The sequence below is a fragment of the Lipophrys pholis genome (assembly GCF_963383615.2).
Source record: "Lipophrys pholis genome assembly, chromosome: 8".
NCBI lineage: Eukaryota > Metazoa > Chordata > Actinopteri > Blenniiformes > Blenniidae > Lipophrys > Lipophrys pholis.
This window is the reverse complement of record NC_137630.1, coordinates 20511409-20655587: the sequence shown is the minus strand read 5'-3', so window position 1 is coordinate 20655587 and position 144179 is coordinate 20511409. Positions and strand designations below refer to the sequence as shown.

General features: G+C 42.0%; 5 protein-coding genes and 1 long non-coding RNA gene across 9 annotated transcripts in view; 3 read left to right on the top strand and 3 right to left on the bottom strand.

Annotated features, from left to right (window-relative positions):
• uckl1b (uridine-cytidine kinase 1-like 1b) overlaps positions 1-3201 on the bottom strand; it is a 16937-nt gene extending 13736 nt beyond the window's left edge. The window contains exon 1 of one of the 3 annotated variants that reach the window (XM_080468879.1): positions 3102-3201. In XM_080468879.1, coding sequence (XP_080325005.1) covers positions 3102-3139 — 38 coding nt within the window. In that variant the 5' untranslated portion in view covers positions 3140-3201. Of the gene's footprint in view, positions 1-198; positions 553-3101 lie in introns of those variants that run through there. The other 2 variants (XM_080468878.1, XM_080468877.1) reach the window with 2 other exon arrangements.
• A 3922-nt stretch (positions 3202-7123) lies between these two features.
• Positions 7124-32685, bottom strand: znf512b (zinc finger protein 512B). The gene is made up of 16 exons (XM_080468864.1): positions 32555-32685; positions 29778-29912; positions 19059-19138; positions 18325-18500; positions 17981-18243; positions 17829-17900; positions 16418-16543; positions 15670-15797; positions 14752-14844; positions 11872-11970; positions 11061-11219; positions 10645-10983; positions 9793-9894; positions 9423-9485; positions 8769-8867; positions 7124-8545 (listed from the first exon to the last, which is right to left on the bottom strand). Exons 2-16 carry the CDS (start codon positions 29908-29910, stop codon positions 8219-8221), a joined length of 2259 nt encoding a protein of 752 aa, XP_080324990.1. The 5' UTR covers positions 29911-29912; positions 32555-32685; the 3' UTR covers positions 7124-8218.
• A 4000-nt stretch (positions 32686-36685) lies between these two features.
• LOC308113006 (sterile alpha motif domain-containing protein 10-like) lies at positions 36686-85284 on the bottom strand. Of its 2 annotated transcripts, none has more exons than XM_080468881.1 (5): positions 84927-85284; positions 64666-64850; positions 52449-52617; positions 45687-45827; positions 36686-38343 (listed from the first exon to the last, which is right to left on the bottom strand). In XM_080468881.1, the coding sequence occupies exons 1-5, from the start codon at positions 84937-84939 to the stop codon at positions 38321-38323; spliced, it is 531 nt and encodes a 176-aa protein (XP_080325007.1). In that variant the 5' UTR covers positions 84940-85284; the 3' UTR covers positions 36686-38320. The 2 variants fall into 2 exon arrangements, with proteins under 2 accessions (XP_080325007.1, XP_080325006.1); XM_080468880.1 differs by lacking the exon at positions 84927-85284 and adding an exon at positions 72675-72819.
• Positions 85285-97448: 12164 nt separating this feature from the next.
• prpf6 (PRP6 pre-mRNA processing factor 6 homolog) lies at positions 97449-112224 on the top strand. The gene is made up of 21 exons (XM_080468863.1): positions 97449-97664; positions 98655-98817; positions 99564-99682; positions 99815-99893; positions 101686-101862; positions 102629-102757; positions 102846-102940; positions 103038-103194; positions 104462-104624; positions 105399-105517; positions 105637-105855; positions 106941-107063; positions 107157-107278; positions 107410-107548; positions 107635-107754; positions 109031-109207; positions 109324-109457; positions 109651-109742; positions 110243-110357; positions 110468-110594; positions 111122-112224. The coding sequence occupies exons 1-21, from the start codon at positions 97483-97485 to the stop codon at positions 111272-111274; spliced, it is 2904 nt and encodes a 967-aa protein (XP_080324989.1). The 5' UTR covers positions 97449-97482; the 3' UTR covers positions 111275-112224.
• Positions 112225-114038: 1814 nt separating this feature from the next.
• Positions 114039-116053, top strand: LOC308113571. The gene is made up of 5 exons (XR_013935569.1): positions 114039-114355; positions 114549-114683; positions 114875-114931; positions 115129-115269; positions 115362-116053. It is a non-coding gene; the product is annotated as an uncharacterized lncRNA (long non-coding RNA).
• A 643-nt stretch (positions 116054-116696) lies between these two features.
• On the top strand, positions 116697-119556 carry aar2 (AAR2 splicing factor). Its single transcript, XM_080468795.1, has 3 exons — positions 116697-117733; positions 117809-118038; positions 118705-119556. Exons 1-3 carry the CDS (start codon positions 116971-116973, stop codon positions 118870-118872), a joined length of 1161 nt encoding a protein of 386 aa, XP_080324921.1. The 5' UTR covers positions 116697-116970; the 3' UTR covers positions 118873-119556.
• The last annotated feature ends 24623 nt before the right edge of the window (positions 119557-144179 follow it).

The window sequence follows — 144179 nt, the reverse complement described above, 5'->3', positions numbered from 1 at the left end:
TATTCAGTCTCAACATTCCAATTCATAGTACATAGTACAGTAAATACATAATAAGTTACTCAGTGACAGCTGAAAAACTTCCGAAGCATGTCAGCAAAAACATAAATACTCCAAACAAACCAAGCTCAAAGAAAAACTTTCCCCAACTATCACACCTGAGAAAACAAGAAAAGAAAGAATTGAACAAAAAGCACTTACCTGCCATCAGATCTTAGCGTCCAACAGCCAGATATTCTCGCTCCTGAGTACGCTGGGAGAGAGTTCATAGCTGAACAAACTATGTGTGCTTCAATCCTAAACTGCTTCCACGATGTATATTCAGTATTGGCAGTCACACTCAGCACACTTAGCTTAATATGCAGCTAACAGCACTGCCCTCTGTTACAACACATCCAGAGAGAAACACACACACTCAAGAGTTTGGGCAATACAAAGGGGCACCAGCTGGGATAAGAAACGAAACTTTAAACATCAGTTTAGCTTTCAGTTTCTTCCATTCTCTCAGAGAAGTGAAAGAGAAGGCACTGCAGCTTTGTGAAGGAAGCGCACTCTGCTTTTCCCTCCTCTTTTGCTCGCTCGCTGCTCCTCCCTTCAGTCGTCCAGCCAACAAACGTAAGAGGATAACCTCCCCTCCAGATTATGTTCATTAGGTGGTATTATTAGCATCAGGTTAGAGTGAGACCTCTTCACTCCTGGCGCACACACACATACACATACACACACACACACACACACACATGCCAAGCTTGGGTCATCTGTCTTTGACAGTCAGTGTCGCAATATGTGGCTGGAGGTGAAGGAGGCACCAGAAGAGAGCGACAGAGACACAAACAACAAACCAGGGGGAAAAAAATACAAGACAGTCAGCCATTATTCTCCTCTGATGTTGATGCAGCTGAATGAATTCACAACAGAGCTGCCTCAGGCTGAGGTGGAGGGGAGAGAGAGAGAGAGAGAGAGAGAGAGAGAGAGAGAGAGAGAGAGAGAGAGAGAGAGAGAGAGAGAGAGAGAGAGAGAGAGAAAGAGAGAGAAAGAAGAACAAGAAGGAAGGGCATTGGGGAGGTGATGTGCTGTTACCCTGCAGGGACTAGTGATGTCTCTGCCTGATCCCAAGTCTGAGGATGTCAGCGCCACAGCAAGTGCTGCGCCGCGCGCGCACACACACGCACGCACACACACACACAAATTCACACAGACACATACACACCCAGCAATGTCCCCTCCCTGACTTCTCTCATAGTGAAGACTGGGGGAATAAACATCGTGATGAAACCTAACACTACCTCTACTATCAGCTGACAGGCTGAGGAACAGCCCAGGGCAACACACACTCACAGCTCCTAAACACACACACACACACACACACACACACACACACACACACACACACACACACACACACACACACACACACACACACACACACACACACACACACACACACACACACACACACACACACACACACACACACACACACACACACACACACACACACACACCTCCCAGGGCACAGCTTGTACAGGAAAACAAATAGATAGTTCAGAGGAGACTAACGACTAAGTGTTTCCAAGTGCATGAAAAACACAACATCCAAAACTGCTGGGCCACACTTTTTAAATCTCTTAGCGGTGCTAATGCATTTAATCTAAACCAATATTAAAAACACATCCAAATATTTGAGGCTCTCCTTTGTCTTGTCTTCCTTGTTCAAATCAGGGAGGATCAGCACATGGGAATTGGTTGTTTTCCTCCGATCTGAAGCTGCGACTGTCTCGGTGTCTTTAAACGGCTGTCAGAAGACAGCTGCACAGTAAGGAAGCCCCATCGAAACAAGAAGCCTGCACTCGCTGCTATGCCAAACATCCGAGCAGCTCGCCGCAGCCACAGGGAAGCACAGCAGGGTTTAAACTTTCAGCTTAGTAAAAATAATACTGTGAAAACATGATAAAAACTCTACATGTCAGGTGAGACCATTTCGAATTGATGCTTTGAAGCTTCAATATTGAGACAACCTAAAGGCACTGGGTGAAAAATGGAGGTTGTGTCCTTTTCAGAAGAAAATATGTCAGTGTGACCCAAATGCTCAGTTCTTTTTTTAAAAACTAGGGCAAAATTATGTAAGTGAATACACCATGTATAGAGTGGATCAAATATCTGGAACAAAAGTGCAAATATAAATACTCCTGCCAAATATTAGACTGTAAAGATTGTGGTCACTGCCCTTGACTGAACTGTAGTTTGTGATGCTTTACTGTAAAAATATCTCAAATTCACCTTCAGAAATGATGTGTGTATGTCTAGTTGTCCAACACAATTCTAGCAAGCACAAGTCATTAAAAAGTAGTTTCAGTGTTGTTCCGTTTCTATTTTCCCAGGATTGTTAGTGAGATGTATAGTAGATGTAAAGGTCATTTTAAATGTCCTGTCTGGAAGAGTTAAAAATACTCTACGTGGGTGTAGCTCCCTCTTGTGGCGTAAGACGAATTTAATCTGCTGATCTGATCTGATGGAGAACCTCAACAGGGTCATTATATGACAGCCTGGCACGTGGACTTCATGCCACATTCAGTATTAGTGGTTTAAATGAAATATCCGCATTTAAAACCTATTTAATTTGAGGACAAGTGTTATACATGAGCACTTTATTCGAACTGTACAAACATGTTTGACTTTGCTTTGCTTAATAACAGCTTTATTACTGTACAGTGTATTTATTCTGTTTTGTGAGAGCTGTGGGGTTCTTTCTTCTTACACCCATCACAAGTATGACATACTAAATCAGCTAAAGGCTTTTTAAAACCCTTATTTTAGTGTGTTACTCCCCAACCTCAGATGAGAGCTATGATGTCTAGTGTAATGTAAAGACATCTCTTAACAGCTAGCTGGCAGAAATGGTATTCATCTATGGGGAAAACTACAATAAATCAACAATTACAGATAATAAATTCGTGGCTGCCATCGCGGATACGTGTTACTTTAATGGACATATAGTGCGACAGGTCGTGTAAAGATGCTCCACCGAAAACACACGCCATAAATGGTGTTCTTCTTGTATTCAAGAAATACCAAAATAACAGTTTAAGGTCTTGGTGTTCTACCTGGTAGTGACAGAGGAAGTTTTCTCCTCGCTGTCCATCTTTGAGCGTCTTTCTTCTATGCTAGCCGCAGACGTTGCTACTCTGTTGACAATCAGATGTGGAGTTCAGCGGAACGCGGAGCATCATGGGAGATGTAGTCGCTCAGCAGCCCGTATTGTATGTTACATGAGCTCCGTGGAACTACAAGACCAACAATGCACAGGTTTAATTTTTCTGATTGACAGATGGGAGAGTGTACTGTATCGTGGGGATAGTGGGCCTTGCCCTAAAGTGGTAATGGCTGAGGTTCAACGGGCCACGTGTTTCATCACTGCAAAGTCATTTTATCTATGTTATTTATATTTGTTACACCGGAGCATAAACAACAAATATTTCAACTGTGAATTTTTTTTCTCTCTTAGAATGATAAAAAAAATTTGAATTGATAAAAATGTTAACATAACACGTGGGAGGCACTCATTTTATTATAAAATACAAAATATTGAGATGAATAACGCTGTACAGTGGTAGGTCAGGATGATGCCTGCATAGTAGGGAACGATAAAGACTGACTATATCTCTTTAATACAGCTTCATGAAACTTGTTCTAACTGGTTGTCTACACTTTCAGCTATTTCACCTAGAGACTTGATGAAATCGTGTGTGGCATAGTAACTAGGTGTGAACGTGTATACTAAAAGTGTACATGTGCCCAAAAGCTGAAAATGGCGTCTTTTTTTTTGCTCACTTCTTCACCCACACTTTTTATCAAATTTGGACCATTCTAGTATCAAAACGATCAACAGAGTGCATCATGTTAAGCTATAGAAATATGATTATTGAATTTGATGTGTGGTTAAAGTTCCACAGCGATGTTTTAAAACCTGGTGGTCAGGAAGGTTTTGCATGAACACCAACATAGATCCAACTTGAAATATGGCAATATGTTGAGTGTTTGGTCATAATCCAATTTTCCAATAAATTCATTTTGAAATGATGCATCAGAAAACCTTAATATTAACTGAGTGACATCCTGGGATGGTCTATAATCACTGTGATATAAAATGACTTTATGATAACTAGAAACTTTGGAGTTAATCCAACTCAAAAATCAGGCAATATCATGTTTTAATGTTTGGTCAAATTCCAATTTTCAAAGTGCTTTTATTTTGAAACATATCAGATTTGGCTGGGACTTTGTGAGTGACATCCTGAAGTCGTGTTCTATCAATCTTACATGAAATGGGTTTATAACAACAGGGAATTTCCTTTCAAAATTAGTCTGAATTTAGAGGAGCCCAAATGTGCTATTTCAGAGGGCTCATATTTTGACATGTCCAAAAACATGTGCTTGAGGTCAATTATAATCTAAGATTTGCTGTAGGTGTGAATGCGAGTGTATGACAGTGATTGTGATGGACCTGGTGTGTCTTGCCTTTGCCCACAACTGGTATCTGCTAAAACGCCTAAAGCCTGAGTTTGATTAAGCAGTAGATAGATAGATGCTAAGAAAGATGGTCAGAAAATCTGAAGAAAAGGCAATTACTGATGCTCAGTATTCAATTCAACACACTAATATTGTCTGAATTGCTAGTACAGATATTTGTGACATCCGTTTGTCTTTCCCATGAACTGCCTATTACAAACTGGCATTTATTTATATCATTGTACTGATGAAAAATTCAACATAAACATGAGTATAGCATTATTTCGATGTCAATGTACTAATATCAAATATATCGGACTGAAATGAGTTGCACATTATTTGGATTTTAAACACAATTTCTTTAACTGTGTCTGTACTGTAAATAATAAAACCATAAAAACGGACAGAAACGACACAGGTGTAGTCAACAAACCTTTATTAATTAGTTTAGGGATACTAATGCACAGGTAATACAACAAGTTTGGGAGAAAAGTTGTAACAGTTCAGACTCAAAGGAGGTGTTGATTCCTCCAATGTTAGGTACTACACAGCTTAATTTCAGGTATGGAAATCTTTAATACATCATTAGTCTCATCTTCTCTGTAACCTATATATCATAAACAGTTATAAGCTACAACATCATGTCTTAAAACTCTCCATAGTTTCACCACCGCGGCTCCGACAGCATAGCCGGATGCCGTCTCCTGCTTTTTGAAATAGGTAGCATACAAAACGAACCACTGTTGTCCAAATAAAATGGTAGAATTCATAGGCTGTCTAAGGGGATTCCTAAGGATTAACCTTGATTCAGTGAATTACATTGTTGACAAAGGGAAGACACTTGAGCCTGCTGTTTTCCCAGGTACAAAAGTCACGCCACACACAATCCAGGTTACTAGAAAGCTCCAACAACACTCCTATTTCAATCCTATTTCATGGTTTAATAAGTGCACTAAATACAGAAACAAACACACATACATATGCCTTGTTGTCCCATATTGAGTAGATAGTAACAGAGGACTCTCTCAATGTGTTTGCCATCATGTACTGAAAAAGCTCAATTTATGTGCATCAAAATGGGGAAAATAAGAGTGTATGCCAACACAAAGGCCTACAATGTTCCTGCCGTCTACAAACCTTTTCAACCGTTTTTTTTGTCCATGTTTAGATTTCGTAATATGTATAAAGCATTTTAAAAAGCAAACAAATAAACGATGGGGAGTGAAAAAAAAAAAAAAAGCCATACAATTTTGAGAATACACGTCAATATCAAAATATTAGCAAGCCAACAAAATCAGCTAAATATGGTGTATTGCTGTACTCTCTAAACATGTTGCAGTTAGTTCACACTGCGGGATAGATATGTGTTCTCCACATCGTAGGAAGACAGATAGTAAAGGGCGTGATAAAATATAAAATACCCACTGTTAAAAGCAGTGCTAAACTATCATATTGCAACACCAAAGCTCGTCAGGTAAACACAGTCAGTGTGACGTTATCAATGAAACGAGTAACAAGCAGCTGATGAACTGATTCTGTGCCACAGCCTAACACTCAACACAAGTGTTCCCATTTCTGACATCCAGTCATTACAAAGGTGCTAACTGTTTAATTCACACACGCACACGCACACGCACACGCACACACACACACACACACACACACAAAGTCTGGACAACTCATTTTGAAAAGGTCCAAGGACCAATCAGTGCTCGTCGAAATTATCCTCTCCATTAAATGACCCTGGACTGGAGACAAAGGTTCATCCCACATGCATAATCGTCCTCACCTGAATACGCTCCATCAGTTGATTAGTAATAGAGAATTTAAATGACATTTTGGTGCAAAATTCAGAGGACGTGTCAGCAAGGAGGAGCTGGTGGGATGGCTCTGTGGACTTTAGTGAGTTGTGTCTGGTTCTTAAGGTAGAGTGGTAAGTAAAGCACCCTAGTCATCTCACCTCACAATTTTATCCAAAGCTATCAGATTGTAATCTAAGTAATTCATACAATAGAATATAAAATAGAACTATTATGTAATTCAGTCACTATTTTTGTGGACATAATGCAAATATAAAGCAAATCGTGAACTTTTCATTTGCTCAAATTGGTATTCTAACTGTGGGTTCCAGTTATCTACTTTAAACACGTTACAGTGAAAATAATCTCTGATCTTTTAGATCTTAAAAGCAATTCATTATTTTATATATTTATATATATTTATATATATATATATATCTTAAATTTAAATACGAAGCTAATCTCACATTAGGCGCCAGAGCAGCCTTCAGCTTCAAATAGACCAGTTATGGCTTTGAGCGTTGAGTCATAATTACATGGCTGTTAACCATGTAAAGACGAATTTAGAGTTTCATCAGAGTAAAACATTCCCACTCCAGCACCAGACAGCCACTAGGTTAGGTTAGATACTCCTGAAGTGCAAAAATACAAGAGGGGAGCAGGAAGGGTTAAAGTGCAAGGCAATAACTTTGAGCGCCCATGAATTAATTCATAAACATTATTATATCTTCAATCTTCATTTGCAGATTTTTTTTCCATCATTTAAAAGTTTATCAACCTCAACTTCTCTATAAAAGATAGTATTTTTTTTTAATTCCTCAGCTTTCATTCAAGCTTTAAGCAGGAGCCAAAATGTGGCCGCCGTTGTGATGGCGTCACATCATTTGATTGTGCCGCAAACGGTGCAACAAGCTTCACGCAAAAAATCTTCCTTCAGTCAAATAGTTCGCTTTGTCTCATTTTAGAACTTCGAATAACTTTTTCGTTTCAAGTTATGGAAACCACATCACATTACACATAATCCTAACTTATTCCGTACAGGGGGAAATATCCATTAATCACTTCTGGAATATTCTCCTCATCGACTTCAGTGTAAAAGAACAGTGGAAATAAAATTCCAAACAATTAATTATGGTTGTCAAAGCAGACACCTTTCACTGTCAGTGACTGATGCAGGAAAAAGATTGAAACATGATAAACAACTGACCAACGATTTAGCTTATATGGCATCTGCTTACAGAGAAAATGTGAAAACAAATAAGAAAAAGAAATGTGAAAGCACGAAGGAATTCAAAGATTTAAAACAACATTGCACAACAGCACACACTGTAAAAACCTCCGACTGCTCGTGATCCATCTGGACGTGTCAGGCTTGAAAAATGACCGGTGGCATCATTGCTTTGAGTATATAGAGATATAGTTATAGATATTGTTTATGTACACAGTACAGTATATCTGTGGAAAAAAAAAACATGTGACAACACTAGTTATCATTAAATGACTTCACCATGCTAATAGAATATCCTTTGTAAAACCTCTTAAACACAACACAAACTTGTCAGAGAAAATGACTCTCCATTCATTTGGAATACTACCCCTGTTTAAAAAACTATCCATTTAAAGGTCGGGCTCTGCTCTCTGATTACTACTGACCCCCTGTGGTGAGTGGAGAAACTAAACTGTATGCATTCGAGAGGAGACAAAGGTGGAATGAAGAAACAAAACACTACTGGTGTGAGTATTGTTTGTAACAGTACGGATTACTTCGAGTGTTTCCAGACCGAGATTAGGAGACTGCACTAGATGTTTCACTTCGTAATGGTTGATTTGGCTTTCTTCTGAGTGCCAAGTCTCTTTTCGCTTCCGTTTCCAGTCAGCATCCTCTCTGGCTCCTGGGTGGACAAAAAGCAGAGCTACTCTAACAAAGACAGCCTCTTGGGTTTGCTTCGTGTGGGCTGTGTGTCTGGGCCTGAATCGTCGCTGTCCGTGGGGTCGGGGATCAGGGTGGGGGACTGTGCTGGGCTGGACGGGGTCACTGCAGGCGCTAAGGTTTGACTAGTGGTGAGTGCTTCAGTTTGTGTCTGGAGGGACACGTCCGCAGGGAGGCGCTCTTTTGGTTTGCGGCCTCTTTTCTTTCCGGCCGCGGTGCCGTTCCTCACCTCGGCTTTGGTCCCGATGTTATCCGGCACTTTGCTCTTGCTACTGGAGACCACTTGAGTGGCTGCTGCACGGAACCAGTTCTACAGTGAGGAGGGAACAACAACTTTAGTCACAAAATAATCACTCCCGTATACATCATTGGAAACTGCCAACATTTTTAGGAAAAAAAAAACAAACATAAGAGTATATTATACTAAATTAAGATCTTTCAAAACTTGTTGTATGGAGAGAAATTTAACTGAGACCACATCAACAGCAACGCTGCACACAATGAAGATCTTTTTTCAAAGTGTGTGTGCTCACCTGTGAGTGTGTCTTGCTAATATGGTACTTGACACCACTTTCAGAGCTAAACTCCTTCTGACAGATGAGACAGGTGTACTTTCCCAGCTCACCACCACTCTGTATCACACACACACACAAAACTTGTGTACATACTTGTAAACATACAAATACAGTGGTGAGAAAAAGGAGAGCTTTCAAGGTGTTGTTGATGAATAGGTTTGAATATGTTTTAAAATTGAACTTAATCAGGTAGAAGTACTGTGATTTTCACATTTATTGTGAATGCTTAAACCCTGTTTTTAATCAAGAAGAATCTTTTTTTCTGCTCATATCTGTATACTGATGTTTATTTTATCTTAAAAGCAGAAGACATATCAGAGCACTTCATTCCAAAATCTACTCAATTTCAAATGATTCATACACGTTATAATAATAAAAATAATAATAATAATTTTCTAATGCACTTTTCATTAAAAAAATCTCAAAATGCTACAAGCACATTATTCTTACTTCTTCTTGTTATTATCAATAAACATACCGAATGAGTTAATTTAATACTTAATGATTTTTTTTCACTCCGAGTCTCACACACGCACGCACAGGTTCAGTCATGTCAATGTTTTCCTTTGTTAATGGTTTTCTCCTTCACAGAAAAAGGCTGTGGGTTTGTACCTGGCTGCAGTTGGCGAGGTGGGCTTTAAGTCCAGAAACACTGGAGTAAACAGCTTCACAGTTCTGGGACCAAACAGAAATATACAGCCAGTGAAGAAAGCGAACTCAAGTCAATAGTGGCAGAAAACAAAAGCACTGGAATAAACTTGTATTACTTAAATATCAAATATCTGGATATACTGACACCCCTACGAGCTACTGCCTCTGAATGAGCCCCTCAGTACCGTTAAAAACACTCAATAACCAAAAACAAAAGGCAGATGTTATAAGCTAACTTGGCAAATGTGTCAGATTCACTCATTTGTTGCACATTTTTGATCATTTCACATCCACAAAATCATACAAGAGTGGATCATGTTGATGTTCTCACTTCATTTGTGCAGCAGATGAAGCCCTTCTCCTTGACCTGGTTCTTCCAGGCCTCCAGTAGCTCTGGACTGAAGTTGGGGAGGCCCGGACGAGTGTAGTTTAACTACACAACAAAGAGCATGTTTTATTAGCACAATGTTATCACAGTGGAAACAAAGAGAAAGTGTCATCATGATCTGCAAATATTACCCTTAATTTTCAATAACTTTATGTGACTATATAATCCAGGGGTGTCAAACACGTTTTAGTTCAAGGTCCACATACAGCTCAATTTCATCTTTAGTGGGCCGGACCGGTAAAATAGTGTCATGATAACCTTTAAATTTGAATGTTAAAATTGTATTTGTTTTGGTGCATCATGTACATGGTGTTCTATACTTACAAAAAACCCAACAATTACTAGCAAAAATGACTACAACTGCAACATTAAGTTCTTTTTAATCATACCTTCTGGTGCAAAATACAGAAAAAAGTAAAACAAAACAAAAAAAAAACATTATGCATGTTATTACAAACTCACACTGAAAGCATGGCTTTGAGGCTAATACTAGTTTGCCTGCAATGATCTCAGGGTCTCAGTGTTTTGTGCGCTACTCTTAAGAAATTTTCTGACAAATTCAATCTTTTCTTTTACAATTTTCTTGGTGGTTTGGCCGGATTGTAGCTTCTTGCAGGCCGGTTTTGGACCGCGGGCCTGATGTTTGACACCTCTGATGTGTGAGGTCTGCAGATTAGGTACCTGTGCCTTTATATGACACGACTACATAGGTGCGTTTTTCATATTATGTTCAGTCTTTCTTACATGTCTGCTATCAGCGTGTATGTGTTTGCAAAGCGACCAATCTGTTCTCACCCGTTTGCTGTCAGGCACCAAGTCGTCCTTGATCCGGCGCTTGGTGCCCCAGTCTTTGGCCAGCTCGTCCTCTGCTATCTCCTGCAGGTGGAACACCGCCACCTGAGCTGACCGCCGCCTCACCCTGCCACTGGGGGTCCTTTCAAAGTCCTCCCCCTGGCTGTGAACCTGTGATGTCTTTGCTTTGTCTCGCTCCCTCTCGCGAGTTTCTCGGTCATTTCCCCACGTTTCTCTGGCCTTCTCCTTCAGCTGGCTGCTCAGTGCTTTCTCCTGCCAGTCTCTCCTCTCAGGCTGGCTTTGCTCCTTCCTGCCTCCTGATAGAGACTCCTCAGAAGCCACCTATCGGAGCAGTCAGATACCGATATGAGTGGAAACACTAAAACCTCCAATGTAATTGCTCTCTGAGATCATCTTACCCTCTCCTTGCCAGTGTTGTTGTTGGTGTCAGTGATATTGTCCTTGTTGTTGTTTGGGGCTGCTGCTGTGGTGGTGGGGGTGGTGGGGATGTTGAGGGAGTGTTCGGTACGTACATGGTAGTCTCTGCCCGCCTTGGAGCGGTAGTTTTTCCCACAGTGCTGGCACAGAAACAGAGGCTTCTCATCGTCAGACAACTCTCCTCCACAACGCTGCTGGTGATACTGGAAGCCCACCAGACTGGAAAAGTGGGCTGAACACCCCTGTGTGTGTGTGTGCGCGTGTGTGTGCGTGTGTGTGTGTGTGTGTGTGTGTGTGTGTGTGTGTGTGTGTGTGTGTGTGTGTGGGTGTACAAGGAAATGTTTGTGCGGTCATGTGACACCAGTGACAGAAATGAGACAGAATGAAAACGCACATTAAGCAGGAAACTGGGTAAGTGGAACAAGAAGCTGCTTTAATGGAACACTTCGGTTGTATTTGGCTAATATTTTCCGCATAATGTTAAAAAACACAGGAAAAATGGGAAGAGGATGCTCATTTTTCAGTGTGAAGACAAGCAACTGTCGAGAGTCTATTTTTCACAGCTCTCTCTCTCTCTCTCTCTCTCTCTCTCTCTCCAGTGTGAGTAATGGGGAGCACGGTGTTGATGTAGTTTTGGGCATCGTGTCAAGAATGAGGCATAAAGGAAAAATTGGAGAGCGAGAGAGAGAGTAAGACAGAGGAGTTGAGACAAATGAAAATGAGGCACACAGAAAGTATAAAATGAGAATGCAAAAGAGGAAAGGAGGTGCGGAATAATGAAGAGGTGCATACCTCACTGGGACACTTGATTCGTCCCATCTGTTTGAGCACTCTGCGCAGCCTTTCCCTCTCCTCGTGCTCACTGCCCGCCTGGCCTTCGCTCCCTGAGGGCTGACATGAACAAACACACCGTCGCATGAGCGTGCGCCACCACAACACCTCCCACTCCCTCATGACAAAAACAAAATTTAATAAAAAAAATCAACCCGCAAAAGAAATTTGTTTTTCATCTCTGGTGTTCACACTGAGCCAGGATCATTAAATGGTTTCATGGTGAGGCTGCTACTCAAGGCATGTTTCTGTCAGACTCGTGTTTTCACTCGGTGCTAGCTGGTGCCCAACCCCAGCCAAGACCAGAACAACAGATGGCCGGGCTGCCAGCGAGAAGAAAGAGAAGCAGGGGGACGAGAGGGAGTCTGGATTTGCTAAGGGGTCCCAGTGGAACAAAACTTCCATGTTTTCTCATGTGTTAACACATAGAGATGACTGGCACACAACCCTTACTGTAGCTTCCTGTGAAGGTAAAAAAAAAAAAGCAGAGGACACGCCACTGGAGTACATCAAGCACTCGCAAAAGCCCGCAGGCGAGAGAACAGACACCGGCACAGCCTCTGATATCCAGTGGAAGGAAAAGAGAGAAAACCAATGAAACGCCATCACCACGTGTTCTTAATGCCTTGATCAAACAACAGAACGAGTGCAGGAGAGAGCGTGTGACTCAGACTGCACCATCACAGCAGAACCATCCACGTGGACCTCAGTAGGTGACCCGTACGTCCGTTACCCACGGTCATGTGACCACAGCCGACTTCACAGCAGCACTGCTTACAGGAGAATAATGCACAATTTGTTTCAGGTGCGGCAAAATCAATTATGTGGCAACAAAAACTACGATGAAACCCGAAAACTTAACACAGTCTTTCATAAAATTACATGACTGACACTAAATTAAATGAAAACACGTGTCAACAAGAATACAATACAACAAGAACAACAAAAAATACACTTACACGACGAAAACATGTCGACCTAAAGACACACAACACATTTTCTTGATAAAAGTTAATGGGGCTACTTTTAAAAAGATTCTCTACAAACACAGAGGCTAAAGTATTTTTCTGACTCAGGCTTCACTGCCTTCCAACATCATCGCAAACACAATAAAGCAGTATATACCATCCGCAACAATAATTAAAGAACCTACAATATACTGTTAAACATATGAACTTGATATAGAAAAGACAATTTAGTGTAAAATAAAATCAATATCTCTATCTCAACAGGGCTAGAGTGTGCACAAGGTACAGTATGTGTCTTCCTGGTCTATGAATAAAAAGGTTTTTTTCTGAAAAAACAAACTAACAAACAAACAACTCAAACCAGTCAAACTATCTAATTAAAAAAATAGTTTTTAGAAAATGTTCAGAAGCTCCTCAAACTGCTGAGTGTGTTAAATGTAATTCATACACTGTTCATCACCAAGCCTCACATCTCTTACAACGCACATGCAGTAATCTTTGGTTGAGAACACCATGAGCTATTATTGTTACTGGCTACTGACGACGACACACACTGGAAGCAGTGGGCTGCCAGGGAGCTGTTGGGGGGTCAAAGGTCCTGTGCAAGCAATCCGCATCCGTTAACAAGGGGGATTCAAACCTGGCAACCTACAGACACACTTCTCTAGCCTCTGTTCCTTTAGGGCCCACGACTACACATTCCCTGCCTTTCACATGTGTCATAATGTGAGCACGTGTGCTCATACGAAAACAGAAATGCACATGTTACGTGTTACGAGGACGCCTGTGCGTCTATTAAACTTTCATGATCCCATTTGAAACAGGCGACCTTTAATAATTCAGCTAACTTCATAGCAGTACCGTTGGTGTATCACGATAATATCTTAATGAAGCCCTCGACTGTCAAGAGTTAAGACAGCTGCACAAAGAAACGCGAGCACTTCAGGAACACCACTTCAAACGTATCATGCTCTACAGAGACCCTACATCAGGCTTCTGGAGAAACGCTCACAGCTGAGATACCCGAGCACAGAGAGGCGTTTGTAGACTGTATATAGCAATTTATTTTATGTGCGCGGATCCATGGAAACACATACTCAATCAGTTTCTTTCTTATCAGGCCACCAGCAGCAGTCCATGCGGGTTTTCTTTACAAAGGGCCTGATGCACTAAAAGTTAAAATGGTATTGCAGGCATGCGCATGTGGAAGTTGATCTACTGTATTAAAACAACACACTCAGGATCCCGTCTGACAGATGCACCAGCGAACATACACAATCGATTTAGCGCCTTTGCTTTTTAGAATATGAGTATCACTTGTGTTCCAGGCCAGGCAAAACATACTGGGAGGAGTTCATGCTACTAGATGATTGTGAAACGTTCAATGTGTTTTACAATGACTGAAAAAAAATGTCCTTGTTTCTGATTGCATGTTCTCAATGCCAGCGAAGAGAAAATCAGCTAAACCTTCAGCAGAGACGCTGCTGTTATTGTGGTGAGAGACTTTTTCTCCGCCGGCCCTCACGATTTTTAATTGGGTGCTTGATTAAAACACATTTTCAGTGTTGTAACCCTGTTTACATCTTGCCATCTTTACTGAATCTCCACTTGAGCTTCTGAGTACCATCAACAACAGTAACACTGAAGAACTGCAGATATTACAAGTTGATTTAATCATCGTAAACATGACAGAGGAACTCGCTTATTGCATTTTTGACAAATTTACAGCCATGAAATCAAAATAAAGGTTCTAGTCAACACCAAAGGTTTTGAAAACCAAGCTGTGTGGTAGAAGAAACGATCAGTCATCAAGACACAAAGTCAGAGGAGGCATTGAAGAACGTGTCAGGAGTGCCAGGGTGTGCGGGTGTACCTTGCTGCTGTGTTCAGCCATGGTGTGGTAGTTGAGGCCGGCTTTAGACCTGAACTGTTTGTGGCACTGCTGGCACTTCAGGGCATCCTGGAGCTGTGAGGGTGGAAGGCCAAACAGAGTCTCAAATAGCATTTCTCAGTGAAAATGAAACTAACAAACATCTCGTTCTTGCTGGCTTTGCTCTTTATTGGCTCCATCAACATCTCCACATTTCATTTCTAATCTAATAGAATTTATTAACAGTGTGCAATTCTGGTGAAAATAAAACACAAAAAAGAACACATCAGGACTCTTCAGAAACCCGAAAAAGCCAATTTAACACACAGCGTTCTTTGTGTTCGACTTTTCTCCTGGCTTCAGTATTGATCTGGAGGCAGGAGTGTGTTGATGGTGTGTGACCCAGTCGTAATGTGGTGATCGTGTCACTGCTTAACGGCGGACTGTCACTTTAATAGAGTCACACAGGCCACTGGGCTAAGAAGCTTTAAAATGACTGGAGGAATACGTCTCTCTGAGGGCTTCAGGAACTGCACCACTCCACCCAGATCTCCCAAGGTCAATACCCTGTCCACACATTCCCTTTTTGCCCACTTCAGCCCCAGTGATCGACTCCCAGCAGAACACTAATCTGAACAAGGAAATTGTGCCTAATGTAGGAAAGTGTGTCCTTTTCGCTCCATTGCAGGTTGACATTAGCTTTCATACAATGAAGGAGGAAGTTACACAGAAACCGGTGAGATGACTGTACTGAGACCCCCTCTGATGGTACTTCCACTGCCTTCCAATCAATATCTTGATAGATTTTGTACTTCAGAAAAAGTGTCCTTAGTGTGACATGTTCCATCAAGAGTCCAGGACTGAAAGCCTGCACAGAGACATCGGTCTGGGAACTTGTTCCCAGCGTGTTCAGTCACTCACCTTCTGGCAAATCTCCATGTGTTTCTTCAGACCGTGGATTGTTTTCCTGGTGACGATGGAGCAGGTGGGACAGACCACCTCGCCTCGCTCTGAGATGGTTCGCTGCCACTGAGTGTCAGTAACAACAGCTGAGAGACATGAAGGACGCAGGAAGGTGTGAGTTTACCGGTCAGAGGGCGATGTCCTTATGAGTGAAACATTTCTCTTTCTGCTTTGGTTTTACAGACTCACTCTATAATTGTGTTGGAGAAACAATGAACTGGGTGAGAGAACATGTGTGGAATTCAAACCTTTGTTCAGAGGAATTATTAAACAAAGAACCAAATAGTTCTACTAAATTAAAAATGTTCTTGTTGCTCTTGACTGTCATTTATTTAGTCGTGAATCACTTCATAATTGCTTTTTTAAGAAGTATTAGAAAATACTTTATTAATCCCAGGGTGAAATTCTTTAAATTGTGTTTTTTGTGTGATGACTATCCTTCTGGTTGAGGCAGCATATTACCGCTTCGAAATTAGGCTCAGAGGTCTTTCTGTGCAGTTTGCATGTTCTCCCCTTGCAATGTGTGGGATTGAGTTTCAGGTTAACTGGTGACTCTGATTGTCTGTCTGATCTTAAATCGTCTCCAACACCTCAAGATGAATGAAGCCGTATCGAAGATAAATGGATCCGTCAGATTTTTGTTTTTATGCCTTGGTAGACTGTGTCACCTATGTGTTGGATAAATGAGAGTGGTGGAGGTGCCCACCAGAGCTTGTTGTGGCCGGCTCTTTCTTGGAAGACTGACTCGACGAAGGTCTTCTCTGATGCTCCTCGTTGCCCTCTGTTCTCTTCACACGGCCGGCCTTCAGCTTCTCCTCGACCTTACTCATACCTGCAGGTTACAGAGCAGACAGTCGCTGTGATATTTTTCTCAATGTCTTCTCTTTTAATGTATTCGGGATAAAGCCAGACGCCCAAGCAGACAGGAACAGGACAGATGTAGGACAATGCTGAATAAGAACTAGGGTCTAAAAAGGGAAATCTGATACTGGCTGTAAAATAAAAACGGAGGCTGACAATCAAAAAAGGAAGCTGTTTTGAGCTTCACCAGATCAATGACAGTCAGACTGAAATAGAGCAAAATGTGGGCAGAGAGTTCTGCAAACTGCAGATGAATTGTTTGACAAACCATGATAAGTAGTTTACAGCCCTGCGAGTGTTAAATGAGTCACTGAGCAGTGTGTGTGTGTGTGTGCATGTGTGAGAGTCACTGATTCATTTAGCCAGATATGAAACATCTCTCCAGTAGCCACATTAACACCGTTAAAAGACCAGTCCCATTGATCAGCAGCAGCAGGGAGCATTCAGTCACTTACACAACCAATCACCACACATTGTGATAAAGTGAGCCGACAGTCTCATATCAATTTTTTCCAGCTTGGGTGTATACTTCCTTCCAAGACAATTTTTCTATTGCATTATTAGCCCTTTATCCAGCCCGTCACACACGTTGTAACATTGATCACCACATTTCCTCCAATCTAACAAAATTAAGTCAATAAATAAAAATCAAACTTGATGTGATAAACATACACACAGAGATGACATTTCCTCAGCCACTTTATTCTAAGATATTTTCTTAAATGTTGACTTTGTGACCAGTCATCCAGTAGGCTGTTTTTTTCCCTGACAAATTCAGATTTATTTATTTGCTGTGACGTTCTGATTTCATAACTTCAAACGCCTAATTTTTCAACTTGTGGGGGCTCAGTGCTTCATCCATACACTCTATGTTGACCAGAAGGTGAAAGTTCTTGTGAAAACAGGGTGTAAAAAGATGCCACATCACTCCTCTGAATACTCCTGTTTGCTACTGACGCCTACTATGGCACTGATCTTAGTAAATCATGTGCAAAATGCACATAAACTGAGAGCTTAATTAAGTGTATTAATTAATGTTAGGTATTTGTTCATTAGACACATTTTTGTGGTGTGGTACCACTCAGTAGTGTTATAACATGTAAAAGCAGGTTAAAAGCTTTCATAGAGAAATCTTTAAGCGATAATGTATGATTTTGATATGTTTTGGAACTTTACAATAAAACACGCATGACGTCACAAGTTGTTATGAACCAATTTTCATAAAAAAACCTGGTTGAATCTCAATTATAATTTACCTTTTAATCCAAATGTTCCAGATATGGACGGCTGTTCTCCAGTAAATTTCTTGGGCGTTTTCTGTTTTCGTCCTGCATCAAGACGAAGACGGTCAAACACAGACATATAATCAGAAAATGAAGCACGTTTTTATAATAGACAATAATCTTACTGTGCCGCATTCGCTCCGGGTCTTCGTCGGGGTACGAAGGGGGGAGGCTTCCTCCCTCACTTTCACTCCCCCCTGCATCAGACGATGTGCTTTGGGACTGAGGCTGGACGGGCTGGTGGATCTGCTGTGAAGGCTGACTGTGGCTGTGCTGTTTCCTCTCACTCTTATGGTGGGCCAGCTCCCCATTCTGAGAGGGCGTGGACACCTCGTGGGTCTTTTTCACTTTGAAAAACACCGGCGACGGGGGACTGTTCTCCATGGGTCTGACAGGGAAGACCATTTTGGAAGTCAGTATTAGAATAAAATAAATACAAATAGGTGTTTAAGATCTCAATCCCAGTCACCTTTTCTTGGTGCTGGACTTGATGGCAGCCTTTTGAAGCTTGAACTGCTCTTCTTTGGGCTCCATGTTCACTCTGTCTGCGTGGTTCCACCTCTTGTGCTTCTGCAGGCGTACCTTCGTGGCAAACACTGCTTCACAGTACGGACAGCCATGACTCAGCTTCTCAGCTACGGTGGCCTGAATACAGACATGAGGAGAGGGGATTTACTGTCATCTCTCTCCCTACGCACAATCAGATGACAGTGGGTAGCTTACTAAAAGCCTTCAGTTGACGAGTCACGGGATTTTGAAAAAAAAAAAACCCAAACCAAAACAGGTGACTACTTATGAATGGTCTATAATGTTTGTATGATTATAGTGTGAGCATTATATTATAACTGAACACCTTATTTGAAAGGTGTTCTATAATGCTGAGCCGTGTTTATTTTGAGGCATAAATGTAGAGATAGTCATATAACAGAAAACAGCCGAGGCTAGTGACTCACCCCCTGGCAGCGTTGATAGTGGTACTTGACTCCATAGATGCTGGGAAACTCTAACCAGCATCCTGAACACGGACATTTAACCCTGGAGCGGCGCTTAAACTCTTCCTTCCATTGTACTATCATATGGGCCTGCTCAGGGGTGAGGGAGAGAGAGTTGAATATGTGTAAGCTACATCGCTATTCAGTGCTGTGTCGTCTGCTTAATGAAGGCCACTTCAAGCACCCACACTTTTAACAGAAGATAACTCACAGGGATGCTTCTGAGCTCCTGCATTTCTGCTTTAGGACGGCCTTTCCTCTTGCCCTCTGCCGGTTCATCACACACTGGACCTGGAAGGAGGAGAAAAAGATCTGAATCAGAAATAGACTCTTCTGATTCTGTTTTAAGAACAGACCCTAAATCTGGAGGTTTTCGTTTGTAAAAAAGCAAAAACTAAAGAGTTCTTAGCTTTGACTTGGTACTTTTGAAAACGTTCCTGTTTCCACAAGACTAACCACAAGCACTTGTTTCTAAACTGTCACCATCATGTTTCTGCTTTCACTTATAACCAGTAACTTTTCTTATGCAAATCCCAACACAGATGTTGTGCCATGAGCCCAGAGATGAGCAGAATAACTTCTATCAGTGTAACTGTTACTATTACTCCTCATATGGAAATATAGTACATTTAATTTTTATGAAAGAGCTGATGCACAAAAACACAGACAACAAAGGGTGACTGAATAAGACATTATTAGTTGATGGATGGATGGATGGATGGATGGATGGATGGATGGATGGATGGATGGATGGATGGATGGATAGAAGGATGGATGGATGGATGGTCCAAGGCCTCTGTCTACTACACATGGACAGACGAATTAAAAATTAAAACGTGAAATATCACAAAGGCCTGCTGATTAGTGATACTGAATATGTGAATGTTTTATTTTTATTTCAAATATAAGACAATTATATATTTTAAAAAAACAATGAGCACAATGAAACATTATCACATATTACTAATACATTGAATATAAAAACATAAGTCACATAAGATTAGCTGCCACATAAGCAGCAACCACAAGCTTGAACCTGTCGTAGTCAGAAGACACCGATTACCGAGTTGCAACGTTTTATCTCCAGTCTTTGTTCATTATTAGTTTTATAAACGAGAGAGTCTATTAAGCTGCTATCTTTTATAGGAGTTTACAAGTCATTGCAATGTGCAGCGTAGATTTTGAAAATGTGTTTGTGCTCTGTCTTCTTATTTTTGTTTGGGAAAAGTGCTCCAAGGTAAAACCACAGAGACTATTCACTAATGTGGTAACAAGCTGTTTTATAGTTTAACTTGTAATTAAGGATTGACCCAACAAGTGTGCAATTCTGGTTATATAGCTGTTGAATCCTTGTCCTGCCGTGTTTGACGTCTTCACACTCGTTATTAGACTTTCTGGAGACTATGACACGGTGGCACTGACAAAAGGAAAAGAGGTCGAGGGGACAGACGTGAAGGTGCTGAGACCTGCGGACACGGTTCGGAACAAACACTTCAGAGGGAGCTGGTTAAAGATAACCAGAGGCCAGAGCTGAGTTAGACGTGGGATGAGGAAAGAGTGGACACATTGAGAGGTTACCGACGGAGTTTCCGTTTTGATGTAAATACATTGCATACTTCTCGCAGGAATGAATTACACATTTAAGTGGCTGCGCACATTTAGGTATGAACAAACACAAAGTAGCAGTGAGTAGGTTTAATAGTAACAATTGTGTGCGTGAGTGAGTGTGTGCATTCGTGTGGGCAAAGGCTGCACGTTGAGCCAAATAGATCAGCTCTAAATCTCTGGTGCCTGTGTGAACCTCTGACACAGCAGACTGCAGACTGACCGCCTCAGCTCTCTCTCTCTCTCTCTCTCTCTCTCTGCTCTCCTCCTTCCATCTTTCATGCTGCTGCTTCTCACCTCGTGTCGAGCTTTCTCACTTCCCTTCCCCTCACCCTTCTCCCAATCTTCCTGTGTGCTCCCACGGCCTCCTTACTGCTCTCTTTTCCGCTACAATTAAAAGCTCTGCTCTATCAGCTCTGCACTCCATCCCCTGCACGCGCCGCCACTCGAGCGCAGAAGAGGAGGAGTGGGTGCGTGAGGGACGGGGGGGGGGGGGGGGGGGGGGGGGGGTGACGAAGAAAGAAGAGGACAGCCAAGGGTGTTGAGGGAGAGAGGAGAATTGCAGAGGCGGACGACTCTGACCAGGCATAATGCTGAATGACAGTGCGGCAGGTAGCTTTTATGCTGCTCTCTGGGAAGATATATGTATATATACATGTGCCCCCAAACTCCCAACATTGATCTGGCAGACACCAGATAAGAGCAGCAGGATCGCAGCAGGCAGGAGAAGCCGCCGAAGCCGTTTCAGTCAGATCAGATTTGGAAAATATCAAAGAAAAACTACCTGAAGTTGGAATAAGCGTCTTTCCTAGGTTGCAGCAGTTGTCTTGCACTGACTTTCTTTGGACTCAACGACACTGCTGATTTCCGTGTACACACACACACACACACACACACACACACACACACACACACACACACACACACACACACACACACACAGTTGTCCAACTTGTGGTAGGTACCAAACTGGCTGAGAGGACCCTGTGTGCCTTCCAGGATTAGAAAAATGGTTGGATTAGTTTCCATCAGATAAATGAATTGACTCATACAAAGCTGGCAAGCAAAAAAACAAAAAACAAAACAAAAAAAAAACCATGTCTCTTTATCAGTGATGTTAATGTGTATAAGAAATTCTGCACAACCAACCAACCATGACCTCCTCTTCTCATTTCACAGGGAAATGAAAAGGTTTTATTACACTATATCAGCTTTCAGCTTCTCCCCTCATTTTTCTTCTTTTAGTTTCCCACTCAGACGCACAGACACAAACATACGCTGACGGATCATATGCAATCTTTTACTTCAGACCCACAATAACAAGGCAGAGGGGGAAAAAAAGCCAGAACGAGATCGAATAAGAAGTAACACGGCGTTGCTGGCTGTGTCTGGGAGTAGTTCACGACATGAGGTGTAAACACACACATAAAAGCACAAACAAGTACACAAAACCATTAACAGTGTGTGTGAGCGTGTGCATGGATATGAGTGTATTAATATTCTCCAGGCGACAGAGCATTTCTCTATTAGCCGTCTGGGTAGCAGCTGGAGAGGCGATGCAGTCGGCGGTGTAGCTCTTGTGCTGAGGAGGAAATTGAGCATGCATTCTAATTCCTGTCTTAGAAAATAAAGGTCTTGTAAAAGAAAGGCATAATTAATGAATTTTGCTCTTGGGAAAGATATGCTCTTGTTGCTATGGGAATAAGATCCACTTGTCTTAGTTACCACTATCAGAGGCCTCTTTACAGCGAGCAGAACAATTAGAACCACATCCAGGAGACTGCAATTCAAACAGGAAACACCACACACGGGACAAGGCGGCACATATGCTGAGGTTACGCTCTCCGCCTTGAGGTTAACCATGCAAACCGACTAAAACGATGCAGATCTGTCACTCGTTTGCGCCTGAGTTGATGTGGCAACACATTGACATTCCAGCAATCACAGCCATTGTCTTGGTATGAAACAAAGCAGGTCCATTGTGCGAAATCTAAAGCTGAGCTCTCGGGCGCAGGCCAGGGGGATAAAACAGCTGTTCGGCTAATGTCAGAGAGCGACACACTCCCAGCTGTCTGCAACTGTTGCTGCACAATGGTTAACAGAGAGGAGAGGAGGGGAGAGGAGAGGAGAGGAGAGGAGAGGAGAGGAGAGGAGAGGAGAGGAGAGGAGAGGAGAGGAGAGGAGAGAAGTGAAGAGAAGAGAAGAGAAGAGAAGAGAAGAGAAGAGAAGAGAAGAGAAGAGAAGAGTCAGTACCAGGAGTGCTGGCAGCTGTCTAATGATCTCAAATAACCTCTGAGTTCCCCTAGCTACGCCTGCAACTGCTCTCCCTGAGTGCAGGGTTCACTCGCACACTTGCACACTCGCACACACACACACACACACACACACACACACACACACACACACACACACACACACACACACACACACACACACACACACACACACACACACACACACACACACACACACACACACACACACACACACACACACACAGACACACGCACGCACGCACACACACACACACACAACAGTCATTTGTTTTCCTTGACGAACGCTCACACTGAGGCCTTTGTCTGAGTCTGCACAGTAGGTCTTAGCCATAGTGTCGTTTAGAAAGACAGCACACCAACACAAACAGCACTTTACACCACAGCGCCACATTATCACTGCTTCCTCAATCTCAACTGACAATAACGGGAGAAACAAAAACACCTGAACTGAGCGCTGAGCAAACACACAAATAGCCCACTGTATTTAATGTGTGTGTGTGTTCACACCACCCCTGGACTTTAGTGTCCACTTCCCTTCCTTTCTGCATGCTTTCTGTTCATTAGCACTAAGACTCCCGCACACATGCTTTCTCTACTCTCATCAGGTTTTCTCATTTTCTCTCTGCCACTCGCTCTCTCACTCTTTCTCACTCTTGATTCTCATACACACCTCCTTTTGAAGACGTCCCCATATTCCCTCCCAGTCAGGCCTGAGTCCAGACAGTAAGAGAAAGCAGTGAGCACTACTACCCAGCCACTGAATAACTGAAAGAAAACCACACTCTCACAGTCTCTCACTCTCTCTCTCTCTCTCTCTCTCTCTCTCTTGCTCTCTCTCTCTCATTTTTTTCCTTTCCTTGCACTCTCTCTCTTTCCCTCCTTTTCAGCTTTACTCTGTAAACTAATCTCTTACATACAGTAGAAACACTTGTTGATCAATACATGCTTGACTATATACATTTTTTTATCTATTTAAATGAAACATAAAAAATGTAGTCTGATGTGGTAACGTTAATGGTTATGGATGTAACACAGCCAATCAGAAGTCACCAGCCTCAGGGTGTCAGTGTCAAAAAGAAAATAAATCATTGCCTCATAGTTGGTTTCAACTCTTGAGGGGAGGAAAATATGAGTATTTCATATTTCATTTCTTTCTATGAAGGAAATTTACTCTTTACTTTTTATTATTTCCGAAAAGCAAATTTGCTCATCACACATTCAAGGCAAAAATGCAGTTTCAATCAGGATTGTGGAATATAACAATCAGAAAAATAATCGGAAACAGGAAAATCAAGGGGAAAATTACTAAAACCACAAAGTCAACCAGCTGCCTTTCTTTTAAATGCTGCTGGAGGGAACAGTAGGTGCTTTTTTTCTAGGTGCCTGATCCAAATATTTTAATAACACAGTTAAAATTGGGTTCAAGAAGAAAAAGTTTTGAAATCACTACTACAAAACTCCACATTATTGCATATCAATGGTTCACTAAAATCATGCAGCCCTAGTTTAAATAATGTTCTCTTTCAAGCTATTTTTAGTAGCAGCATATATTGCTACTATATATGTTAATATTAGGACTAAAACTTTAAACCAAAGCCAAAAAAGGGAATTACTTACATGGTTGATGTGTTTTCTTCTCATTCATACGTTTGACTACTATTGTTTTTTTGTTTTGTTTTACATAAACAAAGCCGGAAACTCATTAATCTTGTTCTTGATTGGTCTGCTATGTTTGATTTTTCCTTATGCTACTCCTTATGAACCTAGTCACTGATCCTGAGTAGCTGTATTCATCTACAGTACGACAACAACACAACAAATACCCATTAGAGCCACCAAAGCTTTGAATCGCTACACTCATCTTAGATCACAACTTATCTTAGCCTGTCTCTTAGTGACAGAGTTAGACCGACAAATCCTTGATTAACGCATCTTTAAAATGAATTTAGTAGTTTCCCTGCAGTTTCTCATCAGTTTACTACCACTGCTGTACCGCACGTAAAGCTGCCAAATCAAAAGGAAAAGCCTCATGCAAGAGGTTCCTGCTACATAATCTGGTGACTCACGGTACCTTGACAGCTTCTTCAAACCTGTATTGATTTTACAGCCTTCCACATCAACGGCGTGCTTTATTTTATTGGAAACCTAATGTATTGCCTGATGCCCATTTGGCCTACGGCCAACAATGTGTTCAGTGACGTGCAATCACAACAGCTCTGCATGACTGGCCCCACGTGTGACCAGTGGGGTCCTTGGGGACGATGCTGAGCAAAGAGAATGAATCAGTTTTCAAGGGTGATTCATGAGTCGTGGTGAAGTTTGCGATTGCTCCACTGCATATACAGTACGAGCACACGTGAAAACCGCATGTTTTATGCAGCATGGTATACAATACAGTGCTGTATAGCCAGACAGACAATGCCTGCCCCAGACTGTTTGCACTGCCCTCCTTATGGACAATGACTCACCAACTCAATCTCGCTCCTCTCCTATTTTTCTCTATTCCTTTTCTTCTGCCATCCTCAGGCCTGCCAAATAAAGGTGTGACAAAAATGACTAAGGAGTCCCCTCAAAGCGAGATGCAGCATCAGCCTGAGAAAAGCACCAGAATTCAATTTCAGCCCAAAACAAACATTCTCCAATCTATAGCTCTTTATTGATTTTATCTTTCGGTATTCCACCAATTTAATATACTGAAAGCATTAACAGGGGGGAACGCTGGAAAATATAAGAAACATGAGACGTGAGAAGAGTGGCGATTGGTAGCAGGGGTAGCAGATGGGAACAGGGTGAGAGAGGTTGTGGGGATGGAATAGAAAGTGGCAGAAACAGTGAGGTCGAGTCACTGCTCCTGATATTCCTGTATAATGAGAGGAGCTCGGATGAGATGAGCAGTTTGACCAAGGATACAATGGAAAGAAATGACAGTTATGTGCCACAAATTGGACAACAAATGAGTGAGAGAAAGAGTGGGAACGCAGTGGATGAAGAGGAAAAGTGAGAGACTGATGAGGCCGAGGCAGATATGAGGGTCAGCAGATGGCGACTGTGGGCCTGTAATGAAGGTCCTGCTGTCAGGGCAGAGGACTGTCATCTGACACACACACACACACACACACACACACACACACACACACACACACACACACACACACACACACACACACACACACACACACACAAACAAACAAAAACAAACAGGTCAAACTGGTATGTTGTTATTCACACACAGGCATACAGCTCGTCCTTCATTAATCTCTCATCATACTGATGTACCTCCGCTTATACACAGCTCTACAGGTACAATGGATTCCGAGCTCAGGTCGGGAACAATGGATAGTTATACACAGCCAGATTTCTCTCATTTAGACTTGGATTCATTCTGGTAAAAAATCTGAACAGTTTCAGTCATATCAAGTATGTTTGAATCTTTCACTCTTTGTTTCTTTTTGCTCATATCCTCAAAATCAAATTACATTGTGGCATTTAATGAAATTATATTTCAATATTCATTAAATAACGCACCCGTTGTTTTGGGGTCTTAAAGGTCCCATATTATGCAAAACTAACTTTACAATGGTTTTCTAACAGTAATAGGTGTCCTGAGAGCCCATAGTAAAAAGTCAAGAAAGTCTGTCATCTCCCTCACAAGTTCCCTTCATGACGCCATGTGGGGAAATTGCCACTCCTTCTGGAAGTCGATGCTCACTTTGCCCTGCCCACATGTAGATAAAAACTTACAAAGATTACTGATATAGTGAATAAATTCAGTATAATATGAAAAACCATTACAGTTACACTCAAGGGACTTTCACATTGGATAGTCCTGGACTCGGTTCAGCGCAGCTCATTGTACAGACACACAAGCAGCCTGTTCTCAGTAGAGCTCACTAGAGGGACTTTTAGAGTGGCTGAAATAAAGGAAAATGCTGGATTTGGGGCAATACACCGAATGCAATGTTGTTGGACCTCCTATGTGAATTTGTTGAAAACTGTATAATATGGGACCTCTAAAGTGTGAAGTAATACTTCTGTGTTCCTAGTTTATTGTAACACAGGAGACATTGTTATTAACTATGGCATTCTGGGTTATCAAACTACAGCGGCAGGTATTCCTGCTAATCCTTCACTCTTCATCAGAGCAGCAGATGAAAATCATTCAACTTTACTTCATAATTTTGAGAGAATCTAAACATGGCGATCGTGTTGTTACCAGATCCTGACATCCAGCAAGGTTCTTTAACTGACTTACAACATCAACCTTGTCGGCTCATTGTGTCTGAGCCAAAAACTAAAACAATCAGTCCCAGCCTGAACTTCAGTGCTGCAGTTTGCAGTCTTTTCACATAATTCAAGCAATCACTTTCACAGTTATGCAGAATCAATTCCCTTAATTAACTTTACATAGACCTGGAATATCCCAAGGAAAAAAAAACAACATTATTGCCAGTTCAGGGCTAAATACGTGATTAAAAAAACCCCAAAGGTGTTAGTGAAATTATTCCATTGTGTCAAATATAGACTTTACAATATTATTGTGTTAATAATTTTGCTCTTGCAATGATTTTTTTAATCGCATTTATATAAAATTTTTATATTTTCTAGACATTATTCTTGATGAAAGGATACATTTTAGTTTGACATTAGTTTTTTTTATTTGTAACAACTGTGTCTGGCTACAAAAACAATAAAACTTGTGTTTTACTACAGACGTCATCAAGCTGAACCAACTGGAACTCTTGTCTTTTGCTATCACTTGATCTTTTGGTAGAGGAAACTAGTGGGATTCTAATCTCCACGATGGCCCACAAAATCTTTAATTCCAGTGGCATTAGGAAAAATAAGAACTATGGCCGAACAAGATGCTGGAGAAGAAAACCTCACAGAGAGAGACGGAGCACAGGAGGTTTCTGTTTGGCACACAGACAACTCAGCCTCGACACGACCCACAAACCCAATTTTAAGGTTCAGCTTTTTTTTTCTATAAAACCATGAAAGAAGATTGTAAAAACCAACCGCAGCTACAACAACAGTCATTCTTACTTTATACAAAGTTTCCACGCAGCAGTCCAGACCAGGAATTCACAAAGAAATAAGAAATCTAAAGTCACCAACTCATGAAATCCAAGAATGGGGAGTTTTAAAAATCCCAAATGAGGAACCTCAGATATTATATTGTTTACTTCCCCAAACTGAGGTTCATACTCCACGTTGAATAAATGAGGATGTCTCTCCATCATCACCAGAACGCTGCTGAGTAATTCAGAAGATCTTTTGTATGAAAAGTGTTCCGACAAAGCTGTGGATATTTTTTACTGACCGAGCTACAAAGAGGAGTTAGTCAATGAATATGTTTTTGCTTTAAGCTCAGCTACATCAGAGGGAATCCTACACCACCCGGCTAATTGTGGGATCAATAAGGAACCAACTATAATCCACTTTTCTTTTTCTTTTTTTTACAATTGAGAATAGAAAAATACTCAATATCCAATGTAATGCTTTAAATTCTAAATGTCACAATACATTCACCGTAGTTTCCTCTAATTTTTGCTGCACGCGAACAAGGAAAAGCTCATAATCACATAAAACTCAACCCCTAGTTAATAGTTGCTGTAAGTCTGAGTTAACAGACGAAAATGTTCCGGGTTTTTTGTGTTTTTTTTATTTTTTATTGTTCCAGGTGTCTTTTAAAGCAGACAGTTGAGAAACACAGATTTACAGTATCAGTGACACGAGTAAAATTACTGACCCTGAGAAGAGAAGAAGCTACGTTAATGAGTCAGAACTGTGTGGAAAGAGAAAATGAAACAGTCCAGTGTTCAGTTACCTAGAAAAAAAAAGTCCCCAAAAAACCCAGCACCAATCCATCACCCATGACGGTATTACTTTAACACACAGTGAACTGGAGCTCACGATCACTGCAGATTCTCATTAGTGAAGCAAAGCCAAGTGTTTCTCTCGGTTCTAGTTGTCAGCCTCAGAACGATCAGAGCCCAGTTTCTCCGCCGACGTGCCCCCGATTGATTTATAAACTCCTCCTGTTTATTGAGTAATAAAGTCTAAGAAAAATCTATAAAACTCAAACAGAACAACTGTCTTCAGCCACAATAAATTCTTCAGGAGTAAAAAGGACTCTGCAGCTGGCAGCATGGAGAGAAAAGTTGGACAACGTCGCATAGTGATGGAAAATACAGCAGATGCAGATCCTTTAATGAGCAGTGGCATTTTCCTAACACTCTGTTCTGTCTTGCAGAATGAGACCCAACGTCTTAATGTCCGCGTCATGCAGTGCATGCTGCCACACGGGCAAACAAACCCAACCTACGGGGCGAAGAGAAAAGCCACCTGAAGCACCTTGTTTAGTGTGGCTGCGTCTGCCAGTCAGGGGCTATTTTGTAGCAACCAAAACAACTGGGTCACATTAGAAGAGCCCCAGTTTTCCAAGCCTGCCTGACGCTATTAACAAAGTCCTGATGATCTGTTGGTTATTGGATTGAAAAATAATTCCCCAGCCTGGCTCTCTCTTTCCAAAACCTTCCATCTCCATCCAGATGGCTTGGGGTTTCACTCATGTCAATGCTTGGCAATGAGTGTTTGTTTGGTTTTCTCACTGTAAGGCAGTCTAAGGAAAAACGTTGTAGTTTCCAGGTCCTCCTGTAGCGAGAAGGGTAGAATTACACTGAGGCTGGCTGGGACCATTGATTCTTAATAAAATATAATCCATTCAGAAAAGCTGCGTAGGCCCCTTCCAGCTATGGCATGCTAATCAAATTCTTTGATAAACAACACTGAAGTTCTGAGCAGCGAGCTCAGAATAACAAAACTCCAGCCAATAATGCAAAGCCCGTGGAATAAGACGACAAATGTGCGGAAATACAAAGGCAAACAGTCTTAGTGTGTCATATTGGGTGCAAACAGTCTCAGTTCTTCACATTGCATCACCACATGGAGTTCCTCCTCAAATTAGTTTATGGTGTCAATAGTCAAACGCCATTTTTCAAGAAGCGTTTCCTCTTTTTTTTTTTAAAGTGCAGCTGTGCGTCACTCACTGTGTCTGTTGTTGTTTTCGGGACCTGGCAGGGTTCGCATGAGCTCCTGGGGATGTCCATGCTTCGGGGTTCGACCCCTTGGCAGCCCTGATGAGGACAGCTTCCCAAACCTGGGGCCACTTGGGTTCTCCATGCCTGCAATAGAAGATGAGAGGGTATAAAAACACAGGAGCAACAGATAGCTGAGGGCAATATCAGCTTGCTGCTGTTAATTAACCCAGTTCTATTGCTTGTGGAAACACAAGGAAGTTCCCTATATGGACAGTCTTCTTCTATCATCCAGTTTCTTCAGGTCGGCCACTGGTGATATTGGACTGAAGGTTATCCCAGGTGGAGGCACACACACACACACACACATCATCAATCGGGGTTAATAGGCTCACGGCCTTCCATGTTTCATTTCAAAATCAATATTCTCACTTGCACACTAACTTCATGCTCTTCCCATTAGACAAAAGGTGAGTCAAAGACAGACGGAAGAGACAAAGCTCTTTTTTCTGTCCTGAGCTTCAACACTGTGAAATCCAATGATGGATTTCGTTATCAGATCAAACAATCAACAGAAAAGTTTCCCGCTCATAAATTTGTTGACGTCTGGATCGATTACATAACGAAGTAACGGTTCATCGTCGGTGTATGTCAAATCCAGGCTCCATGTGCCGTCCCATGCTGATGTGGAGCGAGGGTTTAACCTCATTCCACATCAGCATGGGACGGTCTAATGAATGGAGGCTGACAATCGCTAATTATGCTAAGTGGTGCTGATTGCAATCCAACGTGCTTTCTCTTAGCACACATTCACGTCACCCTCCTAATGAATTACAAATGCACACAAAGGGTCGCTCGGTGGGGGCCGCTCGGTGTCCATTTACAACGCTGAACACCACAATGATAGCTCATCTGTCACTGGAGTATTGTGCTTAGCAGTTTATCAGGAAGTCTTGATGAATTTACCTTTAAAAGACATGACATGTTCCAAGTGAAAAGTCGTTGTTGAGAGTTTCGATGAACCGAACAAGCCCGTGGGAGAAAGATGGAAGTACCGAAACACACACAGGAAGAACATGGAGACAGAGCTTCGACGGAGGCATGGTGGGACTAAACATGGAAAGTGTAACTGCTAAAGGAAGGCGCCAATGACAGATTAATTTTTTTGTTTTTATTATTTTATTCAATTCTAACTCCAGCGAGCGGTCTCTGGATCTGTCCCCACATTCAAACCAGGGCCGTCAATCGGATCCAGAGGAAGTAAACAGCACAATTATAACCCCGTTATGAGCTTTAAAATTGAAACATCAAACTTCAACTGTCATCACTGTTACACTTTGATCGTTTGAATAATTTCACAATTAAAAACTCAAAAGTGTTGGCTTTAATAAAATACTTTACTATGACTGTATGGTGTTGCAGTGGTTAGCACTATTGCCTCACAGCAAGAAGATCTCCGGTTTGAGTCCAGAACTGGAGAACTTGGAAAACCATGAAGCAGTTCAAACAGCCGTACAAGCAGATGTTCGCCAAGTACCGAGAGGAAGGGAGGAATATGCACTCTGTGTTTTGATTGTTACAACCTGTTTATTTACCTGTTTACTGACTTACTTGCTTTTTTTTTGTTTGTCTGCAGTTGTGAGTATATTAATAAAATCAAAACAAACAAAACCAAAAAACACAGGATGCAAATAGGTTGACTGGAGAAGTGGTCGGATTAATTAAGCTTAAACTTCTTCCTACTCCTTTTTGAACATGTTCTATGTATCCACTGTACTTATTATTTGATCTATGTTCGAAATAAAATGCAACGAACAAACAAACTTTCTGTTCACATTTTAGTTTCCCCCCACAATCCAGAAACATGATTTTTATTCCTTTTTTTTTTAGGTTAATCTGTGACTCTAAACATGCACGTGAATGTGAGTGTCTGGCCTGTGGTGGACCGGGCTGTGATCCGCCTTCACCTGCAGCCACCTGGGATCAGCTCCAGGGTCCATGAGTTACAGAAGACGGATAGCATTATGTCGCATCATCATTAAGATTCTCAAAATTAAAAAAAAAAAAAAAAAAAAAACATCAGGCAGCCCACACACTTAATGAGTCACAGATTTAAAATAAACACGTGGAATTACAGAAATAGGAGAAAACTGAGGGCTCTCTTCAACTCGCTGACCTTTTTTTCTGATCTGATAACAAGGAAAACTAAAGCTGGTTTGTTGATGCTGAACTTTGAAGTGAAGCCCGTGTGAGAATAACCGTGAGCTTACGAGCCAAAAGAAAGGAGTATGAGGCATTAAAAGCACAAGGCAAACTGTACTCTTTCTTAGTCTTTATCTCTGCTCAGAACATGAGTGAGTGCGAGTAGTCACTCGTGGACGAATTAGTTTCTCTCACAAGCAGGAAAAAGGCTGATAAAGAGTGTAATAACTCGAATTTTCAACTTCGGCGATGATCCATCTGTGGATCTCTACTCTTGTATCCAGCTGTGAAGGGTCTGGACTGTGGACATCCAGGTCAGGTCTGCAGAGAGGTAACCGTCAAGCCGGGGAGAACATGCAAACTCCGCACAGGAAGGAAAAGTGAGAACTACTAAAGCACTTTAGCAGACAATCGCAAGCGGGCATGAGAGATGAAGTGTGGAAGTAAAGGGAAGCAGTAACTTTATGAGCAGACACAACAGATCCTGGTGACACAATCTGTTGACAGACGAACAAAAGCACGTGGCCACGTGCCACGCCGTCCGTCAACTCCAAGGTGAAGCGCGAGAACCTCATGGCCACACCTACCTGAAGGGTCAGACAGTCACCCCGGGTCACCCACGTGACGGAGGCAGGGTGGGCGCCGCTGGTGGGGTCAGGAGACAGGCACCAAAAGTGGGCGTTTTGTATCCGTCTGACGTGGTTACATGACAGTTCACACCTGCTGTGCGTCAAGGAGCGGTCAGACTGAGGCTGGCTGGGCTGGGGTGGGGGGGAGAAGGGGGGACCTGAGGAGGGGAGGGGGGGAGGGGGGGGGGGAGCGGGCTGTCAGGGTCCTGAGCCCCCCACCCTGCACACCAAGTGGGTCCAAAAACAAAACAAACGAAAAACAAGAGGACAGATCACAATTCCGTGCGCACAGGACCAGAAATCCACGACACTTCCAGCTCCTTCCCAGCCTCCATTCGCCGCGTCCCCCTCCTTCCCTGCATTAATATGTAAACCACGAGGCGCCTCTCCGACCTCCGTCTTCTTAAACGCTCCACAAATAATCACAAAGATCCGGCAAAAAAAAAAAAAAAACACAAAATAAACTGGAAGCTCCCGCACTCCTGGAGGGAAATATTACAATACGGGATGGTTTATATAGGCAGTGAAGCAAAATGGCGACTTTATTACGAAGGAGGAGTAAAAAAAAAAAAAAAAAAAAAAAAAAAAAATATCCTTGCGCTGGCTGGAGCTAAAGGGAGGCACAAAAATATGTTTAGTGCAGTAATTTCGACGGCGCAGAGACTGTTGGATAGAGTAAAAGAGAGCCAAGCGGAGGAAAAAAGCAGCGGAGACGCCGGAGTGTGTCTGCGTGTCGGCGGTGTCCTCGGTTCCTTACCTCGGGATTATTTTCGGGTTTTTATACGGACATTTATCTCGGCGGCCGTGTACAGTATTACAGTAATGTGTATTGGGTCATGCGCGGATCCTCTCCACCTTTGACAGTTGCAACTACAGTCAACTTGCAAACTCTCGCGTTATTATTTCCCCTTATTTCCACAGGAGTAATTGAGGCTGATAAACGGATCGCCGACGTAACGGAAAAGGGTCAGGGCTTAAATTCCTCATATCGGCCCCCCGGAGTTAAGTATTTTTTAATCTGAGTCGCGGCTGAACGTCGTCCCGTGCGTCCCGCAGCGCGCGCACAGCAGCTCCACAGCCAGACAGCAGCAGGGCCCAGCAAAGCAAAAAAAAAAAAAGAAAACTCTGGAATCACAAGCACGCCTAAAATCGGCTCAATCTGCATCGTGCACAGCAAAGAAATCCACATCTAGAAGCTCGATATCAGACATTTCATGCACACTTTTCCACATGGCTCTCAACCAGGCTTCCCTCGATAATCTCACAAATTTCAAGGTCAATATTCATGCATAAAGTATTAATCCTATTGGTGTGAATGGAAACACGGCATCACAGCAGTCAACACGGTGCTGGATCATTAAACGCTTTAGCTGCAAGCTGGCTACAGGCTATGTGCACATTCTGGCGTTTCCCCATTTAACACAGCTAATAATAAATGTTTGACATATGGTCTGAGCTCACATCTTTTCTTTCTATCACAGCCCACCACATGAATCATTCATGGCATCATTACCACCTCACTCAGTTTCAGTAAAAACAACAGAGGGCCTCTCTTTAGTCTTTGATTGGTGCCAGTCATCATGACCTGATATTTCCTATTAGAGGAAATCGTCTGAAGCCATGATGTAATTTATGTGCAGAGGCTGCTTCTAAAGCTGTCACTAGAGGGCGGCAGAGGCCCATTTGTTGACATGTTCGCATTCCTTTGTATATCATTATCAGAAATATTATTATAAGGGACGTTATTATAATCATTTTAACATGTCCGAGCTACTTTCAAGTTCCTATAGACAGTTTGCAAAAGGCTTATTTTGCTGACTCTCAGTGTGCTGCTACACTTAAAATCCCCACGTCACATATGCATTTTTAATAACGCCATTAGAGTGTTGCACAACAAGATAATACCTTTTTTATTGTTGCAACTGAAATGATTTATGACAGTTTCAAACAAATATATCCAGTCTCGGCTTGTCTGCAATGATCTTCCACATGGGGGCAGTGGCATTCTGTAACTCTTGCTGCCCAGTGCTTCGTTCCTCTGAGCGTCCCTTTTTAAACGTGTGGTTGTTTTATTTTTGATATTTTTTTAGTACAAACATATGTGGGATTCCCCTGATCTTCCCCTCAAATCTGATGGATGCTCAGCTGGTTTGTGACACGCCGAGCCTGTGGGGTGTTTTTCCACCAGCTGAGTGACAGCTGCTGTGCTCCTGCTTGGTGTCTCCCACGAATAAAGTAGAATCTAATCTATCTCAGATGGTTGCAGAGGAATGGTTCACAATGGGCCCAATTTGACCCATGATTAACTCCTCGAACCATGGCAGTGATTTATGTTTCTTCCCTTTTGTCTGCTGAGCGGGCAAAAGGCCACTTAATGGTTTTAAAAACTTGCAGGTGGAGTGGCATGTGCACTTAAAGGCTCTTCAACAGTCAGTCCAGCAGTTGATTGCGTTGTTTATCTTTTGACCTTTCTGGAGAAAGCTGAGAGACTTTCTTTTTTTTTTCTTTTTCTTCACACTGACGAGCTCGTAGTTGGACACTGACAATTAACAGTTGGGCGCTGGCCAGAAAAATTACACTGTTCAGCTGTTTATGCTTCAGAAGAACTTGAGTGGAACAGCTGTTGAAGTTCTCATCAGCAGCCACTGATGAGAGAAGACGCAGTGTCTCTCATTCAGTCGACGAGCTGTCAGAGGACTGAGATCCAGCTGATCAAAGTCTCCAGAAGATAATGAAAAAACAAGCCGAAAGGAGACTCAGGCTTTCACTGTTTTTTTTTTCCTTTCTGAAAATAATAAGGACAGACAGGCTTTCAAAAAGGAATCGCACATTTCAAAATGCCCCACAGAGAAAGAGAAGACTCTTAATGGTAAACAGTACCTACCGTAATTACCTCCGCCATCAAACCATCTGCTCCACAGATTTCCTCCCTGTCGAGGTTGAGAAGGCCACTGTTCACTGAGTCTGTTTATCATACATGTGCACTGTTATTAACAGGTGAGATGCTTCATGTCTCTCAGTAATTGGATCCCAGTGTGATTCTTTCTGTGTGTGTGTGTGTGTGTGTGTGTGTGTGTGTGTGTGTGTGTGTGTGTGTGTGTGTGTGTGCGTGTGCGTGTGCGTGTGCGTGCGTGCGTGCGTTGGCAGGCAAAAGTGTTTTGCATTTGCAGAGTTAAGCTCTGTGTCTCATGAATCTTGAATCACAGTTCAGAGAGTAAATGTAGACTTGAGACATAATCATGAGCCACGATCTACGTTTTACCTTTATTTTTCATGAGAATCTTTGCTGTTGTTCCGAACCAATATGGTTCATGACCTTTTTAGGGAGACAATCCAGGAAAGTTCCTTCTGCTTTTGTATCTCTACCAGTGTTTGGCTTCTCTGTGATCTTTTGGCAGTTCAGATCCACAGAATTTGGAGATGTTTTCCGCATGGGTTCGAAAATAGAATAAAAATACCGTACGCTGATCTAACGGATCGAAATGGAAAAAAGGTAGAAAACAAAAAAGAAGCAAGGAACAAACAGTGAAGGGAATACTGGGAAGGGAAAGAATAAAGAGTCTCCCCATGCAACTGATTTTATTCAGGTCACATTTTATCCCTCTGTGCCTTAATTTAGTGAAGTAGAAGGAACTGTGTGAAATGTTTATTTGGATTATCTTGTGGCCGGACTTACATCCAAAATGTATTCTCCTCTTTTTCAAATTTATATAAACCAGCATGTGTGTTGGCTATCTGTTTAAACTCTATCATTTCCCTTTGGTGTACAATCAGAATGTATGATGGGAACACTGCTCGCCAAAAAGCTTTTTCTCACAGCCTGGACACTCCCTCCAAAGACGCCATTATGATGAGTCGCTGTTTTGGTACAGAAGCTGTTTTTTGCAACATAGCTTCTCATAAATATCAAAATTCAATACTTCTACTTGCCGTTTTTGGGGAGTTTTCATCCTTCTCCATATCTTTTATACACTTTGATGATTATTATTTACTCATTTTGGATCCAATGTGTATTTTAGACTTTATTAATCTCAGTAAGTAAAAAGCTTCTGTAGCAGCTGATACGTTCAAGAGACGAGAGCCAACACTCCATCGTAATTAGTTTATTCAAAAAAACACAACTTTCATCAATGTCCACATCATGTGCCTTTGCATCTGTACATATTTTTCCTTCTTGCATTTCAAACAATTCCCGAATCGTCAAAAGGAAATCAGAAGTGTCAGTATTTACAGCACACCAGGAAATCTAAAAATAATACAGTGGTATTTTTCCCCACTTTTAACAGTCAGTAACTCACATTAGCAGATCCCGCTTTTCGAAAGACAAATGGAAGAATGTTGGAATGAGAGGTTTTAGTTGTTGGGAGGTTTATTTTTTAATAGTATTCCACACAGTTTCCACACAGACATCAGAGGTGCTGGTTTCAGTCACAGTGGGGAATCTGCATCTGAGAAGCCGTCACTGTATCTCGATTTCCGAGCGTTTGAACGTACGGTGTCACATCAGGGACAAAAACAGGATGGAATCCAACAGAGGATTGTCTTTTCATTCTGTGCCTGTTTGTCAGATGTGGCATACAGTATACAGCAGCGAACACAGAGTACTGAAGCTACAAATCTGGAAATTGCTACCACTGTAGATGGCGCGATGCGTCTTCCCCTCCGTTATTCATTCAAACAGTCCATCCCATCTCTGTAGAAAAGATTTCTTAATATTCATCCCAGACATCACCAAGTTCTCCCAAGCTATTAACATTTAGATTATTGCTTGCTCAAGCATAAACAGCCAGCGATGATCACATTTCCTCTGTGAAATCCCCTCCGTTAATAAAAGACTAAAGTACTATTACAGTATACACAGGGTAAAGTGTATTTTACTCTACAACTCTCATACAGTATATGCAATACTTCTAATTTCTCACAGACATACTGTGGATAGATCACAATACAAAAAGATTTAATTGTGGGAATGACATTCAATTTAAAGTATTATTGTTGATTCTCCAAGCCACCAAATTCTGAAACTGAAGTCCTGAGAGGAAAATGCAGAGTGATATGTGGGTGGGCAATTGATTATACTTGCATTCAATACCAAGTCTAATTTTCTTTCAACAGGCTTTGGATTGTGGCTTCAAGCCGACATTAAGATTTACTGGAAATTTGCTTTACTCGAGTTTCTTTGTTTACCTACAAGTGTTGCATGTTGATCTGCGCTTTCACCATCCCGCTATGGAATTTGCCACGTTTGCAGCTCGGTTCAAAAGTTGAAATCATATAAAACCAGAGTAATTGTGCAATGAACTTAATGGGAAGAACCGCAAATCCTGTTTGTGCGAAGCTTGTGTCGGAAATAGATGCAGGCTTTTGTTGTAGTCCAATTCTAATGAGAAAGAAAAGCAAAAGATTTGCTCTGATGGCGCTTAAACCAGTCTTGGGCCTACATCATCAGTAGGAGGGTGACTCTTTCATCTTATCGTTATGGTACAGTGGGTGCTCTGGCCTTGAGCGGGGCTTTGTCTCTGCCTCAGTGTCTGGAAACCAGATTGGCTGTGGTAAATGAGAATCCTCCAGACGAGCTGGCATGTAGTCTATAGGCTTGTCCTCTCCCCTTTCACTTGTTGATTCTCCGCTCGCATATCTGAAGGCAGCAGCTCTTCCATGGCTCCTAGAGACGTACTGTGGCAGGGGGTGAGGGAGAGGATGCCAAGTGGGTCCAGGGATGAGCTAAGAGAAATTTCCAAAGGATGCTGCAGAGAGAGGAGAAAAAAAAAAAGAGAGAGAGGGGCGGGCATATAATTATGATTCAAATGGATAGAAAAAGGCGAGGTGAAAGTTCCCACACATCATTTCCTTTTGTTAAAGCAGTAAATGGTCAAAAACATTGTGTTGCTTGATGCACCGTGGAGTCGTGCAGTCATGGGTGCCAAGCCTCTGTTGCCTCGAAAAATACAAACATCTTACTCACAAGGCTTTGCAAAGCCAAAGTATTGATTCAACAACTTTATCAATGCCCAAGGGCCATTCGGTTTCAATCAGCGGTCATGTGAAAAAAAAAGAGAGAGCGAGAGAAAAAAAAAAAAGAAACAATCACAATCTGTCATACACTGAGATGCCTGTCAGAAACTACAAATTAGCTTTGGGAAGCAGAGCATCAATATAGAGCAAGATGAAGTCGATAAACATGTATAAAGGGGTCCTCAGGTGTACAATGCCTGCCTTGTGTCATGAGCGGCAATAACAAATCTGAAGGACATTTTTCTCATGAAGGGGGAAGGAAATGAATTCCCGAAGATATCAGGCCAAATTCTTCACTTTTACTTTTACTTACTGTAGTCTGGTTTATTCCCCTGGACCCCTGTTTTTTTTTTTTCAGTGGTGCCTCAGGTCAGTCAGATGGACCCCAATAATCTTGAAACAGAGTGGGCTTATAATTATGTGTATTAAGTAACCGTCACGCTGACCTTTGATCACAATGCATCAAACTCAGCTTTAACCAGTAATTTAGAACAAATCACAAATAAGCATGAAAATAATGACACTAGGTAGTGGAAAAGTACACTGATATAACAATATAAGATGGTAATTATAAAGAGACATTAAAGGACAACTTCTTTAAATTAGGGTAGTTAATGAGATTCGATTTCCAAAATGTCTAAGGTTAGATATCACCATCAGTAACAAGCCTTTTTTCTCAACATCATTATCTCTTTTTCGAAACAACAGATGCAACCAGGTGGTTTTTGTGACACAGAGCCAGCTCGTTCTATCCTGAAACGACTCGAGTGGCGATGGAAAGGCAGACTTTTTGATCACATGCTGTTGGCATTTCAGCTCTAAGCCCCCCCCCCCTCCTCCCGGTAGCCAGCGAACGTGCACCACCTGTCCCTGGACACAGACAGATGTAACATGGCACCGGCGTGAACCTGAACCAGGGAAAAGAGAGGCAGACAGGATGGAAAGCCGCTGATATGACTAGAGGCTCCCACAGACAAAGAGGAGAATCGCTTCACCGATAGAAATTCTTTTAAATGAGTTCCCAGCGGAGCCGAGGTGCTGCAGAGCAGAGGCAGATGGATGGAGGGGGATGAGCGGGAATCAGGCAAAATTCGGGATGAGTGAAAATGACATGTTCCTCCTTCTTCTCTGTCAGTCACGGTGTGAGTTTTATTCATATTTTAATTCAGACTTACAGTTCAGCCGGCAGGCACCACATGCAGCTCAGAGTGAAGCTCTGCAAGGACGTCCAACATCGCAGACGTGCTTCAGAGTTTAAAAGGCTACAGAGAGTCTCCCACTGCAACCAGAGTCGATGACTAAATATTTCTGGAGTGGGAAAATCAGGTGTTTCTTGAAGCTTTTTTTTTTCTGTGTCAAAATATTGACTTTAAAGTAATTACCTAAGATATTTATACACAGCAGATGGCTGCACACAAACACACAGAGCACATGATATGTTAAGGACAAAAGATCCACTGACAGTTTATTGTAAAGTTATACCAACAACCAGCAGCAAAAAGAAGACGGAGGGCAGATCCCCCGCTGGGCTCTGATCTGAATCCTTCATCCAAAGGTTTCTACATGTTACAAGCCTTGCACGGTTCAGCCTGCCCCCTGGAGAGCTGCAGCTCTGCAGGAGAGACATGAAGCTCACCCTGAAACCTTTCAGTCTAACATGCAAAAAAAAAACCAAAACAAAACCACATGAAATACTGTAAATGTATGAAAACAAAATGAGAGACTGCAGCATAAATATTATGACGCAAAAAGCTTTACCAAGCATGGCAGGGTTTCAAGAACACATAAACAGCAGACTGCAGCTCAGCTGGATGGGAGCATACTGTATATGCATTTGCATTTAACTTTGATGCACTGATTTAAATCTCTCCCTTCCTACAGCTGAAGGGGCCACGTCGCCGTGCACGGAGCTTGAAAAGGCTCGAAAAGTAGATGCTGAAAGTTTGTTTGTGCCTTGCTTTTAGTTGCACTTCATTCTAAAAGATTGCAGGCTTGAAATTATTCCCCCGTTGAAGGTTATATGAAGGGCAAGGAGGCTGAACTAAGATTGAAGGTGAAATAAGACCCAGCATGTCCAAGGTCCTGATGGTGAGGGACACGGCTGACACAGAGAGACAACGAAGGTAATTTAGAGTCAACAATAAACCTAACAAGAGTATGTTTGGATTGTGGGAGCATGCTGCGTAAGGCACATCCAGGAGAGGTGAAGAGCCCTGCTTCATTTTGCTTTTTACTTTTATTGACTGAAGTGTTAATCAGCATCCTCTTTTTTTTGCGCGCAAAATTAAATAGAAGCTCGTCCAATTTGCAATCGCTTCAATTTTGGAGCAAATGAGTGTAAAACAAATATGCAGTGATTCGGAGCACAAAGCATCAGATCGATTCAAAGACAAGCTGAGCGCTTGTAAACACAATTCTCATAATCATGTTTCCATTCATGCACACTGTGGTAGAAGTAACACAGTAAATAAGCCAGTGAGAAGAAAAACCTTGCAAAGCACATTCTTAGAAGTGGAAAAAAGCATGAAACTCTTCTGTTCACCCAGGAAAAGAAAGTCTTTCCAGGCTTTGAAGAGATCACGCGCTCCTCACAGCCCGAGGACAGGCTCCCGGTACGGAAAACAAAGCGCCAAACCAAAGAAGTCACCACAGTTAACCTCAAAAACACATTCTGACATCTTAGTCTGGCTCTCCCATGACAGAGGCAGACTTGCAAAAGACAGATTATGAGAGGAAATTTCGCTGCTGTAGCAGTGAAAGTCTCATCTTTACATTTAAACTCTTGCAATGCAAGTCCTGCGTTGGATCTCTGTCAGTGTCTAGTTAAACTCAAGACAACCCTGAGGACATTACAAGAGTTTCTTTTTTTTTTTTTGTTTTGGTCATACTTCAGTAAGCTCCCCTCCACAGTCATGTAAGAATTAATGGGAGATTTTTGACAGGCTGAGTAGTCCTGGTGAGCGAGCTGACCTTTATGTGTAAAATTGATGGAGTGCCCTTTAGCATCAGTTTAATTCTGTTTTTCCAATCCTGATGCTGATATCATTCCATTTTCTAATCATAAGGCCAATAAAGCATAAAAAACTTTTTTTTCTTAAATACATCTTTCCACATCATTATGGTGGTGGCTTTTCCCTGTGGAGTTTGCATGGATACTCCTGAGTGTGAGTGTGTGTGAGACGGTGTGTCCCCCTTTCTGTTTTTGGACTCTGCCTTTCCTCATAGGCAGCTGGGATCGCCTCCAGACCTCCCGAGGCTCTTAAGTTGGATTTAAAAGATGAATGGACATAGTATACAGACCCCATGACACAAAAGATATAAATTCGCCTTCAGTCAGACACATATTTTTCCGAGAGTCATCATAAATTCTTTGTCTGTAGTTATTATGTAGAGAACAACATTTTCGACAATAAATTGCAACAGAAGTAATGCGATTCTGTGTGGTGTGTGAAACGCTATTACAGTGCTCTGAGCAAGTGAGCCTGCTCCAGACAGATTAACTCAGAGTGGAAAAGTAGGGCCCTGTAGCCAGGGAATAAAACTGCTATAAAACCGGACTTTCTTTCACTCTGTGTGTCCCTTCATTAACCTTTCTACCCATCTCGTTTCTTTATCTGGGATCTGCCAATTTCGTCTGCTCAACATCTCACCTCCAATCACAGCTCGCTGTACTCCTTTTTATTGCACACAGGTCTTTCTTTGTCCGTATTCAAATCCACCCTCTGGTATTTAGGGAGCGCTTGTCTTTCCTTTTAATTCCACACCACGACACACGGTTGGATGCCACTTGTCAGGTGGAGACGGAGGAGAAAGCCTGAGAGAGGAGAGCCTTTTACAAACCTGCTGTGAAACAATGTGAGAACCACGTGCCACCAGGGCTAATATGAGAGAAAGACTCGCATCAGATTCACCTTATTTGTATTTTCATCGCCCCCTCCTAAAAGTTATTGTGGGATCAATATTAAATTTTTGGTAAATCTATTGGAGATGAATCCGAGCTGACAGACGGTATGACGGCTCCACTAAATCACATCAGAATTGCAAGTGTATTGGGGAGAATTATTCAGGGGGAATGGTAAGTGTGTGTGTGTGTGTGTGTGTGTGTGTAGGGTTGCCTTTTTCTGTCCTGCCTCCTTCCATTTCATCATCACCACGTCTCTCCACACTTATCACCTCCATCAACAGCAGCACCCTCAACGTCATATCTTCTTACCCTCATCAGCCGTTCTCTATTTTTTCCTATACTGTGGAAATGTCACAGTGGCGTCGGCAGCTCCGTGAGCGTGAGCCTCCCGTCAATCCAATAAGGCACATATTTCACTAAAAACCATAACGTTTATTCCTGCTGGTGGAGAGAAAGACAACAAAAAGTATGGAGTATTTATAATCTGAGCCATGACTGTCTGCACGACATTTCATGGCAAGTCATGCATTCATTCTTGAGATATTTCATTTTGGGGGTAAAGTGGTGAGCACAGCAACAAAGTGACAGACTCGGAGCTCTGTGGCTAACACTCTGAGATATGCGGCGCTTCTGTGGCTGTGATGCTGACAATAAACCACAAAGTACTCACTTATAGTCTGACACAAGGCTGTTTCTCTGTCGCTATCTAATAAAGGCACAACAACATAAAATAGCATGACTATGAACACACTGCATCAGGTGTTTTTTTGGGGGGGCGGGAGAAAGTTGATGCCGGTGGCTGCCTGAAGTCGATGGCAGTGTAAGCTGCTGTAGATAATCACAAGGGCGTCATTGAACAATAAACTGTAAAAGTTGCACCAGCACCTTGAACCTTCCTCACTCTCCTCATCATCACACTCCCTATTTCACAGAAAACACTGAAGCCTGCCCCATTATCACTTCTCCCAAAGGTTCCCACCTCGTCCTCCACTCATCACCTCCGAATATCCTCCAACCCCGCGAAGCTCAGGTGTTTTATGAGGCCACCAAATTAGCTTGGCCTTATAGCCCGGAGTCAGCGCCTGCTGGACTGGGAAATTACATTTACATTGCTCAGTTAATAGAAGTGGCCAACAGCAATTTAATTCTTCCTCCTTAACAGACACTTGCATTAATGAATTTTCAAATTTAATTCAGCTTTCTTGATTGGCAAAAAATTACATTGAAAGCACCTTTCGTATGATGTAACTGCAAAGTGTGAGCTAAAAGTGACGTATTGATACGATCAACCGATATGAGAACGACATCAATCATCTGAGCCTTCATTTAAATACGAGTTTAGTGCAGTACAAAAGAGACTCAGTGACATGGTTTTGTCAATCCCTAGTAACCTAGTGCTTAAATTCATTACCATCCAACCCAGAAGGACTTTCATTCGATAGTGTTTTCTGTAATTAACTTGCAGTCCAGTTCAGTCCTGCACATATTAGCTCGTCTTCCTCTGGCACATTTTGTCCTCTAATAACAATAATTGCATTTGGTGTTCTCAATCACTCTTTCCTGATAAATTACAAAGCCATACCTTTTCAGATTGACATTATAAAGATATCTTTTTAATCTTTAGTTTAAACCATTTCATGTTTTGTTGTCAAATGACTCAAGTTATATTGATTTCAAATTTAATGGTCATCTTACGCTCATGGGGGACTTTAAACATCCTAGTATGTGGCTTCACTGATATTAGGAGATAAATCCTTCTTTATCTAGTTTGTATTTTCCTGAATCCACACAGTCAACATCACAATGGCACACAATTGGTTAAAAAAACCCCAACAAGCCTAAAATATAGGTAGATTCGATTTTTTAATATTGGACGAAAAGTTGGTGAAAACATGCTCGTATTATGTGTTTTTATGACTGTTTTCATGATGTTTCTCCATTTTTGCTTGTTGATTTTATAATGGAAAGTGTCTTTGGGTGTCTTAAAAAGTGCTAAAAGTGTTGTTGTTGTTGTTGTGTGCTAAAATGATCAATTATAAAACATGTGGAATAAATATATGTGGAAATAAGTGGAAGTTTAATTGTTTGAATTCAATTATGAGGAAAACTAACTTCTCTGTTGTATTCTCTTTTTCAGATCCATCTGCACATTTTTAAATGTCTTACTTCAAAGCAGCAGAGGGGCAGATGTATGATGATGCACAAAACATTATATTATTGACAGAATTACGTCTGATGGAAATGTGAGACTGTGAGATTGGAGAGCTACAAGGACCTCCTCACAGAGCGTGAGTGCTGATTGTAAGAGTCCTCGACTCATAATGATCAGTTCATGGCCAAAAAAACTCAAGTCTGATTTGACAGCTTGTATGTAAAGTAAGACTGCTCTGATTTGATTTATTCATGTATTTCTTTATTTTACACACAAACCTCCGAACTGCTTTTTTGCTGGGAAAAAAAAGGAACAAGCTTGTTTCTCTCCCGTCTCTGCTGCAGAGCTCCTCTCCTTGGCTCATTGTGCTCAGCCAGGATGCTGCTTCTACTGAATATAGGTCATGATCTTGAAGATTATATTGCCCAAAGGAAAACCTGAGAGAAATAGTAGCAAGTTTGGCTTTGAATACAAAATCATGAAAAAGGGGGGGGAAAGACCACAGCTCTTCACAGTATCATTAAATGCGTCTTTTTGAGGATTAAAGACTTTAATAAAGTTCAGTTGTGAACGTTGCTTCTTCTGACATTTAAAAGCAATAATTTCTTCCCAAACTTGTAAGAATAATATCTTTTCAAAACAGTGGACTTGGAATCGAGTTTTAAACCATTTTCTTGACCCATAACCATCAGTTCAGCAGGAAGACGCTTACCCAGTCACATCGCCTCGATTCAAGTCAGCGGTGACTGACTGAGCTGGTTTATTGATGGCTGGATAATAAAAGTGTTTACTGAAGCCATCATACAGAGGCAGTGCAGCAAATCAAGAAGTCCCATCAATAAAAAAACCCCATGCCTTAAAAAACTGCTCTTGTACGCTGAACTCCACGTATGTCACAGCATGGCCTCACTCTGCCTTTACCCAATCGATGCAATCCAAACTCTTCTCTCCGTGCTCCTCGATGTCCTCGCCTTTCACTGAAATGCACACAAAGGTCTAAAACATAAACAGCTACTTACTTCTACTAAGGAGCTGCAGGTTGCGCACTTCTTCCCTGACCTGGAGCTGGAGGACTTGTTGGAGGACTTCTTGTCTCAGTGTCTCCTGGACGATTCCCATCCTCTCCAGCTTTTCTCCATTCAAACGCAGCAGTGCTCGACCTGTCAGGAGGAGTGAATGGGTGAAGTTGTTTACCCCCAAAACTACAAAAATGATCTTAATACCAAAACAGTGTGTCATTTAATTCAACTATTATCAATTCATTCATGAACAAACTGATAAACACAAAAAGCATGAATGACGAGTCCGGGGTTCCCGCATGCACCTGAGTACAGAGAAGCTTTACTACTTTTGATAAGAGCCGACAGGTTTCAGCTTTCCTCCCCCGTTATGCAGACATTGGCACTCACCTTTAGAAAGCTGTTCATCAATTACTGCAAGCTACCGAGTATGCACGTGTGTAATTTATTCTCTAGCAGGCCGTTGTTCACGTTTGATTTATTCAGTTTTGAACTTCTAAGTGTCGGCAGTATTATCGGACACAAAGCTAGAATCATTTCATACTGTCACCCATTTTCGTCTGTTTGAGATGTATTCTCTTATCTAGGTTTGGGTGGGTATCACCCACCAAACCCTGCGTTGTGGCAGATCGCAGATTCATTATTTTGTAGAAGTCTGAAAAATAGTCTGACGCATCTCAATATAGTATAAAATGTGTTTGAGTTCAAAACATGCTGCGGGTGTTTATGAGTCTGTTTTTTTTCAACACAAGGTTTAATCATGTAGCTACTAGATTCAGCAGATTTATTTCGATTTTATGGCAGAAGATTGTCTTATGTGCAATAAATGAGTGCTTCTGCCCTTTTTTGGGGGGAGAACTTCAACTTTCGATATGTAGGAATTCTTCTTTTTGGCGGTAATGAAAGGTTCATGTCAATGTGTGACACTGAGGAAGTCCTGGTGTCCACTGTAATGACTAGTAGATGGACACACTGCTCAATTTCTCCGCTTAAAGGTATTTCTGGAATTTATTCTCCGATCTTTCAGTTGTGAGAATTATGCCTGTGGATACGAGCTGACAGGACTGCAGTGTGTGGTCTAATTTATGCTTTCACTTGTAGATTGACATTCTAATTTACCTAAATGGGTAAGGTGTTTATTTTCCAGTTAGCAGTGATGCCCTCCAGTTGGTCGCATTAAAAGAGCTGGCACAGCGAGCATTACTCAGGCTGGTTGTTTTCTGTGGCCGGGTTTTACTACAGAGTTTTACAGTTAACCCTGAGGACACCACGCACGCACGCACGCACGCACGCACGCACGCACGCACGCACGCACGCACGCACGCACACACGCACACACCATTACCCACAGTAAACAGCTTTTAGTCAAACAAACAGGGACCGGTATAGAAAAAACAAACGTGGAGGTGCATGTAGACACACAGGTTTGGTTAGGAGAGCTATGTCCTTCACCAGAGTGGAAAGAAGAAGAATCCATCATACCTGCAGGAGCTCTGCACGACACCCAAATCATAATTAGACTCATTACTCATGCAGCTCCCTCTCCATATCACATTCCACTCATTCCCATTTCTTTGTCCTGAACACCAGCACTTCCTCTGTATCTCTGGATTTTTCCGTATCAGTGCTGTTCTGTACTGGAAAAGTCTTCCAGGTAATGTATGCATGCCAGTATTACAGTGTACTTCATCCAAAGACTGAACACTCCCATCGCTTTGTTTCTCCCAGTCTTCCTCTTCCACTATAAACCCTGTTAATTGTTCTTTTATTTACCCACAGCAGCTTGAAGTCCATCTGTGGGATGAGAGAGGCAGGAGTGGAAGAAGAAAGAGAAAAGAGAGGGGGGCAAGCAAGCGGAAAATGAAAAGAGAATTTGAGTCTTACGTCCTCTGTTCTCCCATGAAATATAAATACCTTTAATAGAAGGTCAGTCTGCATTATAACAGGCTTTATGGCGGAGAACATATTTCTGAGCGTGATGGAGCTACAGTAGACTGATGTAGTTCTGCTGTGACCCTCAGAGGATCTAGGTCTGACTAAGTGCTTCAAAAGCCTTCTGTTAAAACAAAAGTCCCAAACCACATTTACTTTAATAGCTTAAAGTGGGATTTCTTTCAGCCAGGCATATGTCACACAGATTAATGTGTGCATTGTTGGTCTGTAACCCAACTATACTTTTTATTCTTCACTACACGGTTGTGTAAAAGCACCCCAAAAATAAAAATGTATCGGGCCATGAACACTGAGCTGCATGAGGGTAAGCCTAGCATTAGCTGTGTTTCAAGCGGCTTACGTCTACTTTTGATCTTCAGTCAGCATTTTTTTCATCGATTAATTCAAACCCTCTCCCCCAAAAAAAGAAAGCATTGTTTGACAAGCTCAGGGAGCTTTGTGCTTGTAGTCCTGATATATGCTGTGAGGCCTTTTTGCAGATGTGAGAGGTGAGAAAGAGTTACTGGCCCACAACATGCACATTATCCGAAAATACAGACATTAATTGTGCTTTCTCGACAGCCATATAGGTAAATTACAAAGCAATAACCTTTATATCTCCTTTATATCTAAGTGTGCGTGTGCGTGCGTGCGTGTGTGCGTGCGTGCGTGGGTGGGATCTAGAAGAAAACGGTGGACAAAAAGAAGCATTCTTCACTTTAAGTGATGAAAATTTTGACAATGAGAAGTTCTAAATCCAGTTTCTCTGATCGTAGAAAATAACTTTCCACCATCTTCACGGATACAACATTGAACAAAAGTCTTTAGTTAAAAATCCTTTGTTACAGTTGAATGATGGTTGTTTTCTGTGAAGCTGACAGGCTGCTGAACATTATATCTGAAAGGCGCAATTATTATGCCTTTTTTCCTCACGTCTCGGCTGTCTCAGATATGATATATAGCTCTAATGCAAAACAGACAGGACAAATGAGGACAGAACTGTCGGGCATTATGTGCCTCATATCCAGACGGACTTTAATAAAACACACAACAGCGACCTGTGGGCGTGGCTCCACTCACAGGGTGACAAATCCATGACAAACCAGTTAGCTTTTATCACAGCTGAATGGTTAGTGTGGTTATCTGGTGTGTGTGCGTGTGTGTGGGTGTGTGTGTGTGTGTGTGCACAGGTTGTTTAAAGGTAGATTATTCGCTTCTCCTCAGAGTCCAGGTGCTCCGTGTTTTATAGAACACTGAGTCAAATAACCCAATTTGTGTGAGCACGGCTGTCTTGGGGATACAACAACAATCATTTTCGATTCATTTTGTGCACGGTTCCTCCCTTCTATTCAGTAGACACACACATGCACACACACACACTTCCCTACAAGTGCACACACTCGTCAACCTCTTCACCCCATCTCCACTAAAGCCCTCCAGTGTGTGCTTGCCAACAGCCGAACCGGCGTGTCCTAGAAAAACCAGTGCCCTTGCTCAGTGTGTGTGTGTGTGTGTGTGTGCGTGTGTGTGTGTGTGTACAAATGAGACAAAGCAGATGAATGGAGCTCAAATCAATTCCCCTCAGACAGACTTAATACAGCTCCTAATAATTGCCTGCAGATAGGGAAAGTATGCTGTCAAAGGGAGGAAAGAGACACAAAAACAAAGGCTGTTTCAATGCAGATCACTTCTCTCAATTTGGCTTCAAAATAAATTGCTTATTAACAATGTCTTTGGGCAAATGGGAAGCGGTTCTGCCTTGGCCCTTGGACAATAATGACTCTTAAAGCAGCCTGAAAAGATAAAGACTTCCTTATAAACCGACAACCTCTAGTGTAAACCTTTGAGAGTGCAGCAGTCCAGGTCCCCGAAGGCTTACATGCAGCGTGACAGGCTTGTATAAACAATGTCACCAAGGTTAAGTGTGTAGCCTTATGGCCAAATTTGATGTTTAACCATTAGTCATTTTACTTTTGGAGTATGCTTCCTGTTCCCCTGTATCTCCATCCTATCTGCACTATCCATCATTTACATCTGGGGTAAACGTGTGCCCTGAAATTAGACATACTATCTTGATAAGGAAAATGGAATGCTAATGGGGTTGTAAATATAGCAGAAACCACAATTCAATCCAGCCTGTAACACCACAGTTGGATGTGGTCTATCTCATTTTGATCTCAATCAGTAAATGGAATGTGTGAATCCTGCAGCCATAACAGGCGAAAGGAGCAACACACGCACGCACACACACACACACACACACACACACACACACACACACACACACACACACACACACACACACACACACACACACACACACACACACACACACACACACACACACACACACACACACAGAGGGCAGCCGGTATCAGTTAACTGACTCCAAACCTGCTGGCCTCCAGTAGTATTTATACGTGGGAAGAATGCAGCGAATAAATAATGCGCAGAATAAAAATCACCTCGTGTGACTGATCGACATCAGGAGTCATTTATTCAGAGAGCTCATCTGGATTCAGATCAGATTCTTAAAGCAAGGGTAAAACGGCTTCTGTCACTAAATCACATGCACGTCTTCCACGGTGGCAGAGGAAGTACTCAGATCCTTGACTTTAAACGACATCCGTCTAACTTCAAAATGGGGAAATGATTGATTTTAAAAGAAGACATTATGTGACTATCTCACTGTCTCTTGCACTCGGCCCGACTTTTTCCTTCACTTTGAAGAAAGAAGTGGAGACCGCTCGCTTGAGGTGACTAATTTTAAATATATCAGCTGTTGTGTAATAACTGCTTTTTACTAAACAAGCTACAAAAACGAGAGAGCAGTTTATTCGCATTTTGGAACTATTTGATTATCTATAATGACATTATATTTTCACTATCATAAACTGCTACAGTCGACCCCGATTAGCAAAAGAAGCACGTAGTCACCGTCAAACTAGGAAATCCAGAGTTTTAACATCCAAATCTTAATGTGGTTTTTACCGGTATCATCAGCATATAAACTTAGTCAAAGCAATCAGTTCTGAAGTGTACATTACAGTGTACACGTTTGACAGTATAGCCTCTGACTTTGTATATTTTGAACTTTCAATGATTTCATTCTCAACTTTCATATTATATTGGACATGTCCCCTTGGTTTCTCTGTTCTCTTCAACATCTGGTTTTTCTTTTTTATAGGGACTTCTGTAATAAATCCATCTATGATACACAGAGTGATGGGTGGTAAATGTACACAAGAATTGAAATCTCTCTAAACCAATGATAATTGAGGGCAGAAAACAAATGACGAGCTTATTTACTATCACAGGCCCTTCAGACATTGTTCAGTGAAAGAACGAGTCATGAGTGAATTACTGATGGTCTATGTCATGCTGTTCCACTGATTTAAATATGACAGTAACTGCTATTTCTGATGGTATTTGGCCAACAAATATACTGTATATAAATGTGTGATAAGATATGTGTCTATATATATTTTTTATCACGCAAAAAATCCCTTGTAAAATCCAGAGACACAGTGGAGGCTGCACTGATCAGCTCAGACAGCTTGTTCCACCCTGACTGAGAGACGGAGAAGGACACATTTACTTGTGGGTCGTTGGACTAATGTGATACAGACACAGAGTTCATCTCTTGACTGTGTGTGCAGACCGACATCCTTCAAAAAGGAAAAAAAAGAAGCCAGACACGTTGCGTGTAGACCATTTATTGTTCCAGCGGTTTGATGCTGACCGTATGCATCGACAAGAAAAAAACACTTATTCACCCCACATTTGCACAGCAAAACATAGCAGCTGATAAAAACAGGAAGATGAAATCCAGCTGGACATCAGCAAGTGGATACACGATGAATACATGAATAATTGGATCAGAGCCTCACTCGTTTTGAGACTGCATAAATAAAAATGATCAGGTCAGAGCTGCTGAAGTTGGGACGGCAACGTTAACCCTGAAGCCTGGGCGTGCGCGCGCGCGCGCGCGTGTGTGTGTGTGTGTGTGTGTGTGTGTGTGTGTGTGTGTGTGTGTGTGTGTGTGTGTGTGTGTGTGTGTTGTGCCTGCGTGCGTGCTCGTGTGTGCATTGACCCTGCGGCAGCAATCTGTTCTCTGCGAGACACCGAAAAAGAAACAGCTCCACCGTCTGCTCTGTCCAGGCTGAGGTGGGGTGCGCATGAACGTGTGTGTTAATCTGCATACACATTTGTGTCCACTTACTCATGTGTGTGTTTTGTCAATGCGGATTGTATGTGTGTGTGTGTGTGTGTGTGTGTGTGTGTGTGTGTGTGTGTGTGTGTGTGTGTGTGTGTGTGTGTGTGTGTGTGTGTGTGTGTGTGTGTGTGTGTGTGTGTGTGCGTGCGTGTGAGCACCTGCATGCTCTTGTGTGGGCCAGGTGACAAATAAAATTGTGCGAGTGCATTGTTTGAACTCAAAACACGATAACCCCAAATTTTTTCCGCAGCTTTGCTTTTCTTCTCCAAAAATAGGCTGCACTCCTTTCGTTACCTCACATGAATGCTTTTTAAATCTCCTTTGCAGAGATTTGGGTGTAAACCTGTTTCCAGCTGAAAAAGCTAAGCCGTGGAACCACAGACCTAAAAATAAAACTTGTGTGAGATTTGTTAAGCCTTTTATGGCATTGGTTTGCAATGTCTTAGTACAACCCGGCAGCACTGCTCTGAAAGGAGTAGAGGAGAGCGGAAAAGCCCTCAGGATATTAACACCAGGCAACATGCTCAGCAAGAACCCACATGAGTCAATTTTATGTCTCACACTGATGGTTTCAGTGAAAACTCAGGTTGGAAACGTGTGTGAGAGCGCAGTACCTGTGATGGCGTGATGGGAGAAGGCCTCTACATAGGTTAGGTAGTTGTGAGGACAGTGTTTCTTAAGCCACTTGCAGACGTCCTGTTGAGTCCACAGCACTACTGGTTTGGACAGACAGGACAATGTAGGACTGGTGTGGTACACAGTGAAGGCTTCACCCGGACGCAGCTGAAACACAAAACATGAGGAGACATTTTAATCACTACGTTCATGTTCACTCATCAGTCATAACAAGGTTGATTTGTCAACTCTAAATTGGCAGTGGATGTTAATGTGAGTCTCTTTTTGTCTTTGTGGCTCCACACATTGTAAGTTTGGATCGGCTCCAGCGCCCTGTTGGATAAAGTGGTATAGAAGATGGATAAATGAAAGGAAATAAAGGACTGAGATCCAAAAATTTGTACTCAAGTTGGTGAACAATGTAGTACAACATGGATTCCTCAGAGGATTGTAATAGTGAAAAATTAACTCTCTCTTTTTCCTACTAGATAAGGGTTAACCGATCAATTCAAGGATTGTATTACATCTTTAAAAGGTTTTTTTAAGCAGCCTTGCACCAAGACATTAGCAGGGCATCTTGACTGTTGGAAGGTGGTCTCTCCCTCCAATTGGACTCATAATTGAATGACTAGAATAAGATCGGAATATTTTCGATGTCAACACTTTAAATGCATTGTCGCATTCTTCATGAACAATTTTTGCATTCTGCCAGAAGAAAGGGACGAAAGCTAACAGACCATGGTTTCTGAGGAGGGGTGTTCTTGGTGTATGGCAATGGTCAAAAATAGACACAGGGTTTCCAAGCCCAGCGTGGCCTCGAGGATTGCATTCCCTCCACTTCCAGACAAACCACACTCACCCACACGCTCCTGCCTTTGGTTCACCAGTTGGTACAATAACCATGGCAGACACAGACCACTAACAAGATCCAGATTCTCAAAAATGTTCTGATTCAGTTGTCCATACACGTCCACAAAGTGTCTCCTTTCTCAGGGCACGTTTACATGTACCCGGGTTTTTACAAAACATTTCCCCCTCTTTACAAAAAAAATCTTCATTGACATGGACAATATACATCATATATACATCACTGCATATACACTATGAGCATGCCAAACCTCTAGGGGGCAGTGTAACGAGAAGCATGATGCCATGATAGCCAATCAGAATCCTGGAAAAAAGACGTCACAAATTGTGATGTAAACCTCCACCTACCCCCCCTTTGGATGCAGAGGAAGACATGGAGATTTTATAAATCTCCACTGTGGCCGGAGCTTTCAGGAAAAACTGTACGCAGAGAAATATCACAATTTTGTAAATATCTGGGTACGTGTAAACGTGGCCTCAGTCCCTCACATCATTACACATCCTCTTTTTCCTGCTTCCAAAATAAAGAAGCTTAATACCTTCCCTCATTACACAGATGTCATTTCAGAGGGGAAATAATTACAGTATTTACTTCACCTGTTAGTGGTGATAGCGGCTGATTGGTTCTACACTGAATGTTATGTTACAGTATTATAATCAAGGCAGATCCAGTGGGGGGGGGGGGTTGTAGTGGCTGCATGTGTGCACTTGTGTTTTAATTTCCTGAGGTACAACATGATGCAATTTACAACATTGCTTTTTTTGATTGCTTTTTTTCAGCGCCTTGTAATTGGCGTAGCTCGCTAAAATATGCAACATGCAGGATTTTCTCATCAATGTGAAATTAGCTGGGATGGTGCATTCTAATGCTGCAGTTTGCAACAAAACCCCTTCTGGTCACAAAGTAAGCCCCAAATGAAAAAATGTGCAGTGTGCGAAAGAAAATGCCATATAATAGAAGGAACTCATTAAATTATGATACATCGTGGTGCCTGCAGGGGTATTTCTCTTGTACAAATCAATAGCACACTGTTGATCTTTGACCTTGAGCAATTTGACATGGTTATGACTTGATATTGTGTGATGATAATGAAATTCACAAAAAGAACCGAAGTGCCGCACAAATCATTGGGAAACAAAGGTATTTGAAGCTCATCGCCATGAAGGAACAAACAAATGATCAACTGACTTTTCACTGTCTCGCCCCTTCGCAGATTTGGAGAGCAGCACGTAAATCAGCCATTTGTACTGCGTCACTATATTTTTTCCATTGTGAGTCCATTATTGTGATCCTGAACTGTAATGAGGCTCTTTCGCCATCTGTCAACAACTTATATTGATACAGTAATTACACTCAATATGTAATTTTCCTCAGTGCAGCGCTGACACTGTGTTATTTTGTGAGCAGTGTGGTATTTTTCCAAAGGTAATTTACTTCCACAGCAGCACTTTCATTTTACAGCCACCAGAACATTAGCAGGACACTGCTGGCTCCTTTCTTTCCGATTTCTTCCTCTTCCTCTTCTTCGAACAATCTTTGCAGACACCGAACATTTGTTAGACATGTTAGAGGAATTGCAACGATAAAAGCTTTGTTCCCCCGATCCTAACAATTTAGAGACGTGTCACTGTTTTCAACGTCAATATTTTTCATTCAAACTAAAAGTGTTTATGTGAAAAACACAACAATAAAACAGTGTTCAGAGAAGTTCAGGCTTTGACAAGATGGTGTTCTGACAAATAAAAAGGACATTCACACTACAAAGATTTAAGTTCAGTGGCAAAGTTTATGGTGAACTGACCACGACTCTCCTCTATTTACACTGAACCACAAAACAAGGCAGCGTTGTCTTCAGGACACCTGGACATCGTGAGATCTCCACGCTACATTCTGGAAGGAGATAAAGACGTTAAAAGTTCAACCAACAGAGTGAAAAACAGCTTCAGATGTGGCCAATATAAAATTAGATATCCTATGTTCATTCACTTTGCATAAGCAGCTAGAACTACTAAAAGCTTTCAGGCTGTTTCCTGAACAATGATAATAGTAATTAGGAATAAATCACAAGCTGTAAACAGTGCAACTTCTTTCATTTACGATTTACACGTGGTCCCATCAAAAGCATTGTAATATAGACATTAATAATGTCCCAGGCAGCTCATTTGGGCTTTTGAAAACACAACCATCTCCTTGTCCCCGCAGCGCACTCTCTTCTGTGGCTTACTCTCATTTCTAATCCATTCATTCACAGGCTGCGACTGAGCCAACTCTGCGACAAAGGCTTTGGCTAATATTCAACAGGAAAACACAGGACCGCTGCCAAATGTTCCCGTCCATAACTGACTGCTCTTAGAGGGATAATGTGTGCTGAAATGCCATAGACACAACTGCAACCTGCACACACTCTCCATATTCCACACGGTCCCTTAACGATTTCTCATTAAGGACTCAACAACAATAACAACAACAACAACAACAATAACAACAACAATGACAACGCGCTTCCAGAACACCTTCAACATGTGATCGTCACAAGCTCATAACTTCTCTGTCATGAAAACTCCCTCTGTCGGTTGAAGCACCGACCAGCACCCTGAATTTTATCTCTCCAGGTGATTTCTTCTCGGTACGTCTTAATTGAAAACAACTTGATTTCTCCGCTCCGAGTGTTCACTGGTTTTTTAATCACACGCATGCTTTTACCCGGACTCAGTGGAGCACTGAGGCCGGTCTAATAGACAACATTTACTGCTCACACCCAATCAGCAATTAAGAACGAGACGGGAGAGGTGTGGCAAAGATCTCTCATGAAGAGAATTGAATGTAAACTAGATGAGATGAAGAAGTCTATTTGAAGAAGTCGTAAAGCTACAACTCCACAAATGATTGTGTAAATATTTGGGTGAGTGGAGCCAGCACAATCTGAAGCAAACAGGGGTGGTAGACTTCCAAAGACAGTTTAGTCCGAATAAATTGACGGTGAAGATCGCTGCGGCTCATTTGCTCAGAAGTAAACATGAAGAGTATGATTGTGTTTCTTATGATTGATTGCAACGTATAACACATTCATGTTCAGATTTTACTGGTTTGGTTGTTTAAATTTCTTTCAATCAAAGAATAAAGTTATTGTGCATTTTAAAGGACCTGTTCCTCTCTTCTCATGGCAGGAAGCATTTATTCTCCTGCTTACAGCAGGATAAATGCACCAGGCATTCCCACTAAGAGACACGTGAGGCAGATACATCGAAAACAGTCAAGGGTGGAGCTTTTTCTGCTCTGAAAACGGCAACAAAGCAATTTGTTGAATTTGATCATTCATACAGTTTATAGCTCTTTTTTTCTAAACACAAAAACCTGAATACAGAGTATTAGTTACACCATGTTTTGCTTTGTAAGAAATTACAATGAAATTGTGTGATATATTGCAAATTCCTATAAATAATTTTTTTACATTATTTTTTTCTAATATTGCAACATGAGACTTTAAAGGTCACCGAAAGACAATGTTTGGATAGATTCAGGTCAAACAGCATCTGTTCAGGAATAAAATAAAGTTACTGCAGTTTATTATGGCTTACAGTATTGAGCCATCGGAATATAATTGTGGCCGAATAAATTCAAACAAAATGTCTATTCTACCATCTCTGACACATGTTGAGAAAGGCTTTTATAAGCATGAGAAGAGAACCACAAACAAAGAAATTAAAATAAGACTGTAAGGGCGAGTTAAGAAATTCATATATGAAAGCAACACACACACACACACAGATTGTTGCTCCTCTGCATGCCGAGAAGCACAAACACAAATTTCCCTTTTGGCTCTTCAGGCAATAACTCTAAAGCATAAATCAACACCAGCACAGAGAGAATAGTTAAAAATGCAGCGAGTCGATTCATAAAAATCCAGGGACCCATTTGGTTAGGGAAAATAAATTTTAATAAACGGAGCACATATGCTCCCAAAAAGATGACCCAAAATATGTAATAAGTTATCTTTAATAATGGCAGTTTCAGAGGCGCTGCCTCATTACATAAGAAATGAAATGTACTTTAGATCCACTGGGGGGTCATTAAGGACCGCAACAAGTCTGGGAAAGAGAAACAGATCGTTGCTTGTAAATGCCAGAGTTGTGAAAATAAATGATTTGAGATGTGCGTTGATATTTATTTAATATGTGCAAAAAAAATAAAACAACAGAAAATGAGAGACTGGAGAAGAAAGATGACAGAAAGATAAGGAGGATGAGTGAAGACAAAAAGAAAGAGGAGATAGTGAGTTGTGGGACAGGGTACTCTGTGTGTGAGTAATGGCCTTCATCATCAAAACGCCAGACAGAAGGGAAATGGAATGATAGCTTCCCGTCATACTCCTCCTCCTCTTCCTCCTTCACTCTTCTCGCTTCGTTTGTTGGCCATCCATCAGACTATATCTCCTCTGGCCAGTTCTCCCTCAGTCCTGTTCACCCTTTACTACCTCCCCACTCCTCCAGAGACCTACTTCTGTCCGGCTGGAGGAGGTCCTTCATTTATTACACGCAGAAGAGGACGAAGGCATCGGAGGCATGAAGCCGGAGGTGATCGCGGTAAAAACAAGGTGGAGCCTTTAAATGGAGTCAAACTCTAATGAGAATAAAGACAAAGGGGAAGCCAATGCACATCTATGTTGCACATACAGTATATGTTGCACATATATGTTGCACATAAATTCTCTTTAGAATATTTGGGTAAATATAGCAGGGTCAGCTATTCAAAATGGAGAGCACAACGCCAGAGGCCAGTCAGGTTAATTTGGCATAAAGACACAGGAAAGAGAGGAAAACCACAAGCTGTTAGAAGGTAATAAAATCTGCCCAGAAGCATCTCAAATCTCACTAATGACATACTAATACGCAAGAGTTCCTCGGTGGTTTAATCAGTTTAAGGAGCAACATCAGAAAAATGCTCTCAGTGGAGACTCCAGTTAGTCACTGATCACCTCACTATAAAATACACTATATAAACACTAGAAAACTCACTAGAAAATCACATCATCTCATTATATATCTACAGATTTTGCAAAGATTCAGCAAATGTTTTGTTTCTCCCTCTTGGGGAAATTATTCGTCCACATTGCCCCACTAATACAAACAATCTTAACTTAATTCTAGTGTTTTCTTTTCGATTTTTTGAACTAACCAAGCCAGGATCTTCACTCGTACAATCATCTTCTACTTTATCCAACGGAGGAGCCAGAGTCAATCCTAAATTCCTCTGAGGTGTGGGTTCACTCTGCATAGGTCACCACCCTTCCTTTAGATTGTGGGGAGAAGCCCGTAGAAAGCTACAGAGGGAGAGGAATAACATGCAAAAATTCCACAGCAATACAGAGCCTGGAACTGAAAAAGAACCTGTCACCTGACACAATTTCCTCACTTTCTGTTTCTCCTCAACAAAACGATAATTACTACTGGTCATTGTAAATATTGTTGTTAAGATTCAAGATTCAATCAGAACTGTGCAAAAGCGGCACGTTCGTGGGAAATGTGTCATCACAAACTATAGCCATAACACCACTCTCGCACCAAGACGCCGTGTCATGGCGGTTTGAATTTAGCTCATGTTTCCAAATAGTGGGTGTCAAGTCTAAGTCTCGGATTCTTCCTCACAGTGATAGAAGAGCTGACGTTGAAGGATCACACAGCTGCCATATGTCAGTTATTCTTTTGGTAACTTGTCTGACATCTCCGGTTAAATACTGAAAATGTCAGAAGGATTGTGGACCTTGTCATTTCTTCAAGTAACAGAAATAAGGTTCCAGAGTAAATCTGTCCTGACAGATCAATCAAACTCAGGTGTGAAAAGCCAAAGAGTACATGTTTGCTGCGGAGTACTAAAAGCTTATTAGGAGCAGCGTCTCAAACCAGCTCTCAAAAGACGGTTTGGGTCACGGTTACTCTACTGCCTCAAGGACCAGGAAGCCTACAATTACTGATTCAACTATGACGTCTGAATCATTTCAACATGAAAAACCTGCATTTGAGGCTAATTGGTGATGCTAAATTGCCCCGAGGTGAAAATGTCAGTGTGTGTGTGTTTGTCCTGTGATGGACTGGTGAACTGTCCAAGTGGAACTTGCCTTCACCTACAGGATCGGCTTCTGCTCCATGAGAACTTACTGAAAGATGGACGTGCATGCACTAAAAACTATTTTCAAGGATGAGAATTAAAAAGTTGATGACTCTCAGTGGGAGAATTATTTCTTTAATTCTTGATGGATATTGCAGGACTACAAACAGGCTTTTAGGTTTCTCAGTATCCTCACTCAGTTCATCCTTCATGTTAGTCTGTCTGTCGATTCATCTTCTTGCCTCCTCACAACCTATTTTTCACTCCCAACAACAAACTGACTTTTTTTTGTCACCACTTTACTATTGATCATTCTGTTTCTGTCCTCCAACAGCTCATTTGTCCTTCCCTGCTTACTTTGTTGTATCATGTTTCCCATACCTCCTGTACTTGCTCCTCATAAATTTTACCCTCTGGATGTCTGACACCCTCCATCCCTCCGTCCCTCGCTCCCTCCCTCCCTCTCCCCATTCTTCTGTCCCCCTCTGTGTCTTGCCCCTTCTCACTTCAATCTTCCTCCAGCCTCAATCTCTGTACACTGAGCCACTTTTGACCATTTACTGCCCGGATTTCTATGTGTTTCTGTGTGACTTTGTGTGTACGTGCACAGCCATTCAGAGGATTAGCTCAAAGTCAGGGGAGCGTGGGGGAATCCTTAAAATTCAGTCTTTGTGACCGATAACGCTTCTCTTCCAATGACTGCCTCTGTGTCTGCACGTCCACACCCCGACTAGGACTGATCAATGGCACTGCGCCAATTAGCAGAGGAAAAAAAAAAGTGCGAGCGCGTTGACTTTTGAAAGAGCGGATTGATTTGTGACATGCGGCGTCTGACATGCGCCTATACATTCCTGCTCGGTATGCTTCTTTGCAATCACATCTTTTGTGGCCCGAGATCTCGCTGACACACTCTCCAATCTGACCTGTGAGAACCGCATTTTTTTCTTTTTCCGTTGTCATCACAGAGGCAGCCCTTCAGTCTGCCTTTCCAATCCTGAAAGACTCAGACACATGAACCTCCACTGCTCTTTTGTAGCCCAATCACCCTCTTCTCCCTGCATCTGATCCTTTATTCCTCTCATCCCTCTGTACTCAACACTTTCTAAAGCGTTTATCACCTGCATGGCCCCCTCACTCAGTCTAACCTTGTACATTTGTGTGTTTGAGTGGGTCAATGCAATTCTGAAAATGTTTCAAAAGCTTTTGCGAGTGCCCACTTGACTCTTCCTGTGCGAGTTACTTTGTGCGAGTGTGCGAACTGTCACCCTCTGACAGCCGGGTGCAGCTCTGCCTTTGGCTGTCCTCAGGACTCGGAGAGCATGAATGTCTCGCACACATGCAAATATAAACGGTCTCTCAGTGGGTGGACAGAGGGCCAGATGGGATTTTCACAAAGCTCTCTATTTAGCATGAGTTAAACATGTGTCTTGGACGCTGCAGAGAAACACAGAGCGGCAGGGCAAGGATAACACAGACCCTGGCCTGGAAGAAGCTTTTCTCTTTACAATCCTCCAGCCTTCACCGGACTGTCACTACATCAGCACAGTGTCTTTGCATTTTGAAGCTCACAACACCAACATTGACATGTTGACAGGAAGACAAAGTGGAGTAGTAAATAATTTGTACAAAATCCTGTATGTGGACACAGAGTTGAAGTGACAGAGCTGCGACAGAACCTCAAGTCAGAGAAATTCAGTCATGTCAAAGTTGCATTAATAATTAGCCAAAGAAGCACCTTACTGCTTTCTTCCAATATGTGAATGAATGCTGTCAAAGAAGAAGCTGTAAGTGAAAATGTTATAATTAGCATTTATAATAGCTAAGCCACATTTTCTTCTTCATTGTGTTTATTTTCATTTTCTTTTTCCTGATGTGAAACAACAATATTGTTCAGGACTGATATTCTATAAACTCAAAAATGATTAAAACATCTTAAAATGTATATATATATATAATATATATATATATATATATAGAGAGAGAGAGAGAGAGAGAGAGAGAGAGAGAGAGAGAGAGAGAGAGAGAGAGAGAGAGAGAGAGAGAGAGACAGAGATAGATATAGATACAGATATAGATATATACATATATATAGATTTATATCATCAAATACTTAATCTAAACTAAAATCTACTGTCACAACAGTAGTTAATCGTATGATGGATGGATGGATGGATGGATGGATGGATGGATGGATGGATGGATGGATGGATGAAAGTGGGCATTTCAAAAAAGCAGTAATACCAACAACTGCACTCGAAGAGTGAACTGAAAATTCCATGAACGTATCACTGTACTATATTGAACACGCGAATCATCATGACTAAAAACTAAATATTTAAAGAGTATCTTAGTATTTCTCTCCCAGCTTCTGGAAGCCTAATATTATGTTTTCTTTCCTCCAGCTTACTCCTTTATGTTGGTGTCAGCTCAGATGCTCAGCCACTGGGCTCTGTAATGAGAGGGGAAAAATAATCACAGCCTGGTCCTTTTTATTCGCCAACCCAGCATGGCAAATTAGTGAATAAGAGCTTTACTTCCTGTAACAGGCTCCGACCTGCTTCAGAAAGAGGAGGCACATTGGCCGCTGCTACTTGGTAAATTGCGTCTGTGTTATTCCACCTATTCCCCAGCCTCATCTAAAGGTTCACCCACAAGCTGAGTGTCAGACAGCAAAATGAGCCGCCCACAAACCCCTCCCTTCATCCCATCTGGCTCCCTCAACAGCAGCCAACTCAGGACTGGCACAGAAGGTGTGCCAACTACACAATAACTCATTATGTGGAAAAATGCTATTAGCAATTTGGTCTCCATATACAGCATATTCACCTGCAACAGTGCAAGAAGAAAAATGAGTACATCATCTCGAGTATAAGAAATCGTTGACGCTGTCATGGATGGTGCAGCGGGGCGGGATGACATTATAGCTCTTGTTTGCTGCATATATTAACCTGTTTGCAGTGTCAATTTACTTCACATTCACTCTCAATACATGGTTTTTAAAATTGTAGACATAATGTTCAAACAGGAACCCCACACTTTTTATTAGTCTATATTTCTTGTGAATAAAAAAAAGAAAATCTGTTGGTGACTTGAGGAATTTATTTCTCCTGACACATATTTTTGCGATCATTTCACAAGACACATTTTTGGTAATAGCTGAGTTTGTGCATGAACTACAATATACAAGGAGGTTTGAAACTGCCCTCTCTGTTGTCCCCATTTCTTGTCTCTTCTCTGACAGGAAGTTTGCATAGCAGTGCATAATGTGTTTTATCATCTTGGTTAAACGGGAAAGGAAGATTCCCAGGGGTCCCACCTTATATACTGAAGATGAGCTATGTTTCACTTAAATGGCTTCCTCATTATAGCTGATGTGTGCACAAGCAGCGTAATGAAGAATAATCTAATCATCACCCCTGAGAGAACTGGACACACACACAAAAAAAAAACTATCAACATAAAGCACACGCACACACACACGCACGCACGCACGCACACACGCACACACACTGCAAAACACATAAATGTCCCGTGTTATTGATGCAGAAATGGACACTGCAACATATTGTGAATGTACAGACTCACACACACATCTGGGAGAGCTGGACTGCTTTTCCATTTCTTGAATAATGCATAAAGAGGCTTGTTGCCACAAGGAAGAGATAAGCCTTACTTCTCATGGTATAGAGGAGGTTTAATTATCCAGTCTCTGTGTAATCACATGGAAACAGCTTCCCACTCGTCTTTTATTAGGCCTTTTATAGCTGCTTTGGCTGAGGGGGCACTCTTTTATGAATTATTGAACAAATTTTGCACTGCGCATGTTCGTCTTATGGCTTCACAGTTCCAAACTTTCTATAAAGCAGAGGAGAGATGAAACAAACGACCTCCACTGGGCTATCTGGTCTGTTTCATTTGAAGTGTAGAAGAAAGAAAGGAGGCTGTTGTGTCATTCGCTGTTTTAGGTCAAACATGGGCAGAATGCCTTAAAATAGATTTTTTTTTTCCCCCATTCTCTTTGTTTTTTCTTGTGTGGTGCATAACAGATGGGATTGCATTTTGTACAAAGCGATGTGTGGAAGTAAATGATCCTCTGGCTGCTGTGCTTCCATTAGCCTACAGAGACATTGAACCTGCCGAGCAGTTCACCGAGAGCGTTTCTCTCAGTTCATGTAAATATGTTGCCGTGCTTTTAGTTAAAAACATGCACTAGTGGAAAAAATACTATTGTTTCCTCAATTATGTGGGATAATAATAATAATTGTGTGCAGTATGTGCTGTACAGTATGTTATGTAACAGTGCCATGAGGTACCAGTGCTCGTACCATTTCCACGTTCTGTAAACGGCTTCACTCTGGTGGCACTGAGGTGAAACCAGCAGACGCTACCAACAAGATCAAACAGTTTGACTTCCTTACAACTCTGAGAAGGTGAGAGGAAATGCACCGCTGGTGCTGATGGACATCGTCTCATCTCTCAGATGGTTCCTCCTATTCACTCTCTCTGACATACAGCATAGACAGTAATTCTAAGCTTATATATGAAACCCTTTTTCATTTCTAGCTTTATCCTCTCAAATTTATAAAAAAACCAATATTGGAATATTGTTAAAATCTACATTTTTACAAGCTACAACTGGAGGGTTAAATGCACTGACACTTTAACAATATTTCACGTTCCCATAGTTTGTTTTACTTTTGCATGAGTATGCTCATTAGTCATTACCTCATTAGAGGATGTTCTAGATTTTTTAAGTATACACTAAATTAAGTTTATCTGTCAGTAACTGCACAGTCATTTCAACAACATATCTGTTGTATGAAAGTTAATCATAGGATAATGATGCAGCACTAAGGGATGAAACCAACATTTTATTTGTTGGGTTTTTTTTGTATGATAAGTCAATCAAACCAAGTCTGCACAGGCCTGAGAAACTTTTTTCTGTTTAACATGCATAAATCTAAGTCCTCGTGCTTCACCCACCGAACAGAAGCAGTACTCATGAGAAATGTAGTGCTTTTTCATCTCAAGGCACTGAACAATCGTCAAAACGTCAGCGGCGGCACAAGCTGACATGCGAGGTGCACGCCCTCCATCAATACCAACTTCAGCGTGGGATCTTTGGGCATGCGGACGAGAGGAACTGAGGGTCAAGCCGTCAGTTCTGGAAAGAGAGGGCGACGTGCTCCACCACCTGAGCCACGGTCACCCGGATCTGTTTTCACAAGCAGAAGTGTTTATACCTGGATGCCCTCTGTGCCGGGCTGCTGCAGGAGTTTGACTGTGCGTGTGTGTGCGGTCTTCTGGCCACGGCCATCATGCCAGGTCAGGTTGCTTCCTCCGGCGCGACGCGGCAGCTGGTAGCTCAGCTCCTCAGCAGACACCGTGTGCTCCAGGGAGGCACGGCAAAAACTGAAGCTGGACGCCGCTGAGAACGGAGAGAGGAGAGAAAACAGAAGGAGACAGGCTGATGAGACACTGATTGCCTCCGTGTGTCCTTATTTGAGAAGGTTTCAAAGTGTGAATTGAGCAACAAACCAACAGAATAAATGACTGATAATCTTCCAAGAGCTTAACAGGCTGCATTCACTCCATTACATTACACGACTTTGGTACAGCTACTTACTAACAGATGGATATTTTGTTGATGGCGGTGGGCAACAGTGTTACTTCACTGCGATCTCCAATTATGCTGAGTGCATATTTACACAGGTTGCACATGATTTCTGGAACGGTGTCTCTCTCACCAGATTAATCCTTGATTATTTAAATCCTGCATCATGAATATTGGATTTTGTCCCCCTTTCCCTTTTGTCTGTGTTTTTTGCCCTCTTATCCTCGCAGCAGTGTTCGATGTGAGACAATAAAGCAGGCAAGTTGTCAGCGCCAGGTCAGAGTACAGTTGTGTGACAGCCACAGGGCATCTTCTGCAGATCACATCAAGTTGAAAGAGCTACTGTACTGTGGTGGGTCATGTGTAGCTGTGGATTTATTTCAAAGCGGTAGACACGCAGCCTTTGCTCCATTTACATAAGCACAAACTCATGTGATGTAATGTGGATAATAGAAGAGGAGAGGAGACAGTTGAAGAGATGGAAAAAGGTCAAGTGAACATGTGACAGAACCAAAAACAGGGAAGGAATTCAGTTACTAACATAACATGAGTTTAAATTATTTGCCTGTTTAACACACACAACTAGGGATTTATTTCCCGAAGGCATGTAGAGATCACCCAGAATATTGCTCTACATTGTAGCTTCGCCACGTCCAATTCAGTGAAAGGGGACAAACTGATTCCCCCTGAGATTATGAAATCTACAATGCATCATCATCCCACCAACAGCCACTAACAACTGAGTCACAGTCAGAAAATGTAGACTGTTTGTGCAGCGTTCTCTCAAACATGTTCTCCTCCAGATCTCTGGTTTTCTTTGTAAACGCAGCCGCTGACACGGAGACAGGCCTGGTGATGATAGAGCTAAAAGTAGAACAAGGCATAATAAATGTTGCATTCATTACTTTTTAATACTTAAAGTCGTTTTACAAGAGAACGACGTCAAAGCATTGTTTGAGGGGGAAAAAAACCCAACCTTTTCCTTGCTTGAATGACTTAATTTCTCCTTCACTCTCCTAACTACTGTATATCAAGCTGAATTACACAACACAGAAAATCTTGTAAATTTGTTTATCTATTCTGTATTGGATTTGTCATTTCAATAAATTACACTTGGTCGTCTTTCTTATGTGTCTTAGAAAAACGAATAAGCAAATAAGTAAGATATATGTCCTCAACAAGAAGAAAATTGCCAAAAACAAGTGGAAACAAGACTTTCATTCCCATTTCATAAATGCACATAAGACCACTGAGACCTTATTTATGACAGCTGAGGATTGTGGGAAACACCTGATTGCAGCTGAGAGGAATAGGAGGAGGAAAAAAAACAACACTTTTTTCTCAGCATAAAAGTCTGTTCAGAAAAAAGTAGAGTTCACACAGCCATGATGGACGAATGGGGGAAAAAAGGTGGCGATGAAAAAGAAAAAAAGGCCTGTCAGAAATCACTGATGTGTAACCTTTTCAGCCTCCCGTCCTTCGCTTCCCGCTTCTCTCTTTCTCGCTCTCTCTCTCTCTCTCTTCTGCTCTCTCACTTCTGCCTTTCTCATTTCTATATGTTACCCTCTTTATAGCTTCTTAGGCAGCATCTTCCTCGTTTCCCGTCTTTTTCTCCTTGTGCTTTCTTCCAGCCTGTCTTTTTCTGGCTGTCAGGGCTTTGGGGTCGTTGGGACAAACCAAGCCCTTCCTTATGTAATTACTGCCAGTCAGACTGAGGGGGAGGAGACAGGGGGAAGGAACATCGGAAGCTAAGCGCCTTGCAACCCTAAAGACCTGCCAATCTCACAGAAAGAGATCGGAGAAAGTGCAAAAAAGCCAGTGCCAGACAGATAAGACAGAAACGAGAGTGAGGAGACATGCTGTAAATTAGCTCTGAATCCGTGCAACCCAATCAAACTGCTTGGAGGTAAAAGAGCTCGGAAAGCAGACACGTTAATCGACCACGAAACAGCTTCATTTCACAAGCTGTTAAAGACAAAGCTTCACAGTTATTAGATAGGGAACATGCACATTATAGACATCGCTTTTAACATGAAAAAGTGCAGGCTAATGACTCCCGCCTTTCGCGGAAATCTCAATCTCTGCCATCGTGTCAGAGCTCGCCACCTTCAGCAGTCATAAAACGAAGACAAAGTGCTAATTCTGCAAACTTTAATGGACTTGGTTGGCTTAACCTGCTGGCGCTGAATACAGCGGAGAATTTCAAATCAGCCAAAGACGATTAAATATCCATACCTTCCAGGTTTCTTGAAATGACATTGCAACACATGCCAAGATGCAAAGTCAGTATAATCTAGCTGTGTTAAAGGTCTTCATATCTTTTTTTTATTTATTTATTTTAAATTGTTATTACCACCTCCATCAGTTAGCAGGAGGGGTTATCTGTCACCCTTTCTTTTCTGTCTCGACATATACTTGATCGGCCTGGGCATCCAGCGATTCTCCACTGTCCCATTTGTCACTATCTTGCTGTTGCATTATCTCCTGCTGCCCTTGCTGTGACTTTTTATCACCTCCAGTCGAGGGAGGGGTGGGAAGACGGGGGATGATAAAGGGGTGAATTGTGGGAGGCAGGATAAAAAGAAAAAGTATGATATGTGTCTCATGAGCAGCAGTAAGTTGATGAAAAAGAAATTAGATATCAGATGATAGAGTGGATTTTTTTTGTCATAGGAGATTCTCGCCCTCAAATCTCGAGCCTACAGAGGAAACGAAGAAGAGTTGTGGTAAAAGTGCCAGAATCAAGGGCAAAGTGTCAGACAGGTGTGTGTGTGTGTGTGTGTGTGTGTGTGTGTGTGTGTGTGTGTGTGTGTATAGAGGGTAGATAGGTCAATATGACTCGGCCCAGTGAAGTGTAACCTCATATCACCTCCTCTTGACTGAGCAGCATATCTGCTGTGCAGAGCGGCTGCTAAATCTCGGAGGTATTCCCTTTTGAAAAGGTAATTAAGCTCTCAGGTACGGCACCCTGGAAGGTCGTTCCAAGCCAAATCCCTCAGTAGATTAACATGGCATCACCGAACATTACTCATTTGACTCCAAAAGGGACCATCTAAATTGGCCCATGGGTACTATTTTGCTGTGTAGGCTTTTTTCGTTGAAGTTAGATTTTTGCATAACCTTGGCACCAACTTTAAGGTCCATTTGTGCACGTGTGTGTGTTTGCTTGATCTCCTCGCATGGGAAATGAGGTGGGTAGTCTGGTTGAGCCACCTGATTTAAGGCATCACAGAGAGACTGATATAGTACACTTTAGAAGCATGTTATTGGCATCAATTCCCTCCCCACCTCTTATTCAATGCGAAGATAACATTCACAATTTGTAGTCCAAGATTTATAATAGCGGAAAGAAAAAAAAAAAACCCAGTCCCCCTCATTTCTTTGTAATCGTCAAGGTGGTGAAACTTCATCACACAGTGATTTCATGCCTGTAAAACACATTAAATCTGAAGTCCTAAATATAGCACTGACCAGACCAGCACTGCCAACTCCACTACTTTTACCAATGATCCCGATTTGTTGGTACCATAGAGGATTGGGGTAAAGCGAGGGTCTATTTACAACACTTCCACTCCACCAGACCCAGATTTAACCCCAGGAATGAGCCATGAAATTACTCTATTTTAAAGCACGGGAGAAGAATTTGGTTGCAGCTTTAAAAATAAATATAAAACCCAGGACCCCAGGGGTTTCTCCCATGATGCATTGCAGTCTATTATCCTCTCTGACATGAGACATTGTCGTAGGGGCTGGGGCTGAGGTTTACCTCTCACAAACGATCAGTGTCATGGGAACACGCAAACAGGGAAATGGAAGTAAACAATGGACGCCCACAACGCGGACTCCAACTCTCATCAGGACATAGGCGGTTGGAAATGCCGACGAAATCTCTGCGTATGACTGTGTGCGTTAGGGATACTCATACATACATGGATGTGATGCACAATGCCAGCATGTGGACTCGCTTATTCACACATCTGTATAATCCCTGTCTGCATTTGTTTGGTCCAGCGAATGCAGAGAAGGGCTATATATGCAGTCATGTGCATGGAGGCTTCATTCTGCATTCAAACCAGGGGCAACTAATGCAAAGAGTAACCCAGAAGGTAGGTGGAGCTGGCCTTTCTTTTATGACTATGATAGTGAGAGCTGGCACTTTCTTGAGAGCACATAACAGAGAACAAAAGCTGGTAGAAGAAATACCAGGTCGACCTTGATTTCCTGTCTGTAGGCAGTGCTATGAAAGTGGGAAAAAAAAAAAAAAAGGTCCTGCTCTGAGGACAGGATGGGTTTTATTCTCCAACTCGAGCCCCCACCTCACTTCCACGGAGACGGACAGAACTATTGATTTATCCATCATCGTGTCAGAGAACATACAATTACAGACCACTTTAGATAAAATATACACACAGACAGACACAGTGCACCTAAACCGGGCACTTGAGGCCACTGGCTGTCATATCTACTTCTGTTCAAAGAAACTCACTCCATGTTTCACACAGGAAGACGGTAAAGAGGAACGACACAGAAGACGAGGTACAGGGGAATGACACAGCCAGGACCTCCACCGAGGATGAAGGGATGAATCTCCAGACAAATAAAACAGAAAGTCAGAAAAACCTGCAAGATGAGCCAAAAAACAAGAGAAAATAAGATAATGTGTCATTTGGAGGCAAATATTTATAGTAATTGAAAGAGGAAATGATGAAAGAGAATTATTGAAGGAGTGAAGAACTGAAAGACGAGTTTACATGATCGTGAGTATCTGTTGGTTTCTCCCTTTCACAGCAAAGTCTGCCCATGATGATATGGCAAGACAGATTAGATCTCTTTGACAATCAATAATCCAGAGTGGATGTCAGAGGAGGAAGGAAGGGGACGAAGGACAATGAGGAGGAGATGAGTTTGAGTAATAGGATGTGAGGTGTGATCCAAACCAGGAAAAAGACCAGATCAATGATTCCTTTCGTAAACTTTTCCTAACATCTACTGATTTGGTTTGTGAAGAATTCTGCATATGTGCTGTGTGTATTCTGCTTTAGAGATATTCAAACAGGCAAACAGAAATAATTACAAGTGTTTACTCAGTCAGATGTCATCACAGCAAGTAATTTCAGCTTACACCAGAGACTGTTATGTAAAAACAAGTATTTACACAATATTCCACTTCTTACATCCCAATCCAGAGTTAACGTCATGTGATTAACATACAATCTGAAATCCTCTACTACAAATATGAATATTTTCTGCATATACTGCCAAAACATTGAGGTAAAAGATTTTATAACGAGAAATATTATTGTGACTACTTGTTGATATCAATTCAGACACATAATTTATGCTCTTTCTTTCACTTTCTATTAGAAACAAACTGGTAAATCCACAAAAGACACACGCCAACATTAAAATGTATTCATGTTCAGCTGCTGAATAATTAAAAAAGTCCCCAAATTAAAATCCAAAACTATCAAAGCCCAACCTCAACAGAAGTCACATTAGCATAAATACTTCTGTGATTGTAGATATGAGTCCCTGCTCTTTCACGTCGCATTTCAAAGTAAGCAAACTCTTAGCAGTAAGTGAATAAACTCAAAGCTACTGCAGTAAAAACAAGGGCTTATTTCAGCACCTCATTTGTCGATTGCAGTTTGTGCTTTGAGTTTTGATATGTCCATTTGCATCTCATTTAATCACATCACAAGGCAGGAAGTGATCTGGTGTTTATTATTAATGTGTTATCTTCAATAAATGTGCTTTAACATTTTAGTTGACGTCATGCTTACGCAACATGTAAACAGCCTCTTGAATGTACTAATGAACATAATTTAGTGACTGAAATAACCGCTAAGAATCAGTTAGATAAATAAAAATGTTTTATTAAATGTGTTGGCAACTAATGCCAGGCAGTGCTTTATTTTATATTTTAGCAGAACGCGAGCAGCAGAGACAGTTATTTTAAATTTTTCTAAAAAGGAAAAAAGACTTTCCATTCCTACAGGACGGGAGCAGTTTAACATGCAAACCTTGCAAACACTGCATGGCAGCAGTACAACAGTAATGATCCGGCACCTCAAAAGAGAGCATGTAGGAATATCAAATGAGGAGGAAGGAAGCCCTACAGCACAGTAAGTCTGGGGGGGGGGAAACGAAAGGCATGTTCTGCTTTGAAATGTGGTAATGTAAAGTTAGACTGTTAGATGGTCTCATCCTGGAAAGCACAAGAGGTTTGTTGAACTAATGTTGGTGTTGGAGATATGAAACAATATGCAAGTAGTATAACAGGATACAGTGTATTTAACGTTAAACATGTTTAAAATTACTATGGTATTTTCATTGGGATTTCATTGGGCCAGACAAACAAGCAATACCGAACATTTAGATTTGACACCATTGCTACAAACTACACCTTCAAAAAGAGAAAACAGACACCTCTCTGGTGAGCTCAAGAAAAAGTGAACATGGTTGTGTTTGTAGATCAAGAATTTATGGACGAGCTGTTGTACAGGATTTCATGTAGATTGTATATTATATACCACCATGACCCTAATACAGCCCCCCCATCCACATACAGAACGGTAACATAAGCTCCAGCAGAGAGGCTGTATGCATAAACACTCTATATTACTGTATCATCATGGATGCATTTTCAAGGGCATACTGCAACTGTTTGTACGTGCATGCTCTACTTCATGAGATATTGACTAATTATACAAAATGCCTCCCTAACTGGTGGAGTAATCACATGATCAATCCATCTGCCCACCGTCAACACGCTGGTATCATTCAGATCACATCAACAGCTCGGACAAATTGATCTGAATTTGCCTGATTAGAGCATGCTAATGAATTGAGGGGAAAGGGACAGAGCATGAAATGGGAAAACTGACATGAAAAGGTCAAGCAGGCAGAAGCTAACTTAATATGCACAAAGCAATGTTTCACATTCAGACGGAGTGGTATCCTGAAGCAGATGGGAGCTCATCCCATCTAAAAAATTTCACACTTTGCAGATTCTGACATCTCAACATCAGATGTTTGGGTGCAGTAAAAGTGTGAGGATAACAGCATTATGTTGCTGTTGGATGTTTAATAACAGTTATTTGGGCTGTCACACAAAATAACAGACTGTTCCTCGGCTTTCGATTCTCACTACATGCTGCTGCTGTCAGAAATGCCTTCACAGTTTGCTTGTCATGTACACAGTCTCATCTGTATTCTCCTAGAAAGAAACCCAAATAGTGCCGGAAATGAAATAACATAACTTCTCAGCTCGGACACAATTTGCCTTTAAAATATTTTGTGTTTGTTTACAGATGTTCCCTGGAGTAGGGAAATATTTAGTCTGAGTGGAATAACGGATGTTCTGATACAAAATATTAAAGCCCCCAAATACTCATTCAAACTCAGCACTGTGTCCTTGATAAAGGCTCCAGGAAATGAGTAATTTAGCAGGTCATGACACAAAAACTTTGCATTCATTCCAATATCAAAACATTATCTTTTCATTTCAGGAGCAATTTAAGCCAATTGTTTGGAACCATGAGCCAGATGGTTTCCTAATCAACCCTAAAGAGGTTTTACAATAGAATGAAATGAAATCAGAGAAGCTGTTTACACGGGAACGTGGTGACGGGTTACCTTCAGCGATGACCTGAAGGGCCGTCCTGCAGGGCTCCACCAGGATCTGCCTGCTGATCATAGATAAATCAGCTCTTCATGCTGCCACATGAAAACACTTTGGGCTGCGGGGTGATCCGACACGTTGGCGCTCATACATGCAGACACCGGCCCGCAGTGATGAGAGCGAACCACACTTAATTCTGATTGTCACATGCAGTCCGTGAATCAATGCGGTGCACTGAGAGATGTGGAGGGGCGGGGGCTCAGTGCTCAATAAAGTATTGAGTGTCCTTAAACCACTACAGTCACACAAGTAGCCTACTCTGTTTGCTGTGCTTGTCAGCGCTCATGGACCTCGGTGACATATTAGCAAAGAAATGTCCGAGCAATGTAGCGTGGTAAGAAAACCCCCGGTCGATCACACAGAATGTGCAAACACATGCACACACAAATTTCCATAAGTAAACACGGAGGTTATTGAACGCAGAGCGGTTTGCAAACAATGAAGTGAATAAATGACCATTGTGAAGGGTTAGTTGATAATCTGCACCACACCGGCCCGGCACTGACACAACGGGGCCAGGGTGAGGGTATAAAAGGAGATGAAGAGGAATAAAGAAGACGAGAGGAGAGGCTCAGAGGACGGATGGAGAGCTGGTGGAAAGAAAAGATAAAACTTAATGCTCTGCAGAAGCTGAGAGGTAAACAGAGGGAAAGAAGAAAAAAGCACAGCAGAGAAAAGAAAAATGTGCCAATGAATCTGAGGCAGAGATCGACAGGCGGGGAATGAAAATCTCAGACAGAGTTTGTAGATCCGTAAGCAGCGTGAATGATTAGAAACTCAGCAGCAGTGGCGATGATGGTGGTACCATTTCTGTCAACCAGCTGAAATATAACTCGGAGCATTGAAACTTTTAAAGTGTGTTGCACTCCTGTGTGATGTGATCCAGGAGAATTCCTCTAATCTTCCCGGAGGGGCGAATGAACAAAGAAAAGAGGTGGCTGCAGGACGCCGGGGTTGTGGCAGGGGGCCACGGCGTGAAGCTCCGGCAAAGCCACTGAGACAGCTGAGAACAGGCTCCGTACCACCGCAGGCGAAGACCATCAAACTCTGAAATTACTATGCTCTGTTTCCGCTGCACATTATCTCAACAAGCACAGGAGGCTATAAACCCCAAAGTTTGCCAGGACTCTTTTTACGAGTGTGCAGTTTGCGGATAGAAAGGATGCGAGAGAAGCAGCAGGTGTCCTCTGAAGGCCTGTGAGTGGTATGTGGGCACAATACAGGCTGCAGTGTTTGGTACGAGGCCTTCCGCGACTCGCTTGTTTTCTGTCTCGCAGCAAGACAAATTAGCTCCCACCTGGGGGCACTCACCGGCTCTCCTTGTCTCAGTATCCAGCCCCAGTAGTCCCACCTGTCTCCGTAAAGTCCGTAAGCACCCCGCTGTGTTGATTGGGGGTCTGTTTCTCTCAGCTTAATTGCCATGTTATCAGCTCCACTCCTGCACTGCCACTTCGCCCGGGCCTTTCAGTCAGATGGACATGCCAATTACTGCTGCTCCGCACACACAGACACTCACTCGTGCTCGCGTGGTTTCCTGAGGCTGCACTGTCAGGTAATGCAGCCGACAGCTGCTGGTACAAAGGGGGGCAGTTTAGGAGGAATAGCGAGGCTCTCTGTAGCGTTCATGCACGTTTGGAGACAAACAGTCATCTGTACACATAAAGTCACAGCAGGAGCTTCATGTCCAAGCCAAAAGATCCCTGGGGAACATTTCCTCCTCCCCTTCCTCTGGATATACATTGCATTTGCAGGGAATTATCACCAGTGCAAATTTGTCTTTGTAATATGTTGCTGCACTAAAGTATTTATTCATGTATGTTCACTTGAGTATTCATTTTTCTGCCGACATTTCACTCCCTATACATTTCACCTGACTCGTTACTTGTTTTAAACATATCATGAAAAAAAAAATCTCTGTTCTACAGAGTATACACATATTATTGTATTTGGCTTGCCTCCTGGCTCTTAAACTTTAATAACATATACCAAAAGCAGCAGCTACAGTTAGAAATCCCCGTGGTTGTTCATGCTGGTCAAATTACAGCGCAAATGTTACATAACATTCAAGACAATATAAATAGCATACACAACCCTCCCGAGTATCTCAACCCACAATTTAAAAGGAAAATGACTTTGTTTTGGTCTGAGGTAAAGAAATAAAAAACCCATGGCGCTGTAAGACCCACATGATTATCCACTGGATTCATTTTATCTATGATGAGAATGCAAGTAAAGGAAAAAAAGTGCATGTGCATGTGGTTTAGCATCAGACTGCTTCTCGAAGGCCTCGGTTGCACGACAATGTTTCAAGAGAAAACATCTTGTTTTGGGGTTTTCGTTTCACAAAGGTTATTTGTTTAGACAGCAACGTTTTAAAAACGATGTGCCTTCACACGGCAGAAACTCCTGTAGGACCACTAGTGGGTGCTGTTGTTTGTTTTTGTAATGAGACCCATCCTCATGGGCGCAGAGAACAACATGCTATAAACATTAACAATGGCGAGTACACGGAGATTCATATGGACAGACGACCAGGTTGCATTGCTACGCCCGGTGACTCTCAGCTATAAAACTACCAAATCCCAGGAGAATATGGACTGAGAGTCATGACAATCAGGAGGGCGCCAGTGTTGTTTTTGTCCGTCCATTCGCACATGTGCAGAATAACTATTTACTATGGCCGTGCGAAGTAGCAGCATTTTCAGAAAGTTGTGTTTTCCACCGTTTGCGCAGCGATGGGAGTATTTTTTCTAAAAACTTCCACCTCGGGAGCCGTTTTGAAGAGGTTGCATTTTCAGTGACTCCAACCACCGTTGCCCCGTAAACAGACACCAAAGAGAAAAGAAGAAAGATTTGCATTTTCACTTGGAAACAGGGTCTAAGTGAGGTCACTAAAATTCAGGACATTCAGACTCAGCCCAGAGGCAGAGCCAACCTCTTCATTTGTTTTCCTCATTAGTGGATTTACTCTCCAATGCGTTTCCAAAGTCAATGATGCAGCAGGAAAACTGTACAGTACTCATTGCATTCTCACCAACACTAACTTACTTGTTGTTGCAACAGCTGTTCAGTAAAAATCTGAAAACACTCTCACCAAGGACTTTTCACACAGGTATTTGTGGTTTAAACGTAGTAAAGAGAGTGAGTATTTGTCCCACCTCTGCATCAATGACACATCTAAGCTCAGGACAGAAGCTCTGGGTTCTGTTTTGCACGTCACATAAAACATCTTTGAAAAAGTTGAGAGGTGCTCGAAAGCAAAAATACTCAGCAAATGCTTCACTTTTATATTCAAAGACTAATTAGAGCCATCAAAGATGAAACATTGCTGAAACCTTTGTTAGTTGTGAACCTTTTTAAAAGCCGGATAAAACATTATTGTTGTATTTTATAGAGAGTGAGCCTCAATTAGAAGGACTGTGCAAGGCAGCAATCATAGTTACGATCGTGAATGTTGTGCAAAACTGTCTTTCAAAGATGTCCTTTCATTTGTCTTGAGACTAATGGCTCACAAGCCTCCATCAGTGTCTGGTTTCCAAACACTTATTAGTTCTCTATTGATAACTTCCCCAAATGTTGACTTCTAATGATGCCAGATGTTTCCGAGTGAGGCAGAGACTGCTCTGGGCTTTTCTGAGAGACCAACCAATTAATCAATCTTAGCGCGCATGTGTACGTGTGTGTTATTTCTCATTAACGCTGACACTGGTACTTCTCATGGTGTGTGTCACAGTACTTTCAGTAATTGTGTTTGAACACTGACGTGGCATACTAGCTGCAGTCTCTCCTCTCCTTTTCCACTCCAATGAACCATTTCCTTGTTATCACCCAGATAGTCAGATGTTGCAGAGATTCGCACACAATGACATACACAAACTGAAGCGCACTAATTTTCCCTGAGATAAATCATGTTAACAATGGGGCATTACAATATAAGCACCCACGTTTACTGGATTTTCTCTTTCCATCTAAGAGATATACTAACCCATATCAGAAACAATACGTCCATTTTTGTTAATGCACTTTCTGATCGTGAGCTATGGTTATTTTAATATAATGAGACAAGAAAGAAAAGCTTTAATACGTCACTTATGAAAATGACTCACCAATAATTCACATTTCCTCTTGTTAAGTGTAAGTGGTGCAAAGTTTCATCTGGTAAGTCATATTTAGGCTTCTCTGTTGCAAATAGCAAATTCCATTGTAGTATAGCCAGACTTGGTAGTGTGTAGGCAATCTCCTAAAGAAATCCAGTAAGAAATTCATCACATTTTTAGGTGAAAATGGTGAAATGTATGTGATTTGAACCAGTTTCTAATTATTTTTGTATATATAAATCACAAATAAAGGCAACAATTTATATCTGAAAGCCCATTGAGACATTTTTACCTCTTAAGAATTCTTGAGGGATTAGATTCTCAAGTATTTTAATGAGTGCCCGATGACGAGATAAGACCATCAAACTTGATAACCTCTAATAAATTGACAACTTTACAGGCTTTGAGGCGCCTTTGTAAACCCACTTTAATTCATTAAAAACCTTTTGCATCACTTGAGATCCATTTTCAAAGCAACTTCCATCTACTGAATTTACAGACTTTATCACAGACTTGATTTTGTTCTCAGCTGTAAATCTTTCTTTGCCCCACAGCCGATGACTCAGCCCACCAGTGCAAAATGTGCAACAGTGCACAAAAACCATGTATGTATATGTCGTTTGAGCTCTCAGCCTGCAGAGCACCAGTGACCTGATATGTAGGGCAAGACTGAACCACTGGGATGACAGCTTAGAGCCCGCCCCCACTAACTCTGACTGACAGCGCCGTAACCTCAGCTGCCTCCCACGACAATACTTTGGTCTTGTTTCCACTTTAACGTCTGTCATCCCTTGTTTAATATAACAGCTATTTCTGGAATCAACTTCTATAAAAGCATCATAACAGGACTGGAGGACAAGACCACATGAAGTGGAAAGAGAGGAAAGATGTTTTTAGGGACTGAGATTTTTACTGCTGCTTATGCCTTTGAGCAACTGTCAAAATCTGCACAAGTCTTACATCATTGCAGGTGCTTCAACAAACATTTGAGTGACTATTGCTTCGGGAGCTTTCTGTCTTTTAGTCCCACGACCTCTATGACCAACACAGCACTCAGGCAATCACATCCAGCTGCTTCTATCTCCCACTCTTACGGGACAAATCCATCCTAATCTACGGATAACGTACAACAGCCGCATGTCTCAGTGGATTAAAACTAAATCAGGTCAAAAGGGTGCAGACACTCAAGAGTGCTATTGTACACAAAGCGTGCATAGAACGATGACCGGGGTTTCCCACAATCTGATGCAAAGGAAGCAAAGTAAAGGACTGGAGCAACAAAAGACTAGAGAATTTGTAGAAATGGGAATTTAAAATGAGGAAATCGGGTCTGGAGGTCCATACATGCAGAACTAAGTTTAACAGCATAGACGCAATCTCAATCTGAGAATGAATCATTGAATAGGGAGTGAGGAAAGGGCTTGTGAGGTAGCAGGTTTCATTTAGGCTAACAATGAACTCCTCTCTGGAGCCTCCAGGATATCTACATCACTTCTTCATTCATTCATTCATTCATTCATTTATTTATTTATTTATTTATTTATTTATTTATTTATTTATTTATTTATTTATTTATTTATTTATTTATTTATTTATTTATTTATTTATTTATTTATTTATTTATTTATTTATTTATTTTAATCACTTCTTATTTATGACGGCAGAAAATCAGATTACATGTTCGTGTCGTGCAAACATGTACATGTCAGATTAAACTCCTCACAAATATCCCTTTTATTTGAGCACGTTATTAATATCTGCAAAATGTATTTTGCGATGGCGTGAGACACTTTCTGATAGTGCCATATGGCTTTTACATCAGCCAGAGCTTCCCTTGAGCTGTCAGAGCGTGGGAGGAAAAAGAAGGGGAAAGTTTGTGAAGTGAAACTGTCACATGTTCAATGAGCATGCAAAGGATTGTGGGAATGATGGGAAATGGAGAGGGCCTTTTTTGAATGCAACTCCAGAAATATGGCAAGGGAGAAAACCGACAGACAGGAATATTGCACCTAAATTCTTATATAGTGGGAATGTGGAAAATATTCAAGAAAAGTCATAGATGTGCGAGAAAACACATGAAGCATGTCACTTGTAGGGGTTAAGAAGAGTCATGGAGCTCTGAGCTGCATTCAGACAACTCCTCCTCATCCTCTTCCTCCTCCTTCTTGTCACCTTGGCTGTGGAACTGACACGCTGACACTTGGCTTCCTATTGACATGGTAAATTGAGGGCCCACTGGAACAGTCCTGTGATAGCTGGAGGAGGTCGTATTGAGGGGACTGCGTAATAATGCCCATCAGGGAATAAAGCAGAAAAGGAGAGAGAAAAGTAGAATAATGTTGACAAAAGTAAGAAGAAGAGCAAGTAAAGCAACAGAAGGAGAAGCATATAGAAGAAAGACGACTGGACAAAAATAAAGGTGAAATATTGTCTGCAGCATGACGAGTGAGAACAAAGAAGAAAACAGGAGTGTCTGATAAGAAAGACAGACTGAAAGCAAAAAAATTGATTTCTATTTTTGAAAGAGGTTGAGACAATGAGTGGAATGATTCCCTATCGTATGTTCAATTTCAAAGTCCCACAGACACCGACTTGGCCAGTTTAAAATATGCATAGAAACTTCCACGCGTGCAGCTGAAACCTGCCACCGATCATGCTACTAGATTGCTGCCAGTAATGTAATTGCTTTTCGAGTGGATGAACGTGACTCCTGCTCCCGAACGTGCAAGGATGTATGCCTTGTTAGGGTGTAGCTGGAGCCATTAGCCATTTGGTTTTAATGGACGATCTGCGCCACGGGCTTCGCTGACCCCCCGGCACTTGGTGGGAGGAGCAGGCCAACCTATTAACAAAGAGCGAAAAGCTCCAAGCTTAGCCTATCACACAAGGCCACACTTAATTAGACTGTTTGTTTAGCAAACTCTAATGGGAAGGATAGCGAGCGGGGGAAGAGGTTGACTGCTCTCCTTGAAACTGCCGACTGAAAGACATCTGGCCAAGGATGAAGTGGAGGACACAAAGAAATTAGAAGAACACGGACTCATCACGTTTGCTGCTATCACATTTTCACGGGACAGATGGTAATAACGAGGACCTACAGAGGACAATATTCCTTAATGGTGAATCGAGTCATTACAACTCTTCTTCCATAATTATAGCTGAAAATAAAACTACACTAAAGCTTTATCTGAATTTGCCAAAACCACTGATTGGATTGATTAGACATATGAGAACTATGACAAGAAGAGAAAGACAGTTACTGAGTTTAGAGTCAGTAAGTAATAACAGTATGATACATGAGGGATACAACCCCTGTATGAAATTATACCTAATTAGCAAAATCTTTCAGAAAAATTACATCTCTCTCTTTTTCTTCTGTCCCAACACCCTTTCAGCTCCTCTGCCCTGATCCGTCTCTGTGTGCAGAAGGCTAATTAAAGGAGAGAAATTGGATATGGGCCTGTGCGCACTCTAATTCAGGAAGAGGAAGGAATAAAGGGAGACCGCGGAGGGGGAGATGGGGGCAAAAAAGTTGGACTCAAGACAAGGTCAGTGGATCAAAAAGGTGAGGTCTTTTCATATGGAGAAGTGAGAGTACCAGTTGGGGCCCAGGGCATGTGAGGCCTTTTAAAACCTACCAGTTTCCTCCTATTAAATCACTGCTCATTTAGACTTTCATTCTTTAACAACCCCATCCATCTCCTGAGGCCCAATAATCAGGCGAGACATGTTTATCCACTAAATCATCTTCGTCCCACACACTGGGTCATAGGTTAAAATCTTTGGCAGTTTGTGTGATAGGAGCACTTGACAAATCCATAAAATCAATAACTCATTGAGAATGTTGTCCATCAACAGCATTTCTCTAATGGAAATCTGAGTCCTAATGAAATAACTGCAGAAAATGACCTTATTCACACCAAATTAATTAATGGGACCGGGGAAAGTATATTCTCCTGTTTCCTTTTTTGAGGTATGCATCCCAACAAGAGCAGGTTGAGTTAATAGATCATCCTAGTCATTGCTGGAATGACCATCTCAAAACCGTTTTTTCCTCAAATAAATGAATAAGATGCTGATACCCTGTGTTCTGTGGCATACATTTAATTACCTTATCTGAAATTTGATCTGTTGAGTTAAAGAAAGTTACAGGAATGCATCGCACAGAGGAGAAAAGCTCTCATTGGTAGTCACACTATTTTGCATGTTTATTTAGATGGATAAACTATAAAATCGTAAGGATGCTCATCATAGCAAATATCCAAAACAAAATAGAGACACGTTTCCTGGTTCATCTCAATCAGGATTCCCTCCATAGAGGAGCTATTAATAACTTTTCAGGCTTGCTGATTTGTGGTTTGACCTCTTAAGTGCTTCAGATAATCTAATCGACAACTTGTTAACAGCTTGTCTGGATGTTGGAAACCTTGTATTTATTCCGGCAACAGTTGTCGTGGGTTCAGAAATCAGTCTGATGGACGCAATGCTTTTAGAACCAGAAGAAACAATAACCCAAAATGAGCCTCACCGTGGAGCAATGAGAATAATGTATCTTTCAGCGGTCAGAGCAGCTTATAAACATTTTTCAAGGATATTGTTAAAGCATTTGAGTAATCCCTTTCAAGGGACCAGTTTTTGCAAACTCATCCCTCAGTGTCTCTTTTCTCATTCCGTTCACTTTGTCTTTACCCTGCTCTTTCCATGAGTCCAAAATCCACACGGGCTCAGGCCAGGTGCAGCGGTGGATCAGAGAGCCGATGATGGATGACAGCTCTGTGTGTGTGTGTGTGTGTGTGTGTGTGTGTGTGTGTGTGTGTGTGTGTGTGTGTGTGTGTGTGCGTGTGCGTGTGCGTGTGCGTGTGCGTGTGCGTGTGCGTGTGCGTGTGCGTGCGTGCGTGCGTGCGTGCGTGCTCTGTGCTTTTATACTGAGTGTCACGCTCCCTGCTGTGAGGAAGCCGGGATGATGATGGACAAGGTTAACAGCCTGCATGCTTCCTATCATGCACACGCACCTTAAATTGCTGTATAACCCCACTGAGAAACTGGGCTTGAGGTTGGTAAATACACTATTACCATATTATTTACCAACAGAGGCCGAAAGCACATTTGGCTGCAACACCAAAATGCACCAAATGGAGGCCGTTTCCAGCAGGCGACGCAACAAACGCCAGGAAAACAACAAAGGGTGTATTTGTCTATTTAAACTAACGGTCCTCCTCCCCCATCGCCCCACCCACTGCCTCCCCCTCACTTCATTTATATGTTCACACACAACCATAAACACACACATGAACACTGTAGAAACTGGAATCTATAGCAGGACTGGAAGGAGCCAATTATTTTACAGATGAATGACCACACATCCATCTGATCCCATCAGGGAACAAAAGAGTGTTTGCGCCCTGTGAGGGATTTAAGAAAAAGGGTTAACCATGCTGCTGAGGTGTTAACAGCATGATTCAGCATGACATAGGTATGGATTGTGTACGCTGTCAATAATTTGGCAACAAAAATGCTTCTGAAAAGAGACAGTTTATTTTTCTTGTTAGTTTCCTTTCGGGGAGAACTACCTGTAGTATCTGTATTTATTTGGAGAACTCTGCCAGGCACACATTTCTCATCTTTGTGGATTGTCCATCATGACGGCAGCAAACAGACACCATCAACCCTCCTACAGAGAAGTGTATGCTGACATTCCCACTGATAGACGTGGGAGCTGAGATAAATAAATGGGTTGTTTTTAGATTCTGATTCAGCCGCTTGTCTCCATGTGAGCCTGTCGGTCTGGTAGTGAGCGTGGCTTGTTGGGTTTTTCTCCCTCTGCGTTTTGTGCCTGCATGTGTCCATGTGTCTAGCTATTAGATGGAAGCCAAACTGGTTTTCTCTGGAGTGGTCCAAATGTTTCGATAGTCGGACGCTGAGCTTAGTCGATCTTGCTTGTTGGAAAAACAGATGCCGGGTCAGCCCCCGATGTCGATGTGCAGCTCTGGACAAAACAAAACACACCTGAACAAAGTGCACTGAGCAGCACGGCAGCCAGAAGCATGGCTTCAGTGGCTGCTTATCTCTGATGTGACAATACAGCCACATGTCTTGTTCGGTTTAAGCAAACGTCTGATGAATTTCATCCGCTCACAATAGCCAAACATGGAGAACATAATTACATAGCGTGACTCGCTGTGCAGCCGGCTACAAGAAGGAAAATGTAATTATGTCAGCAATTTACATGAGGATGTGGGAAAAAAACGTCTATTGTACCATTTAAAATGCAGATCATCCCCTGAAACTGATCACATGCTTGTCGCTGACAGCCTGTCTAACAATAGCACTGCAACCTCCTGGCAAATGAAAATCAATGCAAATATTATAAACCAACACAGCCATTATACTCTACAAATCCTTTCTCAAAAAGTCACAAATTGAGGTCTCACACTAAACTGTTCTCACTTAACATATTATCTAATTCCAGATACATATTTCTCAAACAGCCCAAAACTTTTTTTTATTGTATAAAATCACAGAAAACTCATTTTTATAGTAATATCTTTCTTCCTATTTGCATAAAATGTTTTAAAATTGCAAAGAATCACTAGATATTAGCCTCCTCCACTTTGCATACAACACATTGTGTTTTCTGTGTGTCTTTAAACAGTAGCACAGGCTTTTTGGACCAACATTCATTAAAGTTTAAGTGGCACTGCTCACAGTCAGGGTGGCATCAACGCCCCGGGCTGCGGGTAAATTAATGATGCTTAAGTAAACTATGGATTAATTATAGATAGTCCAATGTGTCACGAGGCATATATGCATATCTGACTGAACCTCTTACCTGCAGCCATGCTAATGAAGAGCTAACCTGCTTCAGTAGACAGGAGACAGATGGAAAACACACTTGGCTCCACACCGATGCTCTCACACACACACACACACACACACACACACACACACACACACACACACACACACACACACACACAGTATTGCCCTTGAGCGGAGGGAGGCTCTGATTAGACTTCACTTAAGTCAGTTAGCCTGAAGCAGACACCAACCAGCCAAGTGCAAGCCAGCAAAAAGCAGCACAACAACAACAATGTTACAAACAACTCAGAAAAGCATAGAAAAGTGTTTCATGCACAACATAATTTGATTTGTTCTCTTATGCCAGAAGGAATGGGGAAAGACAGTGCTGATGCCTTAAAAACAGCATTTGTTTAAAGCTGAGGTCGCATGAAATATGACCTCATTAGTGAAAATGCTGGATCTTTGGAGAAATTAAAGGTTTTCGAGGAGGTGGAATTCAGATATTCAACTTTGAAAAGTTTATTATTTTTTGGCTCAAAATAAACATATTTTCTCGAGCAAAGATTCTAATAAAGTATTTTTTACTTTCATCACTTCCATTTGTGACCTTTCAGATAGCACATACTAATTAACAAAAACACATTCATCCTATTGAAAAACATAAGCAAAAAACATTCCATCTGTGCACGATATAAAGAGAAATTACCCCTTTATACACATGGACATATACATTTTAAAAGAATTTCGACATTCAAAAACACTGTCTTTTTAGGGGTGGGCACTTGCAGGACAATTTTACTTACATTGTTGCTTGAGTCATGTTTGAATACAGAAATGCAAAACAAAAGGATGCAGAACAAAGAGAGCTGCCTCATTGTTGGGATGAATGTGATCTACCCAGGTGAGCCAGGTGCTGCATGACAAATATAGACTATCTCGCACGGACAAGAACAGTGTTCAATTTCCCTGTGATATGAAGGACTAAACGTGAAAGATGGAGCTGGTTCTTGGCTCCACTTTGTGAATGTGTGGGACATTCATAAGTTTGAAGAGTGAAATCAGGAAAATCCCCGTTTATCTGAGAGAGACGAGCGAATTCAGATTTATAGGGACAAAGATCCTGTGGTGGATGAAATATTGTCTATTATTATTATTATTATTATTATTATTATTATTATTATTATTATTATTATTATTTATCATCATGATTAGTATATGGATAGCATCATGGATTTGCCGTGTGTCGGCTGGATGAACTCTTGGGACGGGTGTAGTTTTATTCTAAAGAGGAATAAAGCGCGGTCTTACCGTCCACAGCCATCCCCGGTCTGAGCGTGTATCTCTCCGTGGTGTCAGCAGGACTCTCCCATTCTTCTTCCACACGGACAAAACGCAGGCTGCCGGGACGGAGAGGAGCGTAAAAGAGCGCGTCCTGCCCCCTCTAACCTACCGTGAGAGCATGGGGACCCGCCGCCTCAGTGAGTAGTCAGAGGAGAAACACGCTCCGGCTCCTCCGTCGGTTCACGGCCATTTGTTGTCCCGGACGCCGGGACCGGGCCGATATGAAGCGGCTGCGCGCGTGTCTCCGCCCCCTTCCTCCGTACCTGAGCACCCTGAGACAAAAGGTCATCCAGCCCGACACCAGCTGATTCAACCCCCCACCCCCTCCCCGCCCCCTCCAACACACCCACACACACACACACACACACACACACACACACACACACACACACACACACACACACACACACACACACACACACACACACACACACACACACACACCCCTTTCTCTCTCTCACTCTCTCTCTCTCCCCGTAACCCTTTACATTTTACATAGAGACAACAATACTTATGCCCGTCTCTCTGTATTATTTTAACTCAACAATTATTCACATCACAGTTACTAGATACACATGCCTGTTCTCATCAAAGTTTAAAGTGATGACCTCTTTAGTACAATTAATTCTTCTAACTAGTGTGTGACTGCTGATGTTCAATGTGTAACGGCCCCACACATGCACGGGCTGTGATAGTTCCTCTGTGTGTTTTGAGAGAAAACACCTTTAACTTCTTCCTCTCAGCACAGAAGCGTCATTATCTTGCTTTTCGTGTCAAAAGGATTTGAATCATATCTGTGTGGAGTTTGCATGTTCTCCCCATCTGTGCATGTGTTTCCTCTGGCTGGCTGTGGCTCGTGGTTTCTTCCCATAGTTCAGAAACATGAATGTGAGATTAACTGGCGACCCTAAATTGCCAATAGGTGTGAATGTGAGTGTGTATTCTTGTCTGTCTCTCTGTGGAGGACTGGAGATCTGTCCAGTATCCTGCCCCCGCCCACAGTTAGTAGAAATTGGCTCGAGCTCCCTGCGACCACGAAGAGGATAAAGTGGTATAGAAGATGGATAAACAAAGAATCTGTCTTGTATCTCTACTCTATCGGACCAGAACCTCAATCGTATCGAACGTCAATACAAAAAATTGCTTTAATGCCAATTTAAAGTTGCTCCAATGCAACTCTTACAACTAAGATTGATTTGTGGTGTCGGGCATGTCTGTGAAGTTGCTGGCAGAAGGAGGCACACAGTGAAGAGTACCGTGCGGTGGGCTTATCCTGGGGGCAGCAGTTTTCATTTTAATTCTTGAGAAGGAATCTTGGAAAAAAAAGAAATACATGGAGGTTAACGCCTCTTCTTCCTGCTCTTCCAACTTTTTTGTTGTCTTCCCGGCCTTGCTTTGTCATTTGTTTACACTGACAATGCTGTTTTGTATTTGTTTTTAAGCATGCTGACTTAGTTAGAATACTACTGTGCTGTAGCCACCCGCTGATGTAGTGGTGGGCACTTACAACTGACAGTGAGAAGATCCTTGGGTCTGTGTTTGCATGTTCTCCATATTCTCACTTTGGCTTTTCTCCAGATTCTCTCCTCTCTTCCCACAGTCCAAAAACACACGTTTCAGGTTGTTTTGGTGACTGTCCAGAGCGTACCTTGTCTTCATCAGTGGTCATCTGGGGTCGGCTCTGAAAATGTGTAGAATAAAGAACGGAGGCACTTTCACACACCGTATCTAGAAATGTGTCTCCTCTCGCATTCACATTTTTCCACTTTTATGAGCAGAATTTTCAGGTGAGTTAGGAAGTAATTATTTATGGGGTGTTATGACTTTTTGGCCCTGATAAAAATTCACTTAACAGTGAACTGAGAACAACATTAATCAGGGCTAGGAACACACGCGCCCTCCATCTTTTTTTTTTTTTTTTCCCCAAACACCCCCGGTTTAATAGAAATCTGTGCTCTTGTGTTTGGGTTTGACTGAAAGCAAACAAGCCTCCTGGGTATCTTGCTACAAGGTCTTCCCACTCTGTATAGTGTCAGCAAAGAAAATTACAAAGTGTGTGCCTTTTTTTATTTTTTTTATTTTACTGTACAAACTTTTCCACAAACAAGTGAAATCAGAAGGAAGCCACAGCCTTCGACATACACAAGCAAGTACAATGCACGGAGATGCAGAGTCAAGAGGAGTGCTGACAGAAGCAGATGAGCAGCTTTATGTGAGAACTGGAAACATTATTTTAAGAAGATATCTGATATTTGGATGTTCAAACGCTGAAGAAGACTCTGCATTTTTATTTTTTTTAAAGTTTCTCACATATAAAGATGTTGAGTGAAGAGAGAAACTACAGCGTCTGCACAGTGTAGCGGTTGGCTCTCTTTGCTCACCGGGAAACCGTCACTCATTCACTTTCTTGCTCGAAAGCCTTTCTGTTGTGCATTTGCATGTTTTCCCTGTGTTTGTACTGCGGTTTCCTGCCACAACCCCAAAACAGCCACATTATAGGAGCGTCAGTGTCTCTTGTTTCCGCCATGTGTCCATTGTGTATTTTGTCTTTCAATGTCAGCTGGGATCGGCTCCGGCCCCCAGAGAGTCTCACTTTGATATAGTGGTACATAGATGAATGGGCGGGTGACTTTGAGCTCCAGGTGGCCCATTCATTCTTAATTCCTGCTTAATCCATATTAGTAGAGCCTATTCAAAATTATGTTAGGCAAAGAGCGGCAAAGCTACGCCATGTATAGGTCAAAACCCTTCATAGAGCTGACACAGAGAGACAGACAATAACCCACATCTACAAGCTGACTGAGGTTGACAATTACCTCACAATTCTGGTCGACCAGAGAAAAGTTACACAGGCTGTAAAAAAAAAAAAAGGTAAACGCTCCAGACATGAATAAGGGTCTTCTTGCTCAGAGCTCCATAGTCTGTGTTATCATACCCACAGCAAATAAACTATTTCTTTAAAAAATAAAAGAAAGAAAAGGGACCTGTATTAGTTATAGAGATTTTCTTTCACATCAAAATAATGAGGTTTTTTTTGTCTCAAAACAAAAGAGCGTAAGCATTTTAGTAAGAAATGAAAAATTGTGGTATCATTTTAATACAATGCTTTGATACTCGTATCAGGTTGATACATAATCTTTCTTAACAGGTATTGTAGTTGTTTTGTGTCTAAACCCACCTGATAAAAAAGTGAAACAATTTTAATTAGACCTGCTCATAATTGTTAATAGCATTGATATTTCTTTCAATTCCCCCGGTCTCTGTTGGTAATACTGAATATCACCCAGTATTAAAATTTTTAAGCACCTTTTTCCAAAAATATGATTATTTTCAAAGGAGTCTAAAAACTCTCTCTCGATCTACCAAAGACGCCATGCTGCCACCGTCTATTTCTGTGTGTCTTTGGTGCCGTGCCTTTGAATGAATTATAGAGAACTTCATTGAAACTAAAATTAAATCAAATGTGGGGTTTTGCATCACTTTTGCAAAGAAAAAGTCTTTGCTCATAGCAGGAGGCCTATAAGAGGTGGAGATCCTTCGGCAGAAAAGCCTAAAAAACAACTATCCCCTCGTAGACACTTAATGCCGGCTCCTATTCGACCATCAAACAACCAAACTTTAGTTCAAAGAAAAGAATATAGGAGCAAGTTGTGAACATGACTTTGTCAATGTAATCTCAGAGCGTACCCAGCTAATTGATTCTGCTGGCATTCAGAAACACGGCAGCCTGCTCTGTGCCAGTATTTTTGTGGAACAGTGAAGAGATATGTCCCTGAAAGACTCCGTCAGTCTGTGTAAGAAGATGAAGGCTCTCCCCAAAGCCCAGCACTGGATCATCAAAGGCTGAACAGCCGGCAACAAAGGATGAGCTGGTCCATCAGGGCTTCACGAGAATACACACTGATTGGGAGAGAAAGCACTACACACACACACACACACACACACACACACACACACACACACACACACACACACACACACACACACACACACACACACACACACACACACACACACACACACACACACACACACACACACACACACACACACACACACACACACAATATAGAAATGTGCTTCACTTCGCCTCTACGGACATTTTGTCTTGTAAAAAAATTGAGCAGGCTGAAACTTGTATCTTTAATTTAGAGGGTGGTCACTGTGGTGAATAATGAAGAGAATGGACCTGCAGGAATTGGTGAAACTCTCTGAGCAGCAACGTCCAAGGGTTTTTTCAGGTGACAGAAAAGCAGCGACACCTTTAGAAAAAGTTGATTCGGTCTTGTGTCAGTGCAGGTAAACCAAAAAGGAAAATCAGCTCAGCAGTGAAGAAAATGGTATCGTCTCTATTCAGCCTTTGTAAATAGGTATCCTTCTGTTGACAGTCTGGCTACATTTTCTCTCCTGGCTTGTAAGCGCTGAAAGGGGGCAAGTGATGAAGACACTGAGGGTGTCGATTCCTGCGTGACAACATGTGGGACAACTGGCATATGATGCCATTAATCTTCTCCTGACAATGTTGTACGATCGCACAGCCATGGCATGTCCTGTTTGACAGTGCAAACAAGTATATTAATGCTCCGCAGACACTCTCACACAGATGTCCTTGCGGTTTAGATTTTTGGGCAAGCGCCTAAGAAAGCAAAAACCGAGAAAAAAGAAAACATTGTGCTCATAATGGTAACAGCCAGATTGTGCCTGGTGACATGATGAAAACAGAGCGTCTTGGGCTTATGCTTGAGCTCTCTTCAAAGAGAGCTGGAGAAGGAGAGCCCTTGCCTGAGAGACACAGAGAAGCCATTGATACTGGAGTGTGGCGTCAGCCCTGCCAAAGCTGGTGTCATGTTGAATGGCTGTCCCTGAGTGGCAATGAGGAGTACCAGAGCCAAAGAGAACGGGGGGAAAAAAATACATAAAAAATAGGAGGAAAGACCGGATAAACCTTGAGTGCATCTAAATGCTCGGAAACAAAACAGATTCAAAGAGGCTGAGTCTCAATAAAACATAAGAGCGCCTTTCTTTCTGTGCTTAATCTGATCTGAAAGGGAACCTTCTTTCAGGTGGAAGTGAAAGCAATCTAATGAATTCCCATAGGAAGCTATTTACTCCACTGAGATGAGTGTAGATGATAGAGAGGAATCCACTTTATAGTGTTAAGTTGTGGCCCTGAGCTGCTTTCCTAATCAGAGACCTCAGGGAGGTTTTGGTAATTCTGTGTGCATTGTTGAGAGGGCTCCTTTGGAAAAAAAAAACAAAAGGCCGTGTCCTTACTCTGGATTTGTTCTCCAAGTGGAGAAAAGATGACAGAACCTATTTGAGAGAGATATTCCTTTTTCCAGTCCCTGATCATCTCCTCTCATCTCCTGCTTTACTGTGTGTGTGTGTGCATCCATGTTTTCTGTTTATGTCTCTTTGTGTGGATTTACATGGATATGTATGCAGGGAAGGAGGGAGGGATGGGAAAGGAGCACAATTCTCATTCCCCTCAGTCTTTGATGGCGACCTCACTGTTATGCAAATGCCCAGAGTGCAACAGTCTCTGCAAGGTGCTACAAACTCTCCCTGCCAAAGACGAACATATACACAGTGGTCCACACACATCTACAGTATATGTCTCAGTTTATGTGTCTATGTGTCGCTCTATCAGTCCATACTGGCTCAAAATAAAATCACAGGTCTGTCATTGTGTTCCTGTGGCTGATTGGGTCCGACTCTTCTGATTCTTTGGCACAAAACCCAAAAGGCATCGAATCCGAGGTGATCGGTTGTCACTGATGAATGTTGGAAAATTTGTAAGACAATAAACCACTGGCATCCCTTAATGCTTTGTGACAAGGTGAGTGCACCTCTACATAAACACCAGGTCAGATGACTGAGTTTCTTGTTCCACCACATTGAAAAGAAACAGAGAAAAAAAAAAAAAACACCTGGTCAGCATCCTTGAAAGTGTACTGTATTGTAAAAAAGGCCTGTTTCACTTTCATCAGCTTCTGTGCTCAGTCCAGTCTTGTTTTCTACCAACACTGCAAAGCACAGCGGATGATGTTTCAGGTAAGTCAGCGACCTGCAGACTGATTGAACATTGTGGCGTTATCACGCAGTGCCTCTATTTATCTTATACCATAGCATAATCATAATTTAGCCAGTTACAGCACGCTATGAGTAAACTGTTATAAATGGACAAGTGGATTATAATTGTATTTACTGGCACTGCCTTCGTCAGCGTGGATCCAGATGGGGAGGTGAGTCCACCTGCCAATGACCTCTTCGAGGACCCGTGGGTATCTGCCACGCGTTATTCTGTCTCACGCCAGGCGCTGACCTTTTACTGAATGCCAAACCTACCGTCAGGGTGCGTGGACCCAAAAGCAGACCATGACTTGGAAACAAAAGACAACCTTTATTGACTCCAGAGCCAATTAAACAGTAACACAAACCAGAGTTCAATATCTGACTGAAAAAGGAACAAAAATCCTTCATAAACAATGTGAGAGGAGAAAATGGAGAGAACTTGCACCCACAGCACAGAGAAGGATAACTTAAAAAGACCACAACACACACATTAGGAACCATGCATCTAGAGATAAACAGATTTAAACAAAACATAAGAGACCATGGGGGAGCCAAACATTACAGCAACACACTAACACTTCCTGATACACAAATATCACATTTGTGATCCAGAAACTATTGAATTTGTTTGATTAGAGATTCTTAGAAGCTTTTTGTTTTAATATTGTTGGTTTCTACTCACTGGTTACAGATATGGAATATTTTGTTATTTAAATGTAATTACATCACATTTAGTTCTAAAAATATACATTTCCTTTTCAGTAGTTCATTATCATTTAATTTCCAGAATTTTAAACATATTATAAAGATTCCACGCCAGGAATATTCCCCAACCTTCAGAAACCTTTCTACTGGATTCAGACTAAGTCCTTAAATACTGACTGCAAAAGGTTTTGTGACTTGTGAAAGCAAAATGTACTAAATATAACAAGATGTGTACCACAGTGTACCACTATAGTATTATAATCTTTTCTTTTGTTCCCCACATCCACAACTGATGTCCTATACAGGAGAGTACAGTGAATCGTTTAGTCTTTGTCACATCCATTATTTTCACAAGGGAACCATTCTCTGAACACATAATGTAAAAATACAAAACAAAGTCAGATTTAGATGAGCAAGACAATAGAATGGAATTCATTAAAATCTTCTTTGTCAAGGCCCAAAATGATCTTTCTGACGAAAGGATTCAGGTTAATTCAATATCCATACTTTGAAGAAATGGCGAGTTGAGTCATCTCTTCTCTTAGGAGCTCCTTTACTTCATGTTTCTGTCGTTTACTGTCCATACTTGTTAAAACTCAAGGAACATGTGAACCTTGTCCTGTCTCCTCTCCTTCAATGAAAGACAGAAAACAGAAAGCATTATGATTTGATTCTCTGTGTCTAACCCCCCCCCCCCCCCCCTCCAAAAAAAAAACGGAGCTGTCTCAGTCAGACAACAGGTCAGCTGAGCAGCAGTGGTCAATAATCTCATTTATCTGCTGCTCACCCATCAGAGAGACAAATCAACTCCACTTTGGATCATGTTGCCTGTCAGACTGGTAATGTGAAAGTAAGAAAACCTTGTATGAGCAGACGTTACATGCTGGACTAAATGCAGAGCAGGAGGAGTGTAACCTCGCAGCAGAGGGCTGCTGTGACATCCAGAGGGAAGATTGCTGCTGAAGATCACATCAACCATTCCTCCTGATTGAGTGTAATGAATCTGTGTGTGCATTTGTAAAAATCTGCCCTACAGAAGTCTTCTCTCCGCTGGACTCAAGGTGATTTGAATTCTGCAAAAAAACAAAGAAAAACAAAGACTATCTGAAGGGGGATCGTTTCCTCCACCCGGCGATTAGCCCCATGAATCATTTCCACTGACCTGCAATGCACATATGTCACATCTGTCAATGCATTAGCATTCACGTCACAAAATCCACTTTCCCTCTCGCCTTTGTACAGCGTCTCAGATACAAGCCTGGACTCATTATTGGACTGTCCCTATTCAAAGTCTTGTTGTTACATTAAGCTCAGCGGATCAATGAGATCCCATTTAACATCTGTCGCCTAAAACTGCTCCGGATAGCCTCTTCCAAAAGAACTCCCATGCAGGAATTAACTTTTGTCCTTCCACAAGGACACTTTTCTTTGTTTCAGAGCAATATGCAGTTGGTAATCAGCACTAAATAAATCATTAATCCTCCCCGGACATGAAGTCAGGCGTTGTGCAGTTAGTCTGCTTTCAACTAAAAGATCATAATTGAGTTTAGCATGCGTGTGTAATATTGAAAAATGATGATGTCCATGTCTTATTTTGTGATTTAAATTATTTTTCCCAGCCCACTGTACCCACATTATTTTGTTGATTATACTGAGCTGAGCTTAACTCATAATGCAGCCGTGACAACATGAATGATGTGTCGGTGTTTATTTGTGTGTGGAGGTGTGTATTTTCTAGGTGATGCATTAACTATATCAATAAACCCGTCATCCTGACGTATCTCCTCCTGTGCTTCATTCTTGCAAAGCCCAGCCTTCTTTCAATCAGTGGAACGTAAATGGTACATGATGCCATTTGCAGGGATATTTAATCTTCTAATTCTTACTATCTCCCAACAGGCCGGCTCATTGACCTTTAACATTTAACATCACACCATGGACATCTGCCGTGACGTTCAGTAATCCTCCCTTCCATCCAGTGTTATATGCATTAAATAAACAGATCAAAGTCGTGCATCCATGCAAACTACCTCACACATGAATGGATAAACATGTGAGAACACACAGATTGCTCCATCCTTGCATGGAAATCTGCTTTAGTCACAGCAACTCTGCTTTAATTTCACTGGTTTATTGCACATTCAATTCATACCAATTACACATTTTCTACAATATCACTTCATCGCCGCATTACCAATTCAAGTATCAGTCATATAATGAGGGTTATTATTTTGTGAATCATCCGCATTTAAAATGCAATTCTAGCCAAATCAAGTGATTAGTCATTGTTTGAAAAGAGCCTGAGCTTTTAAATGATTGTCTTTCAGCTTTGCTCATATAAACAACTCACAGTAATAGCTTTCTATAATAGCACATTCATTCTCCTGCATCCACGAGGATGAATTCAGTCAATGTCAGTCATAAGGCAGGGTTCTATTATTACATTACCTGAGAAGCAGAGAGCCTGCAGTCAAGAACAAATCAGATGTAGAGGTCATGTTGCCAAGTTATCTGTTATGCAGGTAAATTCAAAAATTATTTTTAGAAGATTCATTCAAGACAATTTCCGTCTGACAGCCGCATTTATAAATTGCCAAATGTTTCATGGCAGCACATCAAAGGAAATGCAGATAGCAGGATCTCTGGCGAGACCAAAGACTCACTCAGCCATTACAACAAAACAGATACTGAGTACTTTCTACTTCCACCACCATCAGAACCTCTGAATGGAACATTCTCAGAAACGAATGAATTACACCAAAAATATTAAAGTTCTGGACAACACATGAGCTTGGGTTTTCTTTAGAAACGCTTCACAGTTGGTGTCATCCCTAATGATTCAAATATGACTCCATTTTTCTTCATTACTAAGTCAATCTTTTACATATGATATATAATCTTAGTAATGATTCATGTAACATAAATGAGGCTGACCTTGATCACTCAGCTATGATCAGCACTATGATGAACATACAGACATGCAATCTGTGGTTTTCCTCACTTTCTGGACCATATTCAAGTCATGCACACGTCAAAGATGTGCAAGAACATTAACTGACTCTGTCATGCCTTATTGAGAGAGATGCCTGCTGCACACATATATTCATATATACAAAGATTTATTGACTACATTATTTATCACGAGTGGATCTTCAGCTGGTCACAGTTTGAACTCAAAGACACCCATAAGTGGATGCAGCATGGCATGGTGAGAGATAACACATAACTGTGACACATGACGCTTAAAATAAATCACTTTTTCCTAAATTCAAAAGCAAACCTTTGGGTTTCAGAGTTTAAGTTAAGGATCAAATTCTGAAACCTTTCATTTCCCCTCTTTGTCCTGCCCGTATTGCACAACACGGGATCAGAATTTGAAGAGCAAATTAAACTGATTCATATGATTATGATAATCATTAAATTGAAATTAAATGATCATTGAAATAATTGCAAATGTTCAAGGGGCTTTGAAATGGTTGGATGAAATCAAGTCATGCAGTTCATGACTTGATTTCATGTATAAATTGGTCCTCGGCCCGTGTGGGCTACACTGTATATCTTGTAATCCGTCTCACAGTCCATTTTCATCATAACATCTTCTCCCAGGAGTGAAATAATGTCTGCCCTTCGGCGATGTAAATGAAGAAAAATGTAAAAGCCTGAAACGAGGATCAGACTGTGAATGTGAAGTTAAATGTGATTGAAACTAATTGATGCATGGCCACACTTTGTCTCATGGGGTAAAGCCCAGAAATGTCATGTTAGAATATAATTACATCTTTTTCTGTCCCATGTTTCATATTTGAATATAACATAGCTAATATGGATGTTTTTCTCTCAGAATGTAAGATAAGTTATCACTCGGAGGTACTAACACGTGTCTGTCAGTAAATCAAATCACTCAAGGTTTATTCACATGGGCATGTAGAGCTCCTCACAGAGAAAATATCCACTTAAAACATTTAATAATACTGCTCTGATTGCCACGGTATGTTCCGGGGCTAAGGTAGACTGTGGATTACATGCTTATTTTTAGACTGTAACTTCTGACGGGTTGAAGGGTTTCTTAAAATTCAGAGGTGTTCGACAATTGGACATTCACTCTGTCCCTGTTGACACTGCTGGTCCATCACAAAATGCACACATTCACATACACAGAGAAAGGTTGTAATCACTAAGACAGGGGCGGCCAACGAGTCAGAGACTCAGAGACTCAGAGACTCAGAGACTACAAAGATCCACTTTATACAAATTAGGCTTACAAATAAACACCTTCTCTAACAGACATGAAATAGCATAAAGTGAAAAACAAAATACATAATGTATGAGACGTTGCCATATGGAACAACAAAAGTTAGACAACAGGCGGCTAGGCATGGAATTAGAGCATTAACAGGAATAAATTCATCCCCTCAGCCCACACAAACGTGCAGGGACCGTCTGCAAATTGCAAAACTGCTACAACGGCAAAGACAGACACTACAAACCATATATCACTATCAAAAGTGTTGTAGTATGATCAAGTGAAGGTGGCTAAGTTTTAGTGGCCGGCGGTGGGACTAAGGTGTGGCATGGCCTCAAACTCAAATCCTGGAGGGCCCTGCGTGTTTTCCATGTCTCCCCTCTTTAACACACCTGGATGTCCTGATGGTACATCACCACATTCAGCACAAAGCCAGATAACGAGCCACTCGTTGCAATCAGCCGTGCTGAAGCAGGGAGATGTGGAAAACATGCAGGGCTGTTGAGGCCCCTGTTCTAATTGATATTCTGCTCTATTCTATTCTATTCTATTCTATTCTATTCTATTCTATTAAACGTGCATGAGAGGTTAATTGATGACCCTAAATTTTCCCAAAGTGTCAATATGGTCTATATGTCTGTGATGGACTGGCGATCTCTCCAGATGTACCCTTCACCTCATAGTAAGCTGCGATTGGTTCTAGCGCTCTGTAACTCTGCTAAGAAAATGGATGGATGGTATAATGACATGCATTCTTAAATGTAATAAAATTACTCATTGCAACAAATATGCAAAAAAAATATACAACAGCAAGGTTAGAACCTCTTTACAACGACAGGAAAAAAAGAGGGTCATTCGCCATGTTTAAATCTGTAATCTTCATTAGAAATTGATGTATCTAAATGTGATCAATTGCTATTATAGCCACAGATGTCAAGGAAATGCAATACAGTCATATCTATATAGTTTTACTTATTTAGCACCGTTCAGAAAGAAGGCAATTCACAGTTCTTTATTAAGAAATTGTGGAAATACATTCAAACAATGTGATTCAAAAGACATAGTGAATACATACAACTTTATTAAGATAGATGTAATAAAATAAGTAGAATCTGTTGTTTGATAGGAGGCCTGAGCAAATCATATTATTACAAGGGCTGATTAAAAAGAGTGTGCGCCCGAAACATTATTTTTCATGACGTGGCGCCCTCTAATGGTTGTTACAGAAAATAAATATTAGTGTCAACAACTATAATATTGCAAAAAAAATAACTCAAAAAGACTTGTTTTATGAGTAGAATCACACAGGGATAAGAATAAAATGGCCACGTTATGTTTTCATGAAGTTTATTGAACTCAACAGACAGCGTGAGGACAGTGAAGTGACGGTCCTCCTCTCCTGACGGGGGCGCTACTGGACCAGTGAAGACAGGGAGAACGGAAGTGTTTCTGTTTTTTATCCGGCCGCGAGCTCGGTTCAGATCCGTCGTGCGAGCAACGATGGCTTCATCGAAACAGGCGACCAAATCTGCCTCCAAGTTGTCTGGAGGAGGCAGCGGGGCGGCGGGGGCCGGCGGCGGGCCCCCGATAATGCCCCTCGCCTCTCCGCTGATGGGGAAAAAGAAGAAGCCGTTTCTGGGGATGCCCGCGCCGCTCGGTTACGTCCCCGGTCTGGGAAGAGGGTGAGCTAAGTGAAGGCTAACGAGCTAGCCATGCTCAGTTACGTGTGTTATATTTGGAAAGTGTGAGAAAACCTTTCGTCTTTAACTTTGTACAGCTCTGTGCAACTAATAGCTGTATTTTCTGCATGATAGTGGTTAAAATAGTTAAAATATCAAAGATATTAGTATGGTTGTTACTGTCTGCATTGTTTTTGTTCGCGTCCAGTTTAAAGTAAAATGTCCTGAATCGGTTCAATATCTGTTATAATCTATCATTGAACATATTGAGATATCTTTATTTTTTCGCTGTTTTTTCATCTCAATGTAATGCTGGAGGTTATATGTGCTAAAGTCATCTGAAAGCAAAGCAAGGGAAATGTATTTATAGAGCACCATTTAAACACAAGTCAATTCACAGTGCTTTACAAAGAAATAAAAGAGATACATTCAAACTCGAAAAGAAATACAATAAATACATTAAAGCAAGCAATCAAGGTTTATCAGATTAACATACCGCCATTTCTGCACACAGGTTGAACATTATTTGTTCCGTATTTTCTATTAGCTTTGCTTTAGAACAACAAATACATTCTTGTTATTTGAGGACATGGGTTATAACAGCCGGAGTTTGATTTGCAGTTGATTCATCCCATTTGTTTCCTCATCTATAAATGATCTCGTCAATTCAAAATGACAAATCATCTGTGTTATCAATCTGTCATCTTTATCAATATTTATTAAGTGGAGAGACATTCTCAATAGATTTAGTTTACTCTCACCTCTGCACACAGGTGAGGCATTGTCTGCTTAGTGTTTTCAGTCATGTGTTGCCTCCTGCCCTGCATGGGATTTGAACTAACATTTCAGAGATCAATGATAAATAAGTTGATCTCGAACATGTCTTGGTATAATTGATTGTCCAATCTAGATTCACAAGTGATCCATCACAAGGAATTCAAGTGTGCATCTGGTCTGCAGAATGTAACGTTTAAATCACTCTTTTCTTACTAGTGCTACTGGCTTCACCACCCGATCTGATATCGGTCCTGCTCGTGATGCCAACGATCCGGTGGATGATCGACATGCCCCCCCAGGCAAGAGAACAGTGGGCGACCAAATGAAGAAGAACCAGGATGACGACGATGAAGATCTGAATGACACAAACTACGATGAGGTGAAGATGTTTGGATTATCTTTGGCTGCATTAAATGTTTCCTTTCTTGGGGTTTACTTCGGCCGAGTCCCAAATTCAAAGATGATGATGCAATAACTAATTGTACATAGGGGTGGGCGACATGGAAAGAATATCGTATCACGATTTTTTTGTAATAAAATCACAATTTCATCATGATTCTTTTTACGTTGATTTTTGAGAATAATTTGCAAGTTTCCAAACAGTGCAACCAAACTATTTTCCCATGTAAAACATGGGCCCAACAGAAAAAATTAAAGGCAATTTGGGCCAAAAAATAATCATATATGTTAGCACAATTATTTTAAGGCCAATTAACTATTGAAAAAGTACATTGCGTATTTGTAAAATAATATAATTTGGTATCATAAATAATAATATACAATCATGATTATGGAATGATAGTTGAAAAATAACAAATAAAGACATACATATATTCTGTTACAATAGACTAAATACTTCTAGACATGTATATACACATACAGGATCCACATGTAGAAACAGTCACATCTGCTCACACAACTGAACTGCCATTGACTTCTTCATCTTACATTATCTCTTAAAGTGCAGCGATTTAAACAATTAAACTCCAATGTCTAGAGCCTGATTATCAAAAATCCAACAGCTGTAGAACATATTACTGCTCAGACATCTGACAGAGTTTTTCTCTCCTTCTGATAAGGAGGCGCTAGATGTTTAGTCTTTTTAATCATTGTTCTGTCTTGCAGTTTAACGGCTATGCAGGCAGCTTGTTCTCCAGTGGACCCTATGAGAAAGATGATGAAGAAGCTGATGCTATATATGCAGCCCTGGACAAGAGGATGGATGAGAGGCGCAAAGAACGAAGGTTACAAAGAAAATCTGCATACATTTCCAACTTCAGTGAATAACATCTTCCTGCTAGTGCACTGCACAGTTTTTGTTGTCAAACATATATTGCATGTGACCTTTGCTTTGATTGTCATCTTTGTGTTTGCAGAGAGTTGAGAGAAAAAGAAGAAATTGAAAAATATCGTATGGAGAGACCCAAAATCCAGCAGCAGTTTTCTGATCTAAAGGTATTAAGCTGTAAACTATTTGTCAAACATTATTTTCTTCCTTGAATGCATCTCGTATTCTGAACTTCCATCCTCTATTATCGCATAAGGGTTCAGTCTGGGGGGGTGAGGAGGGCATCAATTGTAAAATGTCAATGACTTTCTGTCGTGATTCCTATTAAAAGAAAACAACAAAAGAGAGCATCAGAAAAGACAATAATCTGAATTTGCCGGAAATTGCCTGAATGTTATCCCACTAAACACTTCGTTAAAGAGAAGGAACTGAACCTGAACAGATACTCAGTTACCAAACTGACAGACAGACAGACGAACATGTAGAGTTGGTATGGATTCATCAATTAATGTAAAAGTCTGACCTTTTTGTGTATGCACGGGAAACCTAGTTGCTATGAGGTTACACGGCATCATTGTGCTGCCCTGAAAGCATGTTAACTTTGCATATTTTTCTCTACAGAAGTATAATTCACTTCAATCTTTTTATGGATTACCCCTCTAAAAATAGAAATGACAGCTTCATATGCTAATAGAAAAGTCTATATTATATAGACTAAATGGTTTAACATATGCAAAAACTATAAACATATTTAGTCTAACTTTCACATTCACATCACAATGTTGTTGCAGCACTACTGTGTGTGCGACTGGAGTGTCGCGCAAGCTGTCTCATATTGTGGTGATTGAAGTAAATTGAAAAGATGAAGTGAGAGTGAGGCAGAGAAAACCCTGACAGGGATTCGCGTCGTCGTCACACCTGTAGGCGTTTAGTGGAAAGCGTGTGAGTGATTGTTGTGATATTTCTTTGCGTTTGGTCTGCACATTTACACATAAACGCAGCTAGGACTGTCCTCAAAGGATGATTCTTGAAAACTCCGGCCACAGTGGAGATCTGTCACACTGCCCCCTACAGGTTTGGCATGCTCATAGTAGCTCTGAACCAGGTGTATATGCGGGCTGTGTAAATAAAGATTTATTTTTTTTAAAAGTAGAGAAGGAATTACCAGTTTTTGTAAAAACACAGTTATGTGTCAAGGTGACCTCAGAGAGACTGTCGCAGCCTCGGGCATTCCTCTGTGATCAGTTTCTTCTGTTTTGAAGGAACCTTTTTTAATCTGTCCAGCTCATTACTTATGCCAAACATTAAGACTTGAGACCATAGTATTACATTTTAAACGAAACACTACACTTTTAGTTGTTTGATATTTTATTCTGCTCCATCATGTTTTCAACTTGTTGTAACTTGTTAACATGTTTCATCTAATTGCACCTTTTATTCAGCACCAAGAACCTCATATTGGTCTGTATGTTTTCCATACAATTGAATTTATGTTCAAGCCTCATTTGTCTTCTGCAGTAAAAAAATGGATTCAACACTACAACCATAAGACTACAAATATACTAATCACTTCTCCTGTAAAGACACACGTGATTCAATAGAGGCGCTCATAGGGTCTCCGTCCTTGTTCTGTCGTACTGACAGTGTATTGGGGGGGGGTGTCCTTCACGGTTCTTTGAGCTTGATAGCTCACCTTCTGCTGGTTGCTGTGTGCGAGGTTTGTGAATACTTCCTGAGTAATAGATTTTTTCCTGTTTTTATGACCTGCTATATGATTCATGGTCCATGCAGGAGGTCGTAAGCTGTTGTAAAGCTCCATTATTTGTTATATTTAGTCATCATGAGCTGATTATATTTTGTTATCCGATGACCTGAAAGAACGTTACTGCCACTCCAGCTTGATCGTCGTCTCTTTTTTTGCCCATCTTTACCTTTTTTTCTTGTACACTTTCCTCACAGAGAAAGTTGTCTGAAGTGTCGGAAGAGGAGTGGCTAAGTATTCCTGAAGTGGGAGATGCCAGGAACAAGCGTCAGAGGAATCCCCGCTATGAGAAGCTCACCCCGGTTCCTGACAGCTTCTTCTCCAAGCACCTGCAAACCGGAGAGAATCACACCAGTGTGGACCCTTTGCAGGGGGTCAGTAAAGACGCAAACACACACAGCTTCACTTGCTCATCTTCTATTATCTTTGTACTGCTCTGGAATGCATGGTGCTCGAGCTGACCCCGACTAATTATGAACAGTGTATTCCCTGGATAGGTCGCAATTAGGCTTTCTGAAGCACGTATTGATAATATAATCATTAGATTCAGTTCCGTTGAAGCAGGTAGACACCGTAAGCATGCAGGACACTGGACCTCCAGGACCTGAGTTGGAGGCCGCTGTGCTTGCGGCTTATTATGGTGTAGTAACAGGTTGACCCAGCAGGAGTCACAGTATCTCAGTAGAAAGAAGCGAGTCACTCAATCTGTACACTTTAAGCTATTTGCAAATGATCCAGCTTTTTATGCATTAATGTTATCTAAGTATAACTGGTAACAGACGCATTTTGGTTCACACTCTAATCCCATGAGCCCTTGTCGCTTTTAAAATACATGTTCAAATGTCATGTAATCAACAAGTCAGATGAAAACAAGCAGCATGCATCACCACACACATTGATTGAAAGAAAACAAAATAATTTTTGCAATTATTGTATATTATAAACTATGATTTTGGTGTGTTTGTCTGTATAGTTGTAAATGCATTAATGCCATTTAATGTCCATCCGTCACAATTTTGAGGATGTTCTTATGTGATTTTATCCTATTTTTTAATAGGTGCTTAAACACTTTGTCAACACAAAGTTGTTATCCACTGTGATGCTTTCCCCTGTATTCATTGTATTCATTCCTGCTTCCAGCTGGGAGGCCTCAACACACCCTACCCCGGAAGCATGACCCCTGGTTTGATGACGCCTGGGACAGGAGAGCTGGACATGAGGAAAATCGGTCAAGCCAGAAACACACTCATGGATATGCGTCTCAGTCAGGTAACTGATTTGTCATTCACACTGTGCTGGCTTTATCGTAGGATGGAGACTTTCATTAATGTCTCTCCTTTGACTGCTTCATGTTCAGGTGTCTGATTCAGTGAGCGGACAGACCGTAGTGGATCCCAAGGGTTACTTGACAGATCTGAATTCCATGATCCCTACCCATGGGGGAGACATCAGGTAGACACCGGCAGCACAAGATGTTACTGCATATCTTCTTATGGTACATTTTGTGTTGTTTTTTTTTTTAAACGTCTATGCGCTTGTGTGCATTTAGTGACATTAAAAAGGCTCGTCTGCTGCTGAAATCAGTGCGGGAAACCAACCCCCATCACCCACCTGCTTGGATTGCCTCTGCTAGGCTGGAGGAGGTGACGGGAAAACTGCAGGTGGCCAGAAACCTCATCATGAAAGGCACAGAAATGTGTCCGAAGGTAAAGTGGGATCGTGTGCTTGTATGATTTTGTACCTTTGTTGATAATATAACTTCTCTTTGGTGGGTATAGGGGGAGTGTGAACCTGTTGAGTCAGTTTGGAGAGCAGAGTCAGACTGTGTACCTTCCAGGGTTGGTATTAATGTGAATTCTGATCAGAAGCTATAGACACAACAGACCCGGTAAATGCTGACCAGGCTCAATCACGCGATCAATGCTTTATTATAATGCATCTGCAACTGTGAATAGAAACAGCCACTTCAAAGAGTGAGTAGTGTTGAAAATTCTGTACAAATGAAGCTGATCTATAAGATGCCGATATCAGGAAGCTTTTGTTGGCTTGTGGGCTGGAAGAGTTTTGCTGGCAAATTATAGGCGCCAGGGATTGAACCCTGACTTTTATGTTTTGAACCCAGATCGGTTGTTAATGTGAAAATATTCAAAAGCTGCAGCATTACAGACTAATGTGCCAGTTTCTGTGTGAAAATGATAATCACGGCATCATGTTAAGCAGAACGACTTTTCACACAATTGATGAAAATACAGATGAAATCAAACATTTGGAAATGACATCATTGCGTCTGGTCTGTGCTGCAGTTCTGATTAGAGCAGCAGCAAAGACTCAGAGGGCTTGACATACCTATTTATCTCCCAATTCATAACCTTTTCATACAACATGCACACATACCAAACAGTCAACCCTTATCTTTTTATTCACTGTAATAAAAAGAACGATGAAGAGAATTAAGTGAAACTAAAAGCACAGAGAAGAAACACCATCACATTTATGATCCTAAGCCCCCCCCCCCCAAAAAATACATGTGTTTGCACTGAAAGATATGACATTAACATAATATTAAAAGAAACAGCATTCCTGATTATTTAGCTTCTAATTAAACCTTGGATTTTAATCAGCCTGCTTCACTTTGGTGTCTGGTGCTTACCTCAAGGTAGCATACAACAAAACACAATAAGTGGAAATAAATCACTTTAACAGGGCTGTTTTTTATCCATATCAAGAACATAGTAGAAATATCTTTAAAGATTGAACATTTCAGTAATATTGCCAACTCTATAAATGTCTGATAAGTTGAGGTATCATCAATCTGATTTGAACCGGAGCGCAGATGTCACTGGCTTGCTTACATCAGACCCAGTGCTGTGTTATAAAACAGTCAGTACATAATAAATAATCCAATAAATCTTGACTTAATCAGTGTGTATGATTACTAGATGAGAAAACGTTCTCTTTTGTTTTTTCTGGTAGAGTGAGGATGTTTGGTTGGAGGCAGCCAGGCTTCAACCTGGTGACACAGCGAAAGCCGTGGTCGCTCAGGCTGTCCGTCACCTGCCGCAGTCGGTCCGCATCTACATTCGAGCTGCAGAGCTGGAGACGGATGTCAGAGCCAAGAAGCGAGTCCTCAGGAAAGGTACGGCAGTTTTTCCTTTCCTTCTTTAAATCACCTGTCTCAACACATGTCTAATGGCTGAAGTCCATCCTTTTGCAGTTTTGTCTTTAATGTCAGAGGGGGAAAATTTTTATGTTTTGAGGTCTGATGTTGCTGTTTTGTATCTAGGAACAGAGGTTCATGCACTTTCCCCCTGCAGTGCATATGTGAAAGAGTACACAACAAACATTTCTGCCAAAAGGAAGACACTGATTTCTGCCGGGCCAAATGCCTGGACGAGTCTCAATCTAACTATTGTTTTCTGTCTGTGCACATAAAAGGCAGCGAAAGGATTTCATAAGGGCTACACTTGGCAGATGTGTTTCTGGCTTCTCATCAAGGCTGAGCACCCCGTTTAACCACGGTGTCAGTGCTCTAACACACATACACACACAAACCAATATTTCCCAGCAGCATACCCCACTGACAGAGATGGATACAGAGCTTCCTCAGAGGAAGAGCTCTCTCCGCCTGTACTCGTTCTCTTGCCTCTGCCCCTCATTTCCCTGTAACTCTGCCCTCCAGCTCCACACCGTTTACTTCTAATGACATGCGGATATGCTGCAGTTAGTTCATTTAAAGTCACAGATTAATTTCTGTTTTTGTACACGAGCTGTTGCTGGAGTCAAAATAGCTCATTCTGTGTTTTGCACAGTTATTATGGCCGTGTTTTATAGTAGTCAGGTTCAGGTGAAGCATTCTAAAAGCAAATGCCAGAAATTCACTGACTTGGATGTTTTCAAAATGACTTAACAGCCCTGGAAAACGTCTCCAAGTCCGTTCGATTATGGAAGACAGCTGTTGAGCTGGAGGAGCCAGAGGATGCCAGGATCATGCTGAGCAGAGCTGTGGAGTGTTGTCCCACAAGTGTGGAGGTACGTCTTCGATGTGCTCCAGCTTCTAATTATCTGATGTCAAACATTATCAAAAGGACCCTAGATGCCACCCAGTTTGCATTTTTCACCGGTCTTTATATGACTTCTTTCTTCCTTAGCTGTGGTTGGCGCTGGCCAGGTTGGAGACGTACGAGAACGCCCGTCGCGTCCTGAACAAAGCTCGAGAGAATATTCCCACCGACCGCCACATCTGGATCACCGCTGCTAAGTTGGAGGAGGCCAATGGCAACACCCAGATGGTGGACAAGATCATAGACAGAGCAATCACTTCCCTACGAGCCAACGGTGTGGAGATCAACAGAGAGCAGTGGATACAGGTATGCTCCTATAGCCCTGGCTCCAAAAGGGGGAGGTGCAGGATTTAGTGCAGCGGTTTATTACAGAGGGAGGCTTCCCTCACTAAATAATTAACAGCATCCTTCAGATCATAAAAAATTAATTCACTCATAATAAAGAAACCTGTTACTGGTGAAACATGGGAGTAAAACAAGCCTGCAGTTTTAAACAGGACCTGCTGATAAACATGAAATGCTGAAGTATTTTATCCAGAATTCACTCTCTTAACCTCATTTGATCTGCAATTACAGGGTTAAAAAAAAAACTGAGTCACTGTATCTATAAACTTTTTTTAAAGTTCAACGAGAACAGACTGCGTCATGTGTCTGTCAGCCTGCCAGCATACTTTGGCAAAAGAGCTCATTGCTTTTCCAGCCAGCCAGCTCTCTTGACATTTTGTTTAGTGGAGTTCTTGGTTGTTTTGCAATCTTTATAATCAAACACGGACACACTTTTTTGTCTGCATAGTTTCTTTTTGGTCACCTTGACTACCTGGCTTTTTCCACCTCCGGTAATGAACATGATTGATGTTACGAAGGGCTTATCAAGATCAGTGATACTAATGGTGCAGATGATGCAATTTTAAAAAAGATTTTTCTTTTGGTTTCCCACAACGTTAATCTGTATCAGTATTGTTATAAAAGTATAACTATCTGTTGAACTGTGTGATATTTACATTAATCAGTAACTCGGATGTATTGAGGAGTTTCTACGCTTTATCATCAATGTGTCCTCATGTTATGTTTCTGACTACTCCTCTCATAGCGTGTCCTTTTGAGATGCTGGATTTCAAACATTATCAAGCTCTTGAACTGCTGTTGAGCAACATCCAGCATCTTTAGCCGGCTCCTCTTTCTTAAATCACCAATCATTGCGATGCACTTCACGTTTGACTGACTCAGTCAGGTGTCCAGCATGGTGGAAGGTTGTTAGACCCCCAATATGAAACAATTCCAATTTGTCATTTTTATTCCCAGAAAGAAAAACAAGTCAAAAGTGTTATATTTAAGACCGTTTTTTTCATCATAATTGTACTTGTGCAACTCTTTTGCTTCTTGTTGTGCAGGATGCAGAGGAGTGTGACAAAGCCGGCAGTGTGGCGACCTGCCAAGCCGTCATCAGAGCTGTCATCGGTATTGGTATTGAGGAGGAGGACCGTAAACACACCTGGATGGAGGATTCCGACAGTGTAAGAATGGAGGGAACATTTACACCACAGTGGGATCTTTTCCACATTTATATTCATGCTGTAGGATTTACGGTGATGGTTGCTGTCTTTCAGTGTGTGGCCCACGGAGCGTTGGAGTGTGCCAGGGCCATCTACGCTCATGCGCTGCAGGTATTCCCAAGCAAGAAGAGCGTCTGGCTTAGAGCAGCGTACTTTGAGAAGAACCACGGCACCAGGTGACCAGCTTCAGTTTCAAACGGGATCTATCAAAGACTGATGATGGATTTTTATTTAAGATGTGCTCGTTTTGTGATTCCTGCCTGTCATGTGCGTCGTTACTCTAAACGTGGCTCATTGCTTCTCTTAGAGAGTCTTTGGAGGCCCTGCTTCAGAGGGCCGTGGCTCACTGTCCCAAAGCTGAGGTCCTCTGGCTGATGGGAGCCAAGTCCAAGTGGCTCGCTGAGGATGTGCCAGCTGCTCGAAGTATCCTCGCACTGGCCTTCCAGGTCAGAACCCAAACTGTGACTGGTGCTTTGTCAGATGCCATGGTGGTCTGTGTCCAACTTTGTTCTTCCTCTGTTTCTTCACTCAGGCTAACCCTAACAGTGAAGAGATCTGGCTCGCTGCTGTCAAACTGGAGTCTGAAAACAACGAGTATGAGAGAGCCCGTCGACTGCTGGCCAAAGCCCGCAGCAGTGCGCCGACAGCCCGGGTGAGTGTGCGGCGGGATCCGCCCTGTCCAACTCTCAGGAGGGCTGCATCACCAGAAGCAGTTATCCTAATAAATTAGGAATGCAAGTCCAACAATAATGTGTCAGACTAGATTCATAGCATAGTAAATCAGGCCTTTTTAAAGCATTAGACAAACATTTTATTCCCCCCCCCCCCCCCCCAGTTATGTATTGTAACATTTGTGTATTCTCACTGTTAAGCTGTCCTCCTCTGACCTATTGTACCAAAACAGAGTTTTTCATGAACTAATGTTGGTACACTGAAGCTCTGACCCATGTCTCAAGGGTGATTTGACTATTAGGATATGCTATCTGCTCTTTGTGGCTCCTTACAAGTTTATATCGCATGCATCATCATGTGGTTTTTACAAACTCTTTACCGGTCAGGTTTAGGCTTGCAGTGTTTCTACATCGTGAAACGGAATCACTCGAGCTGACAGATCCTATCAACCATGCTCTTAAATTATCTCCGCGTCTACCAGGCGATAATGCTGCTCACCCTCTGTTATCGGCGTGTATGCTGACATGTGTGATTCTATTCGCACTGATTTGACAGGCTGATAAGTACATTTTGTGGTGCAACTGAAATATTTGGAAGTTTTTATTTGAAAAGATTCGTGTTCCCTCTTGCTGACAGGTTTTGATTAGGTTGTGATAAAATAGGCTGCTCTTTGCCCAGATTCACATGTTTGTGTCGGCTAATGCTAAATCCTAAACATCCGTGGTTTGTAGCAGTTTATCGCAGCAGACTATAGGCGAAGGCAGGGCACACTGAGCGGTCATTTTAGAATGACCACGGTTCCAAGAACCATTCCATTGTTGCTTTCATTGATGAGTAATTTAAACCTCATTTGAATTGTAAATACTGTGTAATTACAGTAACAAATGAAAAAAATCCCTCACAGTGATAAATATCATCCGTCCCTGATACAGAGCAGTGGGGGACTCAGGACCGTGACATTAGAGCAAAATTTATAGACTTATTTGTGGAAATCAAGTGAAATATAGACACTTTTTAAGGTTATAATGAAATTAACATCATGCATTAGAATAATGAAAAGGTTTCACAGTATCTAACACATCTGACAGCCATGGAGATATTTACGCTGCATATACTGATCTACATTATGAGGACATTATGTGTTAAAGCTGTATTATTCTACATTGTTTACATCACAGTCAGGCGAGTGTAAGAAGAGCTTCCTGTTAATGAGCGTCTCCGGTTTAAAAGCGTGTGTGTTTGTAAAATCTGTGCAGGTGTTTATGAAGTCGGTGAAGTTGGAGTGGGTGTTGGGAAACATCGAAGCTGCACAAGACCTGTGCACCGAAGCCCTGAAGCACTACGAGGACTTCCCCAAGCTGTGGATGATGCGGGGCCAGATTGAGGAGCAGTGTGAAAACATGGATAAGGCCAGAGAGGCGTATAACCAAGGGGTGAGGCCAGGAGAGATGTTGGTTTTTCTTTTCTTGAGCAGTTCAATAAGCCACAAGACCAGTGTGTGTTTGAATCGAAGCTTCTAAATAATGATTGTGGATTTGTTTTGTTGCAGCTGAAAAAGTGCCCCCACTCGTCGGCTCTGTGGCTGCTGCTGTCTCGTCTTGAAGAGAGAGTGGGACAGCTGACCAGAGCCAGAGCGATCCTGGAGAAGGCTCGACTCAAAAACCCCCAGAGTCCCGAGCTGTGGTGAGAAAACAATTGTCCTTTTCTGTTTGATGTTCTGTGGAGTTGCTGCCTGAAAGGGTGACTGCACAACTATACATGAACTTTTGAAAATGAATTTTCTTTAAATGTCCCTCAAAATTCCATCATTCTAAAAAGCTGTCCTCCATGTGACTCTGTGCCTCTTGTATAATGTGTGTGTGTCCGAATTAACCAGGTTGGAGTCGGTCAGACTGGAGTTTCGGGCCGGACTGAAGAACATTTCCAACACACTGATGGCCAAAGCTCTGCAGGAGTGTTCAAATTCAGGTCGGTCTGTTTGACAGCAGGTTGTTTTTAGTCTCATCGGTCTTTAAAATCAGCGTCCTTTAATTATTCTAGTCTTTTGGTTAATTCAGTTTTTCTCTGAAGTTGTAAGTATCCTCACTTGTGATTAATCTACTTTGAAGTCATAACAGATCTCACTTTCACGTCTATAAATATAGCTGACATTACTGTGTCTGTTAGAAAAACATTAGTGTTTATCAACATTAATAGATCATGATTGGCAATGACGGAAACTGTCTCATGATGTTAGAGTTATCATTCAGGCGTCGACGTACAAATCTTTAGATCCATATAATTCAAACGGTCTGTATGACCGACTGTCCAAACACCTAGTGAAGCACCCGAGGTGCTGCTCAGAAGACAACAAATATCCTCTCAGTTGAAGTTTGTACGTGTAAATGAAATCATTTCATTTTGAAGTGAGTCTTGTCTAGAAATGTTCAACGTTACCTGGTGTGTCTCCCCCCCCCCCCCCTGTGAAGGCATCCTGTGGGCAGAGGCCGTGTTTTTAGAGGCCAGGCCTCAGAGGAAAACCAAAAGTGTGGACGCTCTGAAGAAGTGCGAACACGACCCACACGTGTTGCTCGCTGTAGCCAAGTAAGATAACGTCCTCCCACAGTTCTATACTAACTCCACACGAAAAGTTGTTCAGTCGCTCAGACGAAAGTCTGCGGTGGTTCGTTATCTTGATCTCGTGCACACGTCAGGTTGTTCTGGAGCGAGCGGAAGATCACCAAAGCCAGGGAGTGGTTCCTCAGGACGGTGAAGATCGAACCGGACCTGGGAGATGCTTGGGCTCTCTTTTATAAGTTTGAGCTGCAGCACGGCACAGAGGTAAATATATAAAATCACATGAGTGATTGCTCGTGCTTTCACTCTGTAGTCTACCATTAAAAACTTTATTTATTTATTTATTTATTTTAATCTCTTGTAACCTTTGTGTTTGTTAGTGTTGCTTTATTGATATATTTGATATTTACACTTAAAGGTCTGTCTGATTTTCGTTCCCTAATGTACTTTTTTTGTAACGTGTAACAAACTCTGAAAGCTTATTTCAGTTTCTTGTCTTCCAGCCAGTCGACTGTTTAAAACGCTGCTTCATTTCGTAATTGGTTGGTTTCAAAGTTTATCTGTGGATGTGAAAGCAGCTTGAATATCCTCAAGGACGAACAAAGTAGTTCTCTATTTTCAATCAGTAAGAGCCGCTGTGGACATCCTTGAAATGTTCTCCCTAAAGCCTGTCCAGCCGTATTTCATTGTGGATGTTTTTCTGTTGCCCTACGTCCATTTGTAATGGCTGGCCCCGTGCAGCAGTGTCTTATATCAACGTGCGTCTGAGCGGTTTCCTCTGCGTCCTGCAGGAGCAGCAGGAAGAGGTGAGAAAGCGCTGTGAGAACGCGGAGCCCCGTCATGGAGAGCTGTGGTGCGCCGAGTCCAAACACGTCCTGAACTGGCAGAAGAAGACGGGAGAGATCTTAATGCAGGTAGCCAGCAAGATCAAAAACACTTTCTAAGGCTGGAGTTTTGGGCCTGAATTCACCCGGAGGAGCCACCGATCCAGCGGAGAGCAGCTGAGGACACGCTCATTAAACCAGGCCGTCTGCGTCTTCACACCTTCCCGAAGTGGGAGAATTTCAACAAATAAATGACTTCATGTCAAAGTGAAAGTGGATCCCAGCTCGTATGATAGAATGAAAACCTGCTGTCAGAGACTTTTGTTCTCCGTCAGCTGCAGTCTGACTTCATCCACTTCAACTCGTAACTCTTACCTATTCCCATTACTTTCTACCGGGTCGTCCGAGATTGTTTTTGTCTGCAAACATTTAGAGAACTGCTTAGATTTGACTCACAGAGCGTCCTGAGTCTGTCTGCTTCCAAGCAGTTAAGTTTAATTAAATGACCCCACATGTTGTTTCTGCCTCCCACAGTTTTGTTTTAAGTCTGCAAGTCATCTGGACGGCGTGATCATTAAATGTAAAAACAAGACAACTAGTTGATAATTGAGTTTCAGACTTTTCGTTTAGGCCATTTCCAAATTCTTCAAAGAAATATTCAAAAGGGAACCAGACCAAATAACCTGCAGTAATTAATCAGGCTCCTTCTTGAAAAGGAAGTTAAAACTTCAGATCATTTTCAGGTGACTTATCTGATTTACTTTGAAAGTTTAATTTCACGGTCTGACTGTTTTCTACAGCTGGTTACAAGTTGTCAGTTTGTTTAAACAGATCACCTCAGGCAATGGTCGGTTAGTTGGTTTCATCCAGAAACCAAATATTGAAAGATTCATTTTCCCCTTTTATACCCTGTATGTGGACATGTCATCGCTCCAGATTTGGCTTTATTCAGTGTGACCGTGTAAATAAAGTCTTCATCTTGTGTTCTTACATGACTTCTCATGTTGTAGTGATGCTTTAACTGTTTTTACATGTCTGCTGTAGCCAAAATAAACAGACGTTTAATTTTTCCCATTTTTCTTTTGTGATTTGAACGTTAAATGTTGGCGTTATCGTAAACCTTTGGCTGTACAGCTTCAATATGTACTAGTCCTCCTATGCACATCAGAACAGATCACAGAACATCATGAGATTGTTCCTGTATAAGAGTTTTAAGAAGCCATCTTCAGGACGGAACTGAACAGGAGGCAGAAGTCACCGTTTTCATTGCCTCACTGATGAAAACACTTCAGCTCTCCAACAAAGCAACTCAACGGAACTGAAAGGATGAAGGGAGGTGATTGATTACAGAAAAATTTCCCAGACTTGATGGGACTGGAGTTTGGTGAAATCCTAAACTCGGCCTCAGCAGTCCATGACGGTGGAGGAAATGTGAGCAGCGGACCGCCTGGCGATGTTGGAAACCACAGAGCGCCACATCAGACGTCTTTCAAGAAAGAAACAACACGGTTTGCAGAATCACACTTTCTGGGTCCAAAACCGCTGGACGGCGGTACGTCAGATCGACGATAGTGATTTTCAGTCCGAGTTGTTTGAAAACACCAAACCGCAAGTTCACAACACAAGCCCAACTAAGGCAGGACTTCTGTACTCTGTCGAAGTTGGACTGGTGCAGGTTTCCTCTAGTTTTTTTATTAATGGCCGCTTCCATCTCGAGCAAGTTCTTGGTGAAGCTTTCTTTGCCGGTGTGAGATGAATCTGATACAAGTCCTCCGGCTGAATAGATCCTCAAATATCTCTCAGAAGAGCTGAACAGGCAGGACCAAAGGTCCTGTGTGTGGTTTGGTTTACAATGAGCCTCTAGTCCAACTAAGCTGTTGTGAGCTTTTGTTTGTTTGTTTTTAATGAGAGGTGTAACAGTGTATCTGATCTGTTTTTTCCAAATAAATTCTCCCCATTCCTGTAACTGTTCTGGTTTTTGTTTGTTTTCCAGATGTTGTAACACACATTCTGTGGGATTTCTTCCCTCAGCTTTGATTCCCATTTCGTTCCCATACGATGATGGGATTCCCCCTGGTCACCTCCTTTCAGAGGTCTACCAGGCACGTCCAACTGGGCGGCGGCCCTGCAGGACTCATTGAAGAGATTATATCTCTGTTTTGCCCCCCCCCCCCCCCCCCCCCCAGCACTGGGGGAAGTTGCGGGGGTCAGGGGATGTCTGAGCTTCTCTGCTCTCCAGACACAATGTGACCCTAAACTGACCAAACTGAAAACAAGATGGATGGATGGATCCATATGATGAATTCTAGTTTGGGAATGTCACTGCTATAAGTCATTACCAATGCTTTGTGATCAAATGTATTTTCTTCTCTTCTGTTTTGACTATACTCAGAAAGTCATTCAGCAAGGAATCTAAAGAAGTCCTGATTCAGAAGATCATGTTTATTTTTCAGTTCCTGAAAGCTGCTCAGATTCCTTCTGTTTGATATGTGCTTTTCCCATCTGTTCAAATGTTCAGTTCACGCGTCTTGATTTCAATTTGGCATCACCAACCTGATCGTTTTGAACCATTTCTACCTGTTTTGTGTTCGTGTGCCATGTCTTGAAAGGGAATGAAGTCATGGACTTGTAATGTTCACTGTTTTTGATTTGATCTGGGATTACTGGCTCTCTGATATTTGGCTGTAGGGACTCCAATTTCTTTCCATAGAGTTACATATTTAGTATTATGCCAGTGTCTGTCTGCCTGTTTCTGTTTCTGTCTCTGTCTCTGTCTCTGTCTCTCTGTCTCTCTGTCTCTCTGTCTCTCTCTCTCTCTCTTTCTCTCTCTCTCTCTCTCTCTCTCTCTCTCTCTCTCTCTCTCTCTCTCTCTCTCCTTGATTCTCCTTTCGGTTTTATACTTTATTTGACAGTCCCATTTTTTGAGTTGCTGCTCTTTTTCCTTGGGATGTAAAAATGCATCCAGCTCCTTTTCTTTTCCACTGGAATACTAAAAATGCAAAACAGCATCTTTTGTGATCATTTGGATCGTCCCTTTCAGGACCAAACGGATTTTGCCCGTTTCTTTCCGACTTCGCTGAGTTGAGAATCAGTGTGACGACAGTGACATCAGTTGGATGAGGAGTGGTCCTTTGGGTCCTGCTGCCACTGACACAGATGGATTTGCTCATGTGAGGATCCCGCAGAAGAACATGATAAATGGCAAGTGCGCTTTTGGTGCGTCTTCGCGCATCAAATGGGCTTTGGCCGATAATCATTGGAAAATAAGCAATGTTTTATATATCAATTTCGTTGTGGGGTTTCTTTGTAAACGTGCCTTGTGGTGTCTGTGTTATATTCGGGGCTTTATGAATAAAACTAAATCGAAGTGAATGAAATGTTCTCTCCTCCACAGTGTCTGACCGGAGCTCTGTACCGTAGTGCCCTGCTGATTCTCTTGTTTGCCACCTCCTGTGGTAAACGCACATGTGACTACAAAACATTACTGGACTCCTACAGGGAACTCATCCTAGTTGAGCTTCAAAATATGGTATGCCAATTTATTTAATGGACATTTTTTTTGCATTAATATGTCACGGCGAGTGATTGTTACAGTTTTTAATTTTGCATTGTTCCATGATCAAGCTCAAAATGTGACATACAGTAAAGTTGCAGCAAGGCTGCCATCCTGTGTCTGCTGGGCTACAACTGGTCCAGTTGATTTGTATATATTTCTTGTAGAATTTAACTGGTGCAACTACTCACCACAAAGAGAGAGAGTCCTGTCCTTCAAGAAAGGTAAATACATTTCAACCATTATGACCAGTGTAATTTGATCTCATCTGATACCAGAACCTGTGCCTGATTTTGGTTTCATGTGCTAAAAAGGTTACCTAAATATATGTTTATTCTCCAAACGGTGATCTAGGAGTAGGAGCATCAGGCAAACTGTTTGAATATGCCAAATTCTCTTCAATCTCCATTGTTTTCTTTAGGCACATCGCATCCTGGTTTCCATCTATGGTATGGCGCAGCAGGTGAGGTGTCAGAGGGGCAGAAAGGAGCCATCTGACCTGGAAAAGCCAGTGGGGAGAATGGAGCAGCTCATCATTTATAACTGCAACTCTGATAGTCTGGTAAGAAGAATCACACAAACAAACAATGCCCAAAATCACACACTGTTATATAGAATCTAAATAAGTTTGCTGTTTTTTCTTATTGCTTTTAGAGGAAGAAAGTCTTTTGTTCTGCCTCCCAGAAAATACAAGGGAAGAAGAGAAAGAGGATCAGGTTAATTAAAGCTATAAATGCATTGATTGTTTGTTGGCAGAAATTGCAGAGTGTCTTCGTGCTCTAAAAATAGGAAACACTGTGTATCCCGGTTCTAAAACAAATCTGTGCTCAGTGCTAGTGAAGATATTGAAGATTCAGCACAAATATAGAACATTTCATGACCATTGATCTACTGTTATTGGACTACTGTTGCAATAATCATTTACCTGTCGTCAAGTTCTCAGTGTTTTCTATGTCAGATCCATACCAGACTTTGCATATTGACAATTTCAGTTGTTTACGCAATAGTTTTCATGAAAACCACAAATAAGCTATCAAATATACACAATGAGTTCAAATAATTTCAGAAAATGCAAATGTTCTCACCTTTTGTAACCATGAGTTCATTTTCTTCTTATACGCTTTATGTTATCACACACCTGTAGAATATATACCAATTACTTTTTGGATACACAGTACATACACCAGATAACTATTTGACAGATTTCATTAAAATGTCTAGACTATGCAACTTTTATGCCATTTGCTTATAATTTATATGTAATTTACAAAAAATACAACAATAAAAATGCTGAAAATCTATATGTTGGGGGAAATAATTTCTTCTCCATCTCATTAAATCAGTTTAAAATACAGTTTTGTTTGGTCTTTTTGTTAACTTATAGTTAAATATATTTTAAATATATCATTTCACCTCTTATCAGTAATTCGTACATTATTACTTATTGGATGAATATAATGCATTGTAACCTAATATATTTTCTGGTTTAATCATATTTAACCAAATATATTTTCTTTTAATAAGCAAAATTCCGAAAAAAAACATTTTCTTCACAACTTTATTTTCTTTTATCAACTATTTCATTTGCAAGATAAAAACTAAAATAATTTTGAAGTGAGAAAAAAAATTACATAAGCAAACTTCTTCCTACCACTATTCAGTCATATTAAATTAGAACTACAGTATGTGCTATATGTGTGGATGTATATAAGTGTGTATTTCTGGAGAGATGTGTGTACTTGGATATAGATTTTTTAAAAATTTGTGTATATGTATATTCATAAACTATAGATTTATTTATTTTTATAGACTATATAAAAGGGGTCCGTATATTATTATTATTATTATTATATTATTATTATTATTATTATTATTATTATTATTATAGTCTACAAAAATATTTTTGTAATGTACAGTATTATGTATAAAAAGATATCAGATGGCGGAACCATGTTTGTAGCGTTTGTTTCCGCCCGGATCAACAACTCCGTCGTACTGCCTCCACTCAACGATGCCCTAACGAAACATCATCAACACAGAGAAGCAAACCTTTAAAGTGCGTTTAAATCCACTTCAACGTGTTAATTTACGTTTGCGGAGGTTTTTCGGTTTTTTAGCATCAGAAAAACGCGCTCCTTGAAAAACCCGCGTTACTCTGCGCGATCTGACACCGAATATATTGAAAGTGTTTGTGGACATGAGTCGCTCCGTGGACGTGTGAGAGCAGAGCAGAGTTGAGTGATTCGGGCTTGAAGACTCAGACATGGCCAGCAGTTCAGTGGAAATGGACCCGGACGTCGCTCGGAGGCTGTTTGAGGAAGGCGCCACCCTCGTGCTGCTGGGTGTTCCTAAGGGCACTGAGCTGGGACTGGACTGCAAGAGCTGGCATGTGGGTCCTCGCTTCCGGGGGGTTAAGATGATCCCCCCGGGCCTGCACTTCCTCCACTACTCCTCCGTCAACTCTCCGACGTGTGGTTCAGAAATCGGCCCGAAGACGGGCCTCTTCCTCACACTGAAGCCCAGGGAAGTGGTCCTGGCCAGCTGGGACCCCAAAGAGGAAGATCTGGACTTCTCAGCCTCCAAGAACCAAGAGGAGGTGAGCCGAGTCCGGGCCACCTTGCACGAGCTGGATCCCTACCTGGGCCCCTATCCCTATGAGGTGATGAGGAAGTGGGTGTCTCTGTCTGATCGCATTAGCGAGGAGGTGGCCAATAACCTGCAGCCTCTTTCAGGGAGAATCTGCGCCTTCAGCGATGTTATTCCAGAGATCGAGATGAGGCACACCAAAGACCGGGCGGAACAACCCAGGAATGACACGGCCTGCCAGAGCATGCGAGAAGGACTCGACAGACTCCCACGGATGAAAGTGAGGGAGGGGACGGAGCTGCGGTTCTCTGACATCCCCAAGAAGACTTACCCCGCGGGGGCAACGCCGGCCGAGATCACCCAGTGCAGCATGGACCTGAGCTACGCCCTGGAAACCGTCCTGGAGAAGAACTACGATCAGCAGCCTCTCAACCTGCTGGGTACGTCTCAACCTCCCGACAAACAAGTATATTATATATGCAGAAAACAAAGAGGTCAAATATCTTCTCCCACAGGTGAGCTGCAGTTTGCCTTTGTGTGCTTCCTGATTGGGAACGTGTACGAGGGCTTCGAGCACTGGAAGAGCGTCCTGGCTCTCATGTGTCGCTCGGAGGAGGCCATGCGGACACGCAAGGACCTTTATCTGGGGCTCATCGCCGTCCTCTACCACCAGCTGGGCGAGGTACCGCCCGACTTCTTCGTTGACATCGTGTCACAGAGCAACTTCCTCACCACCACGCTGCAGGTAAGGTTTTCTTGGTGCTCGGATCAAATCACCAAAAGTCACGCTGGATTGATTCGTGCTCTTCTACAGCTGCTTTGACTCCCCTGCAACAAATTCATGTTTCCCTACGTCACGACACATCTGCAGGCTGCAGAGGAAAAACTTGATCGTTAGTTTTTTCTTTTGCTCAATATCACACAGTCCAAAGAGCGACTTATCGAAGTTTGTAATTTAATATTCAAACATTTCAGATAAATGAGTAAATCTATACATTTTGTTCAGCTGGATCTTAGGAGGTATTTGTTAAATCCAAAAGTTCAATCATGTCTTTTTGTGGTCAAAAGAGCAGATTTGCTAAACTTTACATTTCAAATTTCAGTTTCAATCATTGACGTGTTGCCATAGCGATTCTCCTCTAAGCTATTATTATTACATTTTTGGGTATTTTATCTGTTTCATGCTGGGAGATGAGACACAAACGTTTCATGACAGCTTACACAGTTGCTGCGTCAATCTGCTGTAATAAAATGCTGAAAATCAACATCTTGAATCTCAAACTGTCAAGTATGTGTCACTCCTTCATCATTTCTGTCTGTTGTGGTCAAAGAGTCTCTGGAAGAGCAACATCCGCAGTGTACTTTCTTCTGAAATCACAATGCATCATGACATTTACCCGTCTCTCCCCAGGACTTTTTCCAGTTCGCCACGGGGCCTGGTGTCGACGGCACCCTGCGGAAGCGGGCGGAGAAGTTCAAGGCTCACCTGACCAAGAAGTTTTCCTGGGACTTTGAGGCAGACCTGGACGACTGTGCTCCGGTGGTGGTGGAGCTTCCTGAAGGACTCACGGTGGACTGAAGCCCCGTTGCTGTGGATTCGGTGGCAACAACAGGGACATTGAAGCAAAGGTGTGAAGGGTTTCAGAGGATCAGAGGACTCGAATGATCTGCAGCGGCACAGGCCAGGCTGGAGTTCCCCTGCAGAGGTTGCCTCCTGTGGGCCCGTACAGTGTCTTATGTGAGCGGAGGTTGTGTTTGACTTCATTGTGTTCTTTCTTTTCACTGACAGAGTCACAAACATCTTCCCCCTGTTATGGCAAACATCCACTTTTATGCCTTTGTTGACACAATTTGCTCAGTGAAGTGAAACGTTGAGTTAAAACACTGAATCCAAATGTTGAAGTGTTTCAGTTATTAAAGGTTGCTGCATATTAGAGAGGAGTGGCGCCCCCTGGTGGTCTTACGATCGATCACCGCAAGTGTCGCCTTCGAAATAATTTGACAATAATCCAGTTGCCAGAACAAACCTGTTCAATCTCAATGCATAATTTTCAACTTCTGCTTTGCTGAAATCATAAAATACATTCAAATGAGTAAAGTTTAGATATGAATAGCTCTAATTTTGAATAGATAATTATTACTGTGTTGTTACTTAGTACTTCTTTTCCATAGTGAGGTGGTAGATTGTATGAAAAGCTGTCTTATTTTGCATATTGTCTTTTCTTTGACTAAACACTCTTAATAAAATATTACTAAAAGCTGTTGATTTTTGCATGTTATTCCTTCTGTCCATCTACCGTGGATCTGATCCCATCTGCCTGAGGGCCGAGTCCATGCTGGACAATCCACCGCTTCATTAAAGGACAAGCAGAGACACATTCACGCGTGCAGGACACTAACCAACGTGAGATGCATGTTTGGACTGTCGGAGCACTCCTCCGAGTGATCCAGAGGAAACACACGTACACACGTTGGACAAAATGCACATTCCAAGCAGAAACGCTCCAAGCTTTCATTTACTTTTCATTATTTTCCAGGCGGCGTTGTCTCTTTATCTTCCACTAGGTGGCGTACATTGACCTTTTCATGAAAACATCCCGTCCTTCGAAAGAGCTTGAAAGCGTTGTTGTCGGTGTTCGGAAAGGAAATCTAAGAATAAAAACCTACAGTTTGAAGACCGCTGCACGTCTTTTAGCTTTTTCTGTAGAGGATCTTTGAGGGATGTGAGGAGTAAGTCTGGGCTGCACCGTCAGGAGCTCTCGAGTGGAAAACACAATTATGTGCACTCTATTAGCAATGTATATATGTAAATGTGTGCTTTTGACCATGATGAATGGGGCTTTGGTTGTGTTTACCTGTTCGATCCATCAGCCTATCGACTGTTTATTTTCACCACTGCCCTTCTTGAACTCTTTTTTTTTTTTTTTTCTTCCATTATCTGCCTCTCCTCTGTGGTACACCCCAGCCCCTCACCTAATCCATAACCATAAAAGTCCTATGAAAAGGACAAAGAGCCATCTAATGCAATTATGTGAGTCAATAGAGTCAGGGCCTGTTGAGAGTGAACCAAATGCTGATACCAGAACTCTACTCTCTTCCCAGCAGGCACATGGTATTGTGGAATAGACGGTAATGTTGGACTTTGTGATGAAAACTCACCCTTTGACAACTTATAAGAAGATCAATCCTGTGTTTGTGGTCCACTTTGAGGCCGCTGGGGAACTTCACTGGTTCGTTTTTTCCTTGAGATTGTACTTAGGAGGAGAAAATTGCTTGGAACGCACGGAGGAAACATATCAGCTCAACATAGCCGGGCTTGTGTGCCAGTGATTTGTAGATTCTGATTCGCCTCTTCGTTGACAATGTACAGTCACGGAAACGACTCTGTTGGGACGTCTTTGGCTTCCCAGCTCCTTCATTAGCGCTGTAATTACAGTTTTTACGGCAAGTCAGCAGACATGGCCAGCTTTCCTGTGCCGCGTGCAACCTTTTCTCCACCCGGCCAATCTCTCCCCTTGTTCCCCGCGCTGCAGCCATTTTCCTCCCTAATCTCTTTTATTTGTTTTGTTTGGTGCGGCCACCCCGGGGAGCAAAGCACACTGGGAAAACAGGCTGGGTGGATAGTGCGGACCCCTCAGATGTGAGCAGGCCCTGTCAGTCATGGTGGAGCTCTCTCTCCATTAGATGTGAGCGGGTCATTTCCACGAGGCTCACAGGCCTCTCGCCCTGCCAGTGTAAACACAGGCCCCTCTGTCTCTGTCTCACTCACCCGCTCTCCTCCCCTCTGCACGGCGGCGAGGGGGGAGGTTACAGTGCGTGCGTGCGTGTGTGCGTGTGTGCGTGTGTGCGTGCGTGTGTGTGTGTGTGTGAGACGTTTTGACCGCGTCTGCTCTGGTTTTATATGAATCCAAAAACCGTCTTTAATGATGTGTGGACATAGTTTCTCACTTATTGACTGTGGTTTTCTGATCATTTCAATGGTTGCATTAAAAGACAGTTAGAGACGGTTCACTGTCCACTGGGAAGGAATTTGAGAGTGATTCCTGGAGATGTATGAGATTATATGCATTTTCTCTGACCTCTTTGACTTATAATAATATATTCCATACATCTTCTATGCTGCTTTACACAACCTCACAGAGGGCTGGAGCTGATCCCAGAGGGCTACGGCCAAAAGGAAGTTTACACCCTGAAGAGGTAGCCAGTCCATCACAGGGAAAAGAAAGAAAGAAAGAAACACAACCACTCTCACATCCACAACAATTGTTAACCCGAGGTTTACGGCATGACTTTTTATTTTAGAAGGTAAAAAAAAGTATTACATTTCACTTATTGATTGTCTGGTTGGCTGGTTTTCATATCATTTCATCACATGCAAAATGGTTTCCCCAACCACAGCAGTCTTCTCCGTCACGGACCCTCATCCGGTTTTCATCAGACGTCAGACTGACTCCTGGTAGTCTGTGAACAGTACCGGTCCAGTGGATTCCTTACTGAGCAAGGATGAGAGGGACATATGTACACTTGCTGTCAAAGAATAACTTCTGATCCTGTTGCTTGAGTTTTGAGTGGGCCGGGCGGAGGATAATGTTGCCACTTGCTCCAACATATGGCAGCTCGGGGGGTTGTACAACTCTCCCTGTATATATATCTCAATGTTGTGTGGAATACCTTCCGAACCGGCCAAGACAAGCATTTAGTCACTCCATTATGGGGTTTAGCTGCAGGGTGTTGCTCCAGCTTGTTCCTTCCCTTGAACGGGACCATCTGTTCATCTTCGATACCAGTGGCTGGATCCTGTGCAGTGGATCTGGATGATCCTGTGTTCCTGCCTCATTGTTATTGAAGGACTTTCTTGATGGCTTCCCATCGATTCGGATTCATGGTGTCAGCTACCTGGGACTCTCCTCTAGCTTTACTCTAAAACATGTGGGTGGCTGGTAATCCACACAGTGACATATAGATATATAGAATTGCTCTAGTTTCTAGTCGTGACGTTTCGGGGGTTTCAACCTCTTTAGCAGACTCATTAACATCCACTGGTCCTGCTTTATCAATCATATGAGTCTCTGTATCCATTAATTAAACATTCAAGTGCTTGTTCAGAAACAAATATAAACACGCCCATACAGGCATATGTTTGTTAAACATACTATTTTGACCTCTGATTATCACCCGACCTTCTAACTAGATCTCTGGCCTGATTCTTGGGTCCACTCTTCCTCCACGGTCAATCTCATCCTCAGGTTCACTGTCCTCGCTGTGTATTGAAACAACCCTAACATAGTGAGGGTCCTGCGGCCGTAAAAGTGTCTTATAATTGATAGTAGATGGCACATCAAAAATATTGAGTATGTTGCTCATTGGCCAATCAAACATCTCTTGTTGCCTCAGAGCAACATCTGAATGAAATCATGTAGTCAATTCAAACCATGACTTTCCTGAACAGAAACATATCCCGCAACGTTTTAAAAGATATAAAGGAAAGAAAATCGAAAGAGACAATTCTGGGCCAGAAATGTGGTTTGGTGCCTGAAGGCAATGCTGTGGGTTGACTTGGATTCAGCAATCAACTTCACATGCACGTTTTTAGACAAGGAAGGAGAAGAAAACAGAGAGAGAGAGAAACAAACAAATAGCTTGCATGGGGAGAACATGCAAACCCATCATGCAAAAGTCCTGGATTTAAACCTGGGAAGATCAGGCTGTGAGATCAAAGTGCTAACCACTGCAGTGCTGCACCTATATAGGAACGTGTGTGTGTGTGCGTGCGTGTGTGCGTGCGTGCGTGCGTGCGTGCGTGCGTGTTATCAACTTTTGGTAATGTGGTCATATTACGATACTATTGTTATATTAAATCTATATCAGAAAAAAAGTTAGTGTCAGTGTTGTGAAACTTACTCCCTCTCTCCACACGTTTCCCAAGTGCTTCTTTTTCTCACTTTTGAGTCCTGGACTTCTTTCTCCCAAGTAAGTTTGTTTTCATGATCGCAGGCTGCCATTCCTCTGTAATCCCTCTACTGCACATTGAGCCGCCTTCACATGTCTGACTCCCATGACCCAGTTGTGAGACAGGCACGTGTACATTTTCTCAGGATGCGTATATGAGTGTGTGCGTGTGTGTGTGTGAGAGTGTGTGCCCAAACATATGGACAGGAGCTGGTGTGAAGGTATGGCGAAGAAGAGAGGTTCTAAAAGTGGGGATGGACGAGGTTTAACAACCCCTCCTGGAAGCTTCATCCACCAGAGAGGAGGGAGAAAGTGTGCATGTGAATGTGTGAACAATATGTTCTGTTATAGTGATCTGCCGAAGTGATTAAAGGCAGGAGCTAAAAACGAGGCGGCAGACCTTTGAGGTTGGGCCGGCCGGCCTGTGTGCCTCTCTCATCACGTACAAGCGAGGCACACAACCACACAACAGCTGGCCAATAAATTTCCGAGACGAAGTAACTAAATTTGTGGAGGTGAACCGAGTACAAGCTGTGATTAGTGCACACGGCAGAGACAGCGATCACCCCGGCTGTCATGTCTCAGTGTTGTCACAGGGCTCATAAAAGTGTCTGCGCCTGCACTCTACATCCTCCATGAGAGCTTAACCAAGCATCGGACGGGATTCTGAATCTAGTTTTAGCCACACACACACACACACACACACACACACACACACACACACACACACACACACACACACACACACACACACACACACAGGTTCTCTGTCTTTTTATTCTTTTCTTGTGTTTTAAAGAGGGGTGGGGGGTGGGGGCTATTAATCAGGAGGCTCATCTGAACAGATGAACTCTTCTGTGTGCAGATGTCCTGCCGTGAGACACAAACCAAGGAAATGTCTGCAGACTGCATGGTGTGCATACTTTGATAATTTGATCCGCGCAGGTGAGTAATGACAGTGACAGTGAGGTGGTGGTTATTAGATGATCCATTGTGCCGCAGGTTATTTGGGGGGTTTGTATGATGGCGTCTCAGCAGGTTGAAATGTTTGTCCACCTTATTAATAGCCTCGCATTTTGTGCGTGTGTCCGAGTTGTGTTTGGCATTTGATCTTTGCCTGTTTGAGGAACCTGCATTGTGTGTAGGATGTCTACAGTGGACAGTGTGCCGCGGCTGCCGTGCAAAGGAGCTCAGTCCATTTCATTTGCAGGTCAGCGTTGTGCTCTAAGACACTCCATCATAGGGACAGATGGGGGATTGAACCTACAACATTCTGTTCGAGAAACCTGCTCTTTAAACAGAGCCATAGCCTAACTATTCAGCGTCTGTTTGATTCTGATCAATAGTTCAGCTTTAAAATGTTCATTACTACATCACTGATTTGACTTGATTGACAGATTTCAGTTAATTGCTTGAGTGACGTGAGTGTAACGTGTTTAATATGCTCTGCCCTTAAAAGTATCAAACTAACGCTCGGGACGAAGTTAAAAATGGAGTTGCTCAGTGTCTTGTCTCATCATGACCTTAAGATGATATTTCTCATGAGGAGTATTTATTTTTCAGTGTTTGTTCCGATGATGACTTGAGACCCCATGGGGCAGCTTGCAATGTGATGTAGGTCCCCACGACAGTAAAGTAAAGCAAGACGACATCCACAATCTTGGAGTATGTTGGCCCACTGACATAAAGCGAAACATCAATACTAACTCTAATCCTAACCTTGAGTGGAGCAGAGTTTTGGGGCTTCACAAGTGAACTGCCAGTTTATTTCGATCTTATAAAGACGACACCACACGTGTTTCATGCCTTTTGGGGACACTGCACTGATAAACATTGATTTCCGGCAGATTCACTCTAAACGTGACAATAACCACTGAATATCTAATGCTAACTCTTCGTATTCAACCCGTAACACAACTTTAACCAAAGTCTGATCTTGAAACATTCTCTCTTTGGATATACATTTTTTTTTTCACCACAAGAATGAGAGGTTCAAATGATTTCGGTGCATAAGAGATTTCTTTCCTCTGAAGAGTAATAAAAAACTCACGCCCTCTCCCTTCTGCTTCATTTTTCTTCCTCCTAACCCTATTTGTCTTGAACAGTTTTGCATCTGTGTGTGAGAGTGTGTGTGTTTGTGTGCGTGTTGGGGGGGGGGGTCTGAGGTGAAAGCTACCCCTCCTGGTAGCCCCCCACCAAGGGGGGTAGGGGGAGGGGGGAGGGGGGAGGGTGAGAACGCCGGACCTTTCTGATTTCAATCCCCCCCCCAAGAAAGGATGGAAACATTCATCACTCACAGTTTCCCACCGGGTATTAAAGTCATTCCTGTTTTCTTCTGTCCAGTTTTTCCTGCTTGATATCAATTTTCAGTGCTTTCTTTCTCCTTGTTTCTCTTCACCCTCAGTTGCCTGCACCCCCTGCCTTGTGAATAATTCAGGGGTTTCTGATGTATTATTCAGACTTTTTCTTCCCCTCACACACGCACACATACTGCGTTTGTCTACTTTGATTTTGCCCCTCTTTTTGGTGAAATATTGAAAACTCTCCTTCGTCTATGCCCTTTGTAAAAATCCCCCCTCAGTCAGCCTGCGCTCCTCAACATCAGGTATAAAACAAGGACTAACCACAAGTTGTATTGTTTTTTTTAAAAGCTTCAGGGCCTGAAAATGTGCAAAAAAAGCTTCAGTTCTGATTAGATTAACACTGCCTTTAAAAAAATAAAAAATAAAAAAATGTAGCTTTACTGTTGAAACCAGCAGCTTGCTGCTGATGTGCTGAAGTTAAACTGGCTCTGATGTGTATTTGAAACAAATTTTAAAACTTTATAAAGTCTCTCTCTCTGTGACTTTGAATTCACATTTATCTCGCGCCGCAGTAACGGCTCAGAAATGGCTGCTTCTACTTTAGCTTTTGCCAGTTAATGTTGCTTTTCTTACAATAGCATTAAAGGGTGGACTGAACAATTTATTTCAAAGAGAAAATGCATCTCTCTGTATCACTGTATCACTGTAACACCCCCTCCAGATTATTTTTGAAAGCTGAGGATTTGTTTTGCGAGTTGGAGTGCCGTTAAAAAGCCAGAGAATCGCTTTAAAACAACAGTAAATCTTCTCTTTCTGTCTCCTTTGTACTCCCCCCCCCATCCCATTCTTTCATAGCTCCTGTACTGCCTTCATCCCTTTGCTTCTCTCTGCCACAGCTCAGGCTGAGTTATGGCTCCGTCATCCAGAGGACTGATATGCTATTAGTGTATTGCAGCATGCTCGTTTCATATCTCCTCTGTACTGCTGAGATCTTCACTGAGAATCATTAGCAGGCTAAATAAACATAATTACACACCAGGCTGTTTATTAGGTAAATAACTGTTAATCATCCTTTTCTTTAAAGTGTTTCCATTCAGCCTTCCAGCCATAAATGAGTCTCCTCCAGTGTCGCTGGCCACAGTCCCGGCTCCATCGCAGCCGATCGTCCCTAATCGGAGCCCGAGCTGTCTCCTGTCTTGTCCTGCTGCTGTCACCACCACCATTAGGTCTGTCTAATTGAGCGGGCTTCTGTCAGTTTGTGTGAGTGCGTGCGTGTACGAGGCCATGTTGCGGCCAGGCTCTCTGGAGCCAGGTGGCCACGTGTTTGGCTCGCAGGAGGAGGTTTTTCTGTGCATGTTAAACCACAGGCAATAAACACAACCATGTGATGTACACACAGAGCAAGGTCTGATGCGATGCCAAAGACTTGGCAGACGATGCATCGGAAGACATTAGACGTCACCAGAAATGGGACATTTGGCCGATAAGGTTAAGATTTGGCAGAAATTGGTTGGGATTCGTCCAATATGTTAATGGGAGTGCAAACGAGTGATAATGGCTTTGGATTTGAGATATGCAGCTTAATGGATGAACACTGCAAATGAGAAATCAGGGTCTCCCAATAAAAAAGAGGAATCTTTGGGTCATACAGTCAATTAACTCAAACATAACTGCAAAGTTCCACGCCTGCACGCACCACATCGATTAGATGAGGAGAAAAAAAGTTTCAGCAGCATGTTATGTGTGGTCTGATTGTGGTATGTGAACCCAGGGTGATTAAAGCGGTGTAATCCACATCACGACCGCGGAGGAGCTGCTCATCTGCCATGATGTCATGAAAAGCAGCAGCGTTATGCTATAAACACCCCATTTTCGCTGCCACACAGAAGGAGCATCACTTCGGTGTTTGTGCAATCTCAACTCTCCTCTCCTCAGGTCACCCTCTCTCTGTTATGTGGCTTTGTGTGCTCCCGCTCATGTTTACCTCCCTGACCCCGGCTGTCTGACCAGTAAACAGTCACTGGCTCTGGTCCGGGCCTGGATCAGCTCCATGTCCACATTACCGCCGAACCACAGCTGACTAATGAAAGTCAGGCCTGGACTGGCCACAGAATGCCTTCAGAGAGACTACTGGAGTGTCCTGGCAAAGGAAGAAAACGACTACTGTAGACATGCCAGTGATGTTAAACATCACAGGATGAACTCAGAAACACCAGATGAAAAAAACAAAAAAATCATTCAATATGCTTTCTATTTATACAAACTTATATTCATGACTCAATTGAAAAAAAACTAACTCCATTGAGGTTTTTTTGTTTATTCAGTGATGTCTTACTTTTTGTATTTGAGCACAGTTTAAGCAACAAAACAAAGTGCTGCACACAATTAAAACAGCAGATGAGGTCAAATACTACAGCTGGTACTTACTAAAATGAGGCATTAAAATAAATGAAAGAGATTTGTTTATATAAATAAAAAGATAAGGACAAAATAATAAGTGTGTGTGTGTGTGTGTGTGTGTGTGTGTGTGTGTGTGTGTGTGTGTGTGTGTGTGTGTGTGTGTGTGTGTGTGTGTGTGTGTGTGTGTGTGTGTGTGTGTGTGTGTGCACTGTACTGTGTATTTGTGGCTCTGGGACACACACAAATCATTTCTTGTGTTTTGCCAGCTGGGGTGTCAGAGCCCGATGGAAGTAGAGTATCCACCCCTCAGCTCAGACTCCAGGGCTTTTATTCTTGTAGTTTCTGGAGGGAAGACGTCCAGGTCAAAGTAAACATTTGATCCAAAGGCTCCCTCAGTCACACACACAGCTGGCCATACAGAAGAAGACAGGCCTTCCATATGTTCCGCTTATATACAGGGATTCAGGGTGAAGATCTTTATAGCTAATGATATTCTACTCCCGCTGCTTCCAGTCTGTATCCCTTCCTGCTCCCCCAACACCCGGGCAGCCAGGATTCATGGATAGACAAACAAAGGCCTGCACGCCGGCGGAAACACGTGCAGTGATTTGGTCTCATTTAATGGTCAAAGAGGGGGAAAGACCATTTTTGTCTTTCAACTGAAGATTGGCACTGGCTGACACTAATAATGTGAGGGGTAGAGGGACATCCAGCCAGGGTTTTACAGATTCTTCTGTTGACAGACCGAAATAAGTATGAAGATTATGTCTCTATCAGACAAACACAAATAAACTACAACTAATGACACTTTTTTCGATTTGTGGTGAAAATCGCCTTGATTTAAAATACTCTTTAGATTGATACTCACCAATGGGGGGGTTTTAGCCTCAGTATTACTTGCTTTAACAGAACTTGGAGATCACTATGGCCCAGCTTACATGACAAAGTGTAAAACGCATAGTTTCTGTGTTTTCGTTTCAGAAGAATTTCGCCTTTACATGGCAATGTTTTCAAAACGTTTATGCACAGACGGCAGAAAGGCTGAAAACAATGTAGTTTTCAGGTTGATCCACAAGTTGGTGCTATTAGTTATTTTTTGTAATGAAACATGCTCAGAACAATATGCCATGAACAAACAATAGCGAGTACATGGACATTTGCATGGACAAGTTGGAGTGCTATTCCGGGTGACTCTCAACTATAAAACTATCAAGTCCCAGGAGATTATGGACTGAAAGTCCTGACACCCTGGAGACAAACATTGTTGGTATTGTCCATCTGCTCGTGCAAGTGTAGAAGAACTATTGACTCCTGCTGTGGTGTGCAGATCCTTAGTTGGGCAATAAACAATAAGGAAGAATAATAGATAACCCCCAAAAGAAAAAGGTGATACCTGACTTCTTGATAAGTTGTGTATTAAAGCTGAGGTCATAGGTCAGATAGTGAGACAGGATCACATGTCAAGACCAGTGTCAGAACTTTAGTATAACTGTCTCTCCTCACTGCTACCATGCCCAACAATGTTTCCCATGAAGGGAAAACACAGCCACAATATTCTTCTTATCCTCTCCTTGGTTTAGTTTCACACATAGAAAAGTCACCAGAATGGGTTTCCTCTTAGTTCGCTGCATTTATTAGTTTAGGAGGACATTGTCTGCGACTGTCGTCCCATAGAGTGAAATCTTAAAGTCGATGTAGCCCTGATGTTTAAGACATCCACGTCGCAGAGTGTAGAACGTTTATTTTGGTGGTTGTTCTTCCACTGACAGAAACATTCGTTTTCTACAAGCCTTTTTCAGAAAAATGACACAAGCTTTTATAAGATTTATGAGCTCATGTTTCTCTATGAAATTTGTTTTATGACCTTTTAATTTTTGCCAAATGAAACGTGGGTGGAAACACTTTGATTTCCAACCCCTGGCAACTGCTCCAAATTTTAGTTTGGGGAATGGTCAGTTTGTGGTTTTAGTACAGGTTCTTTCATCTTTTCTGTTCAAATAAAGCTTCGGCTTGCATTGATCTGTATGCACATGGCGGTTTCTGACTTTTTTTTTTTGATTTGAAAAGCAGAGTTTCTTTTGACACTCCTGTCAGTCTCGTGAATGCGGTGGAATGATTGGCAAATCAGCGGCCGTCACACCCAACCAATTTGGAGTCCAGCTTTTCACACACTTATTTCACACGCCCGAGAGAGACCTTCGACTCTCCGGCAAGGATATAGGACCACGTTGTAAAAGTTTCTCTTTCAGTTTTAATATTGAGGATAAAAGATCTCCACGTTTTATAAGTTAACAGGGACTGGTGGCAGTTTTTTTTTTTTTTTTTTATTATTTGTGTGTCTGTGTGTATGGGGAAGACTTATATTGAACATATTCTTCCCATACAGAGCAACAAAGCCCTCTTTACTGCTGACGCCTTTGTGCTTCGGAGGGATTCGCGGCTAATCTAAAGGAATTCCTGACTGGTCCACTTGGGAGTTGTTTCTCATGTAGCTATGCCCGCGTTTCAGCAGTAGTGCTGCTATGCTAAGTGGATACAGTCTGCCTTAAGTTAGACATATGGGGTCGCCAATGTAGAAATTCTTGTCTTAATAGCCAATAGCCTGAGAAAACACAGGGCGGCCTGTAGATCTGCACGTTGGGGGATCCTAATCCAAACCACACAAATGTACTTACATGTGCATGCATGCACTCCCTCTCTCTGCTGCAGACACACACACACACACACACACACACACACACACACACACACACACACACACACACACACACACACACACACACACACACACACGCACGCACGCACACACACACACACGTGTTTGACTGGCACATGTTCAGTGATTGCTGTGGCAGATATCCTTCATATCCTGTCCACCAAAGAGTGGAGGTTTGTTGGTCTTTGAGTTTCCTGGATGAGATGTTAAACCCACACTGTCATCACTCGGGAGAGCTTTTCTTTCTTTTCTTTTTTTTTTTTTTTCAACCAAACAAAAATAATTTTCAGGGCAGGGAAAGTCACCCTCTCTTTAACTGAAGTGTGTCAGTGTACCTGCAGCACAAACCTTTAAGGATACCTGTTTTCTTCTTTGTATCTCAGATTATTCCAACAGAACCAGAAGGAAGTTAATCAGTTCTGCATTCGCTGTTGAAAAGCTTGAGCGCTCAATGGGCACAAAGGTAATTTGTATGATTTATGGGCTCGGTAGAAAGGGAGCTGTGGGTCATGGGATCAGGGTTTGAGTCAAGCTGGAGGGTCAGGGGGATGATTTATTAGCCACACAGTCACACTGCAGGAGGGTTTAATGATGAGTCGCTCTGTTGGTGATGCGAAAGGCGATGATGTGGTGGGCGGAGTAGCTCAGGTTATTGTTGTGTATACTGCAGTTCCATGACATTGTGAAATTAGATTCAATATGTGGGCAACCCACTTAGAGAGTGCACTGAGTTTGTGGGGTCTTAAGCTTGCAGGTATGTTGAGGCGCATCGGTCGATTAAAAAAAAAGGAAAATAAAAACCTCGGAACATCTCATGACCACAGCAGCTAAGATATCCTGTCTTTATGCAAGACACTGAACCTGGAGTTACTCCCAGTGGTTTGTGAACACTGTTTTATTGTGTGAGTGCATGTATGAATGGTTAAATGTGATGGATCAAGCATTAAAATGAGCTCTATGAGTAAAATACATTTACCATTTGGTTTTGCAAAAAGTTATACCAAAACACAATTTTCAAATGTATCATTGGGGGTTTTTTTTCCCAGTTTTTTGGGGGGTGTTTTATATTATATATATGGTAATCCTGAAGTGATCTAAACTACATTTATGGATCGCGATGAATTGTTAACAAATATTTTGTTATACTTTTTCAGAATGGCTGTTACACTAATTTGTGGTAAACCTTGACCACTGGACTTCTGCTCTACGCCACTACTTCATTTTAAAGGCCATTGAAAGGTTGACATGATTTAGAGGCTTCAAAGAAACTTTGTTGAAGTTTCATTGAAAGTGTTTGTGAAGTGAAGACTATTACTGTACACAATAGTGTTAAACCTTCTCTGGCTACTGAGCCCGGATGGATATTAAAAACAGCAGACAATGAATTAAAACTCAATAAAATGTTGTAATTTGTCACCATTAACACACTTTTACCTTGCTGTCTCATTATCATTCTCTACATTTCAAATGATTGTGGATGAACTGCTGTGAGGATGGATTCAATCCTGGTTGATCTTTATTAATAAAACTGAAAAGAAAAACAATGTTTGATATTCATTGTTGTTGGTTGCTAGTTTTACATCTAATGTAGATAATGTTATTGTCCAAATTTTGTATTTTGTTATATTAATGTTCTGACCCCTTGACTCTCCCTCCTCATGTCTGATTGCTGCTCCCTGTCCTCCTGATGAGTTTCACCTGTGTCTGAGTGTGTAATTGTTTTCACCTGGTGACTGTGGTATATATTGTGCATCCTCTGTGTGCTCTGGTTGTTGGGTTGTCTGAGTCTCTGGGCTTTTCCAGTGTCTCATCGCCATTCTCTGTGCTCTCAAAGACTTTGTGATTTTGGTTTGCTCCGAACAAATGAGCTCCTGTTCCACCAACGGTGGCGTCTACCATATTGAGTCTTCCTCTGTGCCAAACAGAACCGCTATCTTCTACCCAAACAACTTAATGTTGGAGCTTTTTGAATTAGATTGTTCTCTTCAATCATTCAGGCAAATAACTAAATGTTTGTCATCAACAAATCATCCAAACCTTGTCCCTCTAATTTTTTAGATTATGTTCTGAATAATTTTATGCTGCACACTTGATTCAGATGAACCGGCTGGAATCAAGCCATTCATTTCAATGAAGTGTGATAAAGGAAAAGGACCTGAATTCTCAGGTTGATTAACTAGTTAAATGTTCCTGCTTTGGTTTATAGAAGCTCAACAGAAAAACATGAGACTCTTCAGGATTACCTCCTAAACCCCACCGCTGGTCTTGCTTCATCCCAACTGTAAAGTTGTTTGTATGAACACTTTTCTCATATTTTATCAGAGCAGCAAATGTGTAAAACATTGTGGAAGATTTTCATAGTGTTCCTGTAAGAAAAAACTAAAAACAATGTAAAAATGATTTCCACCCATAATGCTTTTCAACTTCAGACCTATTCTCTCATACTTTTGGCAATTCATGCACAATGCATGTTACCTGCAGCATCTTTGTGAATGCAGACTTGACGTCTGGAGGAGAATTCCTGTCTTTATTAAAATGTGAGATTTGTTTGACCAACCCTGTGTCATATGAAGGATTATTTTGTCAGACAAAGCAGCCTGTTTAAACCATCCTGGGCCTCCGCTGAAGCTCTTATTTAAAACCAACATGCTCCGGCCCGCAGCTCTAAAATGAACATTTCACCAGTGATTTATTGACACTGATCCACCAATCAGGAATAATTACATTCCAAACTGTATTATGGAAACTATTCTTCTGCTCTGTATCAAAGCCTAGTGTGAGACTGCCAGGCTCCTCTGAAGCTAATGTATGCATACACATGCATGCCTGGGATTTTTGCCGGCCCTGGTGAGGTGCAACACAGGAGGCTATGTGGAGTAGACACAAACAGCAGCTGCTGTGTTAGTGTTAGATCCATTACAACCACATGTATAACCTTTGACATGACATTAAAACATTCTTCAGGGGTGACAACAGGAGATATAACAGAAGAAATCACTACAAAGCGTTTTGTGTACTTTTACATGCACCAGAAGGAACATAGCCACAGTCCAAACTGTCACATTGCATGTATACATGCGAGCTGACTTCACTATCTAATGTATTGGACACTCTCATATTGTCAGTTTGCGCTATAACTCAACCATTGATAGGTGCAGTCTTGATCCAGAAAAAGAAAAGTGTTGGGACACAGAATGTCCAATAGATGTTGATTTATACTGAAAATATAAATATCGTATGATAATTAAAGGCCACAATAAACACAAAAGTCTTCAGTCCAGTTTTGACAGAACAGAAGTTTTCTTGGAGTTTGCGCCAAGTTTTTAAACTAAAAGCAGATTTTTGGACTTTTATTCTGGGGACAGAAATCAGGAGTAATTCAGACGACCTGTGAGGTCTGCATGTCTCACAATGCAAACGGAAGACAGGAAATGTTTCCCACAAATATAGTCAAAGCTTTTTAAAGCAGCAGGAAGTATTTAAAGTTTCTTCTCAGACGTTGAAACCGGACCAATGTCGTCAACCTTCTTTGTCCACCTGAAGGCTAAGTTACTTGGTTAGCACTGTCGGTGTGAACATGTCAGCCTGTTACGCAGACTAACTGTAGGTCTGTGCATGTATTGAAGTCTTATGACCCAACTCATAGACTCCAGGTCAAAGACAACCCAGAGCCAGCTGTCTAATAAGAGGAAATTATATTAAAATGATATGATAAAGGTTTGGCAGCTGGAGTTCATCTAAAAGTGATTTAGGTAGCCGCAGTAATCAATCGAAGTGCACACAGGCATGCAGGCACGCACCTCGGCATGTGATCGGACCTCCAGCCTGCAGAATCCTCTGTGCCTCTCCTGTGTTCTGACACTGTGCCAAAAACTGTGAAATGAGATGATTATGTGTGAAACGATAAGCCTCTCACTGGTTCCTGTGACCAGGACAGGACAAATAAGGGTTAAAGGCAGGTGATTGATAATGTTGAGAGAAAGCTGCAGGCCAATGCAACTCCATGGGGAGTTGGGGCGGGAGGGGGGATTCTTCTACATCGCTGCATCCAGCTTTCTTTGCATCCTGTGGCTTGAGGGATAAAAGTATATACAGTCAGAGATAGATATGATGGAGGCGTAGCGTCTCCTCCAGCGGGAGCCCCGTTTCATAAATGATCCCAGGCTGAACAAACATTCATCTGGGTGTGAAGTGCGGTCCTCACCTCCTAACCCACGGTTCCTCCTGCTCACAGCCCCCGGCAGCGTCGGCCCGGCTCTCCTGTGATGGCATTCCCTGCATACCTGTGCTCTCATCTGACGGGAGCACATGTGCAGGTCACAGGGCCGCAGTGGGGAGCGGATGTATGTGTATTAACTTAAATCTCCAGTGACAACCCAATTTTCCCATTATTGCAGATTAATCTTTCCCAGGCTGCTGAGGTACAGGGTATATAGGTTTGGCTGCTAAGTGAAAGTGTGTGTGTGTGTGGGGGGGGGGGGGGGGTTTGAAGGTGGGTATTTGAGTGAGTAGCCTCAGCCCTTATCGACTGTGACCTCTGACCCCCCGATGTGAACTTGAGACGAGCTCAGTAAAGGCCGACCTCCTCCGACGGAGTAATTAGCGTGAACAATAACGCACAATTGGTTCCAGTTGGATTAGCTTGAACTCATCTAATAAGGCCCGCAGCGCACCAAGTGGCTCAGTGAAGCGCTCAGTTTGGGGAATGATACACATTCTTTGATGTTTTAATGAAAGGCGTCTCTCTCCCCTTTTCACTGACTGGTTAAAGCCCACATGCACTATAGATGATGATAGAAGTGTCAAGAACAGCAATAAATAACCAAAGTAATCCAAGCAGTCTTTTCATTGTATAATTTACATTTTCTCATTTCTGTGTTTAGCTGCTTCATTTCTCAAGATTTTCACAAAGTGGAATCCAGAATTTCTGCCCAAATTTGGTTTGCGTGAGCATATTCATCTGTAAGTGCTTACAGTTTCATTTCTTTGGATGATGCAATCAATGATGCCTATTGTAAGCCCACAATGCATTTCATTGTAATACTCCTCAGACTTTTTTAAAAGTGCTTTTGGTCCCCAAAGAGGACGTTAATAAAAACATTTGCACGTCATGAAATGAAATTCGATTTTTATAATAAACTTCATTGCATCTTCACACGCACTTTGATTCTTTAAAAATATCTATAATCCAAAATGACAAATGTAAAAGGTTTACGTTTGAAATGATAACTTTTATTAGAAATTATACATTTATATTCATTACCATCATAAATTGTAATGAATGCATATTGGTTTCACAAAGAGCGTGGGACTAGTGGTGTTACGGTCGAAGCGTGGACTCAAAGGCTTGACACAGCAGGTAGTGAGAAAAGTGTTCTCTTTATTAGTTCTCAGGGGAAAAGGGAAGGTGGAAAGGACTGAAGCAGAGCCGTGATCGTGCAGGCAAAGGTCCAAATCTTGAATCTCAATCGAGGGCTGGACAGGAATCCTGGTCAAAAATCACAATACTCGGAGTGACTGGTGAAACAACACAGATGACCCGGCAACAAGATGCAGAACTGAATTCCAACTTATAGTGCATTCTCCGGGTGCAGACGATCACAGACTCAGGCATTTTGTTAAATATACATATTTGAAACAGAATCTAATAATGTAATGGAGAAAAATCTAAATGATAAAACAGTGTCACCAACCGTAAGTGTAATGGATCTAACGGGTCTCCAAAGGTTGCTAGCCGAAACAGCTTGTCGGGAAATTAAGGTCATCATCCGATTAAAATCTGTAGTATCATACAACACAATCTTTCTCACATCTTCCACATATCCAAACTGCTCATCAGCCACACTCATCAGCGTCACCTGTGCAGAAAGCCTAACGGGACCTGTGGGAAGTTGTGATGGTTCTTAAAGGGCGATGTGCTGGTTTCATATCTGTTTGACTCCAAACTAAAGGTTCACTCAATCGCACATACAAAAACTTGTGAAATAGAGATTTCTTGCAGCGATTGTTTTAGACATCCTAATATAAAGTCGCCGCAGCACCTGGCAGTGACATCAATGGATAATATTGTACCTGAACTTCAATAAAAAAGGCATTAACCTGGAATCAGGAGGTATAAAGTATGAATTTTAAAAAGTGAAACAAACCGGGGTATCTATTTCACACCATTCCTTTCACTGAGAAATGACTGGATGTCTGTTTGTGGGGGAAAATATGGTGCCAAAAAAGCAGGGGAAAGATAACTGGAAACACTTCTTCAAAATATTTTCATGATTGTGCCAGTGAAGTCATTCCAGGCCACCTTGAAGTCATGGAGCATGCTCTCTTTTGGCTTTGTCAAGTCCAAAGGAATAAAAAAAATTAATTTACTACTTTAGTCTGAATCACCTGACCTGAGTCCACACATCTGCTTAGTGGACCACCTATTCCCATCATATGTATCTGGTCAGTTAATAAGAAACTGCAGGTAAATACGGAGCTGAAGCTGGGATTACACAGTGTAATGAGTAACCATTTCAACATACCGTCAACCCATCTGCTTCCTTTCACCTGCGAGCGAGCGGCTCCGGTAGGAGGTCTCGGCATGCACGGATGTTGATGTTAATTGCCCAAACCCTTTTTCTCTTCCCCACAATGCAGCCTGCGAGGAGTAAACAGTTGTATTTGGTTAGGCTCGTGACAAAAGGATTGCCCTCAACTGAGTCCAACTTTCTACAATGGTATCTCTGTTACTCAACATAGAAAAGGCTCAGTTCCAGACTACCGGTATAAATTACAACTACTGTAGTCATCCAACATTTTTTTTCAAGGACCGCCTCAGATCCCAACGCAGACTCAAATAATTTACTGTCCTGTGTTTTACTGTAGCTTAGATACAAATGATGGGACGACCACAACGACTACCACAAAGCCCCGACTGGTAATTTGGTCTGTTTACTGCCGAAAGTGCCGATTGATTGCAGCTCTTTCACTGTTTACTGTTGCAGAGCCGCTTCCAACTTTATTAACCAAACCGAGTGGACTCCAGACCTCTGCAGAGGATTCTTCTGTCTTCGGCTCCTGACCAGCCTCCAACAAATCGAACCTTCCTTCCCTCGTCTCCGCCTTCTCACCGCAGGCGAAACGAATGCCTGAACGGAACACTTTGATTCATTTAAAATATTTAGTGTTTCCATCTCTGTGTTTCCAACTTTTTTCTCTGCCTGTATTGTATTAGCATTGAAAGTACTGAATCCTGTATGCCTCCTAACATGACTTCAGATGTCCTGGATGTTTCTATCTTTATCAACTCTTGTAGTGAAATGGTAATCAGCTAAAAGAAAAAAATTTAATAAAACAAAGCATCCTTGTGTAATGTGCAGCGATTTAATCCCCTGCAGTAGGGGAATGTCAAAGGCTGAAGCGTGCCAACTTCGTCCATGCAGCTTGTTTCCTGTGGAAATGACTGACCAGCCCTTCTGGATTTCTGGCTGAGCTGATCACGAGCATATCAGCAGTAACATGTGCTGTCTTAACCGTGTCTGAATACATTCGGTTCACAGTTTGATTTCTGCATATTAACATACAGGTTAAAGAGTAAATCAAAATGAGATTGACCTCTTTTAGGTCAGATAGATTAAAGGGTCAGTTGTTGATCTTGTGGATAAGCAGAGTGGAGTTACTTATCTTGATTACTTTGCCCTAATGGAGAAAGCACAAAATCAATATCTGTGTAATCACAGCGCAATTATTGTGAGGTCGTGTGGGACAATGTGGAGGCAATTGGAAGTGAGAAATCCTCAAATCATTGCAGAAATAACCAAGCAAGGAGTTATAGCGTACACCGCCAGCACTGTTTAATTAGAACTTGGAGTGTCAGGGGAGGACTAGCCACTATTACCTCTGATTGGTGAAGCTGAAATTATTTCCATTCCTCCATCAATTAAATTTAGTGGTAGAGGACCCATCTGTTTGTGGTTACAGCGCCTGGCTCTGAAATATGCTGTATCCTCAGCTATTCTGTTATTCCGAAGCAGAATGGGCTTTGTTATGATCACAGAATTTGCTTTGGATTATAAAACACTATTCGGTGCAGTAAGCGCGTTTGAGAGTGCGTGTGCGCTGAAAGTTGACTCCCATTCACTCGTTGTGCTGAACAGAAACTTAGCCAACAGCCCATCATGAGATTTCATCAGTGATTATGTTGTTTACCGTGTTTGACTTTCACGCAGAGCATTTGCGTGGGTTTGGACGGTGTCACGCTTACATTCGAACGATGGCGTATATCAGGTTTATGAAGGTAGGATTATTTTAATGAGTCCATCTCTTGCTGTGAGGAGCGATCACGGGTTTTACGATGCGGAGGGAAATGATGGCATTGCTGTTCTAATTTGGGTGCACTTGGGTGATGTAGCATTAAGAAATTTGTTCAGCAAATCATAAAAAGCCGATGTGAAATAATGTTGAAAACCATAAGCAAACAAACTACACGGCAGTGCCTCTGCCAGTTCTTCATCATGGCAGCACAATTGTTTAACGCCCGCAGCAAAATAATCAGCACGCTTGTTGGCAGACACAATGTAAATAAGCGCAACCTAAACCTTTATCCACTTTAACTCTATTTTTTTTCATTAATTTTTATTTTTTTTTTACAGAATGCAGTCTTTGAGCCAGAGAACACAAACAAACAGAGTAACCAAAGACTACACCTCCAAACCCATCATTGTATTTCCGTATCAGATTTTTAAGGCTTCATTGTTCCCATGATTCACTATCCTCGTGAGCTTTCAAGGTCTCATGTGTAAAGTCCCAAAATGCCTCGCAATTCCGTTGTATCCCGGAGAAAGTAAGTCGAGGCAAGAGTCAGTCTTCTATCAGGTCATGGTCAGAGGGATTTTATTGTAATCGCCATGATCTTCTCTGAGGGTGTTTCCCATTACAGCTGCTGAGCAACAAATAACATCCACTGATTGTAAAACCTCACAAAAGAATTCATGATGAAACTTCTGCAACAATATTTTGGACATGCTGTTTATATGCTGCTCGGAATTAAAACATTACCGTCTTTAGATTGTAACGGATAACTGCAATTTGAATGATATCACACAAGAATTTGTATAGTGCCATACTGTGTGGCGCATATATTAAAGTAGGTGAGAGGACATCCAGGGTCACCACAGTGGATCATGTGAGCTGTTTCAGACGGGAAGGCCATCCATTTACTCAGTGGTCTATAGAGGTGACCAGTCAACAGTGGGATTCGAACCAGCGAACCTCTAGATACAAGCTTGCTTCCCAAAATTAGTAAACAGGGTAATTAGTAATAGTAAACATGCCCACATGAAAACTTGACCAATAGTATTAAAGATTTCTGATGTGACATTGTAGTAGGACCATCAAAAATGTGAATCTAAGTTCTTAATGTCTCCTTTTATTTTACGCGAATACTTAAGATTTGTATAGTCCATATCCATATAAACATGTAAAGCAGGCTTTGGATCAGAGGTTTGCAGGTTTGAATCCCACTGCTGGCAGGCTACCTGCTCCAACCATATGTAATTAAGGTTAACTATGAATAGGATGGATTAATGGCAGACTTTCCATGTGGCTGACAAACTAGGTCTTGTAATTTTCCAACCATGGTGTTGGGAGACCATCGGCTCTGCCGGATTTAGTGGTTTTACAGCTCCAACACACCTGGTTTAAAAGAGTGAATTGTGCACAGCAGGGGGCCCATAGGATCAGGATTAGGAAACTATATGTCAGACTTCATTTACTTTCTCCACACACAGATCCTGCATCAGGCAATCAGACATGGCTCTTTGATCTGGATGTCCTCGTGAGCCCATCAATTCAGCCCATAGGTTTCTGTCTATCTCGTAGTTTGGCGAAAAGAAGGGTTGAATGAGTGCATGACGTTGGACGCCATTACTCACTGCATCAAACATGCTTGGAATTCCTGGCTGTTCTCTCAGAGAGATGGCTTTCATTTTTATCATCACAATCACACAACTTATTGTCGTGTGTCATCAACTTGGCCCACAAGGGCGCTGACTTCGAAATTCAAGTACTTTATTGTGTTCAGCACAGCGTTCTCCCCTGTGCATGGGAATTTCAACAATGCAACTTGTAAAGCCTCATTATAGGTCGTGTCAGGGTGTGTTAATATTTTTCTGTGTTTTTCTCTCATGGAGACTTTAAAAGAAAGAAAGGGGGGGGGGGGGGGATTTTCTTTTGGTTTCCAGGAGCTCGAAACTTATGCAACATATGACATGTGGTGGTTGGGTTCTTGCACACACACTGGGCAGATATCACACGTTTAAGATGTTAACAATTTGAACACACACACACACACATTTGTGGTTCCTCCATATGGCAGTCATACTGAGCGAGACAGAGAGATAGTGCAGAGCTGTTATGATGTGCTTGGCCAGTGGCCTGTGTTAGGAGGAGTTGTGTGGTTCTATAGAAGTGACCAGGGAGACTTTCAGTGATTTTCAATTCCTATTTGGCTTTTTCATGTGGCTCCAGAGCTTATGTAACAGCCTGGCCAGCAGCTGCTGTTACATCAGCAGCAACTGGACAGCGATGTCCTTGGAGCACAGCTGAAGTCACTCTCAACAGCACATGTTAAGGTATTACAGAGGCTAAATGGTGCTTGACTGTTTTCTGAGTCCATTTGGACGCATCGTTTATAGGTGGGCCTAGTTTCAGTGGGCTCTCATCCCTATGAGGTTGGCCTGGAGGAGCAAAATGTGAAAATGACGGGTCGGGTAGGATGGCGCCTGGCTGACGATGCGCTGGATGCAACGCACTGGTGGAAAGAAAAAATATTCAGAAAAATCTTTGGCATGAATTGTGAGTGAGGTTAATAAATAATGTGGGGGATAAATGCGGGAAGTCAGGACAGCATCTGGCTTTTGTTTGACCAGCAGCCACAGAGCCAGCCTGCATCTCCAAGTTGGAGTATCTCTGTTTGTCTGTTCACTTTACCTTCTCTGTTGCCCCCATAAACCGCCAGCTGTGTCAATACAGTTGTGATGTTTGCTTCCTCTGACAATGTGTCTGTCAGACTGTGGTGTCAGCCAGAGTGCTCCATCACCAAGGTCCAGGGGAAAAGATCTGAACAAAAGTCAAACTGAACTGTAAGGTTAACATTGCCGGTAACGATGAGCAAAGAGTTGGAGTTTATTTCTTGATGCGTCTTTTCAAGTCACTGACTTGTAGCCACTCAACACATATGTACTTACTAATATCGCACAAACCATGTCAGATGTTGAAACGGATAGAGTTCACCATTAAAAAAAAACATGGGCAACAAAAGTGGTGCAACAATTTATTTGATTGATTGGCAAAGGAATACGACCAGCAATGAAAGGAACATTTCCTCTTAGATGTGCAGATGGACAGATGTTCAATAATCTGCAACAAAGTGAATGGTTTGTCATGAAAAGAGAAGCTATAAGTGAACAAAATCTAGAAATACAGGACTTTCTTCTAAACAAAGCTCATTTAAAATGATCTGAGGCAAAATCGAAAACATTTGAATTTTGAAAAATCTAATGTTAAAATCCTTTTGGGAAAAATAAAGTGTGACAAATATGGATATGAGTAAAACTTCGTATTATAAAATGTTTTTTTCTTTTATTGTTTGGATCAAATTTGATTGACTCATCCATTGAGAGCATTGGCTTATTACTGAGCCTGTTGTTAGGCACAAATTATCCATTTCAGCCAGAGTAGATATTCATTTAAATAATCTCTGTCAAGCCAAAATACCTTAGTTACCTATATTACCCTTACAGAGATTGATCACAAGTTTTCATACAATGCTGTTCGTATGCTTTCCCTCTCATTTGTGGCAAAATATTTACAGTGTGAGTACTCTGTCAGACCTCCCTTACTCTCACTCTGAGTCTGCAATCTTTCCATGTCATCACACGCATACGCACACATGCCGAACTCTTCCTTGTAGCATGGACAATTAGACGTCCTTCGTCACAAGAGGTCGCGCTGGGAAGGAATACCAGATCATTACTATGTCATTTCGGAGACCTCACACTGATGGATCAGCTTATTTTCAGACCTCAGGAAGAAATGGTGCAGACCCAACAGTCAACTATTACACAGTGGAAGCTACATATGGTGTGAGAAGGAACTATATATTAAAAACAATTAGGGTAGAAAGGGGATCAAACCATGAAAGTCATGCAAAGGAAAGGGAGCATACAGCGCTGACGATCAAAGAACGACAGACTCTGAATTAAGAAACTGATGACATGATGCACACAGGTGCAAAAACGTAAGACAGAGTGACAGAAAGTCGTGGCTAAACTAACAGTCAAGGATCAGGTCAGAGGTCAAATTGGCGACAGGATCATGGTGGTCCAAAACACTGACGGGGTCACTGAGGTCATCTCTATTTGTGGCTGAATTCGACTTGTCAGCTTGCATTAGGGAATAATTAGGGAGAAAAAATGGCTTTGCACAGGTCTGGTCGGATTGATGAAGACAGGGAGTCTCTGGCAGGTGAAGAAAAAAAAAATTGCTGACCAGGTCACGAGTTGTTTGTGAGCCAGTGAACTGTGTGACAGTGAGTCTAACAGCAGCTCCGCAGGGCACGCCTCCACCTGTGACTTTGATATGCTGAACTGGAAGCTCTTAAAAATGTCTCCCTGACCTGCGAGAAACAAAGGAGAAGATAAGCAGGAAAAAAAAAACGCTGAAGTGGAGACATTTCCTGGAAGGAAACGAAACCCATTTGGAAACCTTGAATTCCAGGATTCCCAGGCTCCCCGCAGCAGCTTGGAAACTGCGGGGATCAGATTGGCTCGTAGTGACAGGATGGCACAAAGTCAACTTCCTAAGAGGATGTTCTTCTATGTTAATGAGGAAAATGTGATTTCTGCATAGAGAGTGCAGTTTCTATCTTCAATTATACAACAGGCTTAGTGTTTTTCTCCCATTTCTTTCTTTCTTTTTTTTTTTTTTTTTTAAGATTTTACTTGTCTATTTTGGTTTTTAATGTATTTCTGGCACTTTGCTGACTGAAGAAAACTGGAAGATGATGGTCTGGTGTGATGTTTTTCTATGATTGTGGTGCACCAGCCGAACCAGCGTTTGACCAGTAACATTGTGTTTTCGGGCTAGGATATTGGTGACACACCAACATTAATGCGTTTTAGTTAGCCGAGGTCGCTTAAGTCCTTCCAAAAGAACCTTGTCGTCATGGACTAACTGTCCTTAACGTGCTTTGCCTCTTACTATTTCCCACAACTGTGGTCAGGCGACACGGGGGAGACTTTACCTTCCTTTCCAGGGCCGAAGCTGATGCTGGCCTCAGCGCCAACTCTATTCACCTGGTTCAGCAGTCAGGAAGCAAATCTTGAGGCGAAAGCAGTAAAGTTAAGAAGTGGAAAAATGCTTGCGGATGAACGCAAATTCCCAGAGACCCGCGGCCGTGTCCTCACCACACGTATGAAGCGAAGACGAAACTGTGTTTTTATTCTCCTCAAGCTACCTTAGGTTCGAAGCTGACCC

Excerpts from the sequence above, each read along its gene's own strand:
- aar2 (XM_080468795.1), top strand. The coding sequence starts at position 116,971 with ATGGCCAGCAGTTCAGTGGAAATGGACCCGGACGTCGCTCGGAGGCTG. Across the intron at positions 117,734-117,808 it reads GCAGCCTCTCAACCTGCTGG|GTGAGCTGCAGTTTGCCTTT; the intron begins GTACGTCTCAAC and ends CTTCTCCCACAG. Across the intron at positions 118,039-118,704 it reads TCCTCACCACCACGCTGCAG|GACTTTTTCCAGTTCGCCAC; the intron begins GTAAGGTTTTCT and ends GTCTCTCCCCAG.
- prpf6 (XM_080468863.1), top strand. The coding sequence starts at position 97,483 with ATGGCTTCATCGAAACAGGCGACCAAATCTGCCTCCAAGTTGTCTGGA. Across the intron at positions 102,758-102,845 it reads TGGATATGCGTCTCAGTCAG|GTGTCTGATTCAGTGAGCGG; the intron begins GTAACTGATTTG and ends CTTCATGTTCAG. Across the intron at positions 104,625-105,398 it reads GAAGCGAGTCCTCAGGAAAG|CCCTGGAAAACGTCTCCAAG; the intron begins GTACGGCAGTTT and ends ATGACTTAACAG.
- znf512b (XM_080468864.1), bottom strand. The coding sequence starts at position 29,910 with ATGGAGAACCCAAGTGGCCCCAGGTTTGGGAAGCTGTCCTCATCAGGG. Across the intron at positions 10,984-11,060 it reads ACAACACTGGCAAGGAGAGG|GTGGCTTCTGAGGAGTCTCT; the intron begins GTAAGATGATCT and ends CTGCTCCGATAG. Across the intron at positions 9,486-9,792 it reads TCATCTGCTGCACAAATGAA|AACTGTGAAGCTGTTTACTC; the intron begins GTGAGAACATCA and ends GTTTGGTCCCAG.
- LOC308113006 (XM_080468880.1), bottom strand. The coding sequence starts at position 72,735 with ATGATCAGCAGGCAGATCCTGGTGGAGCCCTGCAGGACGGCCCTTCAG. Across the intron at positions 45,828-52,448 it reads CTCCCATCACGCCATCACAG|GTCGAGCACTGCTGCGTTTG; the intron begins GTACTGCGCTCT and ends TCCTCCTGACAG. Across the intron at positions 38,344-45,686 it reads CCTGCAGCTCCTTAGTAGAA|CATCCTTTGGAAATTTCTCT; the intron begins GTAAGTAGCTGT and ends CTCTCTCTGCAG.